Source organism: Amblyomma mixtum, unplaced genomic scaffold (genome assembly GCF_055824585.1).
Source record: "Amblyomma mixtum isolate Tamu unplaced genomic scaffold, ASM5582458v1 scaffold_31, whole genome shotgun sequence".
In the NCBI taxonomy this organism is placed as follows: domain Eukaryota; kingdom Metazoa; phylum Arthropoda; class Arachnida; order Ixodida; family Ixodidae; genus Amblyomma; species Amblyomma mixtum.
Window position 1 is genome coordinate 114,330 of NW_028317728.1, and position 144,179 is coordinate 258,508.

General features: G+C 48.4%; 1 protein-coding gene and 2 pseudogenes across 1 annotated transcript; 1 reads left to right on the top strand and 2 right to left on the bottom strand.

Annotated features, from left to right (window-relative positions):
• Positions 1 to 6,209: 6,209 nt before the first annotated feature.
• On the bottom strand, positions 6,210 to 57,235 carry LOC149324456 (uncharacterized; annotated as a pseudogene).
• Positions 57,236 to 58,029: 794 nt separating this feature from the next.
• LOC149324457 (uncharacterized) lies at positions 58,030 to 63,282 on the top strand. Its single transcript, XM_089565523.1, has 3 exons — positions 58,030 to 58,406; positions 58,479 to 58,828; positions 63,258 to 63,282. Exons 1-3 carry the CDS (start codon positions 58,149 to 58,151, stop codon positions 63,280 to 63,282), a joined length of 633 nt encoding a protein of 210 aa, XP_089421649.1. The 5' UTR covers positions 58,030 to 58,148.
• A 1,662-nt stretch (positions 63,283 to 64,944) lies between these two features.
• LOC149324458 (uncharacterized) lies at positions 64,945 to 107,145 on the bottom strand (annotated as a pseudogene).
• Between the last annotated feature and the right edge of the window lie 37,034 nt (positions 107,146 to 144,179).

Consider the following 144,179-nt stretch of genomic DNA (forward strand, 5'->3'; position numbering starts at 1 on the left):
ATGCGCTGCCTTCGCCACGAGTGCAATCCTGAGAAGGAGGTGATCGCTGCCTGGAGAATCTCCCAAGTTCTCCCAGGCAGTCGCTCTAGCATTTTTAACGAGAGGAAGGGCTGGACACGTGTCGCGGGTTACCGAATTCCCCACTCGGGTGGGATACGCCGGGTCCGTGAGCAACGTGAGGCTGAGGGTGGAGATGAGCTCCGCCAGCTTACATCTTCTTGCCTGTTCGAAGTGGTAGCCCAAATGAAGTCTTGGAGCATTGAAGTATCCAACGATCACTAGAGGCTCTTTGGCTGCCATTTTTATCGCGTGAAGGAAGATTTTGTAGCGCCCGGCGGCGCTGGCGCTGAGATCGGCGTTCCCGCGCTAGAGGAAAATAAAGATCAACAGCGCGTGCTGGGAGCGCAGGCCCGGCACGAGGAGTCCGGAACTAGAAGCCTGCCACGCTGGTCGTCTCTCTCTGGTGCTCCGCTGCGACCTCCGCAAATCCTCAACAGTGGTGACCTGGCGAACCGTGCCTTCTATCTAAGCGGCGTTCCAGCATGGCGTACTGGCAGCACCCAAGTTTCGACCCGCCGCTCCCGGCGTTCCGGCCTGCAGGCGTCGGCGGGTGGTTCGCCCAACTGGAGGCTGCGATGTACCTGAACGGCATCACCATCCAGCCGTTCAAACACGAAGTCCTCTGTGACATCCTCCCGGCCGACCTCCTGCGTCGGCTCACCTACTCTGCTTTCGGCGGCCGGCCATACGATGAGCTGCGTGCGGCCGTCTTGGCGTACTTCGGCGCCTACTACGTTCCGCCGCCGCTCTACGACGCAGCGGACCCGTTTTCGCCGCCGCCAGCCTCTGTCCCTGGACCGGCCTCGCTCGCGCCCACGCAGCCTTCATCAGAACCCGGCCCGCCTCAGCAGCCCCTCGCCGCATCGCCGCCACTCCCGTCCAGCGTCTCCAGCCCGGCTGTCTCTCTCGACGCCACACCAGGTGGGATCCGCACGAGCTCCGCCTCGCGTCCTGCTCCCACTACTATCCGACCCGCGTCTCTGGCTCTGCCTCCTTGCGCTTCAGTGGCGTTGTCGCCAGAGCCTCCTGCAGCCAAGGACGACTCTGCGGCAGCAGCCATGCCGAGGCTTCCGGCATCTCCATCTACCTCGTCACTACCGCCAACAGCTCTACAGGCCTCTGCTGTGAGGTTGAAGCCGCCACCGCAGCATATGCCACATACCAGCCCCACTACCTCGGCGGCCACACCGCCTGCCCAAGAGGCCTCACCCCAATCCCTCAGTACGGTCAACCGCTTCTCGGATTCTGACCCTGGCAGCTCGACACCGCCGCAGCAAGCGTCTGCTTTGGTGCCTGCCTTGAGCTACCTTCAGCAACGAATGGTAGAGCTACCCGCACCGAGTAGCGCGGCAGTTGTCCTTCCACCAGCTGTGTCTGTTGCTGTCAGCCAGCCGTCTGATGTACGCGTCTCAGCTCCACGGCCTGTCACTGGCGCAACCTTCTTGCAGCCACCCACAGCCGATCATGCCCACACGCGCATCAGCACTGGCCAGTTTCTCCGGACTGCCACTCTCGCTTCACCCAAGCACCTGACATTGAGCCCAGCAACTTGCTCCGGCATCGTCACAGCTGTCGCCGCTATGTCGACGGTCCCACCACACCTGCTGTCAGTCCCTGGAGCTGTTTCGCCCGCTCCTGTGCTTGTGATCGTGTACTCGGCGCGTCAGATTCCCATCGGCATCTGCTGCAACGTTCCGACACTGATGACACTTGTGCCAGCGGGCAGCACTACAGTCGGTGCCGGCCCAATCATGGCCTCTCCTGCCCCGATGTCCATTGTCAGCTGGACACCCTGCATCATTCGCCCATTGCGCAGCAGCCAGGCTCGTCCACCTGAGCCCGCGCACTCCACCCGACAGCTCTTCCCGGCTCCTGACATGAACTTACTGGACACTTCTACTCTCTTTTCTTTTACCGAGCGCACATTCCGACGTTCCGTCTAGGCGGGGGGCCCTGTAGCGCCCGGCGGCGCTGGCGCTGAGATCGGCGTTCCCGCGCTAGAGGAAATAAAGATGAACAGCGCGTGCTGGGAGCGCAGGCCCGGCACGAGGAGTCCGGAACTAGAAGCCTGCCACGCTGGTCGTCTCTCTCTGGTGCTCCGCTGCGACCTCCGCAAACCTGAACAATTTCATTGAAAGTTACGCGCGGCTTATGCGGAGGGCTGTATATTTTCAAGATATGTATTGATGGGACGCGGCGTCTGAGAGGCAGTACCCGGACCATTGTATATTCTTGCTCGGTACTCAAGTCTAAGTTGGCCTGAACCACGGTGTAAGCCTTATTCACCAGGATGCACGTAGAGGGGCCCCCCTGAAAGGTGCTGTAGCCCGATAATTTAGCGTCTATGCCGGGCTCCTGCAGGGCAGTGAGTGCCGGCATGTTACCTAGGAACTGCAGGTAGAGCTGGAGGTGTGACCGCGTTTTCCAAGCTCTGAAACTCTTGCAGTTCCATTGGATGACCTAGAATTTTTCAAAGTTTTTATCATTCCTATTCGATCCGCTAGCCATCTTGTTCTATTTATTTACGGGCGAGCGGACTAGCTCTGGCCGGGAGCCAGCGCAAGCCCACTGAGGGGCCGCACCGACCCACCAGCTGCCGAGCCTGAACCATGTTCCTCCGCTGCCTGGCGGGAGGCTATCTTGCGTTTGAGGTGAGGGGATTCGCAGCTAGTGGCGTTCTTAATTTCGGTGCTGACCCAGGGCTGCACGGCTTTAAGGACCGAGTCAGTGACCTCGCCATAAGGTCCGGAAGTGCTTGCGTTAAAGCTGCCTTGAACATGTCCTGGGAGGGCCGCCACTTGCTCCTCCAGTTGCTCGGTTTTGCGCTGCAGTGCCTCTAGGCCAGCGACGCGACCAGTAGATCCAACTACCGTGTCCCCGCTCTGCCGCAAGACGCTAGTGAGGCAAGAGGTTACGGATGATCCGTCATCCTCGTCGTCTGGCTCAGGTTCTTGCACTGGTTCGCATGATCCGGCCTGTTTGGCCTCTAATTCCTGAATTTTGCGCGCTAGAATTTGGTTCTGGCGCCTGAGCTCCTCTACCTGCTGCTGTAGGGCGGTTTCGGTAGGGGAGGGACGGGTAGGGGGCCCGGAGACTGCCCTACTCCAACTGCTCACCTGTGGTTGGACGGGTGCCAAGGGCGGAAATCCCTGGCGTTGAGGACCTGGGGCACCGCCTGGGTCGCGGACTTGACAGGTTTCGATGGCCCGGTTTTGGCCTTGGTTTCCTAGTCGGTTGGCGCTTTCTTGGCCTTGGGCGGAGGAGCCTGCTTGGGCCCCGTCTTTTTCTTCGGTTTGGATCCGGATGGGGAGCTCGGTTTGATGGCTTTCCGGCACCGCCCGGCACAGCCAGTAGCTCTGGTAGGGTGGTCGCCTCCGCAGACGAGGCAGCTCGGAACACAGTTATGTTCCGCCGGGCCATCAGGAGTGGCATCGGAAACCTGGACTCCGCAGCGTTTGCAGCGCCCCGGCTGCGGTCGCGGGCACGCATCGGCCCGATGACCCACTGTGCCACAGCGGTCGCATGCAGGCACTGTTTTCTTGTACAGGCGAACAGGGAGCCGTTCGTAGCTTTACAACACCGTCCGTGACACTTTAGTCCGCGCGAAGGTGATCACCGCAACCGGGGTTCCCCCTAGCTTGCGCACAGGCACCACATTTGGTTCCGCACTGAGTTTTCTCTTAACGCTTTCAGACGTTTCGTCTGGCGAAACAGTCACCACGCCTCGACAGAACGCACCGGCGATTTTAGGGTGTCCCCGGAACGGTAGCTCGCGTTCCCCTACCGGCAGCACAATATCCCGGAGTAGCTTCTCAGCGGCGTCGACTGATTTCAGTGCACATACAAAAACGTTTTGGTCCCAAACGTGCCACACCGCAAGTCAAGCATTTGCGTCGTCCCCGAGGATGCTGCGGACTGCAGCGCCGGCTTGTCCAGGACCAAAAGTTGCCTTGAGGTCGACCGTGTTTCTTGGTTTCAGCACCACGACGATGTCATCTTTGTCAATGCGCGGCGTGTTCTGCGACCGCCACCGGAGTTGCTTGGAGCTCTTCGAAGCTGCGTTCAGCACACTCCCGCCCTGCGTATGCGCAGAGCTAGCCGGCGCCTGTTGTTGGGTGGCACCAGCACCAGCTTCCCTCGATGCCGCCGCCGCGTTCTTCTTTCCGCGCCAGACGCGGACCATATCTTGGAGGTAATCGTCTGCGGTTGGTAGAGGATCCTCGCCTTGAGTCGTATCCTCGGATTCATGGGTATCCATTGTTACGATCTGCAAGGACTGCGGGTCGTATCCGGTGACTTGATTTGGAGCCGCCAGAGCCGAGGGATCCCCGACCGGGGCCATCGCAGGCCCGGCGCCGTTAAGCTTAGCACCACCACGGTGTGACGAAAGCTTCAAATGACCGAAAAGTGGTCAAAAATTGGCCCTAACATAACAAAGGTGGTGTAGACGGGTGCCGCTGAGGTTCCTGGAGACGATGATACCAGGCTTGCAGGGAGAAACGTTGGTGTATCGCAATAGATTGCGATCTGTCACGGAGCCGACGCGGTATGCGACCGCTCCCGTCACCGACGCTAGCTCCCTCGGGAGTGCGCGGAACAGCCAGAGAAAATGGAGCACCTAGCGCCGCGCTCTGGCAGCCCGCAGAAAGCCCGCGGGCAGCCAGAGGCGGATAATCGAAGAGGTCCACTGCGAACAAAAGTCTATGGCGGGCTTATGCCTTGAAGGCGCCATTTATTCCATGGTTTCATATCAGAATAATATATATATATATATATGTGTGTGTGTGTGTGTGTGTGTGTGTGTGTGTGTGTGTGTGTGTGTGTGTGTGTGTCCTGGGAGCTGATTGATCAATATAAGATAAAGACACCAGAAATGGGAACAACATAACAGGACTTAATTCACGACATTTCGGCTGGAGGACCTGTTTTTTTCGAGTGTATTACAGTAGTCGAAACAAGCAGCTTCTATAGCAACCGTGAGGTACAGGAAAAAGTGTAAAGGACAAATGCAAACAATGGTGGGGAGGGGGGGGGGATGAGGAAATAGGCGAGCATAAAAACAGAATCGGTTATAACTTGTAAAGGCGATCCCCTAACGAGGATGCAGGTGTTCGGAAGGAGGGAACAACAGAAAATAAAGGGGGGGGGGAGAAAAATTTCTTTCCCTGCCACCTCATGGATTTCCTAGAGAGACAGGGGAGTGCCCCTCGAGGTGTCGCTCATTGTCAAGTGCGATGCACTTGACAGCTGCACAGTGAGGAGGCAACATTTCAGGAGAAATTAGTAGGAATGGGGGTCGGCAGGAATGCCAAATAAACACCTCCGAAAAGAAAAAAGGATAAAAAACGCTGCTGCACAAGAATTTGCAAAATCGAACTCAGAAAGGGGTTGTGGCAGCACAACACGATAAAAAATAGGTCATTAGGAAAAATCACAAGTTTCTCTTGAATCCTTACACAAGCACTCAATAGACACACACAAAAAGAGACAAGGTGTCACCCAACTTCACGAACATTTAGCGTGGCGTTCCCAGACACCCTTAGAGCCTGTGTGGGTAGCAGTCTCTCACTCAAAAGAGATGCCCTCGACTTTGCGTGGCAAGCTCAGCGGAGACCACTACCAAGTGACAAGAGGTTTTTGGTTGTTTTGTGTCTAGCTTTTGCCGGTCGCTAGCCAGAGATTGGGTCGGAGCCAAAGGTTCACAAACAAAACAAAGTTTATACAGCAAAAATACGATACAGAGGATTTCACAATCACTAGTACAGCACATACAAAGTGATTAACCAAACAATGCAACTCGTGCAAAATTACACTCAAGAAAGAATACAATATAAATGAAATATTGCGCCTAAAGTGCCCTAACACGAGAGAGACAAACAAACAAATCACAGTTTGTGCACCGGGCACCGCGACAGTCCGACGACCAGAGGTCCACGACGATGCCGTCCCGCAGACTGGCGCATGTTGCCTCGTTGGTCCGTGGCTGGGCGAGTGGTGTTCTCCCGGGAGTCGAACGGGCGCTTCTCTGAAGCGTAAACGTCGGCTCGGGCTAAATTGACAGCGGTCAAGCCCTTCTTATATAGGCTTGGTCCGCGTCTGTTCGTTCTACGCGCGAAAGAAGGCGCGCACATACACGCAGTGCCGGCCGTTCAATCTTCTTTTCCTTCTCGCGCCGGCGGCGCGTCCTCATTGGTGAGAAGCCAGGAGTCGCCGCGAGGAGCATCTCGAATGTTCTGGCGCCGCACCGCCACTGACGTGCGAGTCAAGAGGAGGGAGACATGTCTTAGCGCACGCAAGGCTACGCCCTCTCAGTGAACATCGCGTAGAAACGAATCCGACGTTCTAGAAAAATCGACATCGTGGCTGACTCATTCCCTCCGGAGAGCGGCGGTGGAGGGGGAAGTCACACACGCAAGGCTAGTAGCTCACCAGGGGTTTCCTTCTTCCCCGTTTCACGACCCTCGCTGACGAGATGCGTTCGCGTGGCGCTGTTTTGTTTCCTTGTTTTGTTTGGTTTGGTTTGTTGGGGTTGAAGTCCCAAAGCGACTGAGGCTATGAGAGACGCCGTAGTGAAGGGCTCCAGAAATTTTGACCACCTGGGGTTCTTTACCTTGCACTAACATTGCACAGCACACGTGCCTCTAGAATTTCGCCTTCAAGAAATTCAGCCACCACGGCCGGTATTGAACCCGCGTCTTTTGGGTCAGCAGGCGAGCTCCGTAACCACTGAGCCACCGCGGCGGGGCTGTTTGCTTGTTTCAAAAATGCGCTGAATTTTGTGGCACAAGGCTATCAACAAATACAACACCAAAAACGAAATGCAGTGAGTCCCAAGTAAAATTTACTGTAATCAATCAATCAATCAATCAATCGATCGATCGATCAATCAATCAACCTTTTATTTTCTCTATATTAGAGGAGACAGGAAAAAAAGCTCGGAAGCTTGACAGAGGTCCCGCACCCCTTTTTCACGTTGGCATTGCATCCAACAAGCGGCAATAAATTCTGCGCTATACATTATGGCACACAAGGAGATAACACACACTGGAAAAAAAAGCAAAAAGTACCAACATAATAATACATGTAGCGTCATCACACTAACTTGTTCAGAAAAAATTTCTTAAAAACAGTAAATTGCATTAAAGGCTGGTCCTCCAGCCGAAACGTCGTGAATTAAATCTTGTTTTGTTTTTCAATTTCTGGTGACTTAATCTTATATTAATCAATCAGCTGCCAAGAAATAATTTTTGATATATATATATATATATATCTATATATATATATATATATATATATATATATCAATTTATCTGCTTCAGACATCGACCGGTTGAGACGGTGGCAAAGGTCCACAACATCCTCGATAAAGCGAGTGAATGTCTCGCCAGTTTCTTGGGCGCGATCACGGAGCCGTTGTTCGGCGCGAAGCTTGCGAACGGCAGGCCGGCCGAATGCATCCGCAAAGGCAGTTTTAAACGCCGACAAAGTCGCAAGGATCGCCTCACGGTTCCTGAACCACTGAAGGGCAACGTCCGTGAGGTAGAAAATAACCGTGGACAGTTTAATGGTGTCATCCCAGTTATTCTAGCGGCTCACGCGGTCATACGTGGAGATCCAGTCGTCAACGTCTTCATCGGCGTGGCCGTGGAAGAGCGGGGTCACGTTGCCGTGTGGTACCGGAACAGATGACGGTAGCAGGATGGGTGGGCGAGGTTTTGCTGAGTTCGTCAGGCATAGCGGACGCCGGCGGCAATGTTCTGCTGCGAAGTTCCAGGATGGGGATCGAGTCACTCCTCCACCAAATGTAAGGGGGCTAGGTGTTTCAGAAGATAGCGACCACGGCAGCGTCAGCGCGACGTCCAGTCAGCTCAGAAAGGCGGTTCAGCCAAAACAGGTCTCGGGCATTGGGCAGCATTGTCTTTGTCCTCTTCAGCGGTTGCCTGCACTGGGTCCTCGCGGGCATGCCACATTACAATATATATACATATATACTTAAGGAAAGCCAACTTAATTTTTGCTTAGAAACTCTTAGAAACTTGACAAAGCGCACTTTTTTGCACACGTGAATAAATTTTTTACACACTGTCAAAACATTTAAAATATCAAAATGCAAGATATGTGAAACGAATAGCCCAGGAAGCGTGTATAAACTTAATTTTTAGATGAAGCGCATGAGGTCAGAAATTGAAAAAAATAATAAGTGACATTCTTGCACTAGTGCAAAATCTGTGTGCAAGGTAATGGGGAATGATCTAATTCAACGCTCACTTTTTTCTATATATCAGTTTCACCACCCGCTATATGTCCTATAGTTTATATTGTTCTCAATGCAGTTGATCATAAATTATCGTTCCCAAAGGAACGAATGCTTGGAACTGACAGTGTAACGAAAAACCTACGCGTTCGCTGTGCACATAAGTAAGTATGTAAAAAGTACTTGAAAGGGTTAGAATTCCAAAAATGTCACGCTTTCGAAATGATCATGTAGCCTGCACATTTTTAGATATGAAACAATGTGACTCCTGTTAAGTAGAACGTGTTGTCGGGTAGTTGGTTCGATACTTCAGACATGGCAGTTGCGCAAAAGACACACACACAATACAAAGTGTGGGACGAGCGCTCGTCTCGTAACATCTTGTGTGTGTGTGTGTGTGTGTGTGTATGTGCGTGCGTGCGTGCGTGTGCGTGTGCGTGTGTGTGTGTTCCGCGCAACTTCCATGTCGGAAGTATGACCTGTTCGGCTTCCGAAGACGTGTGAGGACTTTAAGACGTTAATCTTGTAACATTTATTTCCTTTACTAGCGCTGCCTCCCCACGTGGGAGACCTAAGGCCCCGTCGGCGAAAGCTCTGCAGGACTATGAATAAAGTTGTTACCAACCAACTAGCGCTGCCTTCCCAACATTCCTGAGAAGATGACCGTCAAGGCACCTGCAATTCTGGCTGCTGTCATCTTTGTCGTCACTGCCGTGGCTGATGAATGTAACCTCTCGGAATGTTATGACACCTGCGTTCACAATGGTTCCGAAAGTGGTTGGTGCGTCCGTGACAAATGCTTCTGCGTGAACTGTCCACATTGGGACAGTGACTGGCGTCGAAGAGAAGCCAGGTCCCGTTCTCTCAAGGCCGTTCCTTTTGTAATTAGCCGAAATTAATGAAATTATAATAAAAACCCAATTCACTGGCCCAGTCCACTGTAGGAAGCTTTTTGAATACCTGTATATTTTGTAGAGAAGTCATTCAATATAAGGTAGAAAATCACATTAGATATCTTAATTGCGCGTCAAAAGAAGATGTCGTGATTTTCAGAGACAAAGCTAGTATTGGTTGAAAGCATTTTGGCTGCTTTTGTCCAACTTGCGGTGAGATAAAAAAACTAGATTTCAGAGGTTCTATGAGTGATGAAAAGCATTGCTGATGGTTTCTTTTCTCTGACCTGAAGCCGCCTACGAAATTACGCAACCAAGTCCTAACTACGCTTAACTATTACGTTAAAGAATTGCAGATTAGGTTAAGTGAGGTTTTAGGCATGTCGGGATAAGTAATTTCGAGCTTAATGAAATATAGCGTAAATGCATTCGTTTTACTGTTGGTCATTTGCGCTTACAATGCATTCCAATTTTTAAAGAGTGAACGCTTCATAATTTTCGTCTTTATAGATCAAAACGTGATGACTACCGGAGAAAGACCTCTACCATTGACATCACAATAAACTCTTACGGGGCTTCTCCATGCCATTTCATCTCCTCAAGCTTACTGAATGCACTCTTTCATCTTAGCCATCGGCTCCCAGTGCTACCTGTTATTTCCCTTCGAATTCACACCGTTAGACTTTAATATTCATGCACGCCGTTTACTTTCAAACTGCAAGAAACATGTGCTGTGCGATGTCAGCGCACGTTAAAAAACCCAAGGTGTTCGAAATTTCTAGAGCTCTTCACTACGGCGCCCCTCGTAGCCTGAGTTGCTTTGGGACGTTAAACACGGTAAACTAACCAGCCAAACCATAAAAGCCATCTTGGATGGCGAAATGAGCTCTATCTATGCTTAAAATGAAGCAAATAAAAAAATCATTCTATTCTTGATAATACAGTAAAATACGTTTTCATATTTCTGTATTCATAACTTGTTATGTGCAACTTCTCAATAACAGAGACAAAGCACATTGTTACATCAGAGGTGAAGGGAGTATTGGTGGCATTTTCTTGCCATATTCCAAGTGTCATCAGTAACGCTTGGCGGGTCTAAGCTTGAGTGCAGTAGTTTTAGAGCAGCAGACACAGTCTGCACTTCCTGAAAAAAAGCTAGAACTTTCAAAAATGTATCACTGCTATACAACAGGTAAATTTCAACATAATATGGGTGTGGTAATGTTCAGAAATTTCAAATACCGAATTTGAATTCGAATATTCTAAAGAATCAGGCAGTTTATCTTCAAAATTATTCTAAACGAATCGAGTATATACTCAAATTTTCTAATACATTTTGAATAATTGGCGCGAAGTTAGAATAACGCCTGCCGCGATTTCATTCAAGACTATTCCCAAAACAAAGACCATACGCATCGCGTTACTATGCAGCCGCGATCGGTATGAACGGGATGGAGGGTTGAGCGTCACGGTGCAGCTCATTTGCCTTGCTGTGTTCGTAATCCTCAAGCAAGGCTTCATCGTTTGGATGATTCGGCAAGGCTCAGGCTATTTCAACAAACCCAGCATTTATACCGGATCTCAGAAGCATGCCTGGAAAATTAGGTGTCGCCCATGTCATGCAGAGAGATGTGGGGCTAGTTTATTATTTTTCGTCGTCAAGAGCACAATGTACGTTTCTTATGAGCATATTATGACGTAGATAAAGTCAATACATCGACTTCGTTTTGAAACCTTGCAAATGGAGATCAGTGTGTTGGGTCTTTTAACAGACTTAACTGCGAAAGCAGCGCTTCGCTGCTTCTCACGACTGCTCATTGACTATACACCCAAGAAGTGAATAACTATCAAAATATTCGATTTGTATTCGATGCTGTTTGCAGCTGATATGTCGGGATTCGGTTCTGCGGCAAAGCTGCAATATTCGTACTCGATTCAGTTTGCATAAAGTACTATCTGCACATCTCTACAAAACACAGAGCTTTGCCGATCCTCGCAAACAGGCAACAAGGTATGCTGCATTTGGGGGCTCTCGAATAATTTTGACTTCCTATGGTCTTGCACGGTCCCCCCGCTGCAAATTACGCTAGTTGTTGTATGATTCGCATTCATAACCATGCCGACACCTAGGCCTCCTGATTTTGAACCAGCGACTTTGGGATAAGTAAGCCAATTTCAGTACCAACCAGGATGCAGAATCACCGCTCTTGCAAGATATCAAACATTCAGCTAACCATAAGACAGTTAAAATGAGAGTAAGATTTTTGAGAAAGTATCTAAACTAAAATGTGAATTTAGATCTGATACATGCCGTTTTGAACAATGCATTCTAAAATGAAGCAGAAGAACGTTGTGTCAACAAGTGCTGCCAACCAAGTGACCCCATTCGTCAACACTTTATGAACTTAAAATATAAGAATTTTAGAGCATGAGGATTGCAATATAACGGGATTATTTCGAAATGCTGTGCTTGAAAAGGTTCTTTTGGACCAAGGCATACTTTTGAGCTAGCATATTTTCATGGGTTAATCTTACACTCAAAATACATCTTCGTGATAAAATTTAAGTGCATGTATTTTGGCTGGTATCTGTTTATGGCAATTTTTTTCTTCGTGTGGTTATGGTGCTGGTCTCAAACTATCTTTTCTATTACAAGAACTACCAGTAGGGGACCCACCGGCCGGTCAGCCTTCGCACAGCATTTTAAAGTAGGTATCCTAGATCATTTGATGGGATACCTTGTAGGTGTCCAGGTGTAGAACCAGTCATGCGCACTTCCTTTCCTAAAAGAGATCGGGGTGTAAAACATTTTCAACGCCGATGGCCTGTGGCTTGAGCGCTACATTTCAATTCGGCCTTTTCGGGCGAGTGTCCACACTGTGGGGAAGTGTTTGCGGACACGTATAACATGGTGTGGGCATGCCCTGCCAATCCTGCTTTCCCACCCCACCCCCACCCCACCCGAGATGACTGGGAGGCTGCCCTGCTCGGCTGCTCAACTCTCCAGGACCAACGAGCCCTGGTGACAAGAGCCCGGGCCGCCGCGGAGGCCACAGGGGTCCCGGACTAGGGATGCCTCCTAGTGATTGTGAGGGCCGGGCCCTTCAGGCACGGTCCAAGCAGTACCTCTGTAGATAGTGTAAATAAATGTTTTACACCACCACCACCGCGTTTCTGGCACAATGTTGTCAATGCCTGTAGCCATGATTTCTTTCTCAATACCCCCCGTACCTATAAGCGCGATTCAGGCGTCCACTGACCCAAGGAGGCAGTTATGGGCACTTCCTTTCCTTGAAATGGCATAACTTTGTCAATGACAACGCGTGCAGCGCACATCTGTCACTACCGCCACAAAGCTTAAAGCACGATTAAGGTGTCCACTGTTCCAAGACGTCAGTTATGCGCCTTTCCTTTGCTTTCCAAGCTCCATTGGTCTCGCAGCTTAAAGCGCGACTCAGGTGTCCACTGCTGGTTACAACGGACAACAGCGACGATGACGGCGACGGCGACGCCGCGAAACGCCGAAACGGGCGCCAAAGAGCTGTGCTCTAGAAAAGCATATTCATTGCCTCAGCACTAAGTATATGTGCTCTTAGCCGGAGCAGTGAGTCAACGGGCAGAATTAGTAATGCTGTTCTCCCTAGTGTTCACTGATTGCTTGTATAAAATATGAAGAACGTGCATGAAGACACCGTGGGTATTGAAATATATTGTAATTTCTCTGGATAAATTCCCGGCGCAGTAACAGCCATGCCTTAGAAACCTTCACTTAAATATAAAAAAATCCAGCTGGCATTAGCGGCAGCTTCAGCCTCATAGTTTGAGTTCCACCAACTGGAGTCATGTTCTCAACAATGCCTTATAGTTCAGCTTTAATAACAAAAGGTCATTATTCGTATTTCTTGTGCGGCACTCCTAGCTTTTCTGACACGCGCATTCCGCAGAGAGCACAATCCACATCTCGCTCAGCTAGGATGATAGATGAGAATAGAGGAATAGGGGAGCTGAGAGGCTTGTAGGCCGTCTTTACGCACGGGACAAGCGGGCTTATACTGCAAAAACGACATCGGAATTCTGAATATTATTTATTACAGTTTCGTCGACAGTACCAGGAATTCTATCCACATTAAAATATTTTTGTAGCAAGGCAAGCACAAGAAACCTGTGCGATAGGAAGCCGCCGTCTTTCCATGTCAGTACGCGCTATTTATACTCAGGGGTAGCAGGCATTTTCTCACCCTCTACTTTCAAAGCTATTGATGTTCATAAATTGTTGTGTTAAAAATTTTCATTTTCTAATAAAAAGCAGAATTTCAATACAGAAACGTTTCGCTTATGATTCGTATGGAATCCTAGGCTCGGCCTCTTTAATTAGTAAACTGTTCAACACATTTTGATTGAGTGTTACTAGAAAATGATGATAGAGTATCTTACGGTTCTGAGCTAGGGCTCTCATCCTTGAGCGGTGTGGTCAGTACGTAGTTTGCGACACCGGATACACTCCTGCGCATTTGACTATGTCTTTAGCATCATGACATCTAATAATAGAACACCTTATATTCTGAACAAACTCTCTTTAACTTCTATTAGTGCAAAACAATACCGCTTCAAAGCTGCTACTTTAAGCGTATATAAAAATATTGTCATAATTATTGTCTTCAAAGAGTTGACTGGTGTCTAGATATTGAGAAAACAATAACGTACTGATAGAGCTAAGAACGAATATCTTGAAATAATGACCTTTTTAAATTGTGCAGCATAAAGCGAACATCTATCAGTAAGTACGCGACACAGCAAAAAGCGCAAATATTGGCTTCATAGCAGTATTCTAAGACGAAGAAGATGATGTGTAATTCACAGCGCTAAAGTGTGTTACAGTTTAACATGCGGTGTGTATGGCTGCGTCGATAGCGTACTGTTCACGCGTAGCAGCCTGTGAAGGTAACCTTCTCGCGCCGCCGCGAATTTACCCCGAGAGGTGGATATTTATTTGGTTTCTTATTGTTATTTTCTCTTGATACAAACGTGCAAACACCTCAAGCGTACATCATGAGCGTCATCAGCCTGACTACGCGCACTGCAGGGCAAACGCCTCTCCCATGTCTCTCCTAATTATATTGTCCGTTGCCAACTGCAGCCACCATTTCCCCGCAAAGTTATTGAACTCATCTGCGCACCTAACTTTCTGCCGCCCCGCGCAACGCTTGCCTTCTTTTCGAATTCACTTCGTTACCCTCAAGGACCAGCGGTTATCATGCCCTCGCATTACATTCCCTGCACAAGCCCATTTCTTCCTCTTGCCCAGTCAAAAAACACAACAGGATTACAACAGAAAATTTCTGTTGTGTTGTCTGTCATGTTTTTGGCATGTCGTATCTGTTGTCTGTCTTGTTGTGCTGTAGTCTGTCCTGTCGTGCTGTAGTCTGTCCTGTCGTGCTGTAGTCTGTCCTGTCGTGCTGTAGTCTGTTGTGTTGTCTGTCATGTTTTTGGCATGTCGTATCTGTTGTCTGTCTTGTTGTCCTGTAGTCTGTCTTGTTGTCCTGTAGTCTGTCCTGTTGTCCTGTAGTCTGTCGTTTTGTCCATCTTGTGTCTTGTTTGCTGTACCCCATTATTGTTCTTGAAGCAATTTTGCTGCATACACATGGTAGCAGCAGAGCTAGCAGTCAGCTCAATGCATGCATCCCAAAGCAATGCAGTGCCAAAAACACTGTACTTACAGTAAAAGCTTGCTTTATTGAGTCAATGTAACCACTGGTGATTTGAAATATTCCCAGCCTGTTCATGGTTTCTGGCCCGAATCGCACGCAACTTGGTGGCTTGCTCGACTTCCACGCAACTCTTGGTCGCTTGCAACTGAAAAAAAAATTGAGGAATCAGTGAGAGGTAACAAATTTGATGAGCATTGCATTGTTTCAATGACTAAAAAACAGCTTTTTCAGCAAGCACAATTAGTCTCATTTCCACTACCTTCCTGCAGTAAACTTCATTTACCAATATGTCATTAACAATTATTTGCTCACGGCCCCTGACGACTGTGTATAGTTCTATGGTGTCAAATGCTTGTAAGCTCCGAGCCGCTAGCCTTGCACAGGTCAACGCAGGCAGCCTCGGAGGGCAATTGCAGCTCCGATAATTGAGCCACAGATTCTCAGAAGCTTGCTGGTCCTGTGGGAGAAGCATTGGCTGAGTGACACATGAACAGTCACTCCAGTTGCCTTAGTTCCATTGAAGAAAACTAACAGAAGATTCATCCACCATTCTGACTGCAAAGCACCCATAAAAAATGCGTACCTATACCTTCAAACAAGGCTGACTAATTATGGGTATAATAACTGCAATGAAATACCAGTCAGCACATGTAGTTTAAAATCTAAAACTATGTGCAACTCGACGATCAACAAAAAGCATTACACAGCAATTAAAATAACCAGCATTTGTTTAAAATATACCTCAGAGGAAATACGAGACATCCACTACTCTCCAACTGTTCATGACCTTTGTACACCAGCAAATTACACTTCCTTTCTGGCACATTTGCATGCAGAAGTTGAGCTGAGTTTTAAGAATCTTTTCAGGGTGCAACAATTCGGAAAAACCAGGTTTTACCGAAAAACAAAGAGCCGTATACATTGCATCCCATGCCCAGAGCAGTGCACTTAAAGAAGACTGCGGCCTCTTCCATAAACAAGGATGAATGGTGGGCCTGATGGTATGGCATGCTAACGAATTTTTTACCAGCCAAAGACACATACACAAAACCGAACCACACAGGACAAGGGCAGGTAAAAAAAATTCTTCTATAAGTCTCCAGTTTGCCTGTGTACTCCGCAAATCCTAGGATCCCTGTCCGCTACTTGTCAAATTTCACTGAAGCGAAAGTAATACAACCGACAGCTGATGATCTGCTAGGGCAACAGGATTCCAAGAGTTTGAGAAGGGCAGTGGGATTCCAATCAAGGGGGAGCAGTGAAATTTGACTAGTAGCAGACAGGGATCCTGCAGTCTGTGGAGAACACCGGCAAATTTGAGACTTACGGAGGAATTTTTTTTACCAGCCAAAGAACACGCATCCACAAGAGAGAAACACAGAGGACTAAAGCTTTTACCAGCCCTTGTCCTGTGTGGTTCTCTCTTGTGTATGCATCTTTTTTGGCTGATAAAAAATTCTTCCATAAGTGTCCAATTTGCCTGTGTCCTCCACAAACCGCAGGATCCCTGTCCACTACTAGTCAAATTTTTGAACTCCATCTGGCTCGGACTCCCACTGCCCTTGTCACACTCTTGGAACCCTGTTGCCCTAGCAGATCATCAACTGTTGCTTGTATTACTTTCGCTTTAGTACTACACCTCCAGGGCGAAACTGCTGGATCTGTACTTTCAAGAGGTTTGCATGGCATGCAAGTTGCTTGAAGCATCATGAATAGGTGTAAATATTAGCTAGTGAATTTGCGATGCCACGACAGCTGCAGCCAGCTATCGTTTAGTGCAGCAGAAAAATGGACTCCATTTTTAAAGTGGTGAAGTGCTCATTATTTGCTCTCAAACATGAGTGCTAAGGAAACACTTTTTATGTTGCATGAAAAGAAAGAAATTACATGCACACTGAACTTTGCAAGAATACCCCATGGACATTGCAAAACCCTGCCATCCTTGCTTTATATTTGCCAGCTAACAAAATGCAGAAACCTACGAATACTTTGCGTGATAAAGACAACTAGAAATGTGTGATGAGAGGCTAGTTGGTAAGGCATTCCGAAGACATTGGACACACAGTTCCCGCTTTATGTTAGAATACTGAGTGAAATTTTGGTCTACACACCACAAATACCGGTAAAGCATCATGATAGAACACAATACTTTTTAAAGGGATAAAGGAATATGTTGGCCCTTTTAGAGGGCACATATGCATAAGAGGCAACATGTGCGAAATAGTCACTGCACCTGAAGCAGTTTAAACTGCATTATGTTAACAGCAGCAGAGTCAAGAGCTACGTGAGCGACTATTTCATACAGATCATGCAATTACATTCATGTAATTCAGGATCTGATTCATGTGATTATACAGGGAGGTTCTGCTGCTAAGTGCATGTAGAGCTCTGCATGCATTTCTAAACCCAGCTGTGAGCCTATGTCTAAGATATTTTTCTAAATAGGCAGGTAAGGTATGAATCATTGGAAAACAACACCTACCACAAACAGCTGAGGAGAGATGGCACAGCCAAAAGCCGGAAGCACGAATGGCCCAGCAGATACTGGACGCTGGCAACTGCAAATAAATATGTCAGAGCAACTGTTGTCAGAGGCCGTAACAATGTCATGAACGACAAGAGAAAAAATTGTCTACTGCTTCATAAATTAGAATAGGGTATTAATATAACACAAAAAGCAATGAGGTGACCCATGACAAAAGAAATGAGCAGATTGTATATGATGCCCGCATATACATTTTTGAGTAGATTTACATGACTCTCACAACCATTGAAAGATGCAGGCTGGAATACCACTATTTTTATGCATGATAAAGAGCGTAACTATTAGAATATAGCACGCACTGGATTTAGTTAATTACAACAAGGGTGCCTTGCACCAGCATCGAAGGTATTTTTAAATTGAACGTAGCGACCAGTAGAGCAGTCTGCTTTGCACAAATGACAAGAGAGGATGGAAAAGGCATGCATTCATTAGCAAGAAGCACGATATCTCACATCACAGCATGAAACGAAAATTGGTATTGCATTTAACAAATCTGCACGTAAATAAAAACTGCAAAAAATTATCTAGTGGCAATGCAAGTAAGGGCAAGGGAAAAAATACCGAAAAAAACTGGTGAGTGTGGTGCAGGGAGGTCTATGGGTAGGGTCCCGTGCCTGGGAATAGTTCCGAGCACGGAGAATCGCCGGCAGCACAGCTGGTGGCAGTCAACCAAGAATAAATAAGAGAAAGCGGAAATCAATAACAAACCATCACCGATACCGAACGACGTGAAAGCGGGCCGCACAAACGAGACATATAGCAAAAGCTTTAAATCCTAAATAAGTGCGCAGTTGCATCCCAAACAGTTCCCAAAGCTCTGAAGGCGAGGAAGCATCGACACCTACACCTCAGGGCAGACGCAAGAACGATCTAACTTTGACATAATACTGTCTCAAATTCTGTTCCATGAGGAAGCACAGATAAAAATTTACAAACGACTAGGCAAGGAATATGCCCCTGCCTTTCACACGCGATCATTGTCCCCGAAAAAAATTGTATGAGAAATATTAAGCCATAAGCACTAATCCGATGTGTACCAACACCGACCACTCTGTTCGCAGCTTGCCTAGCGCAAGTGCTCCGTCGGACGGCACTGCCGCTCATCGTCATCTTTTAAGTAGCACAAATCAATCCGATAGGCACCAGCCGCGAGAGAACTCGACCGTTGTCAGTTCCCTTGTCTGTCCGCAGCTGGCTGGCCTAGCGAGAGCACTCAAACGTGGCACTGCTCGCTCATCGTCGTCTCCTACGTAGCACAAATATATGCTATTGGAATGTAGTAAACATATTCTGTAGTTTTTCGCAGCGCTATTTAGCGACCGCATAACTCTGTTGTGATATCTGGTGGAATTTTTATTTACCACGGCACCCGAGTACTAAACACAGAGAGAGACTATGGAGCAGCAGTTGCCATGCAGGCTATACGCCCGTTCTTTTCTGTTAACGCATTATAAATGAGGCAACCGCATGCAGACTGCCTCCACTGCCATAACAATATAGGCGCACACTACTAACGCGTGTGAATACAGATCACTAGTAAAGACACGTAGACGGGACTCATCGATCATGCGTCGCATCGAGGCTTAGTAAAATCGCCCATTCTTCTTTGTTGCCTCTCCAGATGACAAGGAGTCGTAGCGCTGCCTTTCTTCATGGCTTTACCCGTTCAAATTCACCTAAGTTGACAGGGCGTAATTCTCGTCGTTCGTTTCCAAATCACACTTGCGTTCTTCATACATTCGATCCCGCCGCACGAGCACTCAAACAATGCTACGAAAACCCAAATAATAAAAACGTGACGCGTCCCTCGCACTGCCGTGCTGCTAAACATGGCGCCGACGGCTGCAGTTTTGCCCTTCGTTTCTCTAGTTTAGCGTCGTTGAAAAAAAACCCACAAATGCACATTTTTTATTACTAATATTTGAACCGTGTTCGCACCAAAATCAAATTAAATTTTTTTCATGTTATTTTTTTATTAATTGCGAATACCGAGGCGCTTTTAGATATTTTTGCTGGCATGCCGTTTGTAGAAGCTGCGATCCTGTGATCTCGTCACCCAGACCCCGGATGTCCTAGCAGACGACGGAGCAGACGACGGCGCAGAAGACGGAATGCAATTTCGATTGACAGCAGCTAAAATCCCTTAATTGCGACAAAAAAGGCAAAGAAATGCACCGTATCGCAAACTGGTCCATATCAAGGATATGTTCGACGCGAGTGGTAGGACAGAGAGCAGCTGCGATGCATTACTTTACGCGACACTGGCATGCTCGACGGAGATCTACATGAAACTGAGAGCTTAAATGTGACCCGTATAAAGCGGATTACTTTGATATCAACTGCGTTACGGAACTACGACGATACTTGCGTCACACTTTAGCTCAAATGCAAGAGCGGCCCTCACTCGCCGCATCCTGTTCGAGTGTACTTTCACTAGCAAGAGCCCACATGGAAGCCGACAGAAGCAACTGTGTTTTCGAGTTCAGATTGTTCTGAGAAATACGAGCAGCTTACTTTAGCACGTACTCGAATTCAAGTTCTCAGCCTGTGTGTCACGTACGGTGACGATGGCGTCGAGGACGAGCTTAAGAATCGCCTTAACGTGGCCGCAACGCAGCCGGTATCCCAAGCATTTGTGCCCTGTACTGCGAACTTGTGCTCAGTCGCAGGCCAGCTGCTAGCTGCTCGATTTGGCAGCCTTGCGAGTACAATTCGCAAGTTGCTGAGCCAATCTGTGAGCGAGCCGAGCTTTCAGCAATGACGCTGCTCGCGAGCGCGCCGGGCGACGAGCTTCGGCCTGCTCCCTGGCTGCCGTATTCGTAGCTAAGCCTAGCAGGTTTCACTTCGATGCAAGAGCTGAGAGCGCTTCGATACTGGCAAGCGCTGAGGCGCTACTCTTTTCACTGTAAGTACGTATTATTGTGAACTATATCTCGTAGTGAAATAAAGATATGCTCGGGTCCGCCCGAATGGTGATGATGGCGTCGAGGACGAGCTTAAGAATCGCCGTATCGCTGCCGATATTCCATGCATACATGTGTGCTAAATTTGTTTAGCTATGCTGCAAACGGGGGCATAAATCCTCGCAAAATGCCGGCCAGTCGCTCGGTGCTCGATTTTCCAGCCTTGCATGCGCGATTCGCAAGCTACGGAGCCAATCATTGAGCGAGCCGAGCTTTCGGCAACGACGCTGCCCGCGGTCGCGCCGGACGACGAACTGTGCGCTGCTCGCTGGTTGCCCTTGTAGTCGCTAAACCTAGCCGATTTCACATAGACGCTGTAGCTGAGTGCGCTTCGGAACTGGCCAGCACTGAGGTGCTACCCTAGGCACCGTTTTACTGTGAACCCCGCGTCATAGGGAAATAAAGATATGCTCGGTTTCCGCGACCCCTTCAGGAGCGGAGCTAGCAGAGGCCAGGAAAACTGCAGAGCACCAGCAAAGCGGTTATGGGAGGAAATTTGTATTGCTGTTATCGCTTCTACCAACCACTCGACATTGGCTAACGATACTCTATGCCAGAGCTTTGGTCGTGAACAAACAATACCAGTGCATTTTTCTGACGCCGGCAGCCGGCATCCAGGCCGGCAGGCCAGCTGGCCGGCCCCGAGAAGCGAACCCTTACGATTTTATGCGCGTGGCGCATATCGAAACCACCACGACATTCCCCTCACTCAGGTTGTAGTAGCACACTGTTAATAGCGAGGGACCGGACCAGTTTAAAGGACCGAGCGCGAGGGCGCTGGAGACTGGGCCGAAGCGCGCGACTGACGTCATTCCCGAGACTTCTCATTTCACGTGACAATCAAACAAGTAGGCGACCCGCAGGTCACCCTTGTAGGTGTGAGGAACGGTGTCGTGGAGCTGCTGCCTGATCGCAAGCGACTGCTGGTCGCATGCCCTTTGCTACTTGCGAGTGTGGATGGGCATTAAATGCCCGTTTGAAGTAGGGCGTCCCAGAGTTCGCGCGAGTTAATTCAGCCCCTGGTCACGGAGGGGGAGCCCCCAACAAGTACATCCTGGAAACCACTCAGTGACCGAATTCTTGCGGCACGACATGTCGCAGAACTCGTCATCCAATCCTTGGCATCGCGGGATGTAACGCCACGCAAGCAGACAAATATCCGTGTCCTTGTTCCGCAGGGAAATTACAGCGAAGGCGCGAGGCAACGGCCCACGCGCGCGCCCTTTCTAGGTGTCGGTGTTCAAATACACTGACGGCTGTATTGGGACTTAGGATATTTACGCTGTTCTCTATATTTAGCGAGGTGGTTGTGTCACTGTCCTGAAATTTTCAGCAGAGGCAATGAACGAAGTCGTAAAAATATTTTTTTTTCTGATCATTTGATAAGCAGCATGCGCCGCTATAAAACTGAAACGTGGAAACTGTATATGGGAGTCACCGTGATCATTTATGCAGGCAGCAGGACATGAGTGCGTATACATACATGCTGCCTTTGTGATAGAAGGACGATTAGTGCGAGTAATTTTCCACCTTTTTCGCGATCATGCAGGTTACTCTCACTATGCGCGTTCGTCGTTAGGCGCCGCGTATATGTGCCCTCAGCCTTTTTTTCGCATGTTGTAGTGGATACATTACGTTATATGGCGAGACGCTCACGTCACAGCAGACAAGAGGACACTGACCTTCGGTTGCGCCATTCGTCGCACTCACGGCGACTGGCATGCAGATGCTAGCGTGGCTGGCAGCGTGCCGCCATCGCAAGCATGGGCACATTCACAGGCATCGCTGGCTTTATCGTTGGTGCATTACAGCTTTCTGGGCTTTAAAGCCGCATATTACTCTTAAGCATGGTCTTCTTTCGCTCACACGTGCTTCATATGTGCAAACTGACGGGATGAGAGCGCGCGCGAGGTGTCTCTCCTCCCTGCCAATTCTCGTCTCGTCTCGGGCTAGGTCTTGGGAAACGATTTGCAAACACGAGTCGCGTTTGTGAATTAACACTTCATTTAATTAACTTGATGGTCGTCATCGACCAGAGCAAATCGAGTCGTCTTCGCGGCTCGTCACAGTGAAAGCGATTTAACACGCCATTGGTGAATATCGACGGCGCAACAGAATTTCGAGAATTCTGTAGCAAAACACAATTACCATCGACTGCAATCTCTCGCATGATACATGCCTCGACAGGTACCTGTCTCAAGACAGAACCCACGACAGGTATGTGTCGCAAGACAGAACCCACGACAGGTATCTGTCGCAAGACAGATCCCAAGACAGGCTGTTGTGTCGCGCGATCTGAACCCGCGACAGGCAACTCTGTCGAGGCACGCAGACCCTGTCGCATGGCACGACTCTTCCTGTCGCACGACAGCACCTGCGACAGAAACCTGTCGCGCGACAAATCCTGCGACAGCTACCTTCTCCGCACGACAAAATACAGGAATGATGACTGTCGTGCGACAGGACCCACTACAAACACCTTTGTCGCGAGAAAGAACCCATGACACAAGCCTCTGTCGCACGACACAATGCACGACAAGACAGCTTGTCTTGCGACACAAAATTTTGTCGCGCGACAGATGGCGACAGAAAATACTGTCGTGCTTTTTGATCGGGTGATTTCAACTAGGATGTCATTAACCCGCGTTTGTTCCCTCACCCACTCCGCCCGTTTCCGGTCTCTTAACGTTACACCTATCATTTTCCTTTCCATAGCTCGCTGCGCTGTCCTTAACTTAGGCTGAACCCTTTTCGTTAGCCTCCACGTATCTAGCCCATAGGTGAGCACCGGTACGATAAGGCAGTTGTATACTTTTCTCGTCACAAATATTTTTAACCTGCCATTCATAATTTGAGAGAATCAACCATACGCGCTCCACACCATTTTTTTTTTCTGCTATAGTTGCTTCCCTCTGACGTCCCGGATGAGCGGCTATTACCACTTCCAGCACCTCGCTAACTGTTGACATTGCTTTGGTTTTCTGCATGCTTTTTTTAAAGCCTAGCGCTCTGCTCTGCCTGCGAATTCATTAATAATGCTTCGCAACTCATCTTTTGAGGGACATAGGAATGCAATGTCAGCAGCGAATCGCAAATTAGGTATTCTCCACCATTAACTCTTATCGCTAACTGTTCACAATCCAGGCCTCGGCACACCTCCTGTAAACAGGCAGTGAATAGCATTGGCGAGTTCATGCCTCCCTGTCGGACGTCCTTCCTCTTTGGTAATCTAATACTGAATTTATGAAGGAATACGGTACCCGTAAAATGTCGTTGTAAATATATTGCAGTGTTTTCACACAAAGCTGTTCTGCACCCTTATTTCACAAACCCTGCATGAAAACATCCCTATATCTAGCAAGCATACAAACATCCAATATCTTGCTCGGAGTTGATGCCTCGGAATGGTGCTTTAGCATTGATATCCAGCATGCTGGCAAGTTTACTGATGAAAGATGTTTGGGCTTTCTTGACACTACAAGACTAACCCGACATTGTACTCGTACCACATGTGTCCCCGACTCTGTTTTTGCAATTCAATAGAAGCATTAACCGCGCTCCCGCGCAAATCTATTCCCTCAGCAGCAATACTGGGAAAGGTTAGCGCACTCACATCTGCAGCTGCGCACTGCGCGATCTGTCTCTGAAGCTTGCTTTCCTTTTAAGGAAGAAAAGTAAAATAACGTCAAAAAGGAGTGTCACTGTGATGTTTCAATACAGTTACTTCGTTCCAGACTTGCTATAAAAGTCTGCTTGAATTTAAAAGAAGCCGTATTTCTGACGGTTCGCATCGAAAGTTCAGGGTAAGTACCGGCTCCTTGTTAACGCTGGAACAATGTTTTCGTGTTCAGACGTGGACATATCTTAAAACTAGCTTAACAACTATCCCACGGTGCGGGAAGAAGTGCGAACTTCGGGGGTAATTGAATCCATGAATAAAAATTGCAACATATATAGAAGGCAGGTATCCTTACTTTTATTATTAAATAAATATTTTAGTATTGCGACCTCAAAAAGATTGTGAGAAACCACCGCAATTATAATTAAGCACGAATACCTTGTGTTTGTATAGGAGCCGTAACGTAGTTATAACTCATTTCTAGCGTGAATGCTGCTTAGGGTGTATCTTTAGCTGGGTATACATGTTCGCGACACAGTCCTTGAATGTAAAAGAAACGTCATTTTCTCAATTGCAATTGAGATTATTGCTTGCATCATTCTTCTTCTGGTCCTAAAAAATATTCACGACTTTAGCAGTTGATATCGATCACAAAATCTGCAGGTTGGACAAAAAATTTTTCTAGAACAGTGCTCCGTTCCCTATATACCGGGCGTCTCAGCTAACTTGGACCAAGATTTGAAAAAAACCTAAGCGTTCTTCATAAATGAAATCATGTGGCTGTTGTTAGGGTTTATTTAAGGTTTCATTACCATTTTTTTGCTCGTCCAACTTCAATAATAAGTCGAGATAAATAAATTAACTTTTTAAATATATCTTGAAGCGTTCAGGCGTCAATAGGAAAGTTGTGGAGCTCCGCAAATATTGTCCAACCCAGGCACTTCCAACGAGATAGACCTAGCGTGGCCGTTTTTATACGGGAAAAACGACAGCCCGCGGAGTTTAAAAAACACCACGCGACAGCGCGCTTGACACGCCCGGATGCGCCACGATTACAGCGCTGTCATCTGTGCTTTATAAAAAACATCACTTCCTTCGCGCCTTTCGTGCTGCCAAAGACAGAACTTCGCGTTGTGGTTGGTTTCAAGATAAGCGCCAGTGGGTACGGCCGGCAGTTGAGAGCGTTATTCACACGACGTTACCATGCTTGTTTATGCGTCTTTGCTTGTTGGGATCTTGCTCCCAAATTCGAACTTATCAGATTGTCATCGTTCTTGCGCATGCATTCTGCTAACGCGAAAGCGCAATTTTCGCCGCAGAAACGGGAGCCGCGCTTGCTTTCAACTGGCACCCGAACCCACAGGCGCTTATCTTGGAACCAAGCACAAAGCGAAGCTCTGTCTTGGGCAGCACGTAAGGCGCGAAGCGAGCGAGGTTTTTTGCAAAGTACGGATGAGAGCGCTGTAATCGCGGCGCATTCGAGCGCACGGAGCGCGCTGCCACGTGGTATTTTTTAAACTCCGTGGGCTTTTGTTTTCCCTCACAAAAACTGCCACGCTACGTCTATCTTGTTGAAAGTGCTTGGGCTGGACAATATTTGCGGAGCTCCACAACTTTCCCATTGACGGCTGAATGTTTAAATCCATATTTAAAAAGTTAATTTGTTTTTCTCGACTAATTATACAAATAGGACGTGCGAAAAAAATGACACTGTATCTGTACATAAACCCTAACATCAACCGCACGATTTCAGTTCTGAAGAACGTTTGGGTTTTTTTTTTCTTAAATCTTGGTGCAAGTTAGCTGGGACACCTTGTATAATAAGCCGCATTACGGAGTGTGACTGTGCGGAGGGAAAAATGAAAAATATTACCAAGTTGGCAGTAAAAACTTCCAGTCGAGCTTAGACACATTGCTGTTGATAGTTACAACCTCAAAGAAGCGAAGCTTTGTGGATTTAAATGTTTACTCAAATTTGGCGTCATAGTTTGCATTAAGTTTTATTTGTTACTTTTTTTTAAACGAGTCCATGCGGCGTTTGGCGAGATTTCGTTATACGGCAATCCGATAAGTGCCCAGGTTTCTCTGGAATGATTCTAGCCGGGTGCAAATGTTTACGCGCTGTTTGGGACTGCTGTTGAAACCTCGTCGTCATGTAAAATTTAGCGCTGGCTGATGCCCCGTTCTTCCCTGGAGGCCGTCATCTCCACGCAAAATATTGTAATTAACTCAGAAACAAGGTTGGCGGAAAAAATTACATACATAGCGGAAACTGTTTGGTTGGTTTGGTTTATGGGGTTTAACGTCCCAAAGCGACTGAGGCTATGAGAGACGCCGTAGTGGAGGACTCCGGAAATTTCGACCACCTGGGGTTCTTTAACGTGCACTGACATCGCACAGTACACGGGCCTCGAATTTCTCCTCCAAAGAAATTCAACCGCCGCGGCCGGGATCGAACCCGCGTCTTCCGGGCCAGCAGCCGAGCACCATAGCCACTGAGCCACCGCGGCGGCTATAGCGGAAACTGTGCTAACGCCACCTCTAATTTATAGTTCAGAAAAACAGCAGCTCCAAGCCCCCCTTTTCTATATGTAAAAAAAAAAGTTTCTTTCCGAGGCAAATTTCGGTATGTAATTTTCTTGCACTACCGTTTAGCCTATGTGGATGGTTTTTGCTATCACACAACAGGGCTTCAGCCAAAGACAAGAACTGTAACACATTTTTTGGGCCCGAGCACTTTAGATCAATGGCTACACAATGTGAAGCACAGTCGGCATTAGCGGAACACCTCTCTACAATTCAGCTATGCCAGACGAACTCGGCGCCTATAGGCCCCTTCCAAGTCCTCCAAGTCCTCGCTCCGTGTTCTTTGTGCGTTTCAAGCGCGTAAAGTTGTCTACTCCTATGGCCCCGACAATGTGGAAGATATGGTGGCAGCCCGGCGCGTTCTGCTAGGAATGCAACATCTTCGGCGCTAGCGAGGGAGAAGAACGACTTCGGCAGTTGCACGCTCAGGCTTAGCGTAATTACACTGTTGCATTATGCGCCTGCTCTAGCCTAAGCATTTACGTTTGAATTTATTGTGATTCAAACTATTAGATATTCGCAAAAATGTCTGTAGACATCATTTTGACTCAACATAGCCAGCTTTTCAAACATAAAAGTTTGCAAAAAACACATTGGACACCATAAAATCACAAACTCCTGAAAGGAAACGAAGCCCCTGTAATATTTGCGTGATACCGATAAAGAAACAGTAATTTCACACAGCCTGGTATTTCTGAGTAAGGACTGACGAACGTGCAGTATATTATGTTCACCGCACGCATTACGCTGCATTCACAGTTGGCATACATTAAGCGCTGTCCAGGAAGATGAGATGGCCAGTACGAAACATACGTTTTACTTCGAAGTTGGAATAAAGGAAATGAATATTTCCGACAGTTCCGAAAGCAAAGCTCGAAAGATTCGTCACGGGAGAAACACTTACACAATAGGGGAAGCGCAGGTATGCCGTAGTTTTTTGTTTTGTGTCCTGTCTTTCCTCCTCCACTGCAAAGACATGATAGAACATTTAGGTCATCACTGGGAGAAGTGAATTCGAATAAAGATACAATTACTGATAGTACCCACACAACAGTTACCATACCGCTGGGATGTAAGGGTACAAACTTTCTCAAAAGCTTCGCAGCTGAAAAAAATCGTCTTGGCGCAAGTATCGAAAGAGGCACCAAAGCCTATCCACGGAAGTCTTCTACAAACCGAAAAGTCAAGGGCGGCTAGCACATGGCATGCCAAGGTTTAAATATTCAGCAACTCGAAGCGGCAATAGTGTCAGCACGACATGTTGATGTAGATCCCGAAAATTCAATGGCTCTAAAGTGAAGAATTCTACTAATGTTATTTCTCAAACAATTCACTACACTTGCTTATTTCAGCCCTTTTAAAGCAAAAAAATTGACTTACATTACTCACTTCGTTCAACGCCACAAGTTGAGCCTTTTTTTTCACCCTCGATGAATATTTCAGTGCGTGGTTCTGGTGCCTTTACCACGTTAAGGTGTTCTCACAGCCTACTCCTCCTGTCAAGAAGAAACTATGCGTGCAGATGAGACACTACTGGTTCGGTGGCACGCTAACAATGCCAGCATACCAGCCCATTCATTACACTTCAACCGAAATGCGGAAAACTGGGTAGCGATTAAACTGCCGCACCACAGTCTGCTACCGCACGGCATAGCCACTTATGCAGTGATTCTGGTGATTTCCCACTTCTGAGCTAAAAAAGTTCGCTCATGCTTAATAAAAGTTTCTGCAGTTAACAGTCACAAAGAGATAAAATGCACTGTTCGCGCGGACGCCTCATCCCGGAGGATTTCTAAGTTTTCTTTGTCGAATGGGCATTATTGTCTTAATTCTGTGTGATGGTGTAACAGTGTGACGACTGAGCATCTTTTTTGCTTTTTTTGTTTCATTTCCAGACCTAATGGTAAACTGGCGTTTCTTGACGGCCATATTTTTATGTGCCTGTGGACCTCTCGGCGGGATTCCGCAAGGGCGGAGTGAAAATTCCGGTGAGAAAAAGGAATTGTCCCGAACTCCTTTGATTTCACCCAAACAACATTAGTCTCATGGCTCACTATCAATCCCTCTACGAGGAAGCGTATACTTGCACTCTGCACCGAGGACAACCGAGGTTTTGATGTAGTGTGTTCGAAATAATGCCTTTTCCTAATCATTTCTTCTAGCGGATTAGCACATTAGTACGGAGCGTTTTAAATTAGGCATCGTAAAGGTGTCAAAATGTCATGTCGGGAAAGCTTTTGCCGGCTTACTGCGGATTCCGCTGCTGATTGCTCGTGCCGCTGAGGGTTAACTCGAGAAATATGTGACCAGTACATGTACTCCAAAATCCGTTTTAAACAGAGACCATATTTGTGTGTTTTCATTCTTATACGCTATCACCTTTGTGACTATCAACACGAAATGAGAGAAAGCTACACATTAAGTTCGTTCCTGTGCTTGGTTACACAAATGTGTGCTAAAACCTATAGCTATGTCTTAATTGTTGAACAGCAATTTTTCTGCTGACAACTTGGTAGGCAAGGGTACTAGTCCGTAGTTTTTCTAACCATTTTTTTTCTTCGACACCTAGCTACGCTCAGCGTGGAAAGATATTTTAGAAAGAGCCGAAACAGTACATCATCCCGTATAAGTGTTACGAAACCGATTCACACTTTTGCAAATAAAGATCGCAATATATTGGCAAATGGGAATTAGAACATACTCATTGTACATTTTGGTGTGTGCTCCATCGGACTAAAAAGAAGAAAACTTAATCTAGAGAAGTCGACTGTAGCATGCTATATATTCCCGAATAAATATGAAAGGTTGGTTAGCCGTTTCGAGCTTAGCGCCGTCGAGATGCACATTGATTAGAAGATGTCTTAGTAGAAGCGCTTATTTCTAACTGACGCTATTACCAAAGAGTGCTTTTCTATGCAGAATATATATCTATTTTTAGGTTGGCCGCACGAAGTATTTCTTTCGAAAAGGTGCCCCATACAACTTATGACCACTGCTACTTTGATCGGTTTCTCAGTGGTCAGACTTACGTTGTACTTGTGAATATTTCTAGTACATGGTTATTTATTTATGGGATTAGCTGATCTACAAAGAAGGACAGGAATCTCTGCAGGTTGATTGCGATCCGTAGAATAAGAGTGCGGACAACTAGCAGAAACGAAAACGCAGACAACACGACAGCTCGTATTCTCTGGTTTTACGCTTATACCCCTTTTCCACGCTGTTGTACCAGTCATTTACGTCTTAGCATTTCAAACAAACAATAAAAAATAGGTGCTCTACGACATTCGATAAGGTTGCTGACCCAGGCAACATTTCATCGCGCCGAACGGGCGATGGCATTCCGCGGACTCTCTGGTAGGCTGCGACACCCGGTCGCGTTCCACCTTAAAGGCGAAGGTTAAGTGCCCTCCAACTTTTTTTTGTAACTGACCGTATCGAAAACATTGTAGTCTCCACACAGATTCATGCTTGCACCCGAGCACTGGACTGTTTGTCGAAAACTGGTTTCTGGCTTTCCCTTACGAACACAAGAAAGCCGATTTAAAACCATTCTCCTAGAGCATTAGCTTTAGGCCTGCTTGTTTGCTCCATGGAAACTGTAGAAGAAAAATGCAAAATTCTCAGAATTGATAACTTGGCTGAAAGCTAGCTGACCGAGTGCATAGAAGCGTTTAACAACGCCTCCAGGCGCTTGTTCTCCACGGTTACATATGCGAAAAGTATGCCCACTTTTTCTTCTCTCCACGACCTTGTTTCACTCCGCGGTTCCATTCAGATGTCGATGCTGTTACACGCCACAAGCGAGAACTGATGTGAAACTTTTTGCCGCTTCCATAGAAGATAACGGCCACGCAGTCGCTTTGATGCCATATCGCAAGCAGAGTGACAGTGCGTACGGGCTTCCGACACAGAGCGAAACAAAATTGGCAGTGAGACAGCCAGCCCTTCAGTCTGGGAGCCACTTGACATCCGTAATGCGATGCAAAGCGCAGAGCGGAGCAATCTATGTTGAAAGCGCGCGCCGCTGCTAAGTTACTGTGTGAAGCTCCCTCCCATGGTGACCTTAGAGCGATAGCTCTTCTTAATGCAAAAGTCGATCTTCGTGTCGTTGGTATCCTAGACTTGAATGACCTTCATACGCCGATTAGCTGCAGTCTTAAGTAAAATGTCGGCAGACCACCCATAATTGACCGTGCCCGACACGAAGGCAACCTCCAAATCTGACCCGGGCGATTATCAAAATTTGATCCAGGCCACCCCTGAATTTGCCTGAGATATTTTCTGCGCCTCGTAACGCGTGCTAGCAATTCAATGAATAATTATTTTTCTTGGCTATGGTATTTGAAAGATGATTTCCAATTCTGTTAATACAACATACCCCCTAAAATAAACATTTGACCAGCTAACGCATTAACATAATTAGCCAACTGATTAAAGCATTCTTGCTCGTATCTGGTGATCCATGAAGGCAGTAATAGAGCCCCGGAACTAATTAAAGTAAGAAAAGTTGACTTCCATAAAAAAAAATTCGCCCCTTCTAAAAAAAACACAAATATTTTTCTCCTTTCGCTTGGGGTAATTTCTTCATACCTTGTTATTTCTTTTCGCTGCACGCCTCCTTTTTTAGAGATCTCAATGTTATTTTTATAGTTATTTCATAGAAAATTTAGACGTGAAAGGCGCGATTGATTTTGTTTGTAGATTTTGTGTGACATCTTTATTCATAAGGATAATCTCAAGAGGCCGCCGACACTATTTAGTAATCCATGCTGCTGCACTTAACAGAACATTGTACGTATGCCGCATGGCTGTGTTGGTGCTAGAGAAAATAATGGCTAGCTTACGCAAACCTAAAATGCACACCAAACTAGAACGTTGGACTGGCGCCTCAGCAGATAAGACAATGCGGCACCCTACCAGACGCGAGGAGGTTGTTAGTTGGTATACTAACTATTGCGCGAGTTGCTCTTTTCTAGTAGTTTTTTTAAAATTATGGTTCACCGCAAGCCATTTCCAACGTTCATCGAGAGCACCACCCTGCGAGCATAAACTCTGTTGTACTCTTTCCTAGGTTACTTCTGAAGGTTGGCTTCTTTCACACTATGCGCTTTCAAGAAATATGAAAGCTACTGTGAATACTGAAACAGTATCGCATATTTGTCTTTCGGCCCCTCTTAATCTCTGGCTTTTCGCGTAAGCCTTTTTCACAGGAAAAAGATAGACAGGAGCTCACTATCGTATTCTATTTTATTTTTCCTCGTTAATGCTAGTTAATCCGCACAGAAATAATTTTTTGGCTGGATCTCAATAATCGTGACGTAGGTCGTTTGTATTCAAACCGCCGCTTTTATATCCGTATGAAAATGACGCATGCACTAATTTGGGATCCCTCTGTCTGTACTGTGTGCTGACTTTAACGCGATAACGGTAGGGAGCACGTGTCGCAGAAAATCCAGCTTCGGCATCGTCGGCGCCTAGGCCGTTGTACTTGAGCGAAAAATCCCCAGAGAAGCAACCTAGGAGATAGGCTGGCCAGCTAGGCCCGTAACCTTCTGGCGTCATCCGAACCTGCGCACAGGATTGTGAGCAAAGTGCACACCGTGACAGGTGGCAGATAAACTATTGATTACACGTGAGAGGTAGCAGGAAGAGCAAAGTAGATGATGGATGTCTCACTGGTGTCTTCACCTACCACTGCAGTCCTGTAGCGCGTCGTTTAAGCGCTGCACCACGGCACCAGGAGTAGTGTGAGGACTCCACCGATCTATGAATGTTCAGTAGTGAATGCCCAATTCTGCATATATGGCCTTCAGCTATTGGCTATCCCATTATACCTTTAAGGCGGACCTTAAGTGTCTCCTCCAATTTGTACTCCTTCTTTACGCGCTTATGTACAGAGTACATATTGAAAAGAATGTCCAAAAAGTGTAATAACGGTCACTGGGCCCGGCAGCACCAAAATTATGGAAAATGTTTCCATTTCATATTGTAAATTTCCAATCAGACTACATTTTATGTGTCGTATTTTTTTTTCATTTATTTGTTCCTTAGAACGTGTCTAAGGGGGGGCCGAAGTTAAAGGCGTAACAATGCCTGACGGGGCCTCCGCCCACCAATACAAATTCAGCACAAAAAAAAATATTAATTATTACATTACGGCTAGCGGCACTGCACTTGTGAGTCAAACAAAACATTTGCACATCTTTGGGACAGAGAAAGCACAGAATATTTTTTTGATCTGACTTCCTTCTTTCTATTGGATAATACGCATGAAAAAACACACAATGCATTTACAACGCAAAGGAAAAACCGCTTGAAACCAAAACATTTTTACACTCTTTTTTGAATACAGGAAATCTTTTGTAGAAATCTACATTGAAATCGGTTCTGTTCAACATCTTAATTGTTTGAAAGTTTAATGTTTGTCGTCCATAGTTTGTTCTTATAGCTGGTAGTCTAAGTGTAGGGTTTCGGTTTGAATAGCGAGATGAATTACGAGTTCTCTCTTGAGTTGTCTCTTGCAAAATTACTTTTAGTACCAGTGGTTTAGGTGACACTACCTTTTCTTCATTCTTGTGTTTGTTGCACACCCTCGTTACTGTGTGTGTTCAGGTTCGGCTCCCCTCTCCTATCCGGACAACTTCAGTGCAAAGCTGCCGTGGTGGCGGAGTAGTTATGGTGATCGGCTGATGACCCGAGAGAGGCGGGTTCGGTACCGGCCGGCTGCTGCGCTCGCCTTTCGATGGAGGCGAAATACTATAAGCCCGTGTACTGTGCAATGTCTGTGCCCGTTAATGAACCCCATGTGGTCGAAATTACTCGGAGCCCTCCACTACTGCGTGCCTCATAGATTGAGTCGCTTTGAGATGCGAAACCCAATAAAACAATATAAACAAGCCTTCAGAATAACAATAAATAAGCTGCTACTGGAAAACTTTGAGAACTGATGTTTTCTGTTATGATGCATGCTGCCGCCTCCGAATTGCACCTTCATGTGCTGCCTGCCAGATAAAACGATAAAATAATAATAGGGTTTTAACACCAGGTGAACCGAGTATACGCGCGAACGATGTGTTTAGCCTGACTTGGTGATGGTTGCGGTTTGCTGGGTCGTTGGCACGTCTGGCGGCAATATTTCAATCTGGTCATTTTCAGATGGAGGTTAAGCCGATGTGATCTGTTCGCGCCACAGATGAAAGCCGATGAAGACGATGACGTGCAATGCACAGTGCGAGTGCGTGTCGCAGTTTAACATGAAGCATGATAGGCGGCTGCGATAAAATATTGCTTCTGTGCAGTGGCCAGCGAAGCTGATCTGTTCGCGCCGGCACGGATTCTAACCTCAGTAGTGTCATTACGTATTTTATTTATTTTTTCAAGGTCAAGGTCAAGGTTTCAGCGATGGTCTTGCTTTTGCACATTTGGTCGCGAAGTAGAGCTTTCGCTCTCAGAACTCTTTAGAAAGCTGTCTTCATTAGGGAAACTGCGTCAAAGACAGCAATGTGAATCTGCATTTCTTCCGCTGTCTACATCGAAATTCGCTACTGTCGCAGCCCTCTTGTAGCAGCACCACATATGATAAGTTAAAATTAGCGCCCACTCACCAGCGCTAAACCTGTATAATAATAAAGATAATTACGCTTACGTTAAGGACAACGCAGCGAGCTATGGAACGAAAAATGTTAGGTGTAACATCAAGAGATCGGAAGCGGGGGGAGTTGGTGAGGAAACAAAACGAAACATCGGTTAATGACATCGTAGTCGAAATCAAGAGGAAGGATTGGGTTTGGCCAGGGCATGTAATGCGAAGGCAAGACAACGGCTGGTCCTGAAGGGTAACGGAGTCGATTCCAATATAATGCAAGCGTAGCAGGGGGCGGCAGAAAGTCAGGTGGGCGGATGAGATTAAGAAATTTGCGGGGATACGGTGGCGAAGTACAGAGAGAGAGAGAGACTTTAATGAATCGGATGGCACTCACCCCTATCCTGTTTAGGTAGATGGAGCACATTATTTTTGCCAAAGGACATGCTTAATTGGAGAGATGTGGGAGAGACCTTTGCCCTGCAGTGGGCGTAGTCGGGCTGATGATGATGATGATGCACTCATCGGCTTACCTGCAATACATTTTCATTACTCATTATAAAAACAGTGGACGTTTGACACAAGTAGACAGCTTCGGAATTATGGTAGTTCATTGCTGCACCGAAAACATGAATCTGAAGCAAAGTAGGGCGAGCAGGAGAGAAGAGCAGAACACGTTAAATGTCTATGTTGTGTCCTTTTTGACCAAACGATCTGTATAAGAGCACACTCGGGTTGAGCCGGCGTTCTAATATGCCTTGTTTTCACTTTCACTGCACGGATGGGGAAATCATTGCGGCATGTGTACTTCCAGTCTAAAAGTTGTTAACGGCTCTACGTCAAGGTATACTTTTGCACTTGCAGAAGCAAGCCGAATATATATCCTTCCTGGAACTCTCATGAAAACAAATAAGGAGCGCTCTGAAATAACACCTGGCACTGTTATCATCGATATGAGGCTATCTGCCTTAAGTGGAAATATTGTTTAAATATTCAAGAACGCATATAAATTATAGTATATTTTTTACATGATTGAAGTTTGAAAAGATTACGAAAATTGTACTTTTTCTTTTTCTCCCTTCCTTTCCTCTATATTTTCATAGAGACCACGGTGTATGATGACTTCTGCTCTGGGATGTGCGCTGCACAAGGTAAGAAACCGTTAGGGAAGTTCTAGACAAATAAGGCTGATTAGGAAAGTTATGGTCCTAATTTAGTTTCGTAGAATACACTGGAGGTACAAATATCCTGAAAAGAGACTAAATAATGCTGAGTATCAGCTATAGGGAGTGATTTTTCATTGCTGTCATGAGCATTTGTCAAGCATATTTGCCAGTGGTCAAAAAGAGTTACTGTGTACCACTAGTAAAAGTGTGGGTCAAGAGAGTCAAGCCATTTTGCTATATGTATTAGGACAAAGTCTTTGTCTAGAAAATATTGCACGATAATTCTAGCTTTTATGCAACACTTCTAAGGTATAGATCAGATATTAAGCTGTGCACGTGCATACTTGGACGCATTCCGCCGGGCACCACGGATGAGTTCCCCGTAGTACTGCTGTGTGCAAGAGATAACAGTTGAGGAAATATACCCGAAGCTTGGCTAGTCTCACATATCCTTTGACCGTAGCTGTGCTTAAGTGCTCGCCGCCACACTGCACTCATAGGCACATTAACGCCTCCACAGACCGTAAAGAAACGTTGATGGGTATCAGTAGAGGGAGTTTGTATTACGCATTAAAAGACACAGGCTTCGAAAAATATCAACTCTATATAGAGGGCAAGCGCAGGAATCCGCCCCTTCAAACTGACTTTGTCCTCGTGATTCTAAGTAAAACCTTCCATTCCCCCGCCTTCTAAAAAGCGAAGTCAGAACTTGGAGCTTATGCCCCTTCCAGGATTTACAAAAACACCGGGAATTAATGGCGGGACTTCAGACCATTTTCACTCAAAAGACTACATCTTAATATCCTCAGCCTGCATTCTATCAACCAAGGAAAACTAGAAATAAATTGGTCGTGTTTAACCGCGTGGCCTAATTCTTTATTAATCGTGAGTTTTGATGTATGCTAATATTTTTGCTATTTTGAAGTGACAGCTTCACTATGCTAGCTGCGGAGGCTTTCGCCGGGTCGCGCACAAGCCACATCTGCGCACGCGTCGTTTCAATAGCAACCGGTTGCGCCGTGCCACATACGTTCGCCCCGCGCCGTTGCCGGCGCTGTGCCGGTCTGCGCGTCGGCGCGCCTCACGTCATCATTCCGCTATGCGCCGTGCTCTTTCTGCGGCGGCGCGCGCAGCTGCGCTTGCCTGTCAGCGTCATCTTGAGCGTGCGCTCGCTTGTCAGATGCGCAATGCACCAAGAGGCGGATTACGAGCGTACAAAACTCTGTACGGCATAAGCAAAAGCCACCAGAGGCTACGTCGACTGATTCTTATGTCGTAGCATGGTACAAAGCCCGCCGACATCGCGAGAAGGAAGCGAAGAAGGCTAAGCTTGAGGAAGGAAGAACGGCTCGCCTAACTACGATGACAAGAAGCAAAGCGACGACTGCGAGCTGCGAACGAAGCCGCCGCCTTGATATCTGCTCAACAACAGCCGACGCAAACAAAGTCACAGAAAGCAAATAACCACGTTATTCTTTTCAGTCAATTTGGGACTGCTACGAGGCAGTTTCACCAGGAATTGACAGGCATCTCGTTCGGCAGCGTGTGAGAAGCTTTCGCGTGCACACTAAGTTTCACCAAGCTAAACAATCAGCAATTTTTTCTTGGTATTAGCTCACTAAAGCTTCTCCTTGCCATATCTCACGAATTACACATTTACGCGACATACATGCCTCTGTTCCTCTTTTTTATTTATTGCGTGATGTGATGCAACTGTGTTCATACGCGCAGTGCATTCGGCTGTGTTACGTCCGAATCAGTTCAGTGGCATTTAGAGACCGCCTGTCTATTGTGCTTTATTAGCAGCCCTTAACTACATGCAGATATTTTGTGCTTCAGATTTCGTGTATACTAATGTCTCGGTCTGCCATCCAGCCTGCGTCCCCAAAGTGTAAGACACTCTATACAGTGTAGAGTTCGTTTGCCGTATTTACTTCTATTCGAGCCAATTGGAACCTTTTATCACTGCATTCTGCGTGCCATATCTTTTCCACTTTTTCTAAGCTTGGCTTGATTTTGTACTATTTACTGAGCTTTTCACTGCGGTCTTCAATACTCCGCTTTATATTCATTGCTTGTTCAATTCATTTTCAGTAGCGTACTATACTAGAAGTTTCTGTACTAGTAATGCAAGTGGAATTCAATGTTTATTAGCGAGGAATAGAAAGCTGCGTCCTAAAAGCAGATGCATATCTGCGTTCCCAAAAGCGGCCGAGTAATTAAGCAGTAATCTCCTGCCGCTGTAACTTTATGATATGTCATGAATAGATTTCACATAGAGCCTAGGTAGGCCACAAATTTTCATCTCAGCATTCCTTTTGCTTTTCACGGATCTCTATATTGTTTTACACACAGGTTGCGTAGCCTTTCTTTGACAATGACATTAAAAAAAATCCTGACTTTACTGGCATACGCTTTGTGCGCTCGAAATGGCAATGATATTCTCGTTCAACCTGGACGCAGCACCGTTTAATTGTCCAGGCGTTCATGTTTTCTACAATATGAGAAGACCCAGGCACTTCAGATAATAAAACTCGCACTCTCCGCCTCTTCGTTTCGCTTGGCCTGTGACAGCGATGTTTTTTTTTACTTATTTATTAAAAATTCTTATCAGAGCAGCCTTCAGACATGATTAAATGGTACTGTATTCGACTAGCTTGGAGTTCATCGTAGGGTTCGTGCAAAGACAGAGATGATTAAAAGGTCAAATTTTTCATTTTAACATGAAATGGAGAGATAGTCGCGGCCACACTGGTTTGATCGCCAACGCCACGGTGGATAATACAGCGAAAGACAAAGCAGCGGCGAGAGTATTGAAAAAATAAACTAATCATTTGTTATCATACTGTTGGCATACCAGTACCCTTCCAGTCTATTTTTCGAACTGGAGCACAGGAGAAAGCCAGTAGAACATAATGGTCAGGATATACAGAAAGAAGTGCGTGAAATCTATAAAGTATTCAACATTACACGGGATTAGAGCAATCTAAGTGCGGGGTTAATCTCCCTCTTAGAAAAGGAATCCGTATATCCATGCTTCGGAAGCATGCCTGCGCTCATGTTGTTAACCTTTGCTTTCAACTGAATTTCCGAAACAAGCCTACATGTTGTGTCCTCGCCTATTGATGTCTGATAGGAAGCACTGATGTGTGTTGAATATTTTGTCGTCCTCTTTTCACGAAAACATAACACACATAAAAAGGGCAATTCCATTTTTAGAAAAGAATTGAAGGCCTGTAATTGATACCAAATTGTCCTGCAGGGCAAGTTGGTTTGAAATCCTGAACATGCAGCGCTGGCAGACGAGGGACGAAGGAGAGACGACACACACAGGGCGCTGAACTAACAACTTTAATTTCGGAAGAGGGCGATCCGCACATTTTATACCGCACCCAGAACCCGTGATGGTAAGGCACTAGCGCAAGTCAAGGCCACTAACAATAAAACCAAAGGAAACAGGGTAAGAGCGCAGGCGCGTAATGACCCACACAGTACAGAAGCAAAAAAACCCAAGAAGGACTCAGTCATTCTGGTCGGCCAGGTGCCAGGTACACCCATGAGGACACAAACAGCAAAGATCGGCAGCGAAGGCGGCAGGGGGAAAGACATAATAACAGCACTTGGTGAAAAAGGGAGATTACACGCGCCGGGAGTCCTGTGCAGCATGGTGATGACCGAGATAAAAGATAAAAACGGTAAGACGCAAAAGGCAACGACGCGAAAGACATTAAAAATTCAGAACACGGTGTGAAGACGCACATAACGGGAATGAAGTGAAAAGGTGCCTGAAATGGGGGAAGAATTGATAGTCTAAAAGCATGCGATGAAAGCCAACCGAACAAACACGACCTAAAAAGATGCAATGCAAGCCAACAAGGAACACGGCTAAAAAGTGGGGATGAGGGTTAACCTTAAAATCGACCTAAAAGAACAAAGATAGCTAAGGCGAAAAGAGGAATGAAAGTTAGAATAAAAGAATAGAAGTAGTGTCCCCAAAATATTTAAAAGAGAAGTGGCGAAAGAGCTGGGGGGCGACAATGAGAAGCGTAAGGAGCCAAGGCGCTAAATTAGTGACTGAGAAAGAAACGGAAACTCCTTTTACAACAGGGATACTGAGGGCGTACTGACGCAAACGTCTTGTTGCTTGTTGATGAAACCTGCCTCAATTATTTCCCGAGTGAGTTGGTTGCTGCTCTTTGCGAGATATTTGTTTTTTTTTAAATATCAGAGGGCGCCGGCGACAAGGACTGTAGTGACGAACGTGGACGGCTAAGTTGCTGGAATTAGCTTTGTGTTCGAGCAATCTCTTATTAATACATCGACCAGTCTGGACGATGTATTCCCTGCCGCAAGACAAAGGGATTGAGTACACGACACCAGTGCAGAAGCTTACGAAGGGGTCACGATGCTTAACAGGGCATTCGAGATCTTTTTCACCGGAACCGTTCACTCTCCTGCAGAATCTAGAGAGGCGGTGAAAGGCTGAAAAAACAACGTCCACTCCTACTTTTCGTCCAATCCTTTTGAGGCTGTGTGAAACTTGGTGTACTTAAGGAATAACAGCGAGTTTCTTGTTGCGTTCGCTGGCATGCGACAAGGGGGCGTTTGTACACTGCATTTTCTTTAACATTTTTTCAGCCACCGAGACTAAAAGCAACGGTGGGTATCCGGATTGACTCAGTCTTTGCACTTGGTTCCGAAAACTGGTTTCCTGACAGTGCTCACAGGACTTGGTGAGCGCATTGTTAAAAGCAGACTGGACTATGTTTCGCTTAACAAGCTTCGAATGTGCGGAGTCGTATGGCAGAACTGGCTTGTTACCCCAAGGCTGGAACGACCAGCAGACATGTTTTGGCGAAAAAAGTAGCTATAGCTCGAGAAAGCGGCTAGAACCATTTTCTGGTACCTCGTGCGTCAAGACCAGGGGCGACGCGGTTTCACTAAAAAGATGGGGTCGTACACTTTGCGAACTTCAGGTAGAAAGGCATCAATTTGACAGTCTAAGAAAATCAGGTAATGGTCGACATTACGAAATATTTTAAGAACTGGGAGATCTGTAAGTATCTCATTCAATGCTCTGTCATACACAGCTAGGTACAGATCACTCAGGATGGGGGTAATACAAGACCCTATGCAAATGCCTTGTTTTTGGATGAACATAGACCCATTCCAGTGGGTGTAGGTGGATTTCAGGTAGGTAGAAAGCAGTTCTAAAAAGCCACCGACAGAAAGACCGCATGGATTTTAAAAGGCAATGCCACCATGATGTTCAGTAGAATCATTTACACATTGGATGAGATCTTTATGAGGAATCGAGTAGTATAAATCTTTCACATCTATGGGGAAACCAAGGGAGGCCTTGTCTCGGTTTTGCTGCAGAAATTGAATGGTGTCGTTCGAATTTTTTACAAGGGAAGGATCATTAACCGAGAGCAAGTAAAGTTTTGTTTGCAGAAAGCTCGCAACGCATTTTTGCCAAGTGTCTGCTGCTGAAACAATTACGCGAAGTGGGCATTCAGGTTTATGCGTCTTTGCACTGGAAAACATATGTCAGGGACAACTTGCTGCTATCATTTATCAGGCGGGAGAGTTTATCAAGGTTTAATCGTTGGCATAAATTTTTTGCTGCGCATTTAACCTTCGGTAATGATGCACCTTGACATTTTACAAAACTAGATTTTGTCGACTGTAGTTCCTGCTTGCATGGAGAGCAGCGGAACCGCGGTGATAAGCACTTAACTCACGCTGCGTCGAGAGCGATAACGGAAGAGAAAGCTGTCTGCGGAACACAATGTCCGGGGAAAAAGTTGTACATAAGAGCAGCACTTTGGTTAGACTTAATTGTCGCACCACTTTCCCGCAGCGCCTAGTACAGAGGAGACAGGAAGGTGACCATTTTGTTATAGACAGAAGTCAGTTCCTTCGTTTTGATGAATCGCGCTCTAAATCGGTCGAAACGCGTAAGGTCGCCAGAGAAGCAGGGAGTCATGCAACCTGGAGTGTTGTATACCACTTTTGGGGCGTACAGGTACGTGGAAAAAGGAGGCAGACAACTGCTCCATATCCGTAGCAAACATATCGAAATATAACAAGATTTTTCGCTCAAATTGTTGCCACTGCTCCATTCTCTTAGCGGTCAATTTTTTTGTTTTTGATTTCGAGTCTATTCGGTCCTCTCTCCGTGGTCACTCAGATTGATTGATTGAAATAATTAATTTTAAGTATGATTTGAAGTTATTGGGAAAGGAACTTTGGGGGGAGGTCACATTCGGCTGTCGACGCCGGTAGCGCGCACAAAGGCAAACAAGGATAGGAGAGAGTCAGCGCCAGCAGAGTTTTGGAGCTTAATCCAATCCTGTAAGCAGCCGACATCCAGGGTAATGTGATGGGCGCGGATTCGTAGTAGTCCGACACACTCTCACAAAAGATGATATATCGTCCGGCTCATACGTGTGTCGTATGCACAACAGGACATATGTTGTAAATGCCAGGCAGCATGATGTTAGAGATTTAGGTTGTCGTGTATGTCGTCCCAGGGAGAGTGCCAAGTGGTGGAGTGAGCCAATGCTGCGCTGGCCTCTGCATTGTATCTGGAGGAGGCGTAAGCGCGCCTCGTACGACGTGCGTCGCCAGTGGTGCCTAAACGTGCTAACACTGATAATTGCCCGGAGGCTTCAGAGAGATGCATATTTGTAAAGCTGCTCTATACTTGCGTGTTAAGGAAGGACAGTGATGGCCCAAAGGCACTCACGATGCAGGATTTCAAGTTGCGTCTGTACTATTTAGGTCTGGATGAGGCATGTGGCTCTATAGCCTGACTTTGCCATGAGTATTGTTTTTACCCTTAAGTGGATGGTGCGCGTGCAGGCACCACCAAATTCACTGCTTATTCCCTTCATTACGTGGAGGTGCTGCTTCGAGGCAGGCTTAAGCTGCTTAAAGGCACAATAAACAGAACTGTGAACACGCCTGTTTAGAGCGAGAAACGGGTGTATACTCTTCCAGCATTCTTAAAATCTATTGATTTTCCTCTGCGGTTGATTTCCGTAATTTAAATTGGATTGAACGTCTGGGCTGCCGCCATTTTTTTCTAACTCTCCTCCGATAGTACGAGGAGTCAAGCAAAGCATGGAGTGCCTTTTAGCCAGTCGCGCGGCGGCTTGACCCACCGCCATTTACGGAGTCCCACGTAATAATACGCGGAGTCATCATTTAAAGCAAGGAGTCCGCGTGTATTTTAATTTCCTTGGGCTGATGGGGACGGATGGGCCCTGGTGCTGACTGACTCGTTCAGCCCCGCAGTTCCCAGCTCCAAAGGACGGTGTCGAACTTCGTTATAGAGCAAACTGCACAGAAGGTTCATTTTAGGTATTTACAGTCCACATGGAAGTGCTCCGGCCACAAAACAACATCCCGTTAAATAGGCTTTGGATTCCCCAGATCCCTGACAGGGGAGTAAATTTCGGAGATCGATGTCCAATCAGTTGGGCAGATGTGGCCACTGGTGGTACCACAGACGGCAGGGGGCGCTGCTGGGCTCTCTCGCTCTCCGGCTACTCAGTCGATGGAAGTGGGTAGAGACTGAGTCATTAAACACTGATATGTCAGTTTGACCACTGCGCCAAGTCTTCTGTTCTTTGCCTTCGTGGGAAACGAATTTCCCGCAGTCTCCCAGCAGGTGAATGAACGTCCTCGTACTCCCCCGCCGGACAGCAAAACATGACACCTCTGTCGAGGACACATCTGCCTTTCAATCAACAGTAACGGCTTGACCTTGCGCAGCACCACTCCCTCCGGCGACGCGAGGACAGACTCGGCAGTTTGCCGCCGCCCCCGTCGCCGCTGTTGCCACTGTTGCCAGACCTGATTGCACCTTTGCTTCGCGTGAGTCACGTGTGGTACTAATTCTTCGCAGGCCCGTGTGCTCCGATTTAACAGCTCCTCTGTGGCCCGAAAACTCTCGAATGGCCAGCATTCACGACCGCAGGGAGGAAGACAGACTGGAACCTGGTTGAAGGACTGGTTTCCTGAAATGGCATCCATGCTCCAACATTCAACAAAGCAATGCATCAGCGGACTGTTCGCCCCCGACAGGGCACTGACCCGCAACCAAGCGTTCGGAATTTCCTAAAGCCCCAGCAGGCTTCCCGCAATGACAACAAAAGTTTCCTAAAAGATGCCTTGATTTTGGCGCACATTTGCGTCGAAAAAGCGAAAAATATCCCGTTTGAAATCGCCAAAGACGGAATGCTCGAACCAAGGTTAAAAAAAAAAGAAAAACAAGAGATAGTCCTACTGATTTCTCCTGCTTAAGTTAATCGGCTCAATCCATGAGCATTTCCATGCAGTTTTTTCTTCTTTTAACGCACCGAGAAACTGTACTGTTTGAGAGCTAAGCAAGCGACCGTTTCTGGCGGACAACTGTCCTAACCAGGTGACAATGGTCACTCTTTAAGACGAACTTTGCACTTGTCATTTTAAACTGTGACACCATAGCCTTTGTCTATGATAATGAAAAAACAGTAACATCCGATTAACTCTAAGTTTTTAACTTAAAGAAAATAGCCTTTCCCTGCCCAATTTCATACACACATAAAATGGAGGAATGAAAACAAAAGGCTACTTCGATTAGCTACGCGGGGGTGAAAGCTAGCTCACCTCCACCGTGTTGACAGGATTAGACTTTCAGGTGCACCCGCTGGGGTCGCGCTGTAACTGATTGTACTGCTGTCAACTCGTGACAAAAGTCTATAGGAAAAGAAAAACACCCGCGACGCCCACTGTAGCCTGCGCGCCCCCTCGACGCGCTCAAAATGCCACAGCAGTGCATGCAATGCCGATAATCGACTCTGGACAACGAGCAGTGGCCGGCGCGACAACTTGCTCCTTGTTCTCCCCCCAAGCACAAAGCCCGGCCATCCTTTCGCCCTGCGCGCTTCCTATAATGCAGGACCGAAAGTGAAGGCTGCAGCTCTCTCAAGTGCGCGCGGAATATGCCTGCATGCTTGGTCCCACTTGCTCGATCCTCTTCATTTATTTCCAGCAGTAGGTTGGCTGGTGCATCTCTGGATATCCGAGGTTCGGGAATCTGACTCAATCAAGATGCGAGCTGGCATATTTTAGACCTTGTGAATGCTAGTACCACCATTTTTTTGAATTTCCGGCTCATATCGCGAATCAGTTGATCTCATCGATTCGAGAAGAGGTATGGCTATTCAAGTGGCACGGCCTTCAAAACCGCGGCCTCCTTTAACAGCTATACAAATGGCCCGCAAATCCTCACTCTAGCCATTGGCAGGCACACATTGTGTTCTTCTACCGCCTGTTTTATACATTTGCCTTCTCCCATGAAATCATCCGATGTAACATAAGATGGATGGACAACCTCTATCGCCGCGGCGCTATCACGAAGCACTTGGCAAGGTTTTCCGTTAACCTGCAGTTCGTGCAAGTGTGCTCTTAGGAGCTCGGGATTCTCGTCGTTACGCTGGAGAACACCAAAAGCTGCTTTGTACAATTAGCAGCAAAGTGCCCGAGAACATATCAGTTGTAGCAACGAAGTGGCCTAATAGCCTCATACTCTCTTTTCCTGACTTTATCTGCTCCCACTCTCTTTGGCTGTTCTTTTTGCTCTTCTGGCGCTCTCTTCGGTGCCTCCGATTGCTCAGAACTTCTGATATGCTGCTTCTTTCCGCTAATCTTTTGATCTCGCATCGCATTTCGAGCGTGTGACGCACCCGCTTCAGTGCTCAACCTTCTAAGTGAATCGTACTCCTCTGCTGGTTCAGCGGCTCTGTCAACTGTGTCGACTTTTTCCCTGTCTTGAAGCCACAGTTTCACTGCTTGGGAAGTGTTTCGGTAAAATTGTTCAAGGCAAAAACACTCGATGATTTTGTCTCGGCTTTCGAAAACCTCAGCTCCTTTTAGCAACTCTAGCACTTGAGTGTTAAGACCATACGCGAAATCTGGATAGCCGTCGTATCGTTTTTTATTGTGCTCATGAAGCGGTTTCGGAAGGCTTCGGCTGAAAGCCGGTATCCTTTCAGCAGGCTGGCTTTTACTTTCTCGTAATCTGGTGCGTGTTTCGGGCTAAGACGCGCCATGACCTCAGCTACTGCACATGGCAAGAGGGTCAGAAGCCGTTGTGGCCATGTACTGGGAGCAAAGTTCTCCCTTTCTCATGTTCTCTGAAAATTGCCCAGGTACAGTCCTATTTCCCGGCGAATTTCACGCGAATGCATGTGCCTGTTCATTCGATAGGATTCGGCATCACTTGCTCTTTCAGGAGTTCTGGCTCTCGCACTAAGGCCATCTATTTGCTTTTTGTTTTCAAGCTGTAATCGCTTTAGTTCCCTTTCGGCCTTTTCAGCTTCCCACTTTTTTCCGTTTCTTCTTTTTCCCAATCCCGATCACGCTCCTCCTTACGCGCTATTTCCTCCTGGTCTGCTTTCTCGTTACGCCTTTTTTCCTCCTGGTCGGCTTTACGCGCATTTTCCTCCTGTTCAGCTTTCTCTTTACGCGCTTTTTCCTGCTAGTCGGCTTTCTCTTTAGCCTCTCGTACAAAATTCCATATATCTACAAGCTGATTATTATTCTCGACGTTTTTAAGAATGAATAAGCACAGTTCAATTTTCGTTATTTTGTTCGACACTTCTACTGACAGTCCCTCGCATATCAACAGCAAGTAAGACTTCAACAATTTCATTAGGTCCATAATGACGCTTTCTCCGCTTTGGCTCTTCTATCTCAAAAATGTCGTGAAATTAACCACTCTGTACTGACACACATTTGATTCCCAGAGGTTCAAGTTTAGTCTTTCAAAATCTGAATCCTGCCGAATCCCACAGCAAAAGCCAAACGTTCACCTGCGGAGAAAGCACGATGTCGCACGGTCCATCACACCGCTGCCACCAGTGTTGGAGTCTGAGGGACGCTGGCTGTGACTGACTGGTTCAGCCCCGCAGGTCCTGGCTCTGAGGGATGGTGTCGAACCTCTATACGGAGGAAACTGTACAGAAGGTATATTTTACATATTTACAGTCGAGATGGGAGTGCTCCGGTAACAAAACAACATCCCGCTGAATAGCCATCGTAATCTCCAGATCCTTGACTACGGAATAAAATTCGGAGATTGACGTCCAATCCGTTAGGCAGATATGGAGACGGGGGGCGCCACCCACGGCTAGGGGTGGTGCTCGGCTCTCTCGCCCTCTGGGAGCTCGGTCGATGGAAGAGGGTAGCGACCGACTTATGAAACACTGATGTGTTACTTGGACCACTGCGGCAAGTCTTCTGTTCGTTGCCTCCGTGGGAAAGGAATTTTCCGCACTCTCCCAGCAGATGAATTGGCGTCCTTGTACTACCCCGCTAGACATCCAAAACACGAGACCTGTGTCGAGGACACAGCCGCCTTTCAATCAACAGTAAAAGTTTGCCCTTGTGCAGCACCACTCCGTCCGGACACCCGAGGACAGACTCGGCCACTTGCCGCCGCCGCCGTCGCCGTTGCTGAGCCCTCGCTGCATCTTTGCTTCGCGATGAGTCACGTCTGGCACAAATTCTTCCCAGGCCCGTGTTCTCCGATGTTAACAGGGCCTAATTTCATTTAATTATCTTGATTTACCTAAAAACATACTGGAAAGGTCTTACGGCTAAGAGGTGTCGGAACAGCTTGACGTGGCCGTGGAACCCTATCACGTGGGATATGCCGTTATCACTCACTCTATTTACAACAGCAAACTAGAAACAATAACATGGCAATTAACAGCAATATTCAAGCTACAGAATACAAGTAATTTGCAAAAATTGAACCGCATAAGAGTCCGTATGAAAGAATTGCGAAAATGCACAGTTGGCAATCAAAAGTGTATTTGTAAAATGTACCTAAAATGTGAAACAGGTGAGAATAAAATAGAGTAATCTATCCAGGGCAAAATTCATTTGGAATATGCAAAAAGCAGTCAATGAAACAAGATATAACTCTATAAAATATTCTACGCCCATTTTATAATAGATTAGGAAAAGAGAATGAACGTCATTAACTGTTGGGTTTGTGCCGTTTTGTTTGTTTGTTTGTTTGCTTATACATACATACATACATACAGGAATTTTATTGCAAGATATATATACACAGTACATAGCGTGTGCCCGCAGAAGCGCAAGCGCTTGTGGGCGGGCCACGGCAGTCACAACAGCATGCGGTGAATACAAAACGCTGAAAGTGCACACTTTACAATCCATAAAGAAGAAAAAGAAGAAGAAAGAAGAAAAAAAAGCAATAACACAAAGTCGAAATATTACATATAGTTCAGTCAACAAATTTAGCGATTGAGAATTATGTAAAGCAAAGAAAATCTACAGTTAATAAATGGAACACAAATTGAAAAACAAGATAGAAATTACAAAGCAACTCAGTATTTCCTTTCTTTGAAACTTTCAAACCACGCTTGCAGTCCAGATTTCACAGCCGTCAACGAATCACAACCAAACACCTGAGCAGGTAGTTTATTAAAATGGTAGGGTATATAGAACTGTCGTGTCCTTTTACCATAATGTGTGTAAAACCTGGGAACTTTATAACGCGCTATATGCCTAAGTGACTCTGGTTTTTTATCTGGCTGTTTAAACTGTGCTGAAAAGTAATTTCTGAGAACTACCACCTGTAAGTACAAGTCATGCAGAGGAATAACTCCTGCTTTAGCCATTCTGGTGTTATGGTCGGACTTCTCGTGAGCAGTGCCATACAATAAATTAGTGGAGATTCTGCACAGGAAACTATCTACCTTCTTAATCTTACAAGGTGCACAAGAACCATACACTGAAACGCCGTATCTAAGGATAGATTCTCCTAAAGATCTATATACAGTCTGACGCAAGTTTATAGGTGTAGTGTATTTTATACGATAAAGCTGGACAGAAAGAGCACGGAGTCGTTTTAATAAATAGTCAATTTGGGAAGACCAACACATGTTGGAATCAAGATATAGGCCAAGATATTTAACACTGCTCGAGTAGGGTAGTGGCGAACATTCGCAATTGGCACAGTTGCTACCATGCAGTAGAACCGACTGGGTAAGATCAACATTCTTGTGCGGATTTCTGAAACATATTAACACAGTTTTGTTTTTGTTGATGTATATTTGATTTCCAGATAGCCAGTCTACTATTTTATTGATATCGTACTGAAGGAATTTCAGTGCGAGTGGGCTAGATTCATGGGATATCACTAAAGCTGTATCATCAGCATACTGAAATAATTTTGCATTTAATGTAAGGTTAACCATATCATTTACATAAATATTAAACAAAAAGGGTCCCAAAACAGAACCTTGTGGAACACCGTACTGAATATCAGAAAAAGCACTAAATGATTCTTTAATTTTCACTACTTGCTTACGCTGTGACAGGTAACTTGCAAAAAATTGTTGGTATGGACCACGGAATCCAATACTTTCCAACTTACTTAACAAAACAGAGTGCTCCACGGTATCGAATGCTTTCGATAAATCCAAAAACAATCCAAAAACACATTGATTAACATCCAAGTTACCATTGATAAAATCACAGCAATCTTCGAGAAGCTCAACCGCACCAATATTACGACGGAAACCATACTGTGTAGTACTCAAACAAGAATACTTCTCACAAAAACATGTCATATATTGGTGCACAATTTTTTCCATCAGGATGCTAATGACTGGTAGTATGGCAATTGGTCTGTAATTTGTTTGAACTGTCTTTTTTCCCGACTTGTAGATGGGTCGTACTAATGAGATCTTCAGACCTGATGGTATTTCTCCTGTCTTGAAACACCCATTAAGTATATGTAAAAGTACATCTTTAAGTTTGGAGTAATTGTTTCGCAAATCACGCAGTCTAATCTTATCGTAGCCTGGTGGTTTGCTGTCTGGTAGCGTCCTAATAAGGTTCCACAACTCATCTTGATCAACAGCAGGAAAAGCAGCAGAATTAGTTGTTTTCTTGCCTTGGTATTGAATGGTAGAAACGACGGTTTGTTTTTTAAGTTCCCTAATGGATGATACAAACGCATCATTAAAAGAATTTGCAATTGTCAAAGGATCTGCTTTTAGAAAAGTACAATGCAACTTCTCATCCAAATTAGATTTCTTCTGTCTACCTAATAATTCATTTAATAGACTCCAAGTTTTCCTCGTATTGCTGCTGCACCTAGAAAACTCAGCAGAAAAATATTGCTTCTTTGCTTGCCTCAGCATAGCAGTAAGCTTATTACGATGTGCCCTATACTGCTCTTTCAAGGCAAGATTCTCGACATCTTGTTTATAGTCATTCCATAGTTTGTCCTTCTCATGAGAAAGTTTAAGTATATCATTCGTTATCCATTTCTTCTCTGGATTTCTTAACTTGATTTTAACGTCCTTCGTGGAACTGGCATATAGCTCATCAAACTTAGCTACTAACGAGTTATAAGCATCAATGTGAGTTTGACTTAGCAGAGACCTCCAATCAAAAGTTTGAACGTGCTCGTCCAAGCACTTGTTATCAATTATTTTTATCGTTCTAAAGGTTTGACCAGGCGTTTCCCTTTCTTGCGCCAGAACACATAGCACTGTGAAATAATGATCCGCCACCTTTGTTCGTATTACTGCAGCGTTAGCGACATTATTCGGGAGTCGGACTGCTATATGGTCGATGCACGACTGAGTAAGTCTGGTGCCCATTACCTCTTCCCTGGTAAAACTAGAAATCATATTTTCTATTCCATATGAAGCTAGTAAATCTAAATAGCACTCAACACCGGGTTTCTTTATCTCGGAAATGTCGATATTAATGTCTCCAGCTATTATTACATTAATTCGATTGTGGTGAGTTAAAAATTCCGCAAGTTCAGAAAAAAATACTTCGAGTATTGAGTTCGGAGGGCGATAAACTGCTAGCACAATAAATGTCTCGTCTTTGCAACTGAGCGAAAGAGCTACTACTTCCGCCGCAGTAAAAGCACAAGGTACTCTTTCAATGTGCCAGCATTCTTTAACAAATCCTAATACGCCACCACCCCTACCAGAGTCACGGCAACAAGAGAAAGATTGAAATCCTGGAAGAATAAACGTATCAGACTCATAGTCGTTAACATTAGTTTCAGTCAAAAGTACAATATCAAGGTACCCAAGCAAATCAGACAAGTAGATATTTAATAAATTCCAGTGCTTCTTGATGCTCCTTATGTTGATATGGATAAGATCTAATGCAGAATTGACTTGGGAGTTAAACAAACTACTTCTGTGTGTATTCCAGTCTGTAAATGAGCCGAAGTCCTCACTCATGGATACTCAAGCTTATCAAAGTCACATATGCTCTCAATTCTTATAGCTCCAGAGCCCTCGATCTTCCTCACAAATATTTTGCCATTTTTCAGCCATACAAACTTGTACTTCTTCTTTGCTTCCTGTTTAGTTTGCCACAACAACTTCTTTGTCTGGGCAGGTAGGTTCTCATTAATGTAAACATCTTCTTCCTTAAGTGCGTAGCGTTTCTTTATCCACTGTTCCTGAGCAGTATGTGAATGGAATTTCACTAGCACAGCTGGTATCTTTCCCTTTTGGGCAGGTAGTCGATGCGCAACCTCTATGGACTGAAGCGTAGTCTCTGGAATCTCCATCCTACCTGCCAGTGACTTCAGTACAACGTCAAGGTCCTCATTTTGCTCTAGCTTGAGACCATGAATTTCTATGTTGTTGCGCCTTGAGTAGGCTTCCAGGTTATTCAAGGCTGTGCTAAGATAACTCAGCGTGTCCGCCTGCCCCGCAAGAGATCCCGCCAACTCCTCTGATTTCTCCTTTAAGGCAGAAACCTCAGCTGAATACGAAGCCACAGACACCTTCATTTCTTCATATTTGGAGGCGAGCAGTTCCATCGAAGTCTCAATGCCCGTAATTACCTGTCCTTGCCTCTCAATGTGTTCAAGCACTGAATCACTCTTCGAGCTCTGTGTTTGTATAGCTTTGTCTAGCTTGTCAACTCTAGAACTAACCTTGGATAGTTTCTCATCTAGCGAACGGATAGCCTTCATGAGCTCATTCATAGTCGGTTGCTTTTCTTCATCTTCACTGTCTGTATCAGAATTTTCTGTATCCTTCTGATGTGCAGACCTCAACGACATGCATGTCCGGCACACCCAGATTGATCTGTTCAGTGTTTTCAAGGATTTCTTTGCAATCCCAGAGCATTTCCCAGAGTGATAAGAGCTCTTACATTCACTACACTTCAGACCGTTATCATCAGGCATTAGTTTTGAACAAACACCACAAAAACCAGTAGAATTAGGAGACATGATGAGGGGGAAAAAAAAGAGTACGCCAAAGTACGCTGATCGCAGTCCGACGAGGTGAACAGAATTCAAGCAATTGAGTGGTTGTAAAAACCGCTTACCTAGAATAAAGCATAGGCGTTAGCATCTCGTTCCGCTCCCCGTCGGACTGCGATCTGTCGAAGATCCGTGGCCGTTTAAGTAGCTTCTGTCCGTTGCCGCCCTTCTTGATATCTGTGGCACCACGTGACGATAAGATAGATGACGCCCGCTGTCTTGCTTCTGGTGACGCACACCGGCAGCTTTTGTGCTGGTTTTCCTAGAAGGGTCGCCAGGCAGCTGCGGTAACCATTCCGTCGTCGATGGTCAGCAGGCTAGAATAAAGCATAGGCGTTAGCATCTCGTTCCGCTCCCCGTCGGACTGCGATCTGTCGAAGATCCGTGGCCGTTTAAGTAGCTTCTGTCCGTTGCCGCCCTTCTTGATATCTGTGGCACCACGTGACGATAAGATAGATGATACTGTTAACCCTATTGAAGGGTCATTACAGGAGTGGTAGGAAAAAAAAGACAGCAAAATTACCAACAAATCTGTCATCAAGCGCATTGTAAACGTAACAAGTCATTAAAGAGGACGAGAGAAGTATACACAGTGCCCTATTACATTGTAGAAGAGAGCAACAAAAAACATAATCACACACACTCAAGAGCATCTACACAGTAAAACACTATATAAAGACACGAAACACAATACACGTACTTAACTCAGTCATGTTAGCACACCGCGCTCCCGGAATAAATAAAAGAGTCTAAATTAACCAAAAATGCACTGAGCGAAGAAGATTGAACTACGGAATCGGAAAGCATGTTCCATTCTTTTATTGCTCTGGGGAAGAAACTATATTTAAATGCATCGTTACGAGTTACTGGCGGCGGAATATACATGCTATGGCGATGTCTAGATGATTCATTAGAACGAATGTCGAAATAATCGGTCCTATTGATTTTAATTGCGTTACTGATAATAAGGAATAGAAACTTGAGCCTGTCGAATTTGGTCCTTAATTCTAACTTGGGAAGGTCTGCAAGGTGACACAGCTCTGAGGGGGAGTGAACTCGGCGATATTTATTAAATATGAATCGAGAGGCTAACCTCTGAATCCTTTCTAGTTTGTTACAGTTTTTTTGCGTGTGAGGATCCCAGACAATTTTAGCGTATTCAATTATAGGTCTGACCAGTGTTCTTTAAGCCAAGTTTTTAATTTCAGGAGTTGTACTATGTAAGTTGCGCCTCAGACTCCCCAGCACGTTATTAGCCTTATTGCATGTTTCCTCTACGTGCCTATTCCATCTAAAGTAGCTAGTAAATATTAGTCCCAAATACTTGTGTTCATCTACCCTTCCGAGCACATTATCACGAATATGGTAAGTGGTAGACACACAAACAGATTTCGAGGGATTAATGGTCATTTGCTAGTCATCGCACCATTTAGTAATATTGTCTAGGCTATGTTGTATGTTCATTTGATCACTGGGAGAATTTATTCTATTGTAAATGACACAATCGTCGGCGAATAATCTTATAGGGACAAAAACAAGGCTTGGCAAGTCATTAATAAAAATAAGAAATGAAAGCGGTCCAAGGACACTGCCCTGTGGTACACCAGATAAGACCGGTAATAAGCTGGATGTATGTCTGTCTATTTCAACGTACTGGTGGCGGCACTCTAAATACGAAGTAAACCATGTCGTTAGTTTGGGATTTTTAAACATATAGTATTGATTTTAAGTAGAAGGTTAGGGTGGGAAACTTTATCAAAAGCTTTGGCGAAATCTAGGTAAATTAAGTCCGTCTGTCCGCGGGAATTAATCGTTTGTGAAATATCATGAACTAGCTCAACTAACTGTGTAATCGTAGACAAATCTTTACGGAAACCATGCTGCAGTGGTGATAACAAGTTATACGTTTCTAAATAGTTCGATAAGTGTTTGGTCATGATATGTTCTAGTAGCTTAGAACACGTACTCGTGAGAGAAATTGGTCTGTAATTGCTAAAGTCTGAAGTGTTGCCGGTTTTATGGATTGGCACTATTCTGGCTAGTTGCCATGCGGAAGAGAAGTAACCATTGCTAACAGAGGAGATAAATATTTTCGTAAGGAACTTAGACACCCACTCAGCATACCTGACTAAAAATTCATTAGGTATACCATCTGGTCCGGGGCTTTTTTTGTGTGTTAATATTGAGCAACAGGTTCAGAGCACCTTCTTCGGTTATCATAATATCTGAAATGGGAGGACGGGTAGAGAAGTCATAGTGGCCTGGCAACGTGCCATCATCCTTCGTGGGTTTTAGTTAGGATATATTCCAAACTATATTAATCGGCCTGAAATTTATAATTATTGGAGAATTAACCACTTCGAATGAACCACGCTTCAGAACTTCGAGTAGGTGCATGGACCTGCTTTGATAATAAATGTGCAGTATCTATCAAAAAAAATTTAAAGCCATCAAAATAAAAACAAAATTAGCGTAGGATTCAAAAATTATGTCAGTATTGAATTTTAATATATTATATGAATGCAGGTTGCGTTCAACAGAAAAAAATCTATGTTTGCCACCTGTCAGATAATTATTTTTTGTAGGCACCGTAGTTTGGTGATGTTTGCTTGCGTCGTAGTCGCCCATTCTGGGCTGCAGAAGTTTATGTGGGAGAGAAAGAGTGCATTGTATATTTGTAATTTAAATTTTGAAGGTATTAAGTCGCGACATCGAGTCAGGGCCTGAGTTACAGCTGATAATTTGTTGCAAATATTGGTGATAAGTTGATCCCAACTAAGGTGCTCCGTGCGGCTGTATTCTCTGCGACTGAAACTATTTCTTCGCGGCAACTTAATAAACAAAATAAAAGTGAAAGCAAAGCCACCACGCCACTGCCTGAAGGTCACTCCAGGCATTAGTTGACTCCCCCTATTTTCGAAGGTGAGTTGAGAATAAAAAAAGTAAGCGAGTGTGGGCGTTAAGTCCCATGTTGGGACGTGGGTCCGCTGTGGTTGTTGGGACGTGGGTCCGCAGTGGTTGTTGGGTCTCTGGTCCGCATTCACCGACCAGCAGGAGCAACGACCAGGAGACGGGGAGTTGAAGGGAAACAGCATGAAAAATGTATTCAGATATTTACATGACGCAGAAGCGAAATACACGCTACATGCCAAGAGACATCAAAATGGGGAATGCTTTGAACAAAGGAGGCGGGAGCTCTTAAATACAGTTGTGAGCACCGATTCCCGCTCTTTTCACCCAATAAGGAAGACTGTATTTTTGGACGCTATCTTTGGGAGCGTCCCAGTAGCTGATTGGCCCAAACTTGAAGCTGGAGAGAACTCTCTCTCTCTCTCTTCATTTGGTGCTCTTGGGTCTCCAGCGTCTACGATGAAGCGCAGGCTAGGAGAGACGCAGGGCACAGATGGGGAGTAAAAGGAGGTTACCCGCTTCGGTACATCGGTACCAGACCGATGTACCAGCTTTTTGTCAGTCTACAGCAGTTAATTAGCGCCTATATGCCGAGGCCTGTGTTGCAAGTAAGTTCGCAACAGCTCGCTCCCGCCAGGAAAATCGCGCGCGAGGGGAAAGGGCCGCCGCCGCTTCTCGAACTGGCGAAGTGCCGCGAACTGGTTTCTTCACGTCTGGAAGAGAGGTGGTCTGGACTGGACACAGCAACAGCCAGCAATTGCCCTTCTCTCTCCCCAGAGATCTTCCAGGCTCCTATCTTACAAACAATTTGGCTGACAGGCGACAGGTTTGATCGCCGGTGTTCCGTCGCTTCGCAGACGACTTTCTTCGTGAGTAGAAAAAAAAGAAACAGAAGATTACAAAAGAACAAAAAAATAACACGCTGTCCATATCCCTTCTCCTTTTCTCCCTGTTTTTTTTTCTTGAGAAGCGTCGGCTTAAGCCATCTGCGTTGGCATTTGCCTTTCCTTTTCTGTAATGAACCACGAAGCAGAATTGTTGCAGAGCGAGGCTCAAGCGCAAGAGGCGGCCATTCTTGTCCGATATGCGCTCTAGCCAGGTTAGAGGACAGTGGTACGTTTGTATGATGAACTTCATACCAAACACGTAGCAGGCATGTCTTTGTACCGCCCACACCAGGCATGCGCATTCCTTTTCAAAGCGCTTTATGCTTCTTCCCTGGCAGTGAGCTTCCTGCTTACATAAAGGATTGGGTGTTCATTCCCTCGGTCATCTATCTGGCAAAGCAGAGCACCCACTCCCATGTTGCTCGCGTCACACTGGATTATGAACTGTTTTGTGCAATCCGGGGACTTTAACGCGGGATCCTTTATTAGGGCTTCCTTTAGAGTGAGATAGGACTTTTTTTCCGCGGGGCTCCAGGCGATGCGCCCTGGTTCGGATTAGCTCAAAGCGTCGGTGAGAGCCCTAGCGTGTCCGAGTACCACGGAATATATTGCCGGTATTGCCGGTTCTGGCTCTGACATCTTTCTTTGTTCTCGGCAGGGGGTGAAAGAGGAACAGCTTTACCTCGTAGGGCTTACGAATCGCGTTTCCGACTATATGTCCCAGGTAGCTGAATTGTGTTCAACCACGTAGAGACTTTTCGGGTTTGACCGTGAGACCGGCGCTTTGTAGTTTACAGCGCACATTTCTCAGGTGAACCAAGCGGCCGTCCCACTCATCGGAAAGGACGGCCACATCATCTAGACACGTCGATGCAAAGGCCTCTAGACCCCGCAGCACCTCGCTCATTAGACTCGAGGAACAGAACGGCGCGTTCTTAAGCCCGAAACTGAGCACCGTCTGAGAGAGCATTACGATTGGCGCGACGAAGGTTGCACACCTCTGAGCCCTTTCTGAAAGGGGAATTTGCCAATATTCTCGTACGAGGTCCGAAGTTAATATAAATTTTGCGGCACTAACCTGTTCAATCCTTGCTTCATCGTGAGGATTCGAAAAGATTTCGTATTTTGTGAGTGCATTAAGCTCTCTGTAGTCGATGCATGGTCGCGGATCTTTTCCTAGGGCCTAAATAGTATTCATTGGGGAGCAATAGTCCCTATCTGCTCTTTTATCACCCCTAGCTCCAGCATGTTGAGCACCGTTCTCTCAAGAATGACCCGCTGTTTAGGCAACATCCGGTGTGGTTTCCAACCAACGGGGATGCATCATCTTTTAACTCAATGTCGTACGTCACATGTTTGGTCTGCCCTAGGCGTTTTGTAACATATCTTTGAATTCTCCTATGACCTCTCGGAGGCGTTGAAGCTGATGCGCATCAAGGAGATGCAGATTTACGCTCAGCTTCTCAATGTCCTCGACTGAGAAACTTCGAACGATTCTCTCCAGTTCAGGAGTGCCCTCTGTATCGCATCCGGCAGCTTCAGTAAAATTTACGATTGCCTCGCGTTCTCTGTAAGCTTTCAAAAGATTTGCGTGATATAATTTGCAAATATATCGCATGCCTGGCATTCTGATTACGTAATCAGTGAGTTATTTTTCCGAAATACGTGCTGTACCTTCCCTCTGGATTTCTAGTGTGTTTGCCTTCGGAGGCCTCATGATCGTAACCTTGTCGGCCGGACTGAATGTGCGCTCACTTGCATATCGGTCATAATATGATTTCGCGCTGGCATTACTAGCCGCCATTTCTTTTTCTGTTAGCTTCCGAGAATTGTCCATTCTCTCTCAAAGTGTCCGAAAGTACTCAACCACTGTTGAGTCCTCGCCTCGTCCTTCCCACATTTCTAGGAGCATGAGCATAGGTTACCTGAAGTTTCTGCCATAAACCTTAGCGAACTAAGCGAACCTTGTCGATTCATGCGGCACTGTTCGAAGTATAAGCAGTGTAGCTGGGATGCAGGCAGCCCGTTCTTTCTAATGTTCATAGGAAATGGCCCGAAGGACTCGATTTGTAGTGGAGTGGTTCCGCTCTACACTATTGGATTGAGGGTGGTACACCAAGCTATGCATCACCTTGATGCAGCACCGCTCGAAGACTGCGGTTGTCAATGCGCTGGTGAAGACGGAACCCTGATCGCTCTGCACCTCTGATCGGAAGCCCACACGTGCGACTTGGTCAGCAAATACTTATTTCCCTGAGTAGTTAATGGTAGAGGCCCGCCAACGTCGACCACAAGGTGTGTGAATGGCTCCGTCATTTCAGGAACTAGCTGCACTGGAGATCGGACCTTGTCATGTGGCTTTCCCACACGTTGACAACTGTCGCATGAGCGCACCAACTGCTCTATGTTACGGAAAAAATTAGGCCAGTACAACTCAGGTCTCTCCTCAAATCCACGTACTAATCTGCGTGGTGGTGGAGGGAACGGGGCTTCGTTGGTGTAGCGAGTAACTCGGTAGCTGGTGGACGCTTCGGTGTGTGTTCCGGCCGCCGGCTTGCGTCGGTGGCCGGTGTGTGACCTTTCGACGTACTGTTTTGTTAAGGTGTCCTTCGGCTGGCGGGCGCCTCATTATGGTGAGCCAGCCACCTACAAAGGCTCTGGCCTTTGATGTTGTCGTCCCTGAGGGGGCTAGTCCGGAGGATGTCGTCGATGCGACAGCCTCCGTTGTTGGATTGGAGGAAGTGTACTGCGTCCAGCACTTCGGTGGACGCAACTACCAAGTCACTGTGAAAAGTGAAGCCGCCATGGCTAAAATCGTTGAAGCTTCCTGCCTCACCATCGGCAAGGAACGCGTCGCCATCGTTCCCCTGAGCCCGCAAGTGACCCAGGTGACTGTTCTTTTTCTGCCTGCACGTGTACCCAGTGACGCCCTTGCCAAGGCTCTCTCCCCTTTTGGCAAGGTGCTGCACATCAGTCGCGGCGTCATGGGATCGCGTCCCACTGTCACCACCGGGACCCGCTACGTGCGGATTGAAATGAAACCAGAGTCACCCGTACCCAACTACATCAAGGTCGCGGGCCACCGCGTGACGTGCGACTACAAGGGCATGCAGCGCGTTTGCCGGCGTTGCGGGTCCACTGCGCACTTCAGGGCACAGTGCACGGCTCCTTTCTGCGCCCGCTGTGGGGTCTTTGGGCACCAAGGCCAGGGTTGCGTGCTGCCATGTCGTCGTTGTGGTGATCCGCACGCTACTGTGGCGTGCGCTATCCGGCCCTCGTACTCGGAGGCTGCGGCCCGCCCTGCGCCCCGGCAGGCCGCTCAGGGAGCAGTTGAAGCCATCAAGGAGACCGGCGGGTCCAACACCGCCGCCGTTACGGGTGCTTCCACTGCGTCTCAGCGTCGCTACGTGGAAGTGCCGGAGTCTGCTGTTGATGCGTCCTGTGCTGCACCAAGCGAGCAGACAGTAAAGGTTCCTGCTGCGTCAGCCTCAGTCTCTCCGAGCGTCCCTGATGAGACAGGGGCCGAGCCTACTGTGTCCCTGGAAAAATCTGAGGCTGAGAACGTGCCACCCTCGGAGCCCGCGCTAGAGCCCGTGGCCAGCGTTGCGGTTTTGAGCAGGGACGCCGACATAGCTAAGGTCGACGGTGACGACAGCAGCTTGACGTCCTCGGCCTCTTCAGTCAACCTCGTCATTGACGAGACTGTCATCACGCCTGAGGAGGACCCGACGCCGCCATCGTCGTCTTCGTCATCGCTTGTACGAGAGCCAAGATCATCTCCAGACGCTGACCCTGTGCAGTCGCCGTCCTCTTCAACATCCAGGATCAGCGCTAGCACTTCTAGCGAAGAGTCGTCGGATATTGAGATGGTCGCTTTAAGTTCGAGCTTAAAGCGTCCACATGCGTCGACTACGGACTCGGACAATTCTGCCGGTCGGCCAAGGAGGCCTCGTGCCTCCTCTGGTCCGACCCTCCGCAAAAAGTGAGGTCGTTTAGCGCCGTTCGCGGCGCGCTTTGTATTGCCTAAGCATCACGACTGTTCAGGTTTCATTTTTCATTTCCAAAATGACTAACCTTCAAATTATTACTCTTAACGTGCAGGGGTTCCGCAGTGTTTTGAAGCAGGCAACGGTGGTCGCATTCGCTCGTTCCTCGGGTTGCGATATCGTCTGCCTGCAAGAAACCGATTTTTTTCGTCTCAGTGACGTGTTGAAATTCAAGCGTAGGTTTGGCGTCGATGCCTTCTTTTCGTACGCCAGCACGCGTTCTAGCGGCGTTGGCGTTCTTGTTTTGAACCGCTCACTGTTGCGCGATCATCATGTTACCTACGATGCGCTTGGACGCGTGTTGGCGTTCGACTGCACGTTTAACGCACTTCACCTGAGAATTCTTTGTATTTATGCGCCTGCGCATTCCAATTTGGTAAACGCATTCTTTAAAGATTTAGATGTGTATTTTCTTGGAGGGCGTAATGTTGTGATGTTGGGCGATTTCAACTGCGTGCTCGATACGGTCGCCGATGTGCAAGGCCCTGGTAGGGGTAGGCCAGGCTGGAATGCGCGTGAGTTGCGCCGCTTAGTGAACCATTTCATGCTCACGGACGCGTATGAGCTCCTCTATGGCAACCTCTTTGTGTGGACTTGGCGTCGCGGGTTATCGTCGAGTAGGCTAGACAGGGCGTACGTTCCGGCGAGCCTTTCGCGGTCAGTGTGTATAGCTAATGTACTGACACTGCCATCCTCGCCGGTGCACATATCAGACCACCGCCCTTTTCTTCTATCACTCACGGTTCCGGCGCCTGCAGTATCACCCCATAGACCATGGCGGTTGGATGTACGCATACTTCACGACGCCAGCACTAAAGAGGGGCTCACACGGGTCTTGCGTTTTTCGGTTGTTGGGGCGGTGCCTGGTGACTGGGACCGTCTGAAGGAGCAGTGGCGTCACCATTGCGGCGCATCTGGTCGAGCCCTTAGGGCTCGCGTGTCAGATGAGGTGCGTGTGGTGACGGCGAAGCTACGTATTGCTCAACGCACCCCGTCACCTTCGTCGCTTATGTGCGCATGGAAAGAGGAGCTTTCGGAGCGCCTACAGCGTCTTTTACGTGCCTCCTCTTTGACAGCGGCTGCATGGCGTTGTCGACGCAGTCCAACTGCTCATCCTGAGGTGCTTCGGTTGGCCCGCCAAGAGCTGTTGTACACTCAAGGTGCCCCTGCGTTTACATCTTCCGCCGGGGCTACGTCCCAACCAGGTGGCAGGAATTTCAGTGCGTTTTTTAGCCATTTCAGGGGTATTGCTCAGTCGGTCATTCTAGTTGATCGCAATGTCGTTTCCGCAGCCCCATTTTTAGCAGGCTTGCCGCAGGTTTCAACTGAACTCCATGACGGCCTTATGGCTGTGCCAACAACAGATGAAATCAAGGAGGCGTTGGACTCCATGAAACGAGGCTCAGCGCCTGGTCCAGACGGCCTTCCTGTGGAGTTCTATTTAGAATTTTGGGATATTGTGGGCCCTATTTTCTCGGAAGTATTAAAAATATGCTTTACTGAGCACGTATTTCCTGAATCATTCAAAAGAGGCCGCATTGTCCTTATTCCTAAAAAGTCTCCTATGTCGACATGTCCGGCAGATTGGCGCCCTATCACCCTGCTAAATTCAGATTACAAAGTATTAGCAAAATTACTCGTTCGTCGTCTACGAGCTCTCCTCCCGTCACTTATTTCCTGCCACCAGGTTTGCTCCATCCCAGGCCGTGAAATACACAGTTTATCTTCTGTAACGCGAGACATCCTAGCGTATACTTTACGACGGCGCGCACAGGGTCTTCTTGTTTCCCTTGATCAGGAAAAGGCGTTCGACTTCTTAGAGCACGAGTACATTTACGGGATGCTGGATGCTTTCGGCTTCCCACCTTCTTTCGTGCTTCTCATTAAAGAGATGTACAGAGATATTTCAAGCACTCTGTTCCTCGATGGCCGGGAAAGTACCGCATTTGATGTTCGCCGTGGCGTCCGTCAAGGTTGTCCGCTCTCCCCCCTTTTGTTTGTCTTAGCATTAGAGCCTTTCCTCTTGGCAGTCAATCGCCACTCCTTTATTAGAGGTTCTGGCTTTGCCAGGCAGCGAAGCGGTACGCGTCACTGCCTATGCAGACGACATCACTCTGTACTTAGCTGATGAACGCAGCCTGCTTGAAACTTTAAATGTTTTCCGTGAGTACGCCTCCTTGTCTGGGGCTGCTCTTAATTACTCGAAGAGTTGTTACTTTTTTGTGGGGTCTTCCCAGACTCGTATTACATCTTCAATACCTTTGCAGTGGTGCGCTCAGATGCGCATTTTAGGTGTGACCTACGACTGTGCTGGAATATGGAATGGTGTGTGGTCTTCGGTCGTCGAAGACATTACAGCTCGTGTGCGAAGGGCGCAGACATTCGAGTTGCCTCTGCTTGAGAGGCGCTACCTGGTTCAGTCCGTCATACTTGGTGCCTTCTGGTACCTCTGCTACACTGTTAAACCACCCCTCCGTGTCATAAGGCGAGTGCAGACTACAGTTTTTTCGTTCTTTTGGTCAGGCGGAACCGAGCTTGTAGCCCGTGCTGTTCTTGGACAACCACGGGAGAGAGGAGGGTTTGCCTTTCCAAATTTGTCCGTCACGTCCTCGCTGTTAGCGTTGAAGAGTCTTTTGCGTATCCTGCTAGGAAACGCATCTCCGGCGCGAATCCTGGCTCGGTACTTTTTGGGCCCTTCTTTACACTTTTTGGATCCGGCGGCCCCTGTTAATCATGGACCCCAGTCAGAGCAACCTACCGCTTTCTACGCTTCATCAGTGGCCTTTTACAGGCATGTAAGAGCAGTAGCACCTGCTGTCAACATCGTTGCAGACCGTGTGGTGGACATTATGGGCACACTATTATTACCTGTTGTGCCGGCGTCTCGCCGCTCACCTATGCGCCGCGTTCAGTGGGCGCGTTTAGCGTCGACACCTCTCCCAGATCATCTACGTGACTTTGTCTGGAAACTTGGCTGGGCAGTTCTCCCTACTTGTGATCGGTTAGAGCGGTAGGGTGTGTTACGCTCCAGTACCTGTCCGAATTGCCCGCTCCCAGAATCTAATCGCCACGCTACAGTCACCTGTGTTGTAGCACGTGTCTTTTGGCGCGCGGTTCATGCGGGATTTCGTGGGCAGGGCATTTCGTGCTTCGTCTCCCGCGGCCGCTTCCCCAGCGGCCGTTTTGCTCGCCTGTTAATAGTTGCAGGTCTTTTTAGTTTATGGCGCAGTCGATGCGCCGCGGTCGCTAGTGGCTTTCGACGCCGCGCTGTGTGGCCAATTCTCGGCCGTCTCCGACGGGAGCTGATTAGTTTTTTGTCCGAGGAACTCTTTTTCTTGGGTGAGGAAGAGTTTCTCCGACAATGGTCATGCCCATTTATTTCTGTTAATAACGGTCGTCTTGCCTTGGTTTTTAGGCCAAACTGGCGCTAAGGTCTCCTTTTCAATGTTTCAATGACTAATTATCGACTTTTCGCTCTTCTGTAAATCGGTATATATGCATTCTAATTTTACATTGCCCATTCCTGTTAGTTACTTAGAAATGTTTATGGTACCTGTTTAATTGGCTCACCTTACATGCTTAATGTCATGTTAATGTGAATGTATCTTGTAACCTTGGTATGTGTACATATGTAAATAAATTTTTTCTAAACAACTTCTGCAAGAAGCTTGGTTTGCTTTTCTTTGCACCTAGGTCACCCGTCCAGCCGCTGCCATGACAGATATTTAGCATGTCCTGTCTGTGCTTTGTCGGCACGACCGACTTATGGAAAATAACGCCTCCCTTGTCCCGATAGCTACGAAACAACAGCCCATTTCTTTTTAGCAGCGTGACGTTCTTTCTCGGAGCTCCTCCTCTGGCTGAACTGTGGAATTTTCGTACTGTTTTGCCTGCCTCCTGATCCTCAGTAAACTACTCAATGCTTACCAAAAGCAAGCGGTTGAAATGGTTGGACGACAGTGGCAACAACAAACTAGGTTCCTCCGCCGCTCTCCCTCTTTGCAACTATTTCTCTTACTCAACCGTGGTGCCATCATCACCATTTAGGCCGTCAGAGTCCCTCTCCATTTGCTTTTCCACAACATGCCTCGTTGTTTGATGTGTCCGTCCCAAGCGACACGTCCTACTTTAGCTGGATTGCTAACTCTCTTGCTCTAGAGTGGGTTAGAGCGCAAACGTCTCTTTGCTCAAAGGTAGTTCCCCTCTCCCTGAGCGACATCTCAGAATTTATTACAGAACAAGTAAGCATACTCCCTATGAAAGCTAAAGGAAGACACACCGTATCTTCCTGTAAAACTTGCCTAATCCAGGCGCATTAATACCTGAGAAATCTGTTGCAGACACATACGATGGGTGAATATCATCCATGGTGGATGCCAATGAGTAATTACTCCCTTATTATACATCCATGGTACCAGCTGACTTTCTTAGGCCTCTGCATTGCTTTCCATTCACAGTGTATTCTCTCATAACTGCTCAAATAAAGCCAAGTTCTCATCAGCGTCCCTTACATAGGAAAACACTGCACGATGATTTAGGCAACTTCAAGAAGAGTGCCCATGTTGTTGACACTCTGCCTTGGTGCTTCATATCTTTTCGTTCTCTCAGATTCCTTGCATCGCGTCGGAACATTTCCGGCGGCCTCGCTTCCCCTTTTGAACGGTCGTCCCCTTTCACGTCTCCGGCATTCTTAAAAAACGGCATTGCGCGTGTTTTGTCTGCTCTACGCTTAGCGGGGCACAGTTTTACCCTTTCTGCTTGCTTGTACCATGAGTTTCTTGCAACACGCGGCGTGAGGCATACTTTTCCGCGAGTTCAGCAGCCTTCTTAACAGTGTTTACCTCGACCCTGTCGAGAATAACTACACGCATTCGATCCGGAATTGTGTTATAAAACTGCTCTAGACACATGCACTCCAAGATCTTTCCTGCGTTCTTTGGGCACCTGTGCTCTTTAACCACTCCAGTAAGTTTGTTTTCAAATTATAACCAAACATGAGCTAAGATTCTTCTTTAGACTTAGTGGCCCTTATGAAACGGTGGCGAAAAGCCCCGGCAGACAGGGTACTTCTTTAGGAGGCTTGCCTTCACGGTCTCACAGCCCACCGATTCTTGCTCACTCAGTCTCCTAACCGCGTCCACTACCTCACACGGCAACAGTGTCAGTAGTTGCAGTGGGAGCCCATCTTTACAGATTAAGTTTTTCACATTTTCGAAGTTCACCAAAAAATACCAATGTCCTTGCCTAGCTGGAAGGGTTGCATGAAATATTTGATTTTCATTGTTTCCCTGCCTACTGTGCGGGAGGATGGTGGCTAAGCGATGCCAGCTTCGGCTCTCTTCGACTCCGGGTCAAGTTGCTTTAGATCAATTTCCTACTGTCAGTGTGCTGACTGGAGCTCCTTCTCCCGAAGCTGAAGCTCGAGATCCAGTTTTTTCTGTTCCAGATCATGCTGTTCCTTCTCAGCCGTTTTCCTTTCCTGTTCAGCCATGAGAACTCACATTCGGCACCTCACACGAGTTCCGGGTCATCATCTTGCAGCTCTTCTCGTACTCAGACCACATGCTGCATTTGCAAAAGTAATTTAGGCTCATCGTGCGTATCCTCCTGCGCAGTTCACCCATGCTTCATGACCATGGTCACCCATATGGAGTCTCCATGAACCTCGGGACACCTCTCTATTTTTGGGATTACTAAGAAATCTGGTGTACTCTTGCCTGCTCTCAAAGAAATGGCACTGCCTCTACGGAATTTTAACCATAAACACTGTAATCATGACTACACAGATGGTTCATTACTTCAAAAAGATCTGCTGGGTCTGTGGTGATACCTGCCAGGTCTATTTGAATGAAGATGAGGACTACCTATCTCACCTCTTCAACTGGTGCAGAACTAGCTGCCCTACGGGCTGTGGTCCAATTCATCAGTCACGAATATACACATTACTGGACAGTTTTCACCGACTCTAAAGCAGCCCTTCAAGGCCTGCCGCGCGTCCCACGAACAGCTCGTTGCAGAAATCCGCAGGCTCTACCAGGACGTCACCTTGAGAGGACATTACATAATTTTCCAGTGACTGCAACACCACTGCGGTATTCATGGAAATCACCAGGCTGTCGAAGCTGGGCGTTCTGCCCACAGTGACGGAATCCCTGTCACTATCATGTAACGAGGGCTGAGGCATCGTGTGGGCATCGTCCCTTGGGGCTGGAGCTCACACTTTCAGCATGGAACACGTGAGAGTTCTGCAACTGTCGCCTCAGGGCATTAGACTCTGGACTGCGCCTCCGTCTTCCATGTGATGTAGCGTATAGTGAAGCAACATTACTGTGTCGTCTAGGGCTGGGCGCTGCCTTCACGATTCAGTATGCTCGGTCCGTGGCCACAACAGTTGACTACCATCAAGGCTTATAAGGCACTGTTTTGTTTTTACGAGAGACTGCCTTGATTGAGAGATTGTGACTGTGTTTCTCGTTCCTTCTCTCTCCCCTTTTTAATCCCCTCATTCCCAGCCCCCGTGCAGGGTAGCTAACCAGAAACTTTCTGGTTAACATCCCTTTCTTTCCTCCTGTTTGTATGACTGTCTTCAGCCGCTTCCCTTTCCTTAATCAATTTCCAGCATTCGCTAAGCTCCTCCTCGTCCGCACCACTGGATATCATTGCCTCTATGATCTTTATGATGCCACAGCCTTCCCAAGTTCAACCCCTTATAATTTGTTCATCAAAATTAGATCCGGCTTTCGCAAAGACTGGACGTCCATGATGCTCTTAGACACTTGACCGATCCCCTATCACTCCTTAACAATGGAAACAACAATCTGTACTTACAACACTGGCAAAGAAAGCCTGCCAGCATTGACCCTCAATTCAAAAGCCTGGCAAAACAACACAGGGAAGAAAGGTCTTACAGTCACAGAGCTGCGATCATGGGGTCTTCCCGTGTGGGAGCTCTTGCAACTGCCATCTGCTGCTAGGGGATACAAGAGCTGACCTGTCCCAGCGCTGCCATTGAGTTGCTGGGACGCCGGTCTGTAGTAATTGTTGGGAAGCGGGTCCGCATTGGTTGTTGGGACGCAGGTCTACAGTTGTTGTTGTTACGCAGGTCCGCAGAGGCTATTGGGACGCGGGTCCGCAGTGATTGTTCGGACGCGGGTCCGCAGTCGTTGTTGGGACACGGCTTGGCAGTAGCGGACCAGCAGGAGCAATGAAGAGGAGACGGGGAGTTAAAAGGAAAAAAAACAAGAAAAATATCTTCAAGTATTTACATGTGCAGCAGAGAAATACACGCTACATGCCAAGAGCCATCAGAATGGGGAATGCCCGGAACAAAGAAAGCGGGAGCTATTGAACACAGTCGTGAGCAGCGATTCCCTCTACTTTCGTCCAATCAGGATGAACTATTTTTTTGGACGCTATCTTTTGGAGCGTCCCGGTAGCTGATCAGCTCACACTTGCAGCTGGAGGCAAATATGCTCTCTGTCCCTCCATTTCTTACCCTTGGGTCTCCAGCGTCTGCGAAGACGAGCAGGCTCGGAGAGACGCAGGCCACACATGGGGAGGATAAGGGGTTACTTCGACACTGGTGTGCCCGCTCTTTTTCAGGCTACGGCGGTTAATTAGCGCGTATGCTCAGTGGCATACTCGGTAAAAGGGGTCATTTACAACGCCTACGCAGGAGACTCGCCCGAAGCGGTTCGCCAAGGCTTCGGAAACAGAAACGAAGGAATAGAAGTTGTGGATGCCCGAAGGATCGGACAGTCCAGAACAATACAAATCACCTTTTTTGGAAAGAAGCTACCCAGCCAAGTAATCTATCAGTGCGGCGTCTTTCGGGTCCACCCCTTCAGGGAGCAACATGAAGTATGCTACAACTGCAGGAGGGTAGGACACCGGGCCGACGTCTGCTACAAACCTACAACGAACCTTTGCCGCCGCTGCGGAGAAAATCACTCGCCTCCACCTGAGGGAGAACAGCCAACCTGCCAACCCGTCTGCATCGTCTGCAACGGGGGCCACAACACAGGCAGCCGGAACTGCAAATTCCGGCTGATCAACAGGAACAAACAAGGAACGCCCCATGGCAACCAGGCACCCAAGCAAGGGGACAACGACTCATCACTACACGGACACCAATCTAGGCCCAGGAAGAAGGAACAGGGTGCTACCGGAAAAGGAGGCAGCCACAGCCGGAACAACTCCAGCTCCTTCCCGCCCCTGGGGAACCCTGCAGGGAACGACAAGCGAAGCTCGAGCCGCGGACGCAGCGATAGCCGCTCCAACAAAAAGGTGAGCTGGCCAGCAGAGGCCTCCCAATCTATTGACGCTCGAGAGAAGGAGTTTCAGATACAACTACAATCCCGAGACAGAGAAATTGCCAGCCTTAAAAAAGAGTTGGCTGACATTAAACGCCTGTTACAAGCGCATCAGGTACAGAATGCCACTGCGGCTAGAACGCCACCCACCGCGTCCCAGGCTTCGACCAATAGTGCGATGGAAACAGACGCCATTTGCCACACTCCCTCCACCGCGTCCCAGTCTTCGGCCCATAACGCGACGGACACAGACGCCAGAATAGCAACTAAAAGACCGCTTCCTACAAAAGAAGGCGAGGAATCCAAACGAAAGGCCGAGGCTTCGGAAGCCGACACCCCGCAGCCGTCGAAAGCGCCTACCAAACTCAGGGCAGACATCAATACTCTGTCAGAGAGAACTAGCGCTATGTCAACAGAACAAGCAACCTTCCAAGGCCTCGTTACTACCAAATTTGCAGAGATAGATATTCGCTTTGCAACACTAGAGGGACAGGTATCCCAAATAGCCACGTGCATGCAGCAAATAATGGATAGGCTTACAACTATCGAGGCCCGCCTACCCCCCATCTTGGATCTGTCCACGACGCCACAACCATCTATAACCCAACATGGCACAACGCCAAAAATTTGAAATTTGGCAATGGAACTGCAGAGGCTTCCGCCGCAAGCGGGCCCACTTGCAGCTCCACATCCAACAAGCACCGTCTGTTACAACCCCAGACGTGATTGCATTGCAAGAAGCTAGCGGCAGGGCTACACTGCCAGGCTATAAAGCATATCTGCCACCTCATTATGATACTAGTAGCGCAGCCGGCTCCTTCACAGCCACTCTGGTGCATAGAAATATCACCGCAATTCAACATTTTATAAATGATTCGGAAGAAGATTACACCCTACTTGAAATAGTACCAAGGCAAAAAGGAGACTCAAATCTCTTCATCCTTAATGTATACAACCCGCCCAGAAACAAAGGCAATGGACTCCCACACTTGTTGATAAACACAGTAAAGCTGGCTGCTAGGGCTCAACTAATAATTGTGGGAGACTTCAACGCTCAACACCCAGCATGGGGATATACCAAAGCAACTCCGAAAGGGAACCTGCTCTGGCAAATCATACAGTCACTAGGGCTCACAACGCTAAACAACCCGAGCGACCACACACGCATGGGTAACAGTGTATGTGTCGACACATCTCCAGACCTATCCCTCTCTAAAAACGTCAAGGACGCAAAGTGGGTAAACACCGGGCAAAACCTTGGTAGTGATCATTTCATCCTTAGCATCACCTTCCCCACGACAAAACTTAAAAACAAAGCAAAAGAAATACGAACCACGGATTGGGACAAGTTCAGGCAACTTCGCGACAAAACAGCTCCAAAGGAGATCTCTAACCTTAGCGACTGGGTTATCTCCCTGAATGAGGATGTCAGCTCCACTAGCGTTGCGGTGCCAGTTGAGAAGGAGGAGCAGATTGCAGACTCAAAGCTGCTACACCTGTGGCAGGCACAAAAAGGCCTCCAAAAACGCTGGAAGAAGCAAAAACACAACAAGCGACTACGCAAAAAGATCGCTGAAATCGAGAGGCGAATCGAGGAACATACACTTACTCTCCAAAAACAACAATGGAACCAAATATGTGAAAGCGTCAATGGGCAGCTCGGAAATAAGAAGACATGGCATCTTCTAAGACACCTGCTCGACCCAGAACAAACACGTCCCGTGCAACAAAGTCAACTGTACAGACTCATACATAAATATGAGGGTACACCTGAAGACCTAATCAAAGAGCTAGCAGAACGTTATCTAAACACGGATGATGGTACCACTCAACCAGACTACCAGGGGACTCCTAATCCAAATTTAGACGCAGACATCACAGACGCAGAGGTCTGGTACGCAATTGGAAAACTGCGGACAACATCTGCGGCAGGACCAGACAAAGTAACAAATAAGACTCTCAGGAACTTAGACGCAACGTCGATCGCGGCGGTTACAGACCTTATGAACAAATACTGGCATGCAGGCAACATACCACCAGAGTGGAAACACGCGAAAATCACTTTTATTCCTAAAGCGGGTAAGAAACTCAGCACTGAGAATCTACGCCCAATTTCATTAACATCATGCCTAGGCAAACTCATGGAGCATGTCATCCTCAATAGGCTCCAAAACTATGCGGAGGACATGAACCTCCTACCTGAAACAATGTTAGGATTCAGGGCCCAACTATCTACCCAGGACATACTCTTGCAGCTTAACAAGGACATAATTGAAGCTGACGAGGGAACAGGAACGAAAGCAATATTGGGTTTAGACCTTGTTAAAGCTTTCGACAACGTCACCCACAAAGCCATTTTGACAAACTTGTCAGAAATCAACCCCGGAGAAAGGACGTACAACTACATCCGATCCTTCCTCACTAACAGAACAGCAGTGATAACGGTCGGAACAATAGAGTCTGCCCCAATCACACTAGGAAGTAAAGGAACGCCACAGGGCTCCGTCCTGTCCCCTTTCCTTTTTAACCTCTCCCTCATCAAAATTCCCCCCAAACTGGCACAAATACCAGACCTACATCACACGTTCTATGCAGATGACATCACACTTTGGGTAACCAAAGGATGCGAAGGCTACATAGAAGACACACTCCAAGCAGCAGTGGACATCATCGAGGCATGCGCATGGGAATCCGGCCTCACTTGTTCTGAGCAAAAATCTGAACTCTTCGTGATCCGTCGTAAACAAAGAGGTAGGCGTACCACGACATCCCCCCCGCAAATAAACGTCTATGTTAATGGACGATCTGTCAAAGAGGTACAGACCATGAGGATACTGGGGTTGTATTTACAAACAAATGGAAAGAATACTGACACACTCACTAAGCTAAAACGCACGGTAGAAGCGACGGCGCGATTAATCCGCCGCATAGCTAACCGCAGACAAGGGGTGAGGGAAAGAGATTTATGCCGACTAGTGCAGGCCTTTGCGCTAAGCAGGATACTCTATGCCACCCCTTATCTCAAATTTTCGAAAGCAGAAAAGGACAAATTGGATAGTATGATACGGCAGGCCTATAAGGCTGCGTTAGGACTCCCACTAAATGCCTCAACTGAAAGGCTTATGAGGTTAGGAATACATAACACCTACAATGAACTGAAAGAAGCCCATTTAATGGCTCAAACAGCGCGATTAGCCAATTCCAGAACTGGCAGGAGTATTCTTACCAGGCTCGGAATTAACTTTCAACCTACGAATAACGATGCTAAAGTAGATTTACCCCGCGACTATAGGACGGCCCTACTAATCAAACCACTCCCCAAAAACATGCACCGCTTACACCATGAGGGTAGAAGACAAGCAAGAGCCAAAGCCTTACATAACAAATACAGACAGTGCGCTGGAACACTTTATGTAGATGCGGCAGAATACAAAAATACCAATGCCTTTGCAATTGTGGTTGTGAACGAGAATGGTGACCACATCGTCTCGGCGACAATCAAAACGAAATCCTCTGAAACGGCAGAAGAGGCGGCTATAGCCCTCGCCCTAGCGCATACCCAAGGGAGCATCATATTCAGCGATTCCAAAATGGGTATCAATAATTTCGCTAAAGGGCGAATTACAAACACCTCCCTTAGAATCCTTAACGCAACCAAATTCTCACCAAATTATTCCGAATTTATATGGGTCCCAGCCCATTCGGGGAATCCGGGGAACGAGGCAGCCCACAATAAAGCCCGAGGTTTCGTCGACCGGGCAGTGGATGAGTCTGGCTCCCTGAATTTCACGAAGGACTCCATGATCACATATCATGATCTCACCAATCATTTTAAACTAGAGAGGAGAATTTTCCCCCCTCCAGACAAAAGACTTACTAAAGAACAAGAGGTTACGTGGCGTCGTCTACAGACGAGATCGATACGCACCCCATCACTCCTCGCGCACATTTATCCAGATCTTTACAACCCAAACTGCAAACACTGTGGCCACCGTGCTACCTACGATCACATCCTGTGGGACTGCAAAATAGAGCCACCTCCGGGTGATCTAGTTACAGCTCCTTCTCTCGAGCGGTGGGAGACCGTGCTGGCTAGCTCTGACCCCAGAACGCAAGTTTTGGCGGTGGAGTGGGCTGACAAAGTCGTCGAGGGCTATGTACTCTCGACCACTTAACGCGACCTCTTGCCAAGCTCTTCCCGGCGAATAAAATGTTTTACAATCAATGCGCAGTGGCGCGTGTTGCAAGTTCGCAACACACATTTAATAGGAAAATTGGCCGCTCAGAACAATATTTCGAGGTTTCTAAGAATGCTCGGGGCGTGTAGGTCAAGTTCCCGCGTTAAAACGAAGAGTTCAGATTCCTCTTTAGTGCACCTTTAATTCATTCCCGTGCGGCGCCAGAATGTCTGGGTCGAGAGGGATGGCACAATGCATATATTGTGCCATCCCTCTCGACCCAGACATTCTGACGAAGGCCGTTCCACGGTCGAAACGTCAATAAATTGTTTCAAGCGTTTCAAACGTTGGTCTACGTTTTATATATATATATATATATATATATATATATATATATATATATATATATATATATATATTGTAAGGGAAGACTTCACGGAGACGTTTATTCTAGCCCTTTCGCCAGAGACGTCTTCCAAGCGAACAGCCTCAAGCGATGACGATGGGAATCTTCAGGTGAAAGAGAATGAAGTCGCAGCCAGAGAGGCGACGACGAAGAAGGCGAAGAAATTGCTTACAATATATATATATATATATATTGTTACGCCCAGGGTTTATTGAGACCGGGACGGAGGACTAGAAGCAGCTGGGCCCGCTTGCCGAGCACGAGCCACCATCAACCTCGTTCTCCTCATCTTCGGCTTAGTCAGCAGCGCCGACCACGCAGAATGGGTATTGCCTTTTCATGGGCGTCAACCTTCCCCCTACGCAGCCGAAGCCCGCTGGGCGAGTTAAGCGCCGCGCGAATGGTAGGGCTTCAGCCGGGCAACGTGAGTGACTTCGGTTCGTGCTGAACGACGGCCGTTTGCCGTGAGACGAGCTATGCGGTAATTAAGTTCGCTAATTTGGTCAATAATGACGTAGGGTCCATCGTAGTGGCACAGCAGCTTCTGAGACAACCCTCGTTTTCTGATAGGCCGCCACAACAAGACTAAATCACCGGCACTGTAAGTAACGCGACGGCTGTGGGCATCGTAGCGCGCTTTTGACCGATCTTGGGAGGCGAGAACACGAAGGCGACCAAGGCGCCGGGCGTCTCCGGCGACACAGAGTGTCTCAGCGATAGAGGGATCTTCATGGAGCTCGTCAGAGAATGGTAGTATGGTGTCCAGGGGGGCGTGCATAGAGTAAAAAGAAGGGGCTGTAGCCAGTAGTCTCATGGCGCGCGGTATTGAACGCATACGTGATAAACGGCAGGACGTTATCCCAGTTCTTGTGCCTTGAATCAACATACATTGACAGCATGTTAGTGAGCGTTCGGTTCGTGCGCTCAGTGAGCCCATTCGTCTGGGGATGGTAAGGCGAGGAATGGCGAAAATGCGATGCGCAGGAACGGAGAAGCTGCTCCACGACGTCAGCGCTGAACTGCCGACCACGGTCACTGATGATAACTTTTGGAGGTCCATGATAAAGAACTATGAATCGGAGCAGAAACGAGGACACATGATACGCTGTAGCCGAGGGCAGAGCTGCCGTTTCACAATACCGGGTAAGGTAATCGACGCAAAGCACTATCCAGCGGTTCCCATGATAGGACTTTGGAAACGGGCCGAGCAGATCTATGCCCACTTGCTCAAACGGTGCTGCAGACGGTGTCACAGGGTGAAGCTGACCAGATGCAAGGCTAATAGGTCGCTTGTATCTTTGACATTGAGTGCAGCTGGCGACGTACCGCTCAGTCGTGGCCCGCATTTTCGGCCAATAGAAGCGCGCCTGGGTACGGTGCAGCGTCCGTGCCGAACCAAGATGTCCAGATGTAGGGTCATCATGCACGGCCTGCAAGACAGAGGAGTACAGGCTCTTCGGAACTACCAGCAGAAAGCGCTGGCCCGTAGAAGAATAGTTTTTCTTCCACAAAAGATCATCTCGCACACAAAAATGGCTGACGTTGGAAGGGTCTTCAGCCTCCACAAGGAGAGACTGTAGGGTTAAGTCTTTCTGCTGTTCCGCTTTGAACGTTGCGACATCAGGAAAAACAGATGACACTGACGCGACGCAGTGGTCCAACGTATCGATGTTAGACTCCGACTCAGGAAGGGGCAGCCTCGAAAGACAGTCCGCGTCAGCGTGACGGCGACCACTCTTGTAGACGACTGTGTAGTCGAATTCTTGTGGCCGGAGAGCCCACCGTGCAAGGCGTCCGCACGGGTCACGAAGGTTAACGAGCCAGCAGAGGGCATGATGGTCGGTGACGATGGTGAACGGGCGTCCGTACAGATAGGAATGGAAACGCTGCGTGGCGAAGACGACGGCTAAGCATTCTTGCTCAATGACTGTATAATTGCGCTCCGGCTTGCTGAGCGAGCGACTCGCATACGCAACAACGTGCTCTTTGTTGTCGCATCGCTGGACGAGAACAGCGCCGAGGCCAAATCCGCTGGCGTCGGTGTGAATCTCTGTGGGAGCGGAGGGATCGAAGTGGCGAAGTACAGGGTGAGACGTCAAAAGGAATTTTATTTGGCGAAAGGCGGAGTCGCACTCAGGTGTCCCCTCGAAAGCCACATCCTGAAGTAGACCTGTCAGAGGGTAAGCTACATCCGCAAAGCGATGAATAAAGCGGCGAAAGTAAGAGCATAAGCCCAAGAAACTCCGCAGCTCTTTAACAGACTGTGGTGGCTTGAACGACTCCACAGCTGCAGTCTTGGCTGGATCAGGCCTGACGCCGTCTTTATCAACGAGGTGTCCAAGCACTAACGCTTGACGCGCACCAAAGTGGCACTTTTTAGAGTTAAGCACAACACCAGCTTGGCGCATACAGTCGAGGACGAGAGCTAAACGGTCGTTGTGCTCACTGAACGTCTTTCCGAAAATGACAACGTCGTCGAGGTAGCACATGCAGATTTCCCATTTCAAACCGTGGAGTATAGTGTCCATAAATCTCTCGAAGGTGGCGGGCGCATTGCAAAGGCCAAATGGCATCACATTAAACTCATAAAGGCCATCAGGCGTAATAAAAGCTGTTTTTTCTTTGTCTGCGGGATGCATGGGGATTTGCCAATACCCCGACCGAAGATCAATAGAAGAGAAGTAGGACGCTGAAAAAAGACAGTCGATGGCATCGTCGATTCGAGGTAGGGGGTATACATCTTTCCTCGTGACGGCATTCAGACGACGGTAATCCACGCAAAAACGCCATGATCCATCTTTCTTCCGGACAAGAATTACTGGAGCAGCCCAGTGACTTGAGGACTCTTGTATAACGCCTTTGGTTAGCATCTCCTGCACTTGGTCATTGATTACCTTGCGTTCAGACGGTGACACTCGGTAGGGCTTTTGGTGGATCGGATGTGACGTACCAGTGTCAACCCTGTGCAGGGTTCGAGACGAGGGGATGGAAGATGGGCCTCCGGGCTGCGAAAAGTCGCCGGAGGATGGTCAACAGTGCACGGCGCTCATGCGTGGAAAGCGAGTTGTCGATCATTCGGAGCAACTGCGACTCGTCGTAAAACTCTGGTGCTGCTGCGCCCAAGGCGTCGGTAACCAAGGCAACGGATACCGGCGTGTATTGGCTGCATGACGCAAGCTTCAGGCCTTCAGGCAGAACAACAGATTCCGTCGAGCTGTTCACTGTCCACAGTTCAGTTCTTCCGTTGATGACGGAAACCATGGCATGAGGAACCAAGATGTTCTTCATGCAGTTCAAGTGGTTCGGTTCCACAGCCGCATCAAACACGTCGAGAGTGGTATCGGGACCGGAAACCGGTACGCACACAGCCGAAGAAGGAGGCACGACAGTATCTCGAGCAACACAAAACACTCTCTCTCCACTGCACGAGCCTTCTAGAAGATCAGTGGTGGAATATTTGCCGACGTTGAGCTTACCTGTGTGACAGTCGACGTTAGCGCCACACATTTGCAAAAAGTCTAGGCCAAGAATAACGTCGTGCGTCGACCGGCTGAGCACCACAATTTCCGTGCTGAAGACTTCACCACCCAAAGAAACCTTAACACTACACCCTCCAACTGCTGGCAACGGTTCACAACTCACGCCACAAATCTGGACATTTTTGTCCCATCGAAACAAAACTTTTCTTCCTAGGAGGCACTTAAACGCAGCACTCATAACCGAACCAGTAGCACCGGTATCCACTAAAGCCATCACAGGTACACCATCCACTAGCACATGTACTTTGTTCTGCATCATAACGACAGGCAGGGGTATCACTTCCGGCGGCAGACTTCCAGCGACCTCACCCCCATCGGTCGCGGCGACTAGTTTTCCGGCGGAGGCGAGGAGGAGCGGCGTCGGGGTGATGGAGATCGACGTGTACGGAAGGCTGGAGGCGGCGTCACACTTCGATCAGATGCCGGCGAATGATTCCGCATTTGTGCAGGCCATCGGTTGTCGACATCAGGCGTGTAGGACGGGCGCCGAGAAGGTACAGGTTGGTAATCTTGCCGCGAAGGATAGCCTGAGGAGCCGTAACGCGATGGTTGGCGGCGGGGACAAAATCGTGAGATGTGACTGGGGCTGACCGCAGCGGTAACACAAAAAGAGAGGGACCAGGAGCACGTTGAGCCGGCAAGTAGTCTTCGTGCCCAGTATTGGGCCAAAAGTTCTCGTCGTATGTGGCCGGCGGATGTTGGTAAAAGCGGGGCCGGTGCTCTGGAGGCGATCGCGGTACCTTGCTCGGCCGCAGCTGTCGGTGCACCCGGTGGTCCTCAAAGTCCGCTGCGTTAACTGCGGCTGGAGAAGGAGAGCGCGTCCCTTAGCAAAAACTAATACGTTTGGAATATACGGTGGGCTATTTAAATTGTATTTTAAACATATTTTGTATTCATGAATGCACTAAAAATATGTAGGAAATACGTTCCTGAAATTTCATGCTTGGTATTCAAAATATATTTTTAAAATGTGCCAAAAATACCTCACTTAAAGCATACTTCGAGCAGTTTTCAAATACGTGAAAAAATATGAATGCAGTTTTAGCGTCTTGTCAGTGTATTAAAAGTGTATTTTCGGAAATATGAAATTAATTCATCGAAAGTATACTTCAATTCTAGAAAACGGGCAGCCCTTGTAAACGTATATGTATGCAGTTTTAGCATCTTGTCAATGTATTAAAAGTGAACTTTCGTAAATATGAAATTAATTCATCCGAAATATACTTCAATTCTAACAAACGGGCAGTCCTTTTAAACGTCTTTGCACACTTCTAGCTGCCGTTGAAGCTCGAAATCGCGTTTCGGGAAATGGCATTTGCGTGTCGTCAATGTATTTGAAGTGTACTTCCGTAAATACGCAATTAATTCGTCCAAACAACACTGAAATTCTAGCAAATTGGCAGTCCGCATTAGCATGTTTGCAGCGCACTACAAGCTGTCGTTGAACAATCTAATGCTCAAAATCGAGTTTCGGGATCGCATTTTGGTGCTGCCATTTATTTAAAGTGTACTTTCGTAAACACGCAATTAATCGGTCTGAAGTATATTTAAATTCTAACAAATGGGTTGTCCGCGTAAACATATTTGCATTACACTTCAAGCTACCGTGGAACAACCTAGGGCTCGAAATGACGTTTCAGCGAAGAGTGAAAACTTTCCCTTTCTTGTCATCCTTTCGTTTATGGTAACTTCTAGCAGGAAGGTGATCACCACTTGTACCCCTGCTACACGGGCGCTTCGAATGCCTTCCAACCGAATGTCATCTAACGATGCTACAGGTGTTCTGTCTAGGGGAGTGCTTGAAGATAATATTACGCCAATGAATATTAACCGCGTCAGCATGAAATTTCCCCGGGAGTGCGCCGATGAGGACGACTGCACTCATACTGTTGTTTAAATCGCTTGTTTACATAACATAAAACGCAATCTGCGCTTTCGTTCTATTAAACAATCTGTTTTCTTTTTTACTGGTTGTACTCGTACTTGTTTACGCAGTGCGACAATGTGTGGGAAGCGATGATGCGATCGCACGCCTGAGAAAGCCGGGTTGTTGGCATCGCGCAGGACTGGCGCTTCTCGCTTCTTGTCCCGGCTTTCTCCGACGTGACCGGTACTTTTTTTAAAACTACTTTATCTAAAAGTATGTCTGGCGACTGTTATCCACAAGCTAGCGACGGCGACGACTGCTGCTGGCCGTAAAGCACGGCTCGGCAGTCTCGGTCACACCGGCGATTCCCGTTCATCGTACGCGTGCCCTGCGATGTAAGCAATAGTTGATTTCAGGTCACTGTTGCCAAAACTAGACCTGGTGACCATTTGCATTCGCTAAAGCTTGTGATTCGCTCTTCACAACCGCCGAAATCACAGATCCAACCCTGCGACCTCGCTGGGCCTAGTCGTCGCGGAAGGGAACAGAGCCGTCGTCGACTGAAATTGATTTGGCAAGCGCTTATCGCTGGTGAGTGTTCAGGTGTGCACACGTGAAATATAGCCGTTCGTTTCGCTCATTTAGAAGCGCGAGCATATACACACCGCCGCCTCATCACCGTGCTCTCGCTCAGCCGCCGACAAGGCTGACCGTCCGCCGACCGGATTCGTCGGTGTCGTTGGCCTGAAAAACGTGTCCCTCTAAAACATATTATAGTAAACTAGGTATTTTACTATAATTACATGCTGTTGTTCAGCGTGATATATACTGTCGTTGACGGACTAGTGTGACCGCCGTCGTCGTCGTCGCTGTACACTGAAAACGAGCTGAGGCTTTCGAATGCGTTTCGAAAGTGTCGTGCAGCACCGCGGCAGTCCGTCGAGTCCGAATGTCATTCCTATTCTCGAATGTCATTCCACTCAATGTCATTCGAACATTTCCGTTGAGAACGCGATAGCATTATACCAGCAAAAGCACCTTGGGTACTTCTGGGTCCGAATAAGCCAGCGGAAAGGACCCCGTCTGGCAGGGCAGACCGGCTCCCTTACACACTCATGTATCTGTTGGTTGACAGTTCGACTCCTGACCTGTGCCTCACGCAAGTTTCAACTAGCTATTCCGTTCTCAATTAACCCCAGATTTGAACGCGACCAGCAGGGTACTTCTGCGATAATTTGGCAGCCCACAGTATTTGCGCAAAAAAAGGCCTCGCCGTGCAAAATAGTGCGTCGCTTTCGCTGGGTATATATACCACAAGCCAAGTATAGCGCTTGTCGTAGGATTTGTTGTTTGCCGTGTCGCTGTCGTCTTGGTATGCTGTGTGTATCTGCCGTTCCCATTCAATCACGTGACCTTATAATATGAGACTCCTGTTGATTAATACCCGTGTACGATTTGTTCTTCAGTTGAAGAATTAACCCGTGTCATTCCATGGAGCCGCCCTGTAGAATTTTTTTAAGCCCGAGTAAACATATTTTTAATGTATTAAATGTATATTTTTAGTATATTTCTAATGTATATTTTTAATGCATTATAAATATGCTAAGCGGGCAAAAATGTACTTTTCACGTATATTTAAGAACGTTTAAAATATTATTCCCAGTATACTTAGAAAGCATTCGTATTGCAGGTTAAGCATAGGGACAAAAAAATGCGAAATAAATATTGTCACGACCAGAGGAGCCGTGAAGGTAGACGTCGGGGAGAACCCAAGACCGGGAGCCTTCTTTTTAATTATCGAGCCAGCTTCCACAACACAGAACAGAACAGCGCGCCACGAGAGCCCACCGCCGCTTCGTCGTCGTCTTCGACTCAGCGCGGAGGCCGCGCGGCGCGTTAGGCGCGTGGCAATATGAAATTAATACAATACGTTTGAAATGCATTTTTAGCACATCCTCTTTTTCGCTAAGTGGTGGGATACTCAGGGGGAAGCACTGAAGAATTCCGAGTGAGTTCCAGCGACCTGGCCAACTCTTCGCGCACGATCTGGCGGATCGTGGAAGCCAGATCACACGACGATGTTGTGTCTACGGCTGCCACCGTTGTCACTCCGGCCAAACGTCCGAATTTCGGTATGATGCGACGCATCTTCAATGTCTCAAATGTGCGACAGTGCTGGATGACGTCAGACACGGAATCTAGACTTGCTTTGCCGATACGAAAATTGTAAATGTCTTCTGCAAACCCTTTAAGTAGGTGGCCAACTTTATCTTTTTCGGTCATACCAGGAGAGACGACCTCGCATAACTTTATGATTTCTTCAATGAACTTTGTACAGGTCTCTCCGGGAAGCTGAGCCCTTTGCGCAAGCGCTTGCTCAGCCCGCTTCTTCTTCGTGACAGAGTCGCCGAAACACTTCTTTAGCTCCTCTACAAAGCGGTCCCATGTCGTAAATGAATCCTCATGGTTGTCATACCACGTTAGGGCCGTGTCGGTCAGGGAAAAGACGACGTTGGCAAGTCGGGCAGAAGAGTTCCACTTATTGTAGCGGCTCACCCGTTGGTAGTGGGTAAGCCATTCATCCACGTCCTCGCTGGTTGAGCCTGCAAACGGCCGTGGCTCCCGGAAATGCTGCCATGAACTGCTGGGCACAGACCTCGTAGCGTCGCCGTCCAGGGACATCATGAACACAGAAGGCGGCAGACCAACAATGCGACGACTCCGGCGAGGTTGCGGCAGAGGATCCGTCTTCGGGGAACCAGTATACCCGGCACCTTCCACCAAGATGTTACGCCCAGGGTTTATTGAGACCGGGACGGAGGACTAAAAGCAGCTGGGTCCGCTTGCCGAGCACGAGACACCACCAACCTCGTTCTCCTCATCTTCGGCTTATCCAGCAACGCCGACCACGCAGAATGAGTATTGCCTTTTCATGGGCGTCACAATATATATATATATATATATACTGTTGCGGGAAAGAATATATTTACAGATATTTACAAATAGACAAGAACAGCTGCGAGCGGCACCGAGAACACAGTCCGAACTTCGTTGTCGTCTTCTACTCTTCCCACTCGTGCCATCGCTGTTTGTCGTCGTCGTCTACCCGCTTCAGGACCCCCGGCTGCTGAAACGCCGTCTCGGCGTTAGGGCGGCGGCGTATGAGCGTCGTGATAAGGTTTCAGGCGACAGACGTGGACGATGTCGGTGGTGGCGCCAGAGGACGATGGCGAGGTTTCAAGGGGAGCAATTTCATAGTTCACGTCGGTAACACGGCGCACGACACGGTAAGGGCCACGGGCAGGGTCTCAGCGTCGTCTAGGTCAGGTGGTTCTACAGGGTATCGGGATAAACAGTCAGCGTCCTGGTGATGGCGCCCTGACTTGTACACGACGGAATATGAGTATTCTTGGAGGCGCAATGCCCAGCGACCAAGGCGACCGGTGGGATCTTTTAGTGAAGACAGCCAACAGAGAGCGTGATGATCAGTGAAAACAGCGAATGAACGGCCGAACAGGTAGGGTCTGAATTTAGCCACTGCCCAGACAAGGGCAATACACTCACGCTCAGTAATGGTGTAATTTTGCTCTGCGGCTGAAAGTAGGCGGCTGGCATAAGCGATGACTCGATCCTGACCCTGTTGACGTTGGTCTAGGACGGCGCCGATGCCATATCCGGAGGCGTCCGTGCGAACCTCTGTGGGAGACGACGGGTCAAAATGTGCTAAGATGGGCGGAGTGGTCAGCAAATGAACGAGGGTTGAAAATGAGTTCTCTTGAGCAGGGCCCCAAGTAAAGGGGGTGTCGTTCTTCAGAAGATCGGTGAGGGGACGAGCGATGCCGGCGAAATCTTTGATAAAACGGCGAAAATACGAGCACAAGCCGACAAAGCTGCGCACATCTTTCGACGACCTTGGAAGAGGAAAGTCCTTCACAGCTTGAATTTTGATGGGATCTGGGCGTACACCAGAAGCGTCAACGAGGTGTCCGAGAATAGTGAGTTGGCGACGACCGAACTTGCATTTCGATGAGTTCAGCTGAAGTCCGGCGTTACGAAATACTGTCAGAATATTGGAGAGGCGCTCGAGGTGCGTGGCAAAAGTAGGCGAGAAAACCACAACATCGTCTAGGTAACAGAGGCAAGTGGACCATTTAAAGCCACGAAGAAGGGAGTCCATCATTCGTTCGAAGGTAGCCGGGGCGTTACAGAGGCCGAACGGCATGACTTTAAACTGGTATAAGCCATCAGGCGTCACGAAGGCGGTCTTCTCGCGGTCCTTTTCATCAACGGCAATTTCCCAGTACCCCGATCGAAGATCAATTGAAGAGAAATATTTGGCGCCGTGGAGGCAGTCTAATGCATCATCGATCCTTGGGAGTGGATATACGTCTTTTTTTGTGATGCGGTTGAGGTGCCGATAATCAACGCAGAAGCGCCAGCTGCCGTCCTTCTTTTTCACCAGGACGACTGGTGAAGCCCAAGGACTTGACGAGGGCTCGATGATGTCTTTTGCGAGCATCTTGTCCACCTCTTGATTTATGACGGTGCGTTCGGCGCTGGACACTCGGTACGGACGTCTGCGGAGAGGAGCGGAATCACCGGTGTTTATGTGATGCGTCACCACAGAGGTCCGAGCCAAAACACGGCTATCAAAGTCGAAGATGTCGCAGAAAGATGATAAGAGGCACCGAAGATCGCGAGCTTGCAGCGGCGGTAGGTCAGAAGCGATCATGTCGGCGTAGTCGTCCGATGGAGTGGATGTGCTTATGAAGACTACGAGCAAGGCCACCACTAGTCGTTCCAAGGACGGGTTGGGAAAAGTGGTTACCTTCTTCCAACAGAATCATCTGCGACTGCTTCAATCAGACAAGGAGGGAGGCTTTGTTGTGCTGGCGGAGGAGGAGTACCATAAGAGAGCGGAAGAGGCTATCGCCAAGAACTTCACGGCAGTGAAATCCAGCGCGACCAGAGTGAAATGTAAGGCGGCGGCCATGTGCAGGGAATTACAGCTGAACGGCTTAGCGAATAGCATTGTTGACTCTAAGTTTAATGCCCTCACTGTGTTTTTCACAGCTAAAACCCATAAGGCAGATGCACCGTTTAGGTGTATAGTAAGCGAAAACGGTACATGGCAGCACATCCTCAGTAGGTACCTGCAGAAACACCTGGGCTCTCTACAGGTCCATGACCCCTTCACTGTAAAGAACTCGCTACAGGTTGTACGGTTTCTCGAGAGTAATTCTTTAGTTGGGTATATGTTCTCTGTAGATGTGGAAGATCTGTTTTATTCTGTGCTCCACGAGGATTTATTCGGTGTTGTTAGGAGCGCGATAGAAGAAAGCGGAGAGGTGCATTTCCAGAACTCATGTGGTCTTACAGTGGACAATTTTATGCGCGTTCTTGATTTTTATTTAGGTGTTACTTTTATCTTTTTTGAGAATAAATTTTATTGTCAGAGACAAGGGATCTGCATTGGGTCCTGCGTAGCCCCCGTGCTTTGTAACCTGTTTTTAGCTTTTATTGACCGCGCCCTTGAGCAAAGCTTTAATGGGAAGGGAGTGCTGAAAGTTTTTAGGTACGTTGATGATTTTCTTATTGTTTTGAAAAAACCAAACAACATTTCTTACACCGACGCAGTTGGCAGCATACTGGAGAGCTTTCAGCAGAACGGGAGGGGATTGAGATTTACGCACGAACTTCCTTTACAAGGTTCGTTGCAGTTTTTAGATGTCAATTTTACTATAGCAGTAGATCATGTATGTTGGGAGTACGCTCCCAGGGCACAGAAAGAGCTTTTACCTTTTGATTCTGCTCACTCGAAAACTGCCAAGAGGACTATTGCCGGCCTATGCCTGGGGTCTGCTCTCTCGAAGTCGTGCCCGCATGCTATGCAGTGCAGCTTTAATAAGCAAGTACACCGGCTACTTATGGCTGGGTTCCCCTGCGCGGTCATTGTTTCTGTGGCCGAGGCCCTACTTCGGAAAACCAAGCAGGTCATGTTCGCCAAAGCGAAGGTACTGGAGAGGAACCCGTTCAAAGCAGTAGTGGTTCCGTATATCTACAAGGTTGCTCATCGTGTGAAAAAAGTGGCAAGCCGACACGGCGTTCCTGTGGTGTTCTCCGCACCGAAGAAACTCGCCCAACTTTGTTCACGCATTTCGTGTGCGGAAAAGAAGAGCGGCTGCAGGAAGAAGCACTCAAAGAACTATGTCGACTGCTGTTCCGGTGTCGTTTACGAGATACCTTTGACCTGCGGTAGGGCTTACATAGGCCAGACTGGGCGGTGTGTCAATGACCGGGCGGGGGAACATTTGCGGGCATTAAGGAGTGGAGGGACACATTTGGCAGACCATTCTGCGAACTGCAGAGCGTGCGAGCCGCGGCTGAAGGAGATAAAGATTCTTGGCAGAGGTGGTGATAAGACGGCACGTGAATTATTAGAAGCCTTTCACATCAGGAAGAGGGGGCATGACTGTATGAGTGACACGTCAGTTAATCTTTTGCAGGCAGAATACAGATACCTTGAGCACGCATTGTGTTATGACGATCTGTTTCTTTACTGCGCATGTCTCGTTTTATGTATATATTTTCGCTCTCTTACCTGCAAATAAATCAGATGAAGTTAGCGCCTGTCCTGTGTGTTCCTCTTCTTGTGTGCGTGTTCCTGTGCGCTTGAATTCATTTAAATATAAGCTATGCACAATCTAGCCCAAACAGAAGTTTTGTTAAACTTACAGGGTGGGTTTGGAAGTTTGGCACAATTGCCCACGGCCTTAACGAATGCCTCGGCGTTTGGCTTCAATCCGCCGCTTCCAAAGCCAGTGCTGACCTTTGAGTACCGGATTTACAAACCTCCACCATTCCTCCCCTTTCGAATTCTTCTCAAACTTCCCCCCATACGCTTACACAGATGTCTTCATGCCAGAACGCACTCTCGCCTTCCCCCGTTCTACCATCTTGACGAGCGCGGCGCAATCCAGGAACCCTAGCCAAAGCCCTCCCGCTATTTATAGCGGCCCCACGCGACTCCTCTTTCACAAAGTCGCCTACGTTTCCGGCTTTTTATGTTGTTTTTGTGGCTGTGTGCATGTGAGCGCAACTACAGCCGATGTGTGTCTAGATAAACTCTACTCTGCCCGCCTTGACTGATTGCGCCGAAGGAGTTTCACATGACGGAAGTCCCCCGCCATTCACACATCTATTTCTTTGTATATTAAGGCGAAAGCTTTTAATGTCTCATCGTTGTAAGCAGCAGTTGTCGACAGAAATGTCACGCTTTTCAATTGGTCGAAACGGTCGTGACGTCACAGTGCACGAGTTTCAAACGGGGCCAATTGTACTTTGGCTACTAACCATGCAACCAATTGAAGGGATCGTATAGTGATGCTCCAAGTAAGTGGGACTGAGCTTCGGTAATTGCTTAATTACTCAATTAGCCTAATTAACTTTTCTAATCAGGCCATATAAATAAATAAAACCGAGTAGGAAATTGGTCGAGCTTGGCAATCGAACCCCGGTCTTCAGAGTGCGAGACGAGCATGCTACCACTCCGCCATGCCAGCCGGATGGTTTGGAATGAACAAAGGCGCGTCTAGTGAGTACGGTGTCTTCGCTCACTCCCATCCTCCTCCCTTCACTTTCGGCGAGGTTTAGGTGTCCACCGAGATATGAGAGACAGATACAATTCCTTTCCTCAAAAACCAATTTACCGACGAGCGAGGCGTAGAACCGAATGGGCGATGGCGTTCTATAGACTCCTTGGTAGCGTTGCAAGACGCTGTCGCGTTCCACTCTTGAAGGCGAAGCTTAACATCTTAACCACACATCAGTGACCGCAGTTTAGGTCAGGAAAGTGCCCCCATGAATTTTGACGGGTGTCCACCGAGATATGTGAGACAGTTACTGCGTAATTTCCTTTCCTCAAATACAATTTTCATTTTCTTCATTACGGGCCATCTTCGTCTTTGTTCTTTCACTCCCACTTCCTCCCTTCCTCTACAGTGCGGTTCAGGTGTCCACCAAGATGACAGAGAATTACTGCGCCATTTCCTTTCCTGAGAAAGCGTTGAGTTCAAAGGGCAAGGCATCGCGCCGAACGGGTGGTGGCATTCCGTGGACTCCCTGGCAGCGCTACAACACGCTGTCGCGTTCCACTCCTAAAGGGGAAGCTTAAGCGTCATTAATTAGCTGTTAATTAGTGTTCAGGCATTAATCAGTAATTAACAATTAATCAGTGATTTGTCATCACTTAGTAATCAGTACTCAATTACATGTGATCCGTCGCGGTGGCTCAGTGGTTATGGTGCTCGGCTGCTGACCCAAAAGACGCGGGCTCGATCCCGGCCGCGGCGGCTGAATTTCTTTGGAGGAGAAATTCTAGAGGCCTGTGTACTGTGCGATGTAAGTGCACGTTAAAGAACCCCAGGTGGTCGAAATTTCCGGAGCCCTCCACTACGGCGTCTCTCATAGCCTTAGTCGCTTTGGGACGTTAAACCCCATAAACAAAACGAAAAAATCAATTACATGTGGCGCCACCAGTGCCACAGAAGCAGTCAAAGTGGTGCGGAAAACGCTTTCGCCTCTACGCACTTTAGACAGTTAAAGTGCCCCTGAGTTTTTGTTTACTTGTTTATGTGGACAACACGTGAGTGAATATCAAATCTATTCTGCGCTTCGGCTACTGTTTGTGGCCGCTACATTGCGACTCAGGCCACCGTCCATCTTCCCTCCTGCTTTTTTTCTCTTCCTCTTTTTTCTTTCTTTTCTCCCCGCGTTAGCATACGTGAGTAGCGACACTTTCTCTCCCCCATCCTGTTCCGTTAGTGCATTCCCTTTTTTTTGCTTTTGGGGTGTACACCTGTACAGATGAAAACCCCTTAAGAAGAGAAGTGAGAACCATATAACTTCCGTCTTGAAAAAGACAGGCTCTGTTCGAAACGTTGACTCGCAATAAATATTTACCTAAATGAAGCGTGTATATATATATATATATATATATATACCAGGTGTTTCAGCGAACACTTTAAAAATTTTCATGAATAGAATTTTCAGGGTAACGATCTGCCTTTTGCAGCATAGCATTACTAGTGTTGGTGAACACCAGAAAACCGGTGAATCGTATTAATTAGCAAACTAGTTAATTAATTTTTGAAAATGAACTTTTTAACTGTCGCAGTTAAGCGCCTAGTTGCAATTAGATATTTGTAGCCAGTCGTTGGTAATAGCCATATCAGTTTTTAGAATTTCGAAAATGCGATTATCCTTGGCGCTGTGGCTCGACAAAATTTGGCCGTTTTCGACCAGTTACGTGCACTGGAGGGGATGCTTTGCCTGCATGCATTCGATAGCGCATGCATTTTTCGCACGATGCAGCCAAACATACATACATACATATATACATACATACATACATACATATATACATACATACATACATACATACATACATGCATGCATACTTACATACATACATACATGCATGCATACATACATACATATATGCATGGATACATACATACATACATACATACATACATACATACATGCATACATACATACATACATACATACATGCATGCCTGCATACATACATACATACATACATACATACACACATACATGCATGCATACATACATACATACATACATACATACATACATACATACATACATACATGCATGCATGCATACATACATACATATATGCATGGATACATACATACATACATACATACATACGTGCATACATGCATACATACATACATACATGCATACATACATGTATGCCTGCCTGCATGCATACATACATACATACATACATACATACATACATACATACATACATACATACATACATACATACATACATACATACATACATACATACATACATACATACATACATACATACATACATACATACATACATACGAGGGGGTACCCAAAAGAAACCGGTCTAAATTTTTTGGTCGGCAAAGCTTCTGTGGTACCGTGTTTTGCCACTAGGAGCGCATAAAACGAACATTCCAGAGTCAGTAAGCCGAGTGCCGTCGTTGAAGGAGGTCAGACTAGTTTAGGCAGAGTTTTAGAGTGACGACTGTTTTGTGTGAATGTCGTTTTTGCGATGGCTGATTTTCGTGAACAGCGTGCGCCGGTGAAATTCTGATTTTTGCTCGGAAAAAGTTGAATGGAAACTCTTGAAATATTAAGAAAGACGTACAACGACGATGCTATGAGGACAACTCAAGTGTTCCTGGATCGAATCCTGAATCAAAGCAACAATCATGCCAATGGAAAACTTCAAAATCACCTCGCCTCAAGAAAGCTCGTCAGGTGAAACCAAACCTCAAAACAATGCTGATTAGTTTTTCCGACGTGAGAGGAGTCGTCCATTGAGAATTTGTTCCGCAGGGTCAGACAGTTAGCCAGGCTTTCTACTTGGATGTTTTGAAAAGATTGGGCAACAGTGTGCGGTGCGAGCGGCCAGATTTGTGGCGGTCGGGTGACTGATTTTTCCATCATGGCAATGCCCCTGCTCACACAGCTCCGTCTGTACGACAATTTTGGACCAAAAATGGCATGACCCCTATTCCTCAACCCTCATACACTCCCGACCTTGCCCCGTGCTACTTTCTTTGTTTCCTAGAATGAAAAAATAGGTGAATGGAAAGCGTTTCGCTGATGTTGCTGAGGTGAAGAAAAAAAACGACGGAGGCACTGTCGAGCATCACGAAAGATGGATGTAAACAATGTTTTGAAAAATGGAATGAAAGATTCGACAAGCGTATCATTGCAAGTGGGGAATACTTTGAAGGAGATTGAAGGTGTGTGCTTAAAATGTGAACAAATAAGTTCAAACAAAAATAAGTCCGGTTTCTTTTGGGTACCCCCTCGTACATGCATGTATATATATATATATATATATATATATATATGTATGCATGCATGCATGTATGTATGTATGTCTGTATGTATGTATGTATGTACAGGGTCCGTCAAAAGTTCCCAGGCCACATGGTCCGCTTTTCATCGGTATATCCTGGCACTTAAGATTCCAATAGAGCTATCGAGGTTCTCAGATGGTAGAACGATCCTTCTTCTATTCTCTACAGATATTTTGAGCTTCGAGGGTATCTCAACAGCCCGACTATGCTGCTCAAAAGCAAACCCTGTGGCCTTGGAACTTTTGACGGACCCTGTATGTATGTATGTATGTATGTATGTATGTATGTATGTATGTATGTATGTATGTATGTATGTATGTATGTATGTATGTATGTATGTATGTATGTATGTATGTATGTATGTATGTATGTATGTATGTATGTATGTATGTATGTATGTATGTAAGCATGTATGTATGTATGTATGTAGGGAAGGAGAATGAGGGGCCCGTTAGAAATATGAGAGAAGCCAACAGCCACAGGAACCAATGGACAGAGGGGATTCTTAAATTTATCTATTTATTTTGTGCTGTTGTTCGATCTAGAATATTAATGAATATGTTACCGCTTGAAGCAAATTGATTAGAAAAGCAGAAGAAAAAACAACCACATGCCGCCGGTGGGATCCGAAACCACGACCTCCGAATAACGCGTCCGGTGCTCTACCGCTTAGCCACGACGACGGCTGTCAAATCTTCTGCTTTCCGAGGTATTTATGTTTACAAATAACCTAACCTTGGGGGTGTTCATTAGCGCCACTCACGTCTTGAAGCGGCGTACGTAGCACGCCCTGAGCTACCGCTGATGTGACGTAGAACGTCATCGAACGGCGAGGGTGGAAGCTGTGTGAGAACCCTCTTATGCTTCCTATGGCTTCAAGGCTGCCAGAGCCGAGGCCCTCGCTAAGCAATTAAGCAAACAAGGGAAGGGGAAATAGGGGCTCGTTAGAAATATGAGAGAAGCCAACAGCCACAGAAGCCAAAAGACGGAGGGGATTGTTAATTAAAAATCCCCTCTGTCTCTTGGTTTCTGTGGCTGTTTTGAAGAGTAGAAAAAATAAAACAAGTAGAGTGGCAGTCGTTCTTGGTAGGAAGCATGCTAATATTCAAGGTATTTAACAATAGGGAAAAAAAGTAAACGAAAAAGAAGGTAATGGGTCGCAATGGACCACGCAATCGTCGGTAAAAATAACATGTCCAGGAATGGGAACAAATACAGTATTAGTTGCGCTGTAATGTGGTAGAATGTAGGACTATGAGCACTTCACTGATTTTTGTTATATTCTAATCTTGAGGTGAAGGAAGATAGTGCGTCTGCATTGGTAATCGATAGATCAAGCTTATTGCATTCTGTGATGGCTAAAGGAAAGAAGGAATGGTTGAGAGTGTTCGTTCGATATGTGTATTTAGTTAGTATGCATGATTTTGCACAACGTGCTCCTGACCGAAATGGGTCTGTACTTAGTGGGTGGGTTTGTATCTATGGATTAACGAACAGGGAGAACGTTTGCTTTTTTCCAGTTGTGAGGTAACTTTGAGGTTGATAAAGATTTTCGAAAGGTGATACCGAGGTAGTTATTGCACCATTCGCCACATCGTTTAAGGAAGTGTTTTAGGATGCCATCTGAACGAATAGATTTATTTGTGTCTAGGTTTAGCAGCAAGTTAAGACCGTCGTCTGTTATTCAAGAGGAGCAATTCAAGGTGTAGTTGTGCAACAACGGTTGGGAAGAGCGATGTTATCGTTGCTAAAAAGAGGTTTAAAGAAATTGTTGTGCATGTTAGCTTTCGTCTGTTTTTCTTCCGTCGACAGATTCGGTAATGCTGTTTTATCCTTGTGAAAATATTTCCAGAATCTATGGGGAGAGGTGTAGGGAACTCAAGTTAAAGTATTGCTCCTTTGTATGTAGTATGTTTTGATGCCTCATTTAGCCTTGCGACTGGGCTGGACAGTTTGAATGATTTAGTAGCAGTCTGCCCCTCATCATTAGTAGATAGGCGGAGGCTCGGAACTTGTCGTTGTACAAGAATTACATCCCACATAATCCGCGGGTTGTTTCCCTTTAGTCGCTTTATTTTTTGTGGAAAGAATGCACCCCTACAGCAGCTTACTATTTTCCTAAACTCTTTCCATAAAGTATCTATTTCAGTGTTATCACTAGAAACAATGTGAAAAAAGTTATTTTAATTCGATGTATTAGGGGATTCAGTCCCTCTACATTGAGGATCTGCTCCAATTGACTGACTACTTCAGATCCTGCATGCAGTGTAATATCTACTCTTTAGGCAGATTTACTGTTCGAAATTTCTTCTCTTTTATCTGTTTCTTCGTCTGTTTAAAATTACATGGGATGGTTGGCTCCAATCTAAATTATCTGTGCTGCCTTTACTCACCACCTTTTCTTAGTAGGAAACGAGTGAATTGCTTTCAAAACTATGAATATCATAATTAAAGTGCTTGTTGAGTAGCATCGCGTTCTGCACCTTGATTCCTTTCAATGTAGATAACCTAGTATTTAAACCTGCTTTCAAAGCTAGCAGGTGGTCTTACGTCAAATTTGTTTGCCGTATTTTTTAGGAGATTCCGCCAAGGTTGAGCAGATATCTAAGAATGAAGTGCATACTTATTAGTCATCACCTTGTGGGCAATTCCTCTGCGCGGGGACGCACAGGCAGTCACTCGAGGCAGGACTTTGTACAAAGGGATTATTCTCACATCAGGGGGGCCGGTCGTCGTCGTGGCAGCTGGGTCAGGTGGTCCTTTCGCAGGGCTGGTCCAAGAGCGAGAAAGAGAGCGAGCCTTCCCGGTCTCGCCTTATAAAGGCTTTCTCCTAGCCTCGCTCTCCCCGCCCCGCCACTCGGGATGAAGGGGTCCGAGGCTACCAGCGGTGAGCGGCGCGAGATTTGACCTGCCCGCGAGCAGACCCTACATCTCCCCCCCCCCCTCAAACGTCCGTCCCGGGGTCCGCCAGAAGGCGTTCGATGACCTCCGGGCCCGGGTCCATAGAGTCGTCGCAGGGGGGAGGGGTGCTCGCCGGGGGGACGCTCACCGCTGGCTGGATGGACTCCTCACGAGCCGCCTGGGGGAGCGAGGCGCCTGGCTCTACTGGGGGCCCTGCCGGCAGCGCCCTCCAAAGCTCCTCGGCCGCCGGGGACAGCAGGTCTGGGCGGCTGGACTGGAGGATGCGAAGGGCCGCCTCCTCCGGGCTGCCCCTCTGCAGTGGCGGTATGCAACGCACCGGCCTCATGGCCGAGCCGGTGCACGACAAGTGTGCCGCCGAGCGAGCACAGGCCGGCCCGCTCCTCGTCGTTGTACAAGCGGCGGATGGCTCCTGGGCCGCCTGAGTTGCGGCTGCTCGGCGGCCGAAGCGCCGGCTGGGTGCTGAAGGGTGCCCTGCGCCTGATGATCCCTGGCGCCCTTGCGTTGGCCTGCACCACTGGGAGGTGCTCTCCAGTGGTTAGGCACGTGGTTTGGCTGGCGGTGGGGGCCACCGCGGCCGTGGAACCTGCGCCACTCGCGCGGCTCCTGCCGCCAGCCGGGTGGCGCGCCTTGATGGCGGCCACCGTTCGACGGTGGTCTGCCTTGCCTTCTGGAGTCCGAGCCACGGGCGTCGGTCCGCTGGAGCTTCCTAGAAGACATACTGAGAGGGCGAGAGCACTGCGAGTGATAATTGATCGAGAGACACGGGTGCTACCTGGTCCTCAGGTTGTAGCGTCGGTTGCGAACCGCACCGCTACCTGCTCGTCCTCCCGGGGGTGAGATCGCCGGATCGCGCTGATTTTCCACCGCTTCGCAGCCATCGTCCTTGCGAAGGTGGAAAGCCTTCAAATCAGCGACATGCACCGGACCGGCGGTTTCGCCGTTTGTCAACAACCGCAACTGGTAGGTGAGCGGCGTAGTCCGTGCCGTAACTTCGTACGGCCCAGCCCACTTGTGCGCTAGCGACGCGGCGAAACCGCGCGCTGCGTTACTAAGTGGGTGCGTTCTCTTGAGTACTAAGTCGCCCGTGTTGAAAACGACGTGACGGCGACCTTTGTTGTACTGATCCGCCTGCTCCATGCGCGCGACATCGAGGTTTTCTCGGGCTGCGTGCTGCGCTGCCTCCAAGCGCTCCCGGAGCCTTGCCGCGTACTGCGAAAGCGGAGGGGGCGCAGGCCCCGCCGCGTCGAGTAGGGCATTCTCTAGCGGAAAAGCGATCTCTCTCCCAAAATTCAAGTAAGCTGGTGTAATACCCACTGACCTGTTCACGGTTGTCCTTGTAGCGAACGCCAGTTCGGACAGCCGCGCGTCCCAATCTCTGTGCTGCTCGGTCGTCGCGACCAGCAGGCTCTTCAGATTTCGATTCACCCGCTCGGTTATGTTGCTCTGAGCGTGGTAGGGACTCGTTCTCCTGTGGCGGATTTGAAGCGCCCGACAAGAGTCTACAAAGACTTTGCTTGTGAAATACGAAGCATTGTATGTAATCAGGTCGGAAGGGAAACCGAAACGAGTGAAAGTCTCCAACAGTTTTTCCCAAATTCGTTCCGACACAAGCTTCCTAAGGGGAAAAACCTCAACCCACTTGGAATAGTGGTCCGTTATTACCAGGATGAATTGGTTTCCGCGCGCGGACCGAGGGAGGGGTCCCATGATATCGCACGCGACCACTTGCCACGGGTAGTTGCTAACTACCGCCTTCATCATGCCAGCGGGCTTGCCCGCCCGAGGCTTGGCTACCTGGCATACCGGGCAGGTACGGGCGTATCCCAGCACATCCTTTCTCATGCCTGGCCAGGTCGCGACACGGCATAACTTGTCGTAAGTCTTACTGCCGCTGCCATGGCCTGCCAGCGCTGAGTCATGGAAGTACTGCAGGAACCGTTTCCGCAACCTTATCGGGACCACGACTCGGAAAGGGGATGCTATCGCCTCTTCCTCGTCAAGTTGGGGAATATAGCGGAGCAGCAAGCCATCATCGCCCAGCAGACACGCGTCGTACTTGCCCTCAGCGTTCCCGGTGCAAGCTGCGCTGCTCGCAAGCTCCTTCAGCACCCGCTGGCAAAGACCGTCTGCTTTCTGGGCCTCGATCAGCTCTTCTCTACTGACCGCTACTCCCCAAGACAGATTTCTTTCTGCCTCGCTCCTAGGCAGGCGAGCGGTCGCCGCCACGAGCTGCTGTGTTTCCCTTCCGTCACAGCACCGCGCGGGACCTTTGTCCGTCTCCTCTTTCTCCAAACCGGGCGCGACACTCCCGTCCGCCCTCTCCTCCTCTCCAACAGCGGTGACGCCGCTTTCTACCAAGCTGGGCTGCGCCTCTGAAGCGCTTCCGCCAGCCTTGCACGGTGCGCGCGATAAAGCATCGGTCACCTTGTTCAAGCTGCCCCGGCGGTACTCGATGGCGTACGCGTAACGTTGCAACGTCAGCGCCCATCTCGCGAGTCTGCCTGCGGGGTTCTTGAGCCTCTTTAACCAAGACAATGCCTGATGATCTGTCTGCACGGTGAAGACCGCTCCGTCTAGGTACATGTCGAACTTCGACAATGCGAACATGATCGCCAGGCATTCCTTTTCGGTCACGGAGTAATTCCACTCCGCCAATGTGAGCGTGCGACTAGCGGACGCGACAGGGCGCAGTTTGCCCTCGTGTTCCTGCAACAAAACAGCTCCAACACCGTAGTCACTAGCGTCTGTCTGCAAGACAAACTGCTTGTTCAGGTCGGGGAGGCGCAGACTAGCGGTATTCGCTATCGCGCGAGCCAAGTCAACAAATGCGTCACTCTGTTCCTTGCCCCAGACCCACTTCGAGCCTTTACGCAACAGCAGGTTCAGCGGCCTTGCAAGCTCCGAACAGCGCGGGATGAATTGCCTGTAGAACGCAACCATCCCCAAAAACCTCTGCAAGCTTTTCACATCCATGGGGCAGGGGTAGTTCAGAATTGCCTGCAGTTTGTCATCATTCGGTCTCAGTGTGCCATCATCCACGACAAAGCCCAAGAGGTTCACTCTCTTCGATGCCAACTGCACTTTCTTTGGATTTATGGTTAGACCGGCACGTCTCGTTCTATCGAGAACGGAATTCAGGTGAATGAGGTGCTCCTCGAACGACTTTGAGAATATGACAACGTCGTCGAGGTACGCCATGGCGTAGTTGAACCTTGCATCGCCCAGCACGATGTCCATCAGTCGCATGAACGTGCTCGGGGCGTTAGACAAACCAAACGGGAGTCGAGTAAATTCGAAGAGCCCGCGGTGGCAGGTGAATGCGGTTTTCTCAATGTCACCTTCGGCCACCTCAATCTGCAGGTACCCTCTGCTTGCCTCTAGGACTGTGAAGAACCTCGCGTTCCCTAACGCGTACATCACAGCCTCAATCGACTGAAAAGGGTACGCAACCGTAGGCGTCAGTGAGTTGAGCTTACGATAATCAACACACAGCCTGACCGATCCATCTTTCTTCGGCGCTAGAACCACTGGTGACGCCCAGGGACTTTGTGAGGGTCTCACCCCACCGGTATCAATCATCTCGTCAAGGGCACAGTCGAGAAGCTGCCTCTTATGCGCACGTAACGGCCTCGGGTTACACCTGAAAGGGCGCGTATCACCCGTCTGAATCTCATGCTGAAGCAGGTCGGTTCTGCCCGGTTTCTCCGTGAAGCAATCCGAAAACGGGAGTAAAGTTTCCGCCAGCCTTCGGCGCTGACTACTGGGTCCTGAGAAAGACGCAATAATCGCTTCTAACGGGCCACCGCCTCTCAGCATCTCGGGGGAGCTCACCTGCCTTTCTGTCGCCCAGGTGTGGACACCCACCTTGTGTGCAGGACAGCCGGGCAAGGATGCGCTTTCGAAGGGAATGAGGGGGGCGAGCTGGCTGTAACGATAGCCATTCTCCCCCATGTCGAGCACAATGCCTTCGCTCGAGAGAAAATCCCTTCCCAGAATTACTGGTATCGACAAGCCAGGCAGATAGACGAAGCGATGTCTCCGCTTTCTGCCGTCAAAGCGCATCGTAAGACGCACTGCTCCCTTTGCCTTTGCCGCCCCAGCTGCTAAGCTTAACGGGGTTTCGGCCGGTCTGACACGGATGTTACCTATACGGCAGGCCTCGTACACCTCGTCACCGACCAGTGACAGCGTTGAGCCCGTGTCTACGAGTGCAGAGTAGCATCGACCCGCTAACTGCACTAGCATAAAAGGGTGTTGAGGATTTGCGGGGTCGCAGCGGAGCACCAGACAGAGACGACCAGCGTGGCAGGCTTCTAGTTCCGGACTGCCCGTGCCGGGCGTGCGCCACGAGCACGCGCTGTCCGACTTTATTTTCCTCTAGCGCACGCTGTAACGCCGATCTCAGCGCCGGCGCTTTATAGTGTCGCCGGGCGCTACAGGGCCCCCCGCCTAGACGGAACGGCGAAATGTACGCGCCGACGGGGTACAGATGGAGGTCACGCGATGGAGGGAGGGTCCGGTAAGTTCATGTCAGGGTCCGGGAAGAGCCGTCGGGTGGAGGGCGCGGATTCAGGTGGACGAGCCTGGCTGCTGCGCAATGGGCGAATGATGCAGGGTGCCATGGTGGGGCCGTCACCGACTGTAGTGCTGCCCGCTGGCACAAGTGTCATTGGTGCTGGACCGTTGCAGCTGATGTCAGCGGGAAGCTGGCACACAGAGTACGCCGTCACAAGCAAGGGAGCGGTCGAAACGGCTCCGTGGACAGATGTGGTCTTTAGCGTGGTGTCGTGGCGCTGCTGTAGCGCCAGCTTCAAGTCGTCCAAATAGGTGGAAATGGCTGGCTTACATGGCTCAGGTGCCCCTGATGTAGGGCGCGAGCAGTGCGGTCCGGCCACTAGGGTTGGCACAGGTGTGACCGACGAGACAACGGTGACAGCTGTGGTGATGACGGGGGAAGTTGCTGGGTTCAATTCCAGGTGCTGGGGTAAATCGGGAGTGGCCGTCCGGAGCGACTGGCCAGTGCTGATGCGCGTGTGGGCATGGTCGGGCTTGAGAGCAAGAGCTGACACTGGGTCAGGAACTGTTTCAGGCAAAGTGGGGCTGGAGGCGATCGCCGTGCTTGTTACTGCTGTCATCGGGTTGGCTTTCTCATCCTGCTCCTGATGACGAGTAGTGCTCTGCGGACCTTCTGAGGGGCTGGGAGTGTGACAAGCAGGCTTGGTCGTTGTCGAGGGCTCTTTAGCATCAGCGGGCGACGGCTTCAACCTCACAGAAGAGGCCTGCAGAGCTGTTGGCGGTAGTGACGAGGTAGATGGAGATGCCGGAAGCCTCGGCACGGCTGCTGCCGCAGAGTCGTCTTTGGCTGCAGGAGGCTCTGGCGACAACGCCACTGAAGCGCAAAGAGGCAGGGCCAGAGACGCGGGTACGATAGTAGTGGGAGAAGGACGCGAGGCGAAGCTCGTGCGGATCCCACCTGGTGTGGCGTCGAGAGAGACAGCCGGGCTGGAGACGCTGGACGGGAGTGGCGGCGATGCGGGGAGGGGCTGCTGAGGCGGGCCGGGTGCTGATGAAGGCTGCGTGGGCGCGAGCGAGGCCGGTCCAGGGACAGAGGCTGGCGGCGGCGAAAACGGGTCCGCTGCGTCGTAGAGCGGCGGCCGAACGTAGTAGGCGCCGAAGTCCGCCAAGACGGCCGCACGAAGCTCATCGTATGGCCGGCCGCCGAAAGCAGAGTAGGTGAGCCGACGCAGGAGGTCGGTCGGGAGGATGTCACAAAGGACTTCGTGTTTGAACGGCTGGATGGTGATGCCGTTCAGGTACATCGCAGCCTCCAGTTGGGCGAACCACCCGCCGACGCCTGCAGGCCGGAACGCCGGGAGCGGCGGGTCGAAACTTGGGTGCTGCCAGTACGCCATGCTGGAACGCCGCTGAGATAGAAGGCACGGTTCGCCAGGTCACCACTGTTGAGGATTTTGCGGGGTCGCAGCGGAGCACCAGACAGAGACGACCAGCGTGGCAGGCTTCTAGTTCCGGACTGCCCGTGCCGGGCGTGCGCCACGAGCACGCGCTGTCCGACTTTATTTTCCTCTAGCGCACGCTGTAACGCTGATCTCAGCGCCGGCGCTTTATAGCGTCGCCGGGCGCTACAAGGGCTTGAGCGCGGAACGACTCCCTGAGCTCTACAGGCGAGCGGGACAAAGGCCTCCCCGTCGCCGGCGCGGGAGTTCTTTTCCTGACTAGCGCCTTGACAACCATGAAATTCTCCCGCTGACGGTGAAAGGTCGGTGCCACCCGACATCACCGCCAGCGCCTGGCGTTTCCCTGCATACGCCTAGCTTGGCATTTGCGTGCCATGTGGCCGGGCTGGTTGCAATTCCAGCAAAGCCGGTCGTTCACCCGCCGCGTGGACGGAGGACCCCTCGTTCCACGAAGCGGTTGGGGACGGCTCTCCCCTTTCTCCGCGCATTCCTGACGCTCGCTCGGCGCGTGGCCTGTGAGACCGGCACGACGCCGCTGCTCGAATGCGTACGGGTCAAGCGCGCGAGGGACAACAGGGGGTTCCGCCTGCCTTTCCACGGCCATTACCTCGGCGCGCCGAGCCCTCATCGCGCATTCTCGGCCTCCTTCCCATGCGCATCCCGGTTCCAGCGATTCGGCCGGCCTGGGGGGCGGCTGGTAGCGCAGCTCGGCCAGCAAATCCGCCTGCAGGGTTTTAGCCTCCTGTGCTAGGGCCTCGAGGTTTGTAAAACTGCGGCCCCGCAGATACGGCTTGAAGCGTGGATGGCACTGCCTGATCACACGCGCAACCTGATCTCGGTCGGTTGCCGTCAGATCTGCCCTCTTGTACAGCTCTTGCATTGCGCGTACGTACTCGAGGAGGCTTTCCTCTGGGTGTTGGGTGCGCAACGCGAGCTCCTCCAGCATCCGGCGCTCATAATCAGGCGGCAAGAACTCGGCGCGGAAACGGTCTTTGAAGTCCGCCATCGACTGGAAAGTCGGCTGGCAGCGCCTCCATCGCGCCGCGCTCTCGACGAGTGCTACAGGCAGGACCTGCCCTAGCATTACGTCATCTGGGGCGCCCAGAGCCGTCTGGTAGTCCTCGAGTTGCTGTAGAAACTCGTGGACTGATTTCGCGTCCCTGTACCCGGAAAAGGAGGGGACCTCCATATTTATCCGCGGGCGCGATGCTGTCGCCGATGCTACCGATGCTGCGGCCTGGTTGGCGCCAGCCACCGAACCGAGCTGACGGGCTAATGCGGCAAACATCTCAGTCACCTGCCCTATTACGGCCGCCGCGTCGGCCGTCTCACTACCGGCTGCCCCGCCATCCAAAGCCGTGGCTGAAACATCCTTTCTGGGAGGCATAGTTCGCGCCAACTGTCCGGCCGCACCGGCTAACTGCTCATGGCAACAAGAACATTCACATACACAACAATCTGTCTACAAACACGCGGAAATACACAACAGAAAACGCCCGAAAACTACATAAATAACACAAAACCCCTAACAACTTTACAACACTACACAAGTCGCTACCCCGCGAACATTCCGCCTGACCCGCTCCTTAACCCTATCGGTCCGGCGTGGCCCTGAACAAAGAGGGCCTGCCACGAGTCTGGCTGCACGTCCCAAAATCGGCAGAGAAATCGTCCACAAGGTGTTAATTAAAGCCCCACGTTGGGCGCCATTATTTGTGGGCAATTCGTCTGCGCGGGGACGCACAGGCAGTCACTCGAGGCAGGACTTTGTACAAAGGGTTTATTCTCACATAAGGGGGGCCGGTCGTCGTCGTGGCAGCTGGGTCAGGTGGTCCTTTCGCAGGGCTGGTCCAAGAGCGAGAAAGAGAGCGAGCCTTCCCGGTCTCGCCTTATAAAGGCTTTCTCCTAGCCTCGCTCTCCCCGCCCCGCCACTCGGGATGAAGGGGTCCGAGGCTACCAGCGGTGAGCGGCGCGAGATTTGACCTGCCCGCGAGCAGACCCTACAACCTGAACACAGCCATACAGCTACACAGAGAACCTATGGGGCTTTCCCGCTGTTTCGTATTAGAAAAGAAATGCACCCTGGCTCCCAGTTAGAATTTGGGAGAAGTACGCCAAATTTCAAGTTTTTTGAAGGCTGTATAGCTTTCTTCTGTTGCTAAAGGGTAGCGGATGGGTGGATGCCTATGAATACTCGACGATCTTGGTCTAGAGATCCTGGACCTCGGGGTAGGCTAGAACCCCTTCATGTATTTTTCTTAAAATACGAAGTTTCTGTGAAAGCTGCATAGCATTTCTTTATAGCCGCATGGCCGATCTTCAGTGGATACTAATGTGTAATTGTTTGGTTGGTTTATGGGGTTTAACGTTCCAATGCGACTAAGGCTATGAGAGACGCCGTAGTGGTGGGCTCCGGAAATTTCGACCACCTGGGGTTCTTTAACGTGCACTGACATCGCACAGTACATGGGCCTCTAGAATTTCTCCTCCAAAGAAATTCAGCCGCCGCGGCCGGAATCGAACCCGCGTCTTTCGGGCCAGCAGCCGAGCACCATAGCCACTCAGCCACCGCGGCGGGGCTAATGTGTAATTGCTTCATTATAATAATATTTCTAGCGTGCGCTTAGTAATCATGCACAACATATTATTATTACCATAATATATGTGTTACATGAAACTCCTTCCTCCAGGAACAGAAATATTAAGTGAAATTTATCGCTTATGTTCCCATTTCTATTGATGTGGTTCAAGTATGGCTATGGCATTGATTTTGGCTTCAGGCTGTGTGAACATAGAAAGTGTGGTACCATATGTCCGTGTTTAATCTTTGTCGTTCGGCGCTTGGGAGAGGGGTCACAAGAATTCACGCGCATAAAAAAAGTAATTCCATATATCGCAGTTTTTTATGCCTAATATAACCTGAATGTATCTTCAATCTAATAGACAACTTTAAAAGGGCTATATACGTAATCAAAACTTTTGCTTTCTCCGTGAATTATGTTCATCCATACATGGCGTCCATTAGCGCCAAATGCGCTTAGAACATTTTTTTATAGGTACGCATACAGTATCACAAGGTACCCAAAATGAAGGAATTCCTGCGTGTGAGAACTTCTACAGACATGTTTGTCCAGCAAATCAACTTCATCAACAGGAGGATGTGGACGATTACGATTACGATGAATCCATTGGAATTGAAGATCCATTAAAGGAAAAGGTTTATACACGACTCAAGGGTATGTACAGAAAATCTATTCTTTCAACGTAAATATCAGTTAACAAAAATGCATTGTTATGAAAACATGTATTAGTGATTTCTCATGACATCATTCTTCGAAAATTTTATCTCTCGAAAATACTCTTTATTCAGTTGCTTAAGGTGGCTTTCCCAAATTTTTCAAAAGCGTTCAAGAGCAGAGAAGGCCATATTGAGTTACATCAATTAAATTTGTTTTGAAAAGTGCTACCGCATTAGGGGCCCGAAAATAAGTTTGTAGTGGAGAGCACCTTTTGTCAGGTGGTGCGACGATAACTCGGATAGGCCAAGAGGGTCATGCGTCACACAAACGTAACACACTCGTCTTTGTACCAGACGAGTAACGTCATGATGCTACGTCGAGTGTAATGTCATACATAGGACACTATCACGCTTTCCAAAAAAAAGTACAAAAGTTGAGATTTTGTGGTCAAATCAGGTGGTAATTGCAAATAAAATACAGAAGAAAATACATAAGGCATTTCCACCTGAACCTAAATTACTTGTGCTTTAGAGAAACTTAGTCATCGAGACGTCAGTCAAACATCCTATCACATGCGGAGGCCTGCGTGACCCAGGCGGTGTGTGGGAATTTCCAAAGCGCTCAGTACTCGCCCTGTCGCCCCCTGTCAGTACACCTCACCTTCCGTATGCCGTCACCGGAAGCTTCTACAAAGGCATGTGCAGTGCGGTCGCGTTGCAGTTGTGCGAGGCTCCTACTACTGAGTAAGAGAGCTGGTGTGCCAATGTGCTTGTCGCTGAGCATGCTCTTGGCACTCCAGGAAGCCTCTACAGCCAGCGCGTAACCAGAATGTGAAAGGCAACGAAATAAAACACGAGGTTAGCTAGGAAACGCTCTAGAGTGTACCGTTACTCATATATAGAGTTAAGGTGGGCGCTCCCAAAATATTAGGTCAGTGGGATTGAATATAGCCCACATGAGTTTCGGTTGGATGGTGAGGAGACCACTGTATGGAAGTGTTAATCAATGACGCCTGGATTTCATCTTTAAAATATAATATTGCTTCAAATGGTTTGTAATGTTAATTGATGGTCAAAACCGGCTTTACGTCGCTTTACTGTGAGGAGAGATGAAGCGAGATTTTTGTTGTATATTTGTAGTGGCGCCTAATGGTTCCACGTCGTTTGAGGTGGCCGTAGGGTAGTAGCGCCTTGTCTTTGAATTTTGTCCGAGAACGGCGTTGATTCTTGACTGTTCCTTTGTGGCCGCAAGTATGCTCTGCAATTCTCTACGGTGTTTTCACCAACGTGCGATAACTTGTGAAGGCCCTGGGGAACATCTGCCATTAATGCGCTAGAAGACATATCTTGGTAGACAACAAGCGTTCATCGTGCTTCCAGGAGTTTTTGCCATTGGCTTTCAGTCGTCAACCGAATGATTACGTCGAGGACTGGCTAGACGTGTTCGGCCGTGTGGCGGCACTGAATGTTTTGGACAGGAGCGCAACGGCCTGTAAGCAGTTCTGGAAACGTGATGGCCAGCTAGGGCATGGTTTCAAACCAGGAACTTTCCCTCCCAGCCTGAGACATATTCCAGAAAGAATGTTTAGGACGTTTAGAAGTGGGGTCAGGAGAGAACGAACGGAGGCGGTGCAGCAGTCACGTATTCAGTGCCCAAATATACGATCACTACCTACTATCAGCATCAAAAAAAAAGGTGGGAAAAGACTAAAACGCCAGGAAGAACAACGAAAGATGTCATTGCCTGGGGAAGACATACTGGCTACGTCCATCAAAAGTTCCGAACAGCGGTCATTTCGCCTTTGGTACGAAAATCGACAGCTGTAGTATTGTGCGTCCCTATTATTAAAGCTATTTTCCAATTTGAGTTTGAATGTTCTTGTTCGGATTTTATTTGACACTGACAGTACATCCAAGAAATAAAACGTCTTTTCAACGCACTGCTCTCAGTATCGGTGCCTTGAAGAAGGTGGGCTATTTATGCGCGGTGTTAAGGAGAAGCCTTCTGCCAGTATGACTGCAATGCACCGAAACGCTGAAGCTATAATCGACGGGAACACGCAGTTGCTCTTAGCTTCCCAAGAAGTGCCAACCCCGCAATAAAAATTCACCGTGATAAACAAGAACAGGGATATAAAGACTAGATAGAATATAGGCGCTTATGAAATGGTAACAGTTGGAAGGGAAAAATGCGTCAGCGTTTTATCCAGATCTCTGTCAAATGACGAAATGACCCATTTAGGTGCCGAGTGGCCTGCGAACGGGCTGCATATTGTCACGGGACCAAGGCAGGAGACACCGTTCGCCAGCTGCGCTAACAGAATCCGCCCTCTGGGCGCGTGAGCCAACTCTCACCTCTTTCTCTTCTGATGCCACCTGGGGCCACCTGGTGGCATTATTCCCGCTCCCGAAAAAAAAGAAAGGGGATACGGAAAACCACTACGACGCTACGAGCTAACTCAAGGAAGTAGGGGAATAACAATCCAAGGGGCAAAATGACAGGATGAAAACGGGCCTCTGCGAAAAAAAACAAAAACCGAAACAACTGTGCAAGCGCTGTCAGTGCGTGAAAAAGGGCTTCATACGCAGTATGTGCACTACTTCTGGCTGGGTTCGACGGCGCGCACTGTGCACAGAACCGTCGGGCAGAACCTCATAAGTCATATCTGTTATTCGACGCAACACTCTGTAGGGGCCGAAGTAGGGGCATAGGAGTTTTTCCGACATGCCTGGGCGACGGACAGGGGTCCATACCCACACTTGGTCGTCCGGTTGGTACTCGACGTGACGGTGTCGCTGGTTGTAGCGGCGTGCATCTGAGCCCTGCTGCCTCCTGATGTGCATGCGGGCGAGTTGGCGGGCTTCCTCCGCGTTTTGGAGAAATTCTTCGGCGTGTGGCGTGAGCGCCCGGTCGTCAGCAGTGCATGGAAACATGGTATCCAACATGGTGTGCACATCGCGCTCATAAACAAGGCGAAATGGCGTAAAGTGAGTGGTTTCTTGTACTGCCGTATTGTACGCGAAAGTCACGTATGGAAGAATCTCGTCCCAAGTCTTATGCTGGACGTCTATGTACATAGCGAGCATGTCTGCTGTAGTTTTGTTGAGTCTCTCGGTGAGCCCATTGGACTGCGGGTGGTAGGCAGTAGTCTAGCGATGGCTGGTATGACTCAACTTGAATACCTCGTGCATGAGCTGCGCTGTGAAAGCCGTTCCCCGATCGGTGATCACGCTGGACGGGGCGCCGTGTCGCAGAACAATGCGATGCATGAAGAACTGCGCAATTTCAGACGATATGCCACGCGGCACCGCTTTGGTTTCGGCATAGCGTGTCAGCTAGTCTGTGGCGACAATTATCCACTTATTTCCGGCCAACGATAGGGGGAATGGGCCGAGAAGATCCATGCCGACTTGGTCAAAGGGCGTACGAGGAGGTGCAACTGGTTGGAGTAAACCCGCGGGCTTGACGGGAGGTGACTTGCAGCGCTGGAACTCACGGCAACCTCGGACGTAGCGGCGGATGGTGGCAGCAAGTTTAGGCCAATAATAGGTCTTGCATACTCGAGCGAGAGTGCGTGTAAACCCGAAGTGACCAGAGGTGGGCTCGTCGTGAGAGGCAAAAAGGATGTCCGCACGGAGGTCTGCCGGCACGACGAGGAGATAGGCGCGAACACCGTGGCTCGAGTTTTTCTTGAACAGTATGCCATTGCGCAGGCAAAAAGAGGAGAGGTTCCGGGAAAACTCCCGGGTAGCAGTGCGGCCCTCCAAATGGTCAATAACGGGTCGTAAGCTGATGTCATCTCGCTGCCTCGCCATTACGTCGGAATCGCTGACCACTCCAAGGAAACGACTGTCGTCCTCTATGCTGTCATCAGCTAGGTCGACTGGTGCGCGGGAGAGCGTGTCGGCATCTTCGTGCTTGCGTCCAGATTTATAGGCTATGGTGTAGTCAAATTCCTGGAGGCGGAGGCTCCACCTTGCTAAGCGGCCTGATGGGTCCCGTAGAGTTGCCAGCCAGCACAAGGAATGGTGGTCTGTGACGACTTTGAAATGGCGGCCGTAGAGGTAGGGTCGAAACTTCATCGTGGCCCACACAACCGCGAGGCACTCCTTCTCCGAGGTAGAGTAGTTAATTTCGGCGCGAGACAAAACGCGACTCGCATATGCAATCACGCGTTCCACGCCATCTTGGTGTTGGACTAAGACAGCACCCAGGCCGATGTTGCTGGCGTCTGTGTGGATCTCGGTGGCAGCCTCCTCATCAAAGTCAGCAAGAACAGGGCTGCTGTGCAGGCGTCGGCGTAGCTCTGTGAAAGCCTCCTGTTGTTCGCTAGTCCACACGAACGGGGTATCGTCACGCGTCAAATGTGTTAGGGGTTCGGCGATTTGGGAGAAGGCGGCGATAAAGCGACGGTAGTAGGCGCACAGACCAAGGAAGCGTTTCAGCGCTTTCTTCGTGGTAGGAACCGGGAATTCGGCCACGGCGGTAGTTTTGTCGCGATCGGGTTGGACACCGGCGGCGCTCACAACGTGGCCTAGAAACGTCAGTTGTTCGTAGCCGAAGTGGCATCTTCCGGGCTTGAGCGTTAAATTGGCCGACCGAAGGGCATCTAATACAGTCCGCAGGCGTTTAAGATGTTCGTCAAAGGTTTCGGAGAATACGACCACGTCATCCAGATAAACTAAACAAGTTTGCCATTTGAGGCCAGCGAGAACTGTGTGCATCATTCTCTGAAACGTTGCCGGCGCTGAACAGAGGCCGAAGGGCAACACCTTAAATTCGTATAGACCGTCGGGAGTAATGAAGGCTGTTTTTTCCCGGACCCGTTCATCAACTTCAATCTGCCAATACCCGCTCTTTAAATCAATCGAGGAAAAATATTTGGCGCGGCGAAGGCGGTCGAGCGAGTCGCCTATGCGGGGCAGTCGGTATACGTCCTTTTTAGATATGGTGTTCAACTTCCTGTAATTTGACGCAACAGCGCAGCGTGCCATCCTTCTTCTTAACTAAAACAACAGGCGACGACCACGGACTCTGAGATGGTTTAATAATACCGTCAGTGAGCATCTCCTTCACTTGTGTTTGGATAGCCTCGCGTTCTTAGGTGAAATACGGAACGGCTGTTGGCGTATGGGACGGGCATCTTCACTCGTGATGATGCGGTGTTTCGTAATGGCTGTCTGTTGAACTTTCGAAGAAGACGCAAAGCAGGCTGTGTACTGGTGTAGTAAGGTACGGAGAGCGCGGCGTTGAACCTGTGGCAGCCCTGAGCTGATGTCAATGTGATCGAGAGACATGTTCGGAGATTCCACGGCTCTGCACGCAAAACATTCTGAAACATCAGCTAATTGGTCGGCGAACGCGATCGCTGTGGCGCGGAAGAGGTGCCGAAGTTCGTGGGTGAAATTAGTAACAAGTAATTGGGTCCTACCATTGCGTATGTGGACGAGGCTTCGGGCCGGACAAATGCCGTGTGTCAGCAACAATGAAATATTGCCTTCGGCGACTGCTGTTCCTTCACGGAGCCCATCGCAGTCGACAGTAACAAAACACTGGAGCGTGGCGGGATGAAAACACTCTCGGAGGAAACGCGAAGGGCGGAGCGACATGGGCGAGTGTGGGAAGTGTCGTCGGCGTTGTCTGTCGAAAAAGTAACTGTGCGCTGGCGGAGATCGATGATGGCCCCATTTTTACGGAGAAAGTCAACGCCCAGGATCAGGTCACGAGAACAATCACGGAGAACCAGGCAGGTGACAACGAACGTGGAGTTGCGGATCTGGACCCGAGCTGTACACTGGCCAAGCGGAGTGACGATGTGGCCGCCAGCCGTGCGGATCTGCGTGTCAGACCATGGTGTCGTAACTTTTTTTGAGGAGAGCTGGCGATTTGCCGCTTAAAATGGAAAAATCAGCTCCGGTGTCCAGCAGCGCGCTAATGTTGTGACCGTCAATGAATACAGGTATGTCGAGTGAGAACCGGTCCTGATGTTCTGAAGCTGTGGGCGTCGATGTCGTCACGTTCCTGCCAGCCGATGTTCGCGTTGTCGGGGGGACTGTAGAGCGTCGAGTTCCAGCGACCCCGCCCCCGGAGGTCGCTGTCGTCAGTTTTCCCAGCGGGGGCTCGGCGACCGGCCTTGCGCTGGTCGTGAGAAGTGATGGCTTGCCGATGATGATGACGGTCGGCGAGGTGACGGCGATCATGACTGCCGTCGCTCGGAGGGTGGCAGACGCTGCAGAGACAAGTATTCTTCAATATCGCGGGGTCGTTGACCAAATGGATGTCTGTGCGCGTCGGCGGGGAAGCCCTGCAGGCCGAGCTCACGATATGGGCACTGGCGGAATAGATGGCCGGGCTCTCCACAGTGGAAGCACAAACCCCTTCGGTCGGGGCCACGCCAGACGTCCGCCTTGCGCAGAGGTGACCGATCATTCGGCAAGTTTTGCACCGGTTGCACAAAAGGTAGCGGGACGTGATGGTCAGGAACAAATGACGCAGATTCTGGGGCAGGGCGTCGCAGGGCCTCAGCGTATGTCGGGCGGTGGTCAGGAACACATGACGCAGATGCTGGGGCAGGGCGCCGCAGGGCCTCAGCGTATGTCGGGTGGTGGAAGTCATTCCGGTAGGGCTGAGGTTTGTCACCCAGCAACGGAGGTCTGATCACTTGCTGCACCTCCTCGCGGATCACACTAGCAAGAGAGCCGACCGCTGGCTGCGACGCACCACAAATTTTCTGCAGCTCTTCACGTACAATAGAGCGCACCATGTCCCGTAGGAGATCAGGGTTGTGTCCGAATGCCGGGAAGAACTCTGTCACGGAAGCAGCAAGTACTGGCCTCTCGTATACGGTGGACCGCCTCTGAAGGACCTGCTCCATTGTAACCGCCTCCTTATAAAACTCAGCGACAGTACCGGGGGGGTTGCGTACGAGGCAAGCGAAGAGTTGCTCTTTGACTCCACGCATTAGCTGGCGGAGCTTTTTATCTTCCGACATAGCAGGGTCAGCTCTCCGGAACAGCCGCGTCATGTCTTCAACATACGAGGGGGTACCCAAAAGAAACCGGACTAATTTTTTGAATCGGCACAGCTTCTGTGGTACCGCGTTTTGCCGCTATGAGCGCATAGAACGCACATTTCAGAGTCAGTAAGCCGAGTGCCGTCGCTGAAGGAGGTCAGAGTAGTTTAGGCAGAGTTTTAGAGTGACGACTGTTTTGCACGAGTGTCGTTTTTGCAATGGCTGATGTTCGTGAACAGCGTGCGCCGGTGAAATTCTGATTTTTTCTCGGGAAAAGTGGAACGGAAACTCTTGAAATATTCAGAAAGACGTTCAAGGACGATGCTATGGGGACAACTCAAGTGTTTCTGAAATAAATCCTGAACAAAGCAACAGTCACACCAATGGAAAACTTCAAATTCACCTCGCCTCAAGAAAGCTCGTCAGGTGAAACCAAACCTAGAAACAATGCTGATTTTTTTTTTCGACGTGAGAGGAGTCGTCCATTCAGAATTTGTTCCGCAGGGTCAGACAGTTAACCAGGCTTTCTGCTTGGATGTTTTGAAAAGATTGGGCAACAGTGTTCGGTGGAAGCGGCCTGATTTGTGGCAGACGGGTGACTGGTTTTTCCACCATAGCAATGCCCCTGCTCACACAGCCCTGTCTCTATGACAAATTCGGACCAAAAATGGCACGACCTCTGTTCCTCAACCCTCATACTTACCCGACCTTGCCACGTGCTACTTTCTTTGTTTCGTAGAATGAAAAGACAGGCGAATGGAAAGCGTTTCGCTGATGTTGCTGAGGTGAAGAAAAAAACGACGGAGGGACTGTCAAGCATCACAAAAGATGAATTTAAACAATGTTTTGAAAAATGGAATGAAAGATTCGACAAACGTATTATTGTAAGTGGAGAGTACTCTGAAGGATATTGAAGGTCTGTGCTGAAAATATGAACAAATAAGCTCAAACAAAAGTAAGTCCGGTTTCTTTTGGGTACCCCCTCGTACATGCTGACAGTCTCATTGGGCATCGGTATACGGGACTGCAGAGCCCGCTGAGCTCGTTCCTGACGATCCGCGCTGGTGTATGTCTCGAGCAGACGACGGCGGAGCTCATGCCATGATGTGAGAACTTCTTCACGATTCTCGTAGCACGTACGAGCGCCGTCTTCCAGACTGAAGAAGACATTCCGAAGTTTTGCGGCGTCGTCCCACTGACTGAAAGATGCTACGCGTTCAAACTGCATGAGCCAGTCTTCCACGTCCTCAAGCTGACTGCCGTGGAAGGGCTTCGGTACTCGTGGATTCTGAAGGGTGTAGTAATGAGTACCTTGCATGGCTGGTCGTGGGGCAGGCGGTAGAATCCAGTGGCCCGTGCTCAGAGGGTGGTAGTCCTAGGTTGCGGCGACTGACTCGGTGCACTGGTGTGTCGACCGGCAGAGGCGCGAGGTCCGCAGTGCGAGGAGGTGTTTGTGACATAGGCCAGGAAAGTACCCAGCGCACTCCACCAAAAATATGTCACGGAACCAAGACAGGAGACACCGTTCGCCAGCTGCGCTAACAGAATCAGCCCTCAGGGCGCGTGAGCCAACTCTCACCTCTTTCTCTTCTGATGCCACCTGGGGCCACCTGGTGGCAATATTTATTTTTTTTCCATTTCAGTTTTCCCCAAGTTGAGAGTTCAGTTCGGCTATTGCTAATTGAGCATATGTGACGGCTTCTCTTCTCCGGTGGCTTTTCTTAAAGAAAGGTTATTGGCGCCAAATATAACGTTTATGAAAGTGTCGCCGAGTACAGTCGCTTCCTTTCCTGCGATCCCGTGTATTTGTTGCGCTTTGAAGATTCACAATAGATTCACTATGCCAGTGGAAGTTTGACAGGGTCTTTAGTCTTTCTAAAATGCAACTACTTGCATTATCACAATCAAAAAACAACAAACAAGACGCATTGTCGCGCATATGAAATGACCAGCGGAGTAGAATAGATTGCTACAGCTCCAGTCCTTGCTCGAAATCTAGTCAGGTCTTAAGAATGATTATAAGACCATTTTTTGTCTCGTTTCTAGACTGCATGTCAGTGAAGAGTAAGGATAGCAAATTGCAGAGGACACGTGTCAGATACTAAAATACAAAAAACAGCTAGCTGCACCATGACTGAAACTCAACAGCGTTTAATGGTTGTTTGCAGTATGGAGATAACAAAATGAATGAGTACATACAAGTGAAAACCCCTCAAAAAACACCAGCCATCTCTCTATGCGCTCTATGTGGTTCGGGCACCACAAAAACATACAGATCCCCAATATCAACCTTTCAGTCGCGGGACGAACACGGCGCATTTCATTGAGTCCTGTCGCTACGCTGAAAGGAACCAAAGACATTTTTGAACAAACCGATAAGTACGATTCAAATTATATAAAAAGGAGAATGTGTTTCTGTCCCAGAATTGAGCGCATTTCTGAAACAAAGAAACAAAAACAGCGCCACGCGGACGCATCTCGCTAGCGCAGGTCGTGAAACGGGGGAGAAGAAAACCTCGGAGAGCTACTAGTCTTGTGTGTATGGCTGCCTCCTCCACCACTGCTCGCCGACGGACGGTCAGCCATGACATCGGCCCTTCTGAAACGTCCGAGATTCTTGTACTCGAATCAAGCAGCTAGGAGTAAGTAACCTTGCGTGTGCTAAGACATGCCCTCCTCCTCTTCACTGGCGCGTCGGCGGCGGCGCCACTACAGAAATTTCCAGATGCTCCTCGAAGCCACTCCCGCATTTGATCAATGATGGACGCGCGAGCAGCAGACCGCACATTCGATATTGTGTGTATGTGTGTGCCTACCTTGGCGCGTAGATCAAACAGACGCGGACCAAGCCTATATAAGAAGGGCGCTGACCGCTGTCGGTTAGTCCTAACCGCCGTTTAAGCTTCAAGAAAGCGCGCTCGCTCGACTCCCGGGACCACACCACTCGCTCAGACACGGTTCAACGAGGCCGCGCGCGCCAGTCTGCGGGACGGCATCGTCGTGAACCTCTGGTCGTCGGACTATCGCAGTGCCCGGTGAACAAATTTTTTGCTTGCCTCTCTCTTGTGTTAGTGCACTTTAGGTGCAATATCCTTTTTGTATCGTAGTCTCTCTCGACTGCAACTTTGCACGAGTTGAATTGTTTTGTTCATCATTTTATATGTGTTTGTACTAGTGATTGTGTAATCTCTGTATCATGTCGTTGCTGCAGAAACTTTGTTTTCTTCGTGAACCTTTGGCTCCAACACATTCTCTGGCTTGTGACTGGCGAAAGCTGGGCACCAAACGACCAAAAACCTCTTGTCACATGGTAGCTGGTCTCCGCTGAGCTTGCCACGCTGAGTCGAGGGCATCTCCTTTGAGTCCGAGAGCGCTTCCCCCCCACGGTGTAAGGGTATCTGGGAACGCACGCAAAAGTGCGCGAAGTTGGGTGACAATTTCAAAGCACCCACGCTATGTGCACTTCTTAGAGAGCGCTTTCTTCGAATTGCGGAGGAATTATGCAGATGACACGAGCGGACACGAACCACCATATGACGATACTACAATGGGAGCAAGATCCGTTTCTAATTTAAGCATTTATTAACAAAGCTGTATAGTTTATTCTGTACTGGGTTCAGTTCAGTCCTCGGCCCAGGTGCGGTTATTGCCCCCGGCCGCATTTCTCGCCCATTTTCTCCTGAATGAGAATGCAGCCATACGTGAAGTGATCTGCTTCCTTCCTTTTGTATAGAGGGAGGCCTTATGGCAAAATGTTTTGCTCGCTCTCTGCGAGGTGTGTTCTTCACCGAAAACGCCAAACACGAGAATCTTCATTGATCACAAGAGCCAAGGTGTCGACGAAATCCATTTATCGAGGAAACAAAAAAAAGAGTGGCACCCCCAAACACAAACACAGCCTTTCAGCCTCTTCCTTTCTTTGCTTCGGCGAGGTTCGTCGTCGGCCCACATTACTTCCATAATGTCGTCAACCTCCTCGACGCAGGCCTTGTATAAAGAGGATGTTGACTGGTAGCTTCCGTGGTTTATTCTCGAGAGCTTGGCTGATGACATCACGCCAGCTGTACTTCGGCTCCGCAATGACTGCGCGGAGAAACCAGGTTTAAGGCCCTCTTAAAGCATAAAGAACTATCTCGCGCTTCAAAATAAGAGCCAGCAGCGGAGTCTTGTAGCCTTTATCTATGCTTAATTGTGGTACGTATTTGATGACAGGTGCTATTTGAGTGTGTGGCTTGTGTGTGTAGCGGTTTGGAACGTGGCCCATGTAGAGGCAGCCTTTAAGGAAGCGCTAAAAAGGCAATGGGAAAAGAAGCCGCCAACCAAGATTTTATTTGAACGATAAAGAACCGTAACGCAATAGATCTACTTGGGATAGAGCAAAGATAATTCCTTGAAGGATGAATGAACCCTGCCTGTATTTCGGTGGAAAAACTTATTATTTTGTGTTCTTATGTTCACACCTCAGTTCACCTGTCAGTGTTTCTTAGATGCTGATAGTATATGTTGATTGATTGCTGGCACCGTTCTCTCGGCTTTGTTCTTAGAGCTTGTGTTTCCGCGGGCGAAAAGTTCCACAGCAGTGAGTTCAGTGTGTCCTAATCAACCCATATTAATCTCTTTTGCTTGTTTTTGGACGAAGTTAGTAGGGTCTGTTCTAGCACCTTGAACCTGCCACCACTTCCAAAAAGCACAGTCAGTTTGAAAAGGAAAAGAAACCTGCTTACTCTGTCGTGCTTCAGCAGATGTACATAAAGGAACATGCCATGAAGGCACAACATGCTTCACTTCAACTGAGCACAGTTTGAATTTTAGACACAGAAAACTCTGTGTCCAGCATTCATGGGCAAACATTTATAATGTTATATTATTGTAAGTTACTGTTATGGAAATATTGACGGTGATGGTAAATTTCTCTCAATGTGTAACAAAGCCTTCCTGTTAATGTTTCTTCATTGCTCGCATCCACCCGGTAAGGCTTTCACTGAAAATCAATGGAGAACGTTTTTGACGATAGCAAAAAAAAAAATTGAAAGCCTGCTGTCTCAATACCTGACCGCCACTGGTGGCTGGAGCCGTCCATTTTTGAGGCCTCCGAAAAACAGGTTTTCTTTTGTTTAAAAGATGCTTACACAACACAGTATATCAAGGAGAACGAAGGTTGTTATGACATACTTGATGGAAGCCAACAGTCACCGAAAACGAGGGGACATAGGTGATTTCTTTTCTTTGGTTTTTTTCTGTTCGTCATGGGAGATTAGTGAGGTGATTATTTTTTAAAGTTAACTGATTGGAAAGCGGAAGAAAAAAATCTCTGCCTCTCCCGTAACCGAGAGTAGAGTAAGCATGAAATGTTTACTGGCATAACACATTGGTTGTAGATGGTACTAGTCAAAATCTTGAGATGGGTCTAGTATTCAACACACCACACCACACTCTTCTTGTTGCGTCGAAGCGATCGCCTGCAATAGTGCGGCCATAGGTAGGCAGCCGCGAACCGTGGCGGCCTTCTCGCTTTCTGGAGCGGCCGCATAATCATGGCGTCGTCGGCAGGGGCGAGCAGTCTTCTGCTGTGGCGTATCACTCGCAAAGCGATCGCTTTCTGCTAGATGCTTCCTACTTCTCCTTCCATCAGGCTCCATTGCTCGGCTTAAGAAGCTGTGACAGTGGCGGCATTGAAATTCAGGACGATGCAGAAGCTTACGCGGACACGAAGAGACGCAGGCCTGACAAGAATGCATATGCAGCGCGTTCGAATACTCCGCGAAGGGGGAAACTTCATAGCTGAAGGCCCAGCGGGACCGCAGCGCCATCCTTGGGAACGGCGGGGAAGCGCGGCCCTCTGTCTTGGAGAGTCTCGTGAAATCTTGTACGGTGCCCGGATGCTCCCGTTTCAGTACCCGGATGAGTGTAATTCAGTGCCGGGATGTTGGCTCTCGGTGTCGACGTGACGTAGCCACACTTCCGACAGCGGGACCTAAAAGCATTTCATGCTTAAAAAGGAAAACAACCACATGCTGCGGAAGGGATACGAAGCTACGACTCCCATATTTAGCGTCCCATGCTATACCAACGGTGCTATGGCATTTCGCTGACTGTGGGTTTCTCTCGTTAATGTTTGGAGTATAACGAAAGTGCGCTGTAATGATACAGTACTTCTTCTTCCTCAGGTATACTCCAAGGCGATAGCGTGGAATCTGGAATTTTAGAGGCTGCGAAAGGGTCCGATGAACAGGAGAGCAAACGCATTAAGCGTATCGCTGTTGAGCTTTACAAAGCTTGCACATCAGGTGGGTAAAACGCAGTAACTGCTTATTCATATTCATTTGAGACACACTATACGGCAAAAAAATGCATGCAGCTTTCTCAGAAGATCGGGGGTTGCTGAAAAATTCACCCTTGTAGCGGCCTGTAACATGGTTTCATCACATTTTCGGGGGCATTCACTGTACATAAAAAATGTCAGCCGATTTGGGTAATTAGGCGGAATGCGGATATGAGCGCTACCACGACATCAATTGTCGGTGGAGCTACGACCTACTAGGTGGTACCAGTCTACCGCATAATCACCATCCCAACGTCTTAAGTTTAGCTACTATGCAAGCGTCATTCGAAACACATTCTCCTCCTAACTGCTGTTGCTCATTGCGCTTGGCTCGGGTCGATTATGGCGGTGCTCCAGAATTAGCACCCCAGGTTATAGCCTAGTCACCACCGGCTAAGTAAGCCATTCGATGTTCATGCCAGCACTGGCGCAGCACCTGAGCTTCTCGCCTGGTTACAACCGGCTACATCTTGGAAAGCAAGGTACCCGTGGGCAGGTGAGGAGCGGCGCCGCGGCACAAGCAGTTGCTATGGGAGATGTTGTCATCGATGGGGCTTGGGTTGCTTTGGTTGGGTTATGACCCATCCAGGTTGTCCTTACTGAAAAGACTCTCACGATCAAACGAACTGCCCACTGACGAGGTGGGCAGGGTGCGCACCACCCGGTGTGAGGGTGAGCAGCCAGCCGCAATGCCGGCTTCAGACAAATAGACAGCCAGACAAACAGAAAAAACACACAATGCCTAAATGCTAGGAATGGCCATGGTAAATGCTAGCGCACTAAAATTCATCCAGAATGGCCGGCCAATGGCACAGCAAGGCTCCATTAATCATCAGTAATAACAAAAAAAAATCAACCAATGATGGTCCTTCCGAATGCAGACAAAAGCGCACGCCTCATGTGCACGAGCTGTGAGAGCAGGAAATGGACTACTTTGCTTACAGACAGCTACTAAAAAGAGGGTGTGCCATGTATAAGCGGACTGGGCGGTATATAAAAGAGAGCCCTATTTGCGCCATTTTAGCGAAAAATGTTCAACAGTCATCACTAGTTTCCTTGCTACGACGTCACAGACAAGGATATCTTTGCAAACGTGAACTAGTCGCAACCGGTCACGCATAGGTTCTTTCAGATCTAAAATATCGAATTCAAGCCCGTTCGACAATTACGAAGATAGTGCAGTGAGAACTGAATCGTCCACAGCTTCTCCTGCATGTCAGATACAGCGCGTTTGCAGAAGTTTGAAGCACCATTAGTTTATTAGTAGCGAATGCAAAGGGGCAGCGGAAAGAAACGCGATCGGAGCGGAATCTAAGCGCTCCGCTGTTAGCGTTTCTTTTCATCAAGGTTTTACCTGATGCTACCAAAAGACACTAGAGTCTCCCGCGGTGTATTCTCCCTTATCTTACTGCCCAGGTTGACGCGCGATGAAAAGAAATTCCAAGAGTGGAGTGCGTAGGCACCGCGTTGTCCGCGTTATTTTCCATCGTGTTAGTACAGTAAACACATCATTGTTCACATCATTGCAGCATGAAATAGTCCAAGAGTAAACTCGAATGCTTCGTACCAATTAGCCGACGCACGCAGCCATATTGGCGTTTCAGTCTACCAGAGCAGGAGGCTGACCGTTAGGATTGTAGATTTTTCCGGAAGTTGCTCCACCGTAGCGACACTTAAATGCTAACTAACGTTCACAGATCAGACACATACCTGAGACCTCACTGACCTACGTAGCTCTAACACAAGCCTCTACAGCAGTCAACAGTGAGCTCCTGCTGTCACCATATAAGTCTAAATCCGAGTCCTAGAGGAAATTAAAAAAAAACTTGAAGCCTCCTAAAGGGAACTCTGAGAGGCTCCTATATTCTTGAGGGAAGCGAACAACACACAAGTTTGCGCGTTGTACACTGGACAGTATTACAACATAATGTTCTATATCACCGCACAATGCCAGGCCCGTCTTATGCATCCACTCAGAGGTACGATCAGAGCCCGTGCGAATGCGATGTAGTAATGTGGCCTGGGATGTTTTTAGTCCTTTGATCACAGAAGGCTTGTTGGTTGAGCTCCACAAGGTACTTAAATGGCCGAGCACCCTTTCTCTGAAGAGTCTTTCGGCTTCTTGAGAGACTTTCCTTGATGTATTACCTGGCAGCGCGTTATGGGCGAGACTGTCCGCCATCTTGTTGCCTATGACACCTGTATCTGAGGGCACCCATTGGAATCGTAGGGTGAAGCCTCTGCCTTTTAGATTATGCACTATGCGCAGAGAGCTAAGAGAAAAGACATCAGTAGCGAACTCGCAATCTAACCTTTGAAGGGCGGATTTCGAATCCGTCACGACCGTAACAATTTGAGCTGGACAAGATCCTAGCTTCCGTAAAGTCGCCTCTATTGCAACGCTACCGGTCGTAGTGGAGGGCACGACTTCAGTAAACCCTGTAGACCAGGCCGTGTTTGAGGAAAGATAGTGAGAAGGTGCTGCCTTAACTTCTGTAGCCTTATCCGCGAAACAATCAGTGAAAATTTGAAGATGACGGGCATATATTGTTTTAAAATGTTCGAGAACGAGCGAACGCGTTGCCGCCAGAGAAGAACTGCGCTTAGCGCTCATGTTAGAGATAGAGACCATACAGTCGAGACTCGCAAATGACCAGGGAGGTTTCAACCGCCTGGTGTCTATTCGAATATCAAGGCCTAGGGAAGTAACAGTATTTAGTGCGAAATACGCTCGGGACTCCGATCTCTTTCGTAGCCGCTCGAGGAGGGCTCACCCAACCAAGATCTCTCCGAGGCGACAAAGTTGCATCAGTAACCTTTGTGAAGCGATAATTATAAGAGGTTCCGTAGTGGCTCATGAAAAACTGCCTTGTTTGCTTCCGCCTGCGCAGCTCCCAGGGCTCTTCTTAGCCCCCTTCTGTGCGAAATGTCGAGACGGTGAGGCTGCGATAATGATGAAGAAATTAAAGCCAGTAGGCACAACCGGACAGAAGTGAACGGAGCGCGCCGCGCAAGGAACAGCTGCGTCTCAGCGCCGCCTTGCCGAACAAGACGAAAGCTCAAAATTGCCACGTGCATATACACTCCCTCAAACAGCGCAACCCTGCAACTGCTCCGCTTGCCTCGCATCGGGCTGGGGTCAGCGTTACGCCAGTGATAATTATGGTCGGGTGGTTGTGGCCTTTACAGAGAGTGGGCATTTCGGAACTCACGGAGGGCTGCCTTGATGCCGCAAAGTTAGCGTTGGCGACGCCACCATTATGCCGCTTCATCTAAGACAGATGTAGGCGCGTTTGCATTGCAAATAGCCCACGTGCTTCCAACTTCAGTTTCCTCCGGGACACATTTGCGTCTTGCTGTCGACAAAACGTGCTCAAAACACGATCTACAGCCACAGTTTCCTGTTGGTTTATACAGTTATCATTAATTTTCGACTTCCCCTACGAGGCCCCGACGCAGCGGCAATGCACGCGCGCTAGGTATCTGTCCTTCAGAACATTGCGCTGGAAATTGGTATAGTTTCTTAGTTTAAAATAAGAGGAAACCGGCGATCTTGGCGCATTTTGCCGCGTGGTCCGGCGTCGCAATTATAGTGACTGCTCTCAAAGGCGTTAGATGGTGCTGCTCAGCTGCAACACATATATGTACAGACCGCGGTCTAAATGTAATCGGTGGCATTGAAGTAACATTGCACAGATGAGTCAGGATTGCTGGCTGGTGCTTGTCGTGGCTCTTCTTTCATTAGTGGGCGTATATGGGTGGGTATCGCCGAGTTTCGCATCCGCGTCACGCAACAATGACGCATCACTGCCGTGGCATTGGTGCGACAAAGTGAGACAAGCGGCTGCTTGTAGTCACTTTAAGATCCGAATGTGCACGCATGGTAACTACCCGAGCTTTGCTCCGCCGTTGACAGCGCGGTACAAAGAGTGCTATCACGGTGGCTATAAGCTAAGGTGATAAGAGCAGATTCCAGTACACGGCCAGTGTGCTTCAGGAAACAGGGTGCATGCATTGGTCAGGCGTCAATAATAACTGCAGTAACTTAACACAAAACTGCGGCTGTACGTGGAGTGTTTTGCGCGCATTTGGTTGCAAGCGAGACGCAGATCTGTCCCAGAGGCAACAAAAGTTCGAAACACGGGGGTTAACTGCGGCGTAAACGCGCGTCCACCTGTCTCGGATAAAGCGGCTAACAGTAGAGCCGTCCCCACTGCTAGCCGTCTGAGCACTCCAAATTGCCGCTCGCTGCACAGCGCGCGACCGTTGGATCTTGATGATCAGTACAATCTAGACGCCGGCTTAATGTGAAGCTAGTGGAGAAATGAGTGGCTTGATCTTGTTGAGGTCCGTGCATGCGCGTGGCGGTTTTGCGATTTCGCCCAGCTCGGTAAGGCATTGTTGACGCGCAGTTTTTTTCTTTTGCTGCGCGGTCCATTTTCTTCTCTTCGCACCTGTAGGTACAGAGGGCAAAACGCTTGCTAGAACACGATATGGGAGCGTTTCCAGCTGAACACGCGACATCTAGCGATAACATTTTGTTCAAAATGGCCTAGATGTCAACATGTGCAGTTAACCTCCTAAGATTTTACCGTCATTTTTTGCCTCCCTGGTCGCAGCAGCTTTCGCAATTGCGGAACACACACCTCAGTTGTTCTAGACCTGTTTTGCCCCCCGTACAAGATGCGCCTAATCATCCATGCTTCGTGAAGCCTGAATATTGAGAAAGGGTGGCTTCAGCATTGCTCACTTGCGAATCTACGAGTCACATTCAGACGCGAAGGTGGATACGAGACGCCAAGGGATAGCCGCCACTGGAGACGGGAGTCGGAAATGGCGCCCAAAAGGGCATGTGACTGAACTGACGAATGCAAGAGTGACCGCGGTTTATCTACAACCGCGCATAACGTCATCCTTTACCTTGAAACAGTAGAAAAGTGGATTTTTCAATGATAGAGACATTCCTGCACCTAAGTGGTAATCTTGTACCAAAATTAGGGCCTGTGAAGCTACCAAGGCTATCGCTCGAGGTGGTAGTCAGTAAACAAAAGAAAAATGCGGTCTGCCTATATGTACATACGCACATGGCTGCAGTTGTTCTGCGTTGAATCGGGTAGCCGAGTTATTACAAAGTTAAAAGTATGTGGGGAAGAACGCTTCTCCGAGGCACACGACGCCATACAGCCCTTTCGGTGCTCATGGCACTACCTAACCACACAGTATTTGCTTGATCGCAGACAAAGGATTGAGTGAATCTTATGAGACAGCCGTGTACGTGTAAGTCTTGGAAAATATTTAGTAATGAGCTCTGGAAGACACTATCATAAGCCTTTGCGACGTCAAAGAAATTGGCTAGTGTGCAAAGGCCGAAAACACTCTTATGTTAAATGTGGCTTGCTAAGTCCAAGATGCTATGTTTCCCACTTAAACCTCGGCCTAAACCAGTCATACACGCCGGTCGCGCCTTGCTGCCCTCCAGCATCATGATAACCGTTCACTTGCTTTGTTTGGGAAGGTGGGGACGTGCAGGGATGTGGTGGCCTGGTTTTACACAGCCTGGCGTTTTGTGGCGTAAGCACGCTCTAAATTCCCTTCTCGCACTATTTCCATGCAATAACATTGAGATAACTGCGGCGACCCGCATAGGAGCAATCTGAAAGCTATACTATACCTACGTCCATGGCTGTTCTGATGTCCATGTAGTTTATCGACGACCATGGCTATTTGACGCCTAAGTGTACTTTTTCGCGTTGTTTCGCATTTAATTAGTGCACTAATTACACCTCATCAACCAACTTTCTCTCTCGGCAACATTTTATCACACGCTATCCATTACAATCACTCTTCCTCACATTTATCGTAAGAGATTGACGTAATCATGTAGACAAAATTTGCCGACACTTTTTGCTGACCCCGCAGAGCCATTTAATGCTCCAGCATTAATGAAGGAAAAACAACAAACGATGCGGCGCAGTGCAACACTCCCCGTCTCGCACGCCGCTGGCCCGGGTCCACTCGCGCCTAGACCCATATTCATTTACAGTTTCGTGACGTTCTGGAATATGGATTGGATAATGAATTGCTTTATGAATTATGTTCGGCTTCTTGAATTATGGGTTGGAATATAGACTGGCTTTTTGGATTGCCATGGGTTGAATTTCCTGGATGGTACTGGATTGGTGAAAGCATGACACATCCTGTCCACGCCACTCATGAGCCATAAAATGTTCTGGCCTTAAAATCAACATGAACTAAAGATACTTAACGGTTCATAAGGGTACAGAGGCGAGAAAACGAAGTTGTAGATAGGCACTTCTGAGGAAATGCATCCTCATATTTTGGGTAGAATTATAGCTGTCACAATCATTTTAAATGGCGAACAAGGGAGCCGGAGAGGAGGAAGAAAAACATTTATTTCTTGAGCAAGTGGAGCCGGTGTGGGTGTTTTTGTGTCCTACAATGCTGAGCTGCTTGGCTGTGAGAACACAATTCAGTAGAGTCTTTTGGTGATGGCCGGATGGTCAAAAGTAATGCCGTCAAATAAGAGCATTTCAATCTTTGTAACTGTCTGCATTCTTTTTTCAAGACAAGAGCAAAGAAGATAGAGGGATAGTTAAGAAAGCGGTAAAAGAAATGCTGAAGACATTTGGACTCCAACGCTGGCCTTTTACAACGGAAAGTGGCGATACATATGTGGAAGTCTTGGAAAACACAGGTCTAAGACCTCTGGCAACCATAGCTCCTGCTCCTGATGAGCATAAACCCGAGTACATACTAACGGTAAGCAGCGCTTCAAGAAAATATTTACTAACAACAGTGAAAGTAGCCATTAAGCGAAAACATTTACAACAAACATACTTCTCACACGCGAGGGTGTTGCGCTGGTCTTCGTATCTAGAAATTAGTGTTCATTTAAGTGGCTCAACTATGTGCCCATTCTTTTATTTCTTGCGCATCTTGTAAAGAGCAAATCTGCGTCAAAAAAAAAAAAAACAGGGACATGTGAATAGTAAATACATTCAGTTCTGTTATAATCTCAATAATCGGGAACAGTACAATAAACATCATGAACAAGGACAAGCATTTAGATGTTGGCAGACGCGAATTGAAAAATATCTAAATATTATCACGTTGTAGTGACGGCAGTCCAGCGGTTAGGAATACAGCAACAAGGCTTGCGAACAAAGCTCGTTATTTGGGCTGACTTGCGCCCGCAAAAGAACTGAACCACTCGGCGGCGGCGTAAGCAACAAACGTTCTCGTCGGTCGTCGAACTAGGAATGCCCGCTGCTCGCGGCATCGTTCAATTTAAAGCCGGCAAGGAAACTTCGAGATAACAGGTCGAGATCATCTAGAGTAATCTAGAAACACGTAGATGAAGCTGTTCATGGCTGTGAACAATCGAGATAAGTCCGGTCGCTTCTCGCATCACGAACAAAAATGATAACACCCCTTTTCTGCGGCCTTGCGCGAACGAACGGACGCTACAATGATACGTGGCATTACCCCCTCCCAAAGACGCATCGTCTCGGTGCTTTAAAATGAAAATAAACACGGAGAATGCAAACTTCGAGTCCTTTAGCGTTCATAATATGGCTTCAGGCGTACATGTACATGTGCGGCCAGAATAAAACGGAGCACGCGAAAGGCGGCCAACCTGGCAGAAACTGCATCTAAGCGCCACCTATCAGCACAACAAAGACACCCCTGGCTATCCGCGCGCAGCGAGAGTGCCTGCCGCCGAGCCCCCCTCTTTGCTGCAACCCTGCCGTTATCACTGTTCGAAAGATTCTGAGCTGGTTCGGGCAACACCGCCAGGTGCTTCCTTCATCCAAGCGTGCTCACTTCAGCCTCGGTGGCCGCGCGGACTGAAGGGCCGAGATAACACGTAATGCCAAAACGGCCGTCTTGCGCCCGTTTACAGCGCGCGCCGCTCCTCGATGCCAGAAACGCAGCAACGAAGCGCATGGCGCTGTCAGCAGACTATCAGTCGATCATAGAGCAAGGGATTGCATGCTATATGCTGTGATGTTGATAGGCCTGCGGAAAAAGTGGGTCCGTGCTACCGGCGCATTCTCCCCGCGTCCAAATTAAGATAGTTCTTGTCGCCACTGCTAGGCAGAGCGCATAAGCACGTTTCCGCTGCTCCGCGACCCTTCCTGTGCTCCGTATTATTCTGGCCGCGCCTGTACGACTTCTGGGCATGTGCGGCGTCGCTGAGATGCTGTCGTTCTGTCGGGGATGACTTCATAGTCGAGGTCACCGATGCGACGGAGAACCCTGTGCAGGCCAAAGTAGCGTCGCAGCAACTTTTCACTCAATCCACGGCGGCGAACTGGCTTCCATATCCAAACACGATCACCCGGCTTGTAATGCGTGTCTCGTCGGCGCCGATTGTAGCGTCGGGCGTCGGTGTGCTGCTGGTCTTGAATGCCAAGCCGCGCAAGTCTTCGGGCTTCCTCGGCGCTATGAAGGTAGGCGGCGACGTCGAGGTTGTCTTCGTCGGAAACGTCCGGCAGCATTGCGTCGAGTGTTGTCGTGGGCTTCCTGCCGTATACCAGCTGGAATGGGGTAAACCCGGTTGTCTCCTGGACGGCAGTATTATAGGCGAAGGTCACGTAGGGCAGAATGGAGTCCCATGTCTTTTGTTCGGCGTCGGTGTACATGGAGAGCATGTCTGCGATAGTTTTGTTCAGACGCTCTGTGAGTCCGTTGGTTTGTGGATGATAGGCAGTTGTCCTCCGATGGCTTGTCTGCCTGTAGTTGAGAGTGGCTTGCGTCAGCTCCGCTGTAGACGCCGTTCTTCTGTCTGTGATGAGCACTTTGGGGGCGCCGTGTCGCAGGAGAATTTGTTCGACAAAAATTTAGCGACTTCTGTTGCGGTACCATTAGGCAACGCTTTTGCTTCGGCGTATCGAGTCATGTAGTCGGTGGCCACGATGATCCATTTGTTACCCGATGATAAAGTCGGAAAGGGGCCGAGGAGGTCATCCCAATTTGCTGAAAGGGCTTAGTTGGAGGTGGTATGGGGTTCAGGAGTCCGGCGGGTCTAGTCGGAGGCGTTTTGCGTCGCTGACACTCACGGCACGTTTTCACGCAATGGGAACCATCGGCAGCTAACCGCCGCCAATAGTACTTATCCTGGATGCGGTGCAACGTGTGAGCAATCACGAGATGCCCTGCAGTCGGCTCATCATGGCATGCCTGCATAATTTCTTGCCTGAAATTTTTGGGCACGACAAGAAGATGCACTGTCCTGTTGGGCGCGAAGTTCTTCTTTAGGAGGATATTATTGTGAACGACGAAGGACGACAGTTGGCGCTCGAACCCTCGGGGAGGCGAGGCGGTCTTTCCTTGCAGATAAGCAACTAGGCTTTGCAACTCAGGATCCGAGCGCTGCTGCCGCGCGAAACTGCTCGCGCTTACCGGTCCTAAGAAAGCGTCGTCGTCTTTCTCTTCCGGTGCTGCGTCGACGGGGGCTTGGGACAAGCAGTCCGCGTCGGAATGCTTGCGGCCAGATTTGTAGATTACAGTTATGTCAATTTCTTGAAGACGCAAGCTCCAAGGAGCGAGGCGGCCAGAGGGATCCTTCAAATTGGCAAGCCAGCACAGAGCATGGGGGTCGCTCACAACCTTGAATCGTCGTCCGTACAGGTAGGGTCGAAATTTGGATGTGGCCCAAATAATGGCGAGACATTCTTTCTCGGTGTAAAGAGATAGCGCCACCCAGCGTCGTTTGTGAGGAGAAGACGAAGAAGCACGAGGAGCGCGTGCGGTGGGGTACGCCGGGACAGGTGGAAGAGGATTACGTGGCAGAGAAGAGAAGAGCGCGGTGGGCGACGGACGTGGACGAGTTCTGCTGGCTCCCCGAGTTCCGGGCTTCGGCCTCAGCCGCAGACATCCGGGCCACCAGACCTGGACATCCGTCGTCGAGAGCATCAACCACCAGGCCCAGGCGCCATTTTTCTCCGTCCATCCGTCAGCTGCTCCAAACAGGCCGCCTCTGGCGCCTACGTGGCCTTTCCGGGATACCAGACCTGGGAACCGTGCTGGGAGCCCACAGGCGCTGACGTTGCGGTAGCGCTGAAGGCCAACGGAGAAACGCCGGCAACATTGCATCGACACTGGAACGCCCAGAGACTCCCCGACTGCCCGATACCCAGCCAGTCCTCCCCGCTCGATGCTCGCATGAGAGACAAGTAGTGTGACATTCCTCTTTGACTTTCTTTTTTCCTGTATTTTTCGCGAGGATTTTGATCTGTTCCCCCGTGTGTTTTTTCCGTGTGTTGTTGCGTTGCTCTCTTGTTTCTTTCCTTTTTCCAAGCCCATACTGAAATTGGTTTCCTTTGCTATAAAAGCCGCCTCCTTTATCGTTTATACCTTTGTGTTTGTGTAAAATACAACCTGCAATCGCACACAGTCCTCACAGTGGGTCGTCAATAGTTGGCTTCGGCTTTCGACAGTGAACGACTTGCGTACACGATAACTTTCTCCTGTTTACCATCTTTCTGAACGAGGACCGCTCCTAAGCCCACACTGCTTGCATCTGTATGAATTTCGGTTTCGGCGTTTTCATCAAAGTGTCCGAGCACAGGAGGGGACTGTAAGCGGCGCTTCAGCTCTTTGAAAGCTTCCTCTTGCAGCCTTTCCCATTTAAAAGGTACGTCAGCCTTGGTAAGTTGGGTCAAAGATTGAGCGATGCGCGAAAAGTTCTTGAATCGCCGGTAATAAGCGCACAATCCAAGGAATCTGTGTATAGCTTTCTGGCTGTGGAAACTCTGCGATCGCAGCCGTCTTCTGGGGGTCGGGGCGAACTCCATCCTTGCTTACGACGTGACCAAGGAACAGCAGCTCGTCGTAGGCGAAGTGGCACTTCTCTGGTTTCAGTGTCAGGCCTGAAGACTTGATCGTTTCCAGCACCATCCGAAGCCTTCTGAGGTGGTCTTCAAAGCTTGAGGAGAACACAACAACGTCATCTAAGTAGACTACGCAAATCTGCCACTTCAAGCCTGCGAGCACCGTATCCATTACTCGCTGGAACGTCGCTGGGGCAGAGCAGAGGCCGAAGGGCATCACCTTGAACTCGAAGAGTTCGTCTGGCGTAATGAACTCAGTTTTCTCGCGATCTCTTTCGTCGACTTCAATTTGCCAGTATCCGCTCTTCAGGTCCATCGATGAGAAGTACTTAGCGTTGCATAGCCGATCCAATGTGTCGTCGATGCAGGGGAGGGGGTAGACATCCTTCTTCGTAATGCTGTTCAGACGGCGGTATTCGACGCAAAAGCGAAGGGTGCCGTCTTTCTTTTTCATTAGGACGACTGGAGCTGCCCAAGGGCTTCTCGATGGCTGGATGACGTTGTCACAAAGCATTTCCTCAACTTGTTTGCGAATAGCGTGGCGTTCTAGCGGCGATACGCGGTAGGGGCTGTGTCGCAAGGGTCGGGCGTGTTCGTCTGTGACAATGCGGTGCTTGGCAAGCCGGGCTCCTCGCACGTTCGAGGCTGATGAGAAGCAATCGCTGTACTTTTGAAGAACACTGCGTATTTGGTCTTGTCTGCTCCGTGGTAATGCCGGGTTGATATCAAACGTTGGTTGATGGCCTTGGTCAGATGGTTCTACGGGTTGGTCGGGTAGGGTAAATATGTCTCTGATGTCTTCCAGCTCGTCGAGCAAAGCGATCGTCGTACCTTTGTTTAGATGCCGGTATTCTTCGCTGAAGTTGGTTAGCAGCACCTGGGCTTGGCCATTTCGGATTTGGGCGACTCCCTTTGCGACGCCCAGTCCTCGATCAAGGAGTAACTGGGTGTTCCCCTCGACGACGCCTTCGGCAGTTTCGATGTCTCCTGTACCTATGCAGGCGACGACACTTGATCGGGGCGGCACGCTCAGTGCTTCGTTGAGGACGTTTAAGGCAACGCGATGAGTCGCTGCCGTAGCTGCAGATATGGCTTTGCCGTGGAAAGCTTGATCGACTTGGTTCGAAGGTCGATGATCGCCCGATATTCATTCAGGAAGTCCATTCCCAAAATCTCGTCCCGCGAGCATTTCTGTAGTAACCGGAAGGTTGTCGCATAGGTTCGCCCATTTACTGTAACTCTCGCGGTGCAGCGTCCTGACGGCGTAATAAGGTTAGCACCTGCGGTGCGGATCAGCGGGCCATCCCAAGTTGTCACTTTCCTGAGTTGGACAGCGAATGGCCCGCTCATGACGGAGTAGTCAGCTCCCGTGTCGACCAAGGCAGTAACCGCGTGGCCGTCGACCGTAACTTCAAGGTCACTTGTTCGCGTTTTCTTGCTACACGTGGTCTTCGGTGTACGATCTCGGCTTCGTCGAGTAGCGAGGCTGCGGTGGGCGTACTCCGACGTTACTTCTATGGGCAGCGGTAAAGGCGTCAAGTCTGGCCTCATCGTCGTCGTCGTAGGTGTTGTCATCGAAGTTGTCTTCGAAGTTGTCGTCGGAGGTGTCGTCCGAGGTGTCGTCGGAGGTGTCGTCGGAGGTGTCGTCGGAGGTGTCGTCGGGGTTGTCGTCGGGGTTATCGTCGGTGGAGGATCTTTGTCCTTGCGCTTAGAAGGAACGTCACCTGTAGAGGCTGCTTTATTTAGTTTAACCTTCGGGCGCTGGGGGAGCGTCCACGCACGGCGTAACCTCGGCTAGGAGATAAAAAGCGCGGGGACGATGGCGACGGGGAACGTGATAGGTGGCTCGGCGATGAGCAATCTTCCCGACGCAAAAACTCTTCGATTTCGGCTGGTCGCTGGCCGGGTCGGGGCCGTGGAGCGTCGTAAGAGAACCCTCGGATGCCCAGTCTTCTGTGTGAGCAGTGCCGGAGGACGTGACCGGCTTCGCCGCAGTGGAAGCATAGTGGGCGGCGCTGGTCGGGAGTTCTCCACTCGTCGCATTTCCTCGGCTGTGTGCGACGCTCGTAGGACGGGCGGGTTGGGGCGAGAGGGCGGTGGTCCAACGCAGCTGGCTGAGGGCGATAGGGGCTTGCGTCCCGTCGTCGAGGTGCAGGACGGCGCACAGCTGCGGCGTAAGTCATGGCTGGGGGCTCTATAGGCTGCGTGGTGGTCGGCGTCACACCCAAGGCCTGTTGAACTTCATCCCGGATGGCGTCTGTGAGCGATGAAAGCTGCGGCTGCGTTCCCGTTGGCTGCAATTGGCGGAGCTCCTCTTGCACAACTTGACGGATAACCTCCCGCAGGTTATCGTTGTCAGCGGTGTCCATGCAGCTTGCTGACAAAAAGCGCTGCTGGCGGTCATACTGGCGGGCTCTGGCATCCAGGGTTTTTTCCATGGTGGATGCCTCTTCGACGAATTCCGCGACGGTTTTGGGTGGGTTCCGTACGAGGCCCGCAAAGAGTTGCTCTTTAACTCGTCGCATAAGCAGCTTTACCTTTTCATCTTCCTTCATGTTCGAGTCGGCACGCCGGAAGAGACGCTTCATCTCCTCAGTGTACATTGCAACGGTCTCGTTTGGATGTTGTATGCGAGACTGTAGCAGCTGCTGGGCTCTCTCCTTTCGCACGCCGTTCGTTAAGAACTTCAGAAGCTGCTCCTTGAAGTTTTCCCAGTTCGTGAGGCTAGCTTCCTCATTCTCAAACCAGATTCTTGCTGGTCCCTCCAAGGCGAAGAAGACGTACCTAAGTTTCGTAGCATCATCCCAGATGTTGAAGACAACCACACGGTCGAACTGTTCCAGCCATTCTTCGGGGTCGGCGCCAGGCGAAGCGTCGAAGGTTGGTGGCACCCGGGGCTGCTGAAGAATGATTGGAGTCGTCGCCTGGGGCAGACTCATGGTGGACTTTGCTACTGGTTTTCGCTTCCCGGTAGGGTCCGGCAGAATCCCGAACTCAGGTGCGTCCCCTAGCAGACGTCGGCTTGCGCGGTGGACTGGGCTCAGACCCCGCGGACTCAGAGGGCTGGGGTCACGACTTGTAGGGGGTGTCCGGAACATGGGATGCTACCGAGCACCTCCACCAGATGTCATGTTGTAGCGACGGCAGTCCAGCGGTCAGGAATACAGCAACAAGGCTTGCGAACAAAGCTCTTTATTTGGGCTGACTTGCGCCCGCAATAGAACTGAGTCACTCGGTGGCGGCGTAAGCAACAAACGTTCTCGTCGGTCGTCGAACTAGGAATGCCCGCTGCTCGCGGCATCGTTCAATTTAAAGCCGGCAAGGAAACTTCGAGATAACAGGTCGAGATCATCTAGAGTAATCTATAAACAGGTAGATGCACCTGTTCATGGCTGTGAACAATCGAGATAAGTCCGGTCGCTTCTCGCGTCACGAACAAAAATGATAACACCCCTTTTCTGCGGCCTTGTGCGAACGAACGGACGCTACAATGATACGTGGCAATATGAATTGTTTCACATTCATTCTTAGTGCGTATCTTTAGTCAGTAACATAACTGTGAATACGTGGCAAGTGAAGCGTTCTCTTGACCTATAAAAGAATAACAAAATACAATATACGGGTCAAAACGGCAAGAAAAGAACACGTCATATGATTGCTTGAAAAAAGAATTACATTTGAGCTACTCAATTTTCATGAGCACAAGAATCTAGGAGGAAGACGTGTTAGAAGTCATAACCTTACTGAAAAGGAGCACGCCAGTTTTGCATCGCAGTTTGTAGATTGCAGCAGTTTGTAGATTTCTTCGGTGTTAGTAGACTGTCGCGAATAACAAATTCAGAGCGGCAGTTTGCCAGATTTTAAGAATTGACTTGTCAAAACCAAATCGAACAAAGCCTAATATAAGCGATTAGTTGTGACACAGTTTAACATCACGTATCCAAAAATTAGAAATTTATTTGAGCCAGGAAACCTACCTTAAATATTTAGAACATACTGTCGCAACTGTTTCGTACAGAGAAGTTTTGTGTAGTTAAGCTTTTGAAAATGGTAGCGATAGTAAAGTGTTGTATTAGAGCTTTTGCGCCCAAGCGGCAAAAATATGGTCAGCCGAAGGTTATTTCTAGCAGTCTAGCCCACTAAAGCTCACCAGGTTGCGATCGGCCCACTGTGTTCACGTTATTTAAGGGAATGGCAATTAGCTTTGAACGGCATTTGTCGGTAATCACCTCCGGGCTGACGGATATAGCCGTCTTTGCCAACCTTGTGCGCCGCTTCGCCCATGCATGGCCCTGGAAACTGCAGCTCCAGAAGCATTTTGAGACGCGCAGCTTTCGTTGAGATGGATGACTGACTTAAATTTGTAACATTGCACACGTACAAGTAGCGAAGTTGTTGTGAAAACTGAAAGCAATCTATACATATCTTGATAAAAGTAAAAGCTAAACAGCTGCCCCCCCCCCCCCCCCCCCCCCCTTAGTGCACCAGCGTTTTCTCATACTCGGGGTCATGAACCTACAAATAAGATTTGTTCGCCTAAAAACTCTGAGGTATAGAAAATGAAATGCCCCTATTATTTGCTATTTTCTTTAAGTGTCCGAAGTAGCACAAAAATTTGTGCACCCAAATTAGTGACACTTCCATCGCAAATTATTAGGCTTGTGTGGCTGCCCAAGAATACGTTCATTCTTCCACCTTCTGTGCAGAGCTGTGGATGTACCTTCTCCTGACTTGTTCCGCCCGAAGTCCCGATCGTGCGCTCCTACGAGCCGTCGTTTGAGTGCTCGCTAGGACCCTCATGGACGCTTTCGCGCAAACCTACTCCTCACCGTAGAGACGCAAACACCAGTGCTCACAGCAGGCACTAAGGCGCTGCCCATGAAGAAGACGAACATAAAGATGAGCGGGGAGTTGTGTCGAAACCTCGCAAGGGCAGTTCAGCTTCAAATGCCGGCCAGGCTGGTCTTTTCCTAGTGCTCCACTGTCACTGATTCCCAACAGTAGCTAATTCGGCCTAAGAGATAACGCACCCCAGCAACCTAGCGCCGTCAGGCGATCTTGCGCTTGACGCTACCTCGCGCCCACAAAGACGTCGCTGCCGTAAAGCTCCGAGTTCCCTAGTTCTGTCAGAAGTACCCGAAAGTATGCTTCGCCCAGGTAGAAGTAATATTCCATCTTCACCGCGTCCCCTCGGAGACCTCTTGGTTCTCCCTCGTCACTTACAACCTGTCTTCTGAGGTGGGTCATGAAGCGGTGGACGACCTCGCTGAACCATTAGAGGATACTCCATATCAGTGACTTAAGTAGAATATTCTGGACCGCACCAGAGCGTCCGACCGGGCGCGCTTCCAGCACCTGCTCACCAGCGAACAGCTCGGTGATCGCCGACCCTCCCAGCTTCTCATCAGCATGCGGAAGCTTCAAGGCGGGTGCAACGTTGGCTCAAACGGTGCGCTGTGGAGGGAGCTGCTTCTGCAGCGTGTGCCGCAGTCCCTTCGTCCCGTCTTGGCTGCTGTAGGAGACATGTCCTTCGACCGCTTAGCCGAGCTAACGGCCAGTTTACGACGCGACTTCACCTTCAGTCGTCACCTTCTTCCCAACGCTCGATCCATCCGCCATATCCTGGTTAGACGCTTGCGGCGACCAGCAGTCCGCTTCTGTGGACGACCTTAGGACGTCCTCATGGCCAGCCTCGACATTCACTGCGTACTAGCCGCCATTCCTGTTCACCAAGAGACACCCGCACGCGCATTCCTCCCGACTCGCCCCTCCAATGTGACATCTTCCTCTTTCTCCTCTTTCACTCCCAACTTCCTCCCTCCCCTCGCTGCGCGGTTGAGTTGTCCACCAAGATGGGAGCCAATTACAGCCACTTTAATTTCCTGATAGCCGATCATCTGGTGGGGTAGAGAGTGCCACGGTAATGCTCTCGATCCCATTAGATTTGAAAGCTTCATGGCTGACTGTGATTTACGTTCTCAACACTCCAATCTTATCAGCAGTTTTCCGTGTATCCGCTTTCGCAATGTCGTTATTATAACTGATAATGAACTAATGCTTAGTTGGCGAAGTGAACTACAGAGGTAACGTGAACGGAGACTGGGAATAAACGGGAAACAACCTTTTTCAAACACGTTTAAGCAACATCTCGCGCATGCATGCTTGTCCTAGAGGAAAGCTCCGAGATATTGGTAGCCCTCCGCAGTATGAAATCTGCCTGAAAGCAACGGTGTTTCTAGTTTGACAGCGTAGTCCCACTGGGCTCCACCCGCCGTGTGGGTCAGTGTTTCGGGCATTTGCCTACTCAGGTGGAGAACCCGCGTTTCCATTGAGACAAAGCTCAAAAGCTGGCCAGTTGCTTTTCTTTAAGGCTAGGCCGGGACACCTGTGCCTCTGCGCCGACTTCACTACCCGCGTGGGCGCGCCTGGCCCATGTGTAAGGTTAGACATCACTTGAACGCCGCCTCCGCTAACTTCAGTCCTTATATGTCTTTTTGGTGATAGCTCCATGAGGGTCTCTGGGCGTAGAAGTCTCCCACTATTAGTAGCGCGTCTCGTCCCGCTTCTCTGATAGGTCTGGTCAGGTGTATGGAGAAGGCTACGTTGTTTGCTTTAGGTGGGCAGTACACATTCGGGATGTAAAGTGGGAAAGCGGCCTTCTTGATAGGTAGGAGATTTAAGCGGGTCTTCGCCGACTCTATGTACGGCTTCAGGCCAAAGAAATCGGCTCAGGGCATGCTGTCGCAGCTCATCGGGGAGTTACTAACCCGAGCAAGCATCCGAATGGGGTTAGATTGTACCGAACCTAGATCTGGAGGGAGCCTTCGACAGTGTGATGCAAGAGACGATCATAACGCAGCTTTCGGAGAGGGATGCTGTGTGAACGCCCTCGAGTACATAAAACGCTTCCTTACGGAGAGACAGGCCTACGTGAATATCCAGAACGCAGACTACGGTCCCTTTCTATTAGGCACAAGAGGGACGCTGCAGGGAGTGGTGCTATCTACCATGCTTTACAATTTGGCAATGAAGAACCTGCCGGCCCGCCTAAACGAAGTCCCGGGTGCGCAGCACGCGGTGTGCGCGGAGGACATTTTCATATGGGCCACGCAAGGGCATTCTTGGAGAAATGGGGGTCAGCCTGCAGGACGCAGAGACCGCTGTGAACGAGTACGCGAGAACATGCGGACTCCATTGCTCGCTGCAAAAAATTCAGATTGATCCATATTTGCCTCTCCAAAAAAATGCACGAACAAGATAGAACTGCGACTGGGATCCGAAGCGCTACGCGCACGAGAAGTCTGACCCTAGGTATTTCATCGATCAACGAACGCTGGCGATCACTGCAATGGACAAGCTAAAGAAGGTGGGGACCAGGTGGGCCGAATGGTCCGCAGATTCTCGAACAAGAAACGGGGACCGCGAAGCAAAGACGCTCTGCGGCAGGTTAATGGATTCGTAACGAACAGAATCCTCTACTCGACCCCCTTTGTCCGCCTCAAGAAACACGACGAGAACATCGTCGATATGATCACGCGCAAAGTGGCGATGAACGCCCCCGGCCTCCCGATAAATACGTCGAACCTGAGACTCCAAGGTCCGCATATGACGAAGTTCTTCGAGGAAATGAGAACTCTAGTCCAGGTTCACTCGGGAGTAGGGGGAAACGAGGCAGCAGACGAAGCCGCCCACGTGCTCCCTAACCGGGCAACCTCATCTTCTCCTTCTCAGAAGAAGGAGCGGAGGCAGCACCGGCCTACACTTTTAGGAATATAACTTGATTATACGAAGAGAGGAATAACTACCCCCCCCCCCCCCGCCCATGTTGTGCCCGGCCTCGCTAAAGCACTGTGAGGCTGCCTTCTTCGGGGAGTGCCCGAACTGTGTGGAGAGGTCCTGAACCTCTAGCACATGGCGTGGGGGTGCCCCTCCAACCCTGCTTTTACCCTTAACCCGAACCCGACCGGTAGGACTGGGAAACGACCCTAGTCGCCTGTTCCGATATAAAAGCCCTAAAGGCGATGATCGAACGAGCAATGGCGGCACCGGAAGCCATCGGGGTCCATCGGACCTTTGCCGCGTGGCGCAAAAACCTGTTTGAGTCGTCGTCACGATGCATTGAGGGGCGAGGTTCGAACAAGCTGGAAATTTTCCCTCCGACGCCAGCTAAATCGCTCAGTAGCGTGCATCTGAACCAACCTTTACCCCTAATGCTTTTCATGCTTAGGATCGTCGTGGCTCCAGTTGTACCCTCTAATTAGCTGACACAAAGCTGTTGCAGTGGTGGCTGGCTATAAAAATTCGCTTTTCCGTACAACTTATCATTCGGGTGGTGAAAGCTGTTGTAACTGTATTTACTAACCAGCCTCAATACGTTTCATACAAAAACGATGGCTTCTGCTACTCAGCCCATACTGCAAAAACGAGCTATAAAGTTCACGCTAGTATTTTACGAGTAATGTCATGGCAGCATAAGAAGTTCCAAAACTGATTAGTCGCTTCAAATACTCATAAACCTAGTCTTGGCATTAAATTCATTGTCAAACAGTATGTCAGAGGACAAGATGAAATTGGCGCAAGAATAAACAATCATCAAGGAAGTGTATTTTACTTCAAGTTAATCTTGGCGTATACTTTGGGTGTACACTGGGCGCTTACACAAGCTTAGCAACATCATACCTATTTGCTTGCGGGCACAAATTTGACTGTCGCTGTCACATAACGTCGGTAGTTTGTCTCGGCTACTGTGGGCAGTTTAGCGGTTGTCAACACAAAAGTTAGAGTGCGTTGACGCGTCAGGACTCTTTTTAAAGAGACACCTTACGGTCATTTGTGTCTCATTTACGGTCATGGGTCATTTCGTCCAAATGCACCAGAATTTGCGCTTTAGCCTCCCCGATATCTTCCAAATCTAGCCTATTGTCCCACTGTTGAAATAAAGGTAAGTCAAATTATGCAACCATGTGCGAAATATTCGAATATTCATTTTGAATGCCAATCTAGCCCTCGTAAAAGGTTTACAATTTTTTTCTTTTTCTTTACGCTACAATTTTTTCATGAACAATGCACAAACATTGTAGTTTACTATCAGCGAAGACTTAGAGTCCATCACAAAACTTTTTGTGTCTGTTTAGTTCTTTGCTTGCCCAAAAAGTACCTGATTTATCATTTTTCCGCTATCGCACGCGACAGTTGTGAGCATTATAAAACACTTCTTTAGAGTTGTGAGAAGCGGACTGTTCAATTAAATTATTTGAAATGAAATATAATGGAATAAGAGATTGAAATAAAAACAAAGCTGCTCAAAAGAGCTTTGTCTCGTATTTAACCTTAAATTCTATACTGGTGTGCTCCAAGCACAAATAAACAAAAGTGGCTTACTACATAGCCATTTTGATCGGAATTAAGCTGAGCAATATCTCTCATCGCAATTTTTGGTTTAGGCGAAAACAAAATTCTGATGTTCAACACGATCTGCGCCGGTGATTTTCTCGTAATGCCAAAGAACTATCCAACACGGCAGCCACGCTGTTCAAAATCCTCATCTACCTTGTACTCCTAGCTTTAGGCGGTCACGTCCCGCCGCTCTGACCATATCCGACGCCAGCGCTTGCCGCGTGCTTTGTTTACAGAAGCTGTGAGGCGAGTGGAATCGACTCGAACATTTCGCGGATCGCTTTAGGCGCATCACGCTGCGTTATGCCGTCACTTGCTTCCTATCCCCTCTTTTTTTTTGTCACCTAAACCACGAAATGCCTCAGCGAAAATTACTGAGCGCTTAATGAGTAATATTAACCATGTTGTGAGCCACGCTTTTTTGTGCTGCACCAAGCGAGCTTGGAATTTAAGCTGAATAAACATTTGATCGTTATGTCCTGTAACTTTAGATTTTTTTTTTCAATATCACTCGTTCTATTCTATTCGAACGCAAACATTTACATAAGTTCGTCATCTGGACATTCCTACGGCTCAGCGTCAATCGTCTATCACGCGATCGACGAACTAGAGTAATGGCCCCGAAAATACCAAGCTACAGAGCGACGATCGAGAGCCGTGGTAAGATAGAGACACAGTAGAAGACATCGAAACCACAAGACTCAGCATATCCGGAACCATTCCTAAAAAAAATTATTAAACAAGTTTGCAATGAAACTAGTTTCAAACGTTCTGGTATAGCAGTCATGCACTAAGCATACACCGATGAACTGGTTTTAAAGCTAAAGATTGTCGTCTACAATTTCGGAAAAACATGCAAAAATGATACATTCTAGGCTTAAATAAATAAAAAGCATTGAAACACTTTTTGCCTCCAGGTGTAAGTGGGTAATAATAAAGTAATTGCGTTTTCATTTTCTATCGAAGGTTTTGAACGTTGAAATATAAGGTGTTTCACTAAAATTTAATCAGACCTAATCTTAAACTCGCCGACAAAAATCAAAGATGTGTGACGTACCGGAATTGTTTTCCTACAAATATTGAAGCAAGGTACCTTCGACTTTGCGATAAAGAACCGCAAAAGTTTCTGGGTGGGCCTTTAGCTTGAAATGACTCGCAATAATGTTTAGGGCTAGCTACAGCGATAGGAATTTTACTTTTACTTTTTGCTCCACACTATCCCAGACTCCCTACGCACCTATCTCTTTCCCAGACCCACCGCACTCTCCGATCTACCTCCCCTAAACTCCGCCTCGCACCCATTCCACGCAACATGTCCGCACTCACACACGCAGGCCGCCGCCAAGCATACCCATACAACCACAAGCCCCCTTTGGACGCTGCGGCAGTGGTCTACACAGACGCATGTCTCACAGAAACTACGGGCTCCACAGCCGCCTTCTTCCTCCACCCTTCCCTCTCTACAACCAGCACTCACACCACCTTTCCATACACTTCCCCACCCTCCACTCTCGCCCTAGAAATACACGGGATCGCCGATGCCATCACATACTTCGCCACCCTACCCCCGCCCCTTCATGCGTTGTCTATACAGACTCGCAGGCAGCTCTGCGTGCCTCCCACGAAAGAGCCCTCCACTTCAGTACCCGATCGGCCTTAGATGCCGCCCTCATAGCATTACGCCCACGACCGGTGACCCTTCGGTGGATCCCTGGTCACATGGGCATTCCCGGCAATGAGCTGGCTCACTGGCTTGCCTGCGAAACTATACACCGGGCACCGGGGATCCCATGGACGAGCCCACCGCCGGAGAAGGCGGTCAGAGCTTACAAACGCACTGTCGACGAATACTACATGGAGCATAAATTGAACTTAGCTGATTTGCCACAGCCACACCCATCCTTATCGATCCGTGAAGCTCGCATTCTTCGCCGAATGCAGTTCAATCTCCTACATACACCAGCCAAACTTTATCTATACCGGTACACTTCCACACCTCAGTGCCCAAACTGTCCACACACATATCCAGACATAGAACACTGCCTTACACAGTGTCACGCAGCCTTCCAGTCCCCCGCCTATCCTTTCCCCCCACCCCCACCGTGGCCCATCTGGCTCGCCTCCCTGGATCTGAGACTGCAACGTGCCCTCGTTGCCTTGGCCCAGGACCTATTGAACGCCTAATAGAAAGGATGTCCCAATAAAAGTGTTACAACACCACCACCACCAGCTGATTTCCAAGGGTGCGCCGATATTTGCAAGACTCGGTAGTTTTGATTAATTCTCAGACCTCAGCCGATGATTTGGGGTAGTTGGTTCATCAAATCTGCCCAAGTCTACAACTACGTGTCTACACGGATGGCGTGCTAGCGAGCAAAACAGTAGCGCCTTGCGCTCGGAGGCGCACAACGCAATTAGTGATTGATTCTTGCACGCAGAAATAGGAAGTGTATCCTCCACGACATTACAGAGCGCAGAGCATATCACTCAGGACATTTCATTGTTCATTTCACTTGATTACCTTAAATGCCCCAAAAGGTAGTGTTACATGTTACATGAGGGATGGCAAAACTAAATGCATAAATTCACAATAACAGTATTTGTTTCCATTCTCAGCGAAAATACTTGCGCAAGGGATAATGGCAACCTTTTTTTGAAGGCCGCTCCAGTCTGAAGCGCACAAGTAAAAGAGAATTAGGAAAAGTGACAGTGCGTGGGCGTGGACGGGCAAACTGTAGGTGGTGGCTGGTGCGATGAGATATGCGTGCTGCAGGAGGAATATAAGGTCCTATGTGCATAGGGCTCTGGCAGAATTTGTGAAATAGGCATGCTGATCATCCGCATGCTATTTTTAAGGAGGAAACGTTGATTTCATAAGAGTACGACGAATGAATTAAATGAGCAGCGCGATTTTGAACAGATTGAATGGAATTCATGAGATGTGCTTGATGAGGATTTCCAAGTGGCCAAAGTGAATTCCAGTTTGGACCACACGAATTATTTGTAAGGAAACAACTACATTTTGGGGAGCACGGTGAAGACGGTGCTTTAGAAAACCTAAAGCCTCGTTTACTGAGAATATTATGTTAGCAGCATGCAAGCTCCAAGAAAGATCGCTATAAATTGTTGTGACTCGATATTTGTATGAATGAACTAGTTTTACGGGAACTTCAGATATTACGTACAAGAACATTAAAGGATTACAGCGACGGCTAATGGACAAAAGATTAATTACACTTACGTGGGTTGAGTTCCATTCTCCACTTATTACACAACTCTAGAACAGAATTGAGGTCATTTTAAAAAGAAGATTGGTCATAGGTGCTGAGAATAGCACGCTAAATTACACAGTCGTCAGCGAACATGCGTATGTTTGTTGTTGCTTTTGAAGGCAGATCATTAATGTATATGAAAAACAGTAGTGGGACAAACACAGAAGCAGTAGTGGGCCAAGCACAGATCCCTGTGGGGCGCCCGCCGTTAGAGAGAGTGAGATAGGTTCTTATTGTTAACGTAGACAAACTTCGAACGGTTAGTAAAAATCACTTCAATCTACTTCAAAACACGGGGGTGTAAATTTAATCGAGAATGTTTTTTCAGGAGGCGTGTGTGGGGTACTTTATCAAAGGCTTTGGCAAAATCTCGAAATACAATGTCAGTGTGCAAATTAGAATGAAAGTTAGCATGCAGATCATGAATGAATGTAGCAGTTGGGTCTCGCAGGAGTAACCCCGGCGATGCCTTTGCTGAGTAGTATGAAAAAATTTGATCGATTCAGGGAATGCCATGATGCGGGTATAGATGACATGTTCAATGATTTTTCGGGGATTTTACCTTATTTGTAGACTGCAGTGACCTACTCATTTTTCCAGGTTACGGGCAGTTGACCTGTGAAGAGTGACTGAGTGAATAACAAGCACAACAGAGATGAATATATACTCGTATGTTTGGTATTAATCAGTTTTTTTTGCGTTAGTATTGTCGACTCCAGCAGAGGATTAAACTTTAAGGTTTTCTATTTGGGACAAAATCCCTAATGAAGAAAATGTATGAAGAGGCATAGTATCTTAAATAACGGGGGGGGGGGGGGGGGGGGTTGGAGGAAATACCGTATCTGTTTAATTACTAAACACGGATGGAAATGCTGTGTTGAACACGTGTGCGCATTCGGTTTCACAGACATTTGCACCCGAAGCATCAGTGAGGGAAACAGTGCGTGTGTGGTGGGTGTTAATGACTTGCCAGAACCTATGGGGGTTGGCTGACAACAATTTAGGATGATCCAAGATAAAAAAGTGTGTTTCGCTTTTTGACTACTTGATAAATACATTTTTTCCGCTTAAAAATATTTGTTCCGAGCGTTCTGACCAGGAAGCAACTTGGCCGATCGGAAAAGCGCTTCTTTTTAGTTTCAAGCCGTTTGAGTGTATTTTTAAACCATGGGATTTCAGGGTTAGTTTGTATATTTATGTTCAGAATTAATCTGCTTACCAAATGTTAGATTTCCCTCTTAAACAAGGAGAAGTTATCCCGGATGAAAATTTGGTGAAAGTTGGATTGAAATCCTGGTAAAAATGCATGAAGTTCCTTACTTATTGCTGCATGGTTTACTTTATCGTAGAGTTCAATATTTCGTTTAGTTGTTGCGCGTAAATGTTGTTTAATCGTGAAGCCGGCGTGTATGACGCGATGATCGCTGACACCTGGTAGATACGCGTACGTGATAGAATCAACGCATTCAGGGCGATTCGATAATGTTAGGTCTAAAATTTTAGCGTAGTCTGCGGATACAACAGTTGGTTCGAATATAGTTTGAGCGAGGTTAACATTAAGGCAAACATCTAGAAATTCATTAGCACCTTTATTGCCAGTAGCGATTACATTATGCCAGTCGATACTCAAAAAATTGAATTCTCCGAATAGGAGAGGGAAGGTGTTAGGGTGTTTAGCCTTATTTTGATTTAATGAGTCAAGTTTTCGAGGGATGTTTGGGCTTCTAGAAGACCTGTAGGAAACGCCGATGACAACTCATTTAGCTGAAGCGTGACACAAAACCCATAGTATTTCTATATCTGATTAAAGGTGAATGGCTAAACATGATAGATCGCGAGAGGCGGCAACGAGTACCCCCAATCGATCTGGTCCATCTTTGCAAAAAACACAGAAATTAGGCAAGTCGGCAAGGACTTCACTGTCAGAAATATCGCAGGTTAGCCACGTTTCCTTCCAGACTGTTATGTTGCTGGCTGATGAACTAAGTGACGATATGTGAAACAATGTCGCTCTTCGAAATGAAACTGCGCACGTTGCTGACAATGAAAGTGCTTGTTTGTGAACATGCTTAGAACGATCTGTCGATAGGTCACGAGACGGTTGTTATTTTGCCTTTTTTACTATTTCTGAAGATTCATCAAATATGTTGCGTTTGGGACCAATATGTAATGTTTTGAAGCGCAAAGAAGTTGTTGTCTTATACCGGTTTGGCGATGGCTACAAGATGTATGCGGGCGTTACGAACGCCAATACTATAGTTGATGCCTTTGAGCTTAGTGCCTAAAGAAATGACGCTTTCTTTGGGTTTAGATGAGGTGAATTTAACGGTGATTCACCAGGTTCGATCAGTTCAGTGGCGTCCGATGCGGTGAGCACGCACAGTTAGATTGGGTTTGATGACAAAATCTAGTTACGTGCACAATGGCGAATGAAAGCTTTTTTTTAGTTTACATACGTTTCAGTGGGGTTAGTGTCGGGAATATTGTAAAACATGAGACTGTTACAGCGAGAGCGATTTTCTGCATCGTAAATACGTGCTTCCAGTTTGTCGATCTTGCAGGCAAGTTTCGTGTTTAATGTTTTCAGTCCTTCTATTTCAGAATGGAGAGTAGAAAGTCTGGCGTAGTGCGAGTCCGGAGTGTACATTCGCTTGTTGGAGTCGGTCAAGGTTTTTTCGGTAGTTTTCAGTAGGTCTTTAATGTAGTGGATTGAAAATTGATGTAGCTTGCCCGGTAGTTAGTTTATGGAGCTCGGAAAGTATGCTGTTATAATGGTCGGGGCCTGGGTTAGTTTCAACATCGCCTTACAATAGTAAAGAAAAACAGGGGCACGTGAACACTCGGCAGCATTACAACAGCAAAACTAAGGGCTATGCAGCTGCAATAAAATGTGGTCATTGGCTTTTTTAGAAAACTAGGAAAACGTATTACTAACCTGCGTTGTGAAAAGTAGAGAATTAATAGCCTGCGCTGACACACAGCTACAGACTCCACAGATGGGCGGCGATGACAGCATGATCTTTATATGTCTAATACAGTTATTAGATGTTGATGTTCCTGGTGATGGGACTGGCCACTGATGGTTCAAGATGACGTAATCTGGCGGAGATGAGGGTGCGTGATGGGGCAGGCGGATGAAAATAGTATTTTCATGGAACTTCAAGGCGACGGCAGAAAGTAATGTACAGGAGACAGACGCCAGAGCGGCAAAAATAAGTTTCACAGCGTGGGCAAACGCCTGCATTGTGAAAATAGAGCATTAGTAGTCTGCGCTGGCGCAGAGCTATCTAGGAATATTGTAAAATATGAGAGTGTTGCGGTGAGAGCTTTTCATGAAGGGCAAAACAAGATCAATTAGTAAAAGGCAGAGCAGAATGGTGGGTCTTAAAACTAACATGCAGAAAACCAAAGTAATGTTCAACACTCTCGCAAAGAAAGAGCAGTTCAGTAATGTGCACTGTGCTTATAGCACTCAAAGGAAAGCCAAGGTACTTTGGTGGCGCACGTGTCCATTGTATGCCACCATATTCGGCGGGTGTTGTCCTCCACATACCAAACCAGAGACCGCAACGCTTAGAACGATTAATTCGAGCTCGTGACGTTGAACCGAAGTCTTCCGTTGAACGAATAACCTAATCGGCGCGTGGCTTATCAGAGTAGAAAAACGCGATGTCGTCCGCATAGGCTAACACCATAAGTTCTTGACCTATAATAAGAAAACCATGGACAGCTGCACTGTTTAAAACACTTAGACAAATCGGCTCTAAGTATAATGCGAACATAAGCGGAGACAGCGGGTAGCCATGTTTCATAGAGGAATGAATTTCAACTGGTTGTGAGAGACAGCCACAGAGGTAACGGCGCAGCAAACTGGCCTCGTGTTAAACTGCACCCAACTCTCGGGCTGTGCATTGGAGAGCGTCGTCTTCATCAACTTCCATCAGCTCCGTCCCGCGGCACTGCCTGCTCATCGTCTTCTACGTAGCACAAATCCGTGCTTTGGCTCCGATTCGAATCTAGTAAACATTCTCTGTAGTTTTAATGAAAGGAATTGCGCATAACTGGCTCCCTGGGTCAGTGGACAACTAAATCACACTTTGAGGTACGTGGGGTGGTGAGAGAGAGAAAGATGTGGGCTACATACGTTAGCGCTGAGAACGGTGTGGCAGACACGCGGCACTGCAGCAGCAGGCCGCAGCGCTGACTGGGCGAGCAAACTCTCGTGATGAACCATTAAGTGCACCTGCCAGCGTGGCAGGGTGGCCGTGCTACCTATCCAGTTTCGGGAACGCACTCTAAGCAGGTTCAAGAGTAGTTCAACCGCACCCAATTTTATTTTCTGTTCATGCTTTCAGATGAACGTGCCTTGGACCCGGTTTTCCCCTTATCCAAATTTCCTGGCCAAAAAGGAAACGCACGTAGAACAGTACAAGGGCTACGTGAAATTTCTTCGTACCGTAGTTAGGCTGTTATTTAAACAAAATAGCAAAAAAGCTGTAACAAATGATAATTTTGAGGACGGTACACTAGAATGCGAAAACATAAACTTCGCTGAGAAGGAAAATACGGAAATTGGAGTCGTCTGCCAGATCATATCTTTTGAAACGACGCTCGCTAAAGTAAGTACCTCAGTTTATACTTGCTATATTTGGTTATATTAGACCATGTGATTCAAAATCGGGCTCCTAAAGAGCAAATTGTTTGCTCTGCGCATGATTGACAGAAGCTAAGTGTAAAGCTTTTGTGTTGGTGGAAATCTAGACATGCCACTTTGAAGCTGTTTATTGGCTACAACATCGTATCAAGCACTGGCGAATATGTTCGTTGTTACTTGTTCATAATGCATTCCTTTAATGCAATGACGTAATGTTCATGGTCACATCTGCTCAGCATTTGTTTTCCAACGTATAACTGTTCAGCGGGGATGAAAAATATAACTCCTGAATAGAATAACCCAGTAATAGATTACCCCTGAATAGATTACCCCCATGGCTGCAAAAGACAAGAATAATGAAATATTTAAATATGAGACAGTGTTAATACGTCCGTATGTCCAGACAAATTATGGTTTTTTATTAATTTTAAAATCATCGTTTGATATATTGTCACGTTGTAGTGACGGCAACGCGAGGAGCGTTGCCGTCACTACAACGTGACAATATATCAAACAAGTTCGTGACGCGAGAAGCGACCAGCCTAATCTCGATTGTTCACAGCCATGAACAGCGGCACCTACTTGCTTCTAGATTACTCTAGATGATCTCGACCTGTTATCTCGAAGTTTCCTTGCCGGCTTTAAACTGAACAATGCCGAGAGGAGCGGGCATTCGTAGTTCGACGATTGACGAGCACGCTTGTTGCTTACGCCGCCACTGAGTGAGTCTGTTCTTTTGCGGGCGCAAGTCAGCCCAAATAAAGAACTGAATCACTCAGTGGCGGCGTAAGCAACAAGCGTGCTCGTCAATCGTCGAACTACGAATGCCCGCTGCTCGCGGCATCGTTAAATTTAAAGCCGGAAAGGAAACTTCGAGATAAGAGGTCGAGATCATCTAGAGTAATCTAGAAGCAAGTAGGTGCAGCTGTTCATGGCTGTGAACAATCGAGATTAGGCTGGTCGCTTCTCGCGTCACGAACAAAAATGACAACAGCCCTTTCCTGCAGCCTTGAGCGTGAACGAACAAACACTACAATGATACGTGGCAATATTGTAGCTACTTTTGAGAAATAAAAGCACAGTAGGGCAAATTATAAAAATATTCTACAATTGACACAGTCACGCTTGTATAAAGCAGTTCGTTATGGTGGAAAGCGGTAATAGCTGTTTATGAGAATCAATGCATGTCACATGAGTCAGGAAGTGAAAGAAAACAAAATTTTCTGACCTCTAACAGATGCGTAACATAGAGACATCGGTATCTTGTTATAATTAAGGGACAGTTTCATCTCTTCGGGTCCCTTCAAGAGCTCCGCATAATTCAACCCGCAAATCAAGGCTCTGGTCTGCCGAGATGCTTGTGCTGCGAGAGCGAGTAGTTGAAGAAAATATCAGGCCCCGGGTAAAAGAAAAACCTCGGTGGTGAAACATATAATCTGAATTTGCAATGAACTCTAAACGTTACCCAAACAGATTTTAACCCAACTTATCTGTCTGTAGAGTAGCCAAATGTACTACGGGGGACATAAGTAACGGTACGTCAATCTCACGCCAGGAGAGCCTCATCAGATTACTCCAGCATGGAGTACGGCACGGTTTGCTACATAAAAGGGAGAGGGCTCAGCTTCTTTTCCCTCCGCTACTACAATACTAAATGTTGCTAGGCGTCCTATAAAAGTATAGAACGCGATATGTAAATTGGACACAATTCACGCTGAGCAT

What these genes read in the sequence shown, in the direction of transcription:
- LOC149324457 (XM_089565523.1), top strand. Translation starts at nt 58,149, where the DNA reads ATGGTGAGCCAGCCACCTACAAAGGCTCTGGCCTTTGATGTTGTCGTC. An exon ending in TGAGCCCGCAAGTGACCCAG is followed by an intron (nt 58,407 to 58,478) that starts GTGACTGTTCTT and finishes CCTTTTGGCAAG; the next exon opens with GTGCTGCACATCAGTCGCGG. An exon ending in GCGGCCCGCCCTGCGCCCCG is followed by an intron (nt 58,829 to 63,257) that starts GCAGGCCGCTCA and finishes CTTTGCACCTAG; the next exon opens with GTCACCCGTCCAGCCGCTGC.